General features: G+C 33.3%; 4 protein-coding genes across 5 annotated transcripts in view; 2 read left to right on the forward strand and 2 right to left on the reverse strand.

Moving 5' to 3' along the window:
• The first annotated feature begins 30,830 nt into the window (after nt 1-30,830).
• On the forward strand, nt 30,831-32,272 carry LOC133173766 (potassium voltage-gated channel protein Shaw-like). Its single transcript, XM_061308793.1, has 2 exons — nt 30,831-31,324; nt 31,466-32,272. Exons 1-2 carry the CDS (start codon nt 30,857-30,859, stop codon nt 32,270-32,272), a joined length of 1,275 nt encoding a protein of 424 aa, XP_061164777.1. The 5' UTR covers nt 30,831-30,856.
• Nucleotides 32,273-33,337: 1,065 nt separating this feature from the next.
• Nucleotides 33,338-51,832, reverse strand: LOC133173237 (low-density lipoprotein receptor-related protein 4-like). The gene is made up of 19 exons (XM_061308212.1): nt 51,450-51,832; nt 49,273-49,738; nt 43,485-43,740; nt 43,145-43,292; nt 42,874-42,984; nt 42,393-42,641; nt 41,045-41,189; nt 39,693-39,833; nt 38,240-38,345; nt 37,753-37,900; nt 36,998-37,117; nt 36,681-36,911; nt 36,385-36,568; nt 36,180-36,307; nt 35,839-35,995; nt 35,503-35,615; nt 35,169-35,291; nt 34,849-35,065; nt 33,338-33,791 (listed from the first exon to the last, which is right to left on the reverse strand). The coding sequence occupies exons 1-19, from the start codon at nt 51,556-51,558 to the stop codon at nt 33,674-33,676; spliced, it is 3,270 nt and encodes a 1,089-aa protein (XP_061164196.1). The 5' UTR covers nt 51,559-51,832; the 3' UTR covers nt 33,338-33,673.
• Nucleotides 51,833-68,210: 16,378 nt separating this feature from the next.
• On the reverse strand, nt 68,211-121,308 carry LOC133173244 (matrilin-2-like). 2 transcript variants are annotated; one of them, XM_061308226.1, is made up of 7 exons: nt 121,211-121,308; nt 119,290-119,847; nt 72,253-72,426; nt 71,830-71,943; nt 71,318-71,563; nt 70,320-70,517; nt 68,211-69,284 (listed from the first exon to the last, which is right to left on the reverse strand). In XM_061308226.1, exons 1-7 carry the CDS (start codon nt 121,275-121,277, stop codon nt 69,106-69,108), a joined length of 1,536 nt encoding a protein of 511 aa, XP_061164210.1. In that variant the 5' UTR covers nt 121,278-121,308; the 3' UTR covers nt 68,211-69,105. The 2 variants fall into 2 exon arrangements, with proteins under 2 accessions (XP_061164210.1, XP_061164209.1); XM_061308225.1 differs by lacking the exons at nt 119,290-119,847; nt 121,211-121,308 and adding exons at nt 72,683-73,240; nt 73,745-73,833.
• A 19,953-nt stretch (nt 121,309-141,261) lies between these two features.
• LOC133173236 (sushi, von Willebrand factor type A, EGF and pentraxin domain-containing protein 1-like) overlaps nt 141,262-144,179 on the forward strand; it is a 37,827-nt gene continuing 34,909 nt past the window's right edge. The window contains exons 1-5 of the mRNA XM_061308211.1: nt 141,262-141,381; nt 141,715-141,845; nt 141,961-142,137; nt 142,254-142,439; nt 143,829-144,083. Coding sequence (XP_061164195.1) covers nt 141,812-141,845; nt 141,961-142,137; nt 142,254-142,439; nt 143,829-144,083 — 652 coding nt within the window. The 5' untranslated portion in view covers nt 141,262-141,381; nt 141,715-141,811. The remainder of the gene's footprint in view (nt 141,382-141,714; nt 141,846-141,960; nt 142,138-142,253; nt 142,440-143,828; nt 144,084-144,179) is intronic.

The raw sequence follows: 144,179 nt of genomic DNA on the forward strand, positions 1-144,179 counted from the left end.
ATTTACGAAATTTTGACCTGCGCTGCGATTTCTTTTTCGCATTTTTTAACTCTAAATAAGTTTAAAATCAGATTTTTTTTTTTAAATTATTACACGTCATTTAAATTTCTTGTTGAAACAAATTTACCGACGTTAAGTAAAAAAGTTATGACAGTAATCCGCGAATTTTCCAAATAATCTTCGTACTAGTAAATGTTATATAGATGTTATTATTCCCTAATGTAATTAAAGACTGGAACTTATTGTTAAGGGTTTCTCTTTTCATGTCTTCCTGTATTAAACTATTATGATTTGCTCATGTGACGATAAAAATACTATTATAATTTGCTCATGTTACGATAAATACAACTTTAATTTTATTTTGTTACAAGAGTTATAGTCAATGTTGATATTCATGTTATCTAGTTAAGTAGATCGAGATAATGATAATATTTGCTTGTGATATTGCACACATCAATTCATTGTGCTTAAAAAATTCCAATGTTCATTGGTTTAGCTTTATTTAACTTTAATTTCAAAATTCTCGAAACAATAGAAAGTATACTGACACAATTTTACATGTAGTAATTACGACTCAATCGGCACTATACAGCTATTTCATTTTTTTTACAACAGGTGTAGTTAATAGCTGGTGAAAATAATTGAATACAGATAAACCTCACGGATCGGTATCTCGAATTTGTGAAAAATAACTTTCCAGATACCTTAGGATTTCAAATATTTAATTTAATACTAAATTTATTAGAAACGTCATAGATTCCTCTCGACTTACATGTATACCTGATATTCAATTTATCTATATTTGTGTTATCGACGTTAGCTCTAGGAACAACAGTTGCTGTTTAATTAGGCGTATAAATATAATCATAACATAATATTAATCCCTTTAATTTCAGCTCTGTAAAATATATACGCCTTTCAAAATAATTCACAACAATAACATTATTTCAAATAAAATAATTTTCTTTACAGTACAAAATCTTAACAAGAAATTTTTCGTCTAGCTATCTAAAAACTGACGTGTTCGTTATGTTAAGCGAAGTAGGAGACCTTTAATTACACTCTTATTACCTCGGAATATTCATTCTCCCTTTCGGGGACAGAAGTAACAGATAAATGAAAAGGGTTCCTGGTTTGTTTGCAAACCTTTGACCGTAGTTGAAAAACAATGGCCACAAGCAAAAGGACAGAGATCGTTGTTCCAGCCACAGAAATCAAAATGGTTGCTGTGTAGCGTGACTGGTACTTAAGATCATCCGATTTTGTCGCGACTGCTATTTTACCTTTGCTTTCATTATCCATTCCGTGTTTATTATCCTGGTACTGAATTTTTCTGGTTGTCAATTTGAAATCTTCATGATCAGAGGGTTTTGGTGATGACGTGGTTTTAATTATTGTTGACGTTATCCATCGATTCATACTACTTTCTAAAACGAATATAGAAACCATAATTCCACCTAAAAAATTTTAAAAAATAAATCCCCCCAAAATGTTACATAAATTTTATCACCTTCCTGCTACGTTTTTGTATGTTTATACCTTTCATGAAGAAGTTAGTTATGAATATTCCACCGCATTCAAATTTAATCTCGCAAAAGAACTAAGAGAAAGATCTTTATTCATTTTCAATTGTCTTGAATATAAGTTCAATTTGTTGGAGCACTGCCTATTAATACATATCATATATTTTAATTTAAAAGTACAAAAGCATTTTCTGTATAAAACGGGAAAAGTTGTAGACTGTTCGGAAAATCATTAAAGAATATACTCAGAGCAAAATCATTATCTTTATTGTTCCCGTAAAATACAAACAATAACGTAATGAAGATAATGTTCAAAAGAGGTCGGTAAATTTATGCACGTTTGAATGCACTTGAGAGTATGTTCCTTATGAAATCAATGAGTTCAAAATCATCGAATATCAGTCATACTTACATGTAAGATATCTTTTAGATAAGAAAAGCAATGACACAGCTTCTCTTTTACATATTGGAAAATACTTACGCGTCATGCATCCATAACTGACGTTACACCATTTCTTTGGACATGCACAGTTGCCTTCAGTGCATTTATATCCATACGTTGGATATGGACAGGTATAGCTACAGCTGAGTCCAAAGTATCCTCGAGAACAAGCTTCCATGTAATAAAATAAAATTAATATCAAATTTGTGATAAAACAAAAATAAAAACACACATGATTTCAAATTAGCCTTTTTCATAACATTGGGGTGGGGGGTGGGGGTTCAGCATATGAATTACATCTAAATTAGTAAATGATGAAATGTGAAGTACAAAATATTTCTAACACCTTTTTTTATTCTCAGTGTGTAGATATTTGTTGTGCACATTAAGAATCATAAAACTTTGGCATGTCAACATAGGTCATCATGTAACTGAGTAGGTTTCATTTCAAATATTCAACTCTTCATTTCCGATATTTTACAGTTTTCATCTCCGACATTTATGTTTAAGTACTTTCCCGGCAATGAAAACAAAATTGCAGAACTGCTTCATATTTTGGACCAAGAGTGAAGAAGACTTAAATAAATTCCATTCACTTCTTAATAACCTCCATGATTCTATACAATTAACAATAGAAAAAAGTCGTGCGGAACTTCCATTTTTAGATCTTCTTATTATAAAGAATGGATCCTGTATAACTACAGACTTATACTGTAAACCTACGGACACGCATCAGTTTTTGGATTTTAGATCGTGCCATCCATCCCACACAAAACCTAATATCCCGTTTAATTTAGCAGGAAGAATTTGTACAATTATTACAGATAGAACCCTGCGTTCTAGACGTTTGGAGGAATTCAAAATATATCTACGACGACAAAACTATCCAATTGATTTAATCAACGCTGGAATAGACAAGACGTCCAAAATTCCAATAGAGAACCTTAGAAATCCACGCCGTGTAGATGACACCACCGATGACGGGAAAATAGCCTTTATTGTGACCCATAACCCACGAAACAGAAATATCCTTATGGACGCTAAAAGATTCTACCCAATTTTAGAACAATCGGAAAATATGAAAAGTTTAATACAACCAAATGATATTATCAGTAGTCGACGACAGGCACCAAATCTTAAAAAAATGTTAACCAAGGCCCGTTTTACTACACAGGAGGAAATTCCAACCATTAAAAAATGCGGAGATCCAAGATGCGGAACGTGTACATATTTAGAAGAGGGAAATAGAATCCAACTTAAATCAGGAATGGAAATTAGAACCAACTCACCAATGAACTGTAAATCCGAAAAACGTTATCTACTGTGCAATCTGTCCGACGTGCAAAGAATTCTATATTGGACAAACGGGAAAACTAAATGCCCGGGTTCGTATACACAAACAACAAATTAAAGACCCTAGTGTGCGTAATACACCATGTTGTGAACATTTTGCAAAACGCAGCAAAGGAATATTTAGGATTTTCCCTTTTTATAAACTTCCCAATGAAAATGAAAATCTACGTTTGGCAAAAGAGGACTACTTTATCAAAATCTTTAAACCAAAGCTTAATCGAAAATGATACATTATTATATAACATATTGTAAGATTTTATGCATATTATGTGTTCAAGTTAATGCAATATTTGTACATTATCTAATACGGCAACTTTACGCTACCTTGATCTATTATGATGTCACAATGAACTTTTGCTTTTGGACGTTACCAGGTAACCTACCTGACATTTGTATAACTGCCTGAAGAGCCTAACATGGCGAAAGCGCTTGCAGAAAATATTTTGTGATTTTTTGAATTTTTATTTTTAATACACCCAGCAAAACTGTACCGGTTCTTCATTTTGTTTTTGAAATTATATATATATATATATATGTGTGTGTGTGTGTGTGTGTGTGTGTGTGTGTGTGTGTCCTAAAGTTTATTTATACCTTAAAATAGGACTCTGTATTCACTGTTCTACTAATAAAGTCTGCGTGAAAAATTAACAATTTAAAGTCATTGACTAGCCTCAGCATGGCAGGTGCTGTTGACATGTCAGGTGCTATTATCCGACCGACGACAGTCAAAAACAAGAATTTGATGATTTTATTGCCTATATTACATTCTTTCATTTTCGCTCTTCATGAATTTTAATTTCATTTTTCTTAATTATGAATTCAGCGCCTTTCAGAACTGGTGTGGTTAATAGACGTAAGTGCAACTTTGACATGGAAAGTTAAATAACAAAATTGATATTGCGAGGGTAAAAATGACAAATTGTACAATAATTATTGCTAAATTTTTACAACAATTTAATAGGATAATGGTAATAAAATTGAGCTGAAACAATATACATCTTGGTGTTCTTGTATAATGAAAGAGTATAATTATGTAGATCCTGTATTTCTACCGCACTTTGACAGGGTTTAGTGTGCCAATGGATTTTGTAAAGACAATTACACTGAATGTTTATATTATACAGTGATCAGTTACTTTCATTCGCCGTCTTGCTGACCCTATCTTTCTTTAGGGGAGGGGGATCTATATGTTTATATTTTCATTGACTGTACTGCATCTTGGAATTTGGAGCTGGTAGTCTAGTCTCACTTCAGCAGTTGTAATAAATTGTCATCAAAATTTCCAATGTTGTTTTCAGAATGGTTGTCAATATTTTCAGTAATTAATTCGTTATCTTTCAGTAGTCTTATAACTAATCTGGCACTTACACATTTTAAAAATTATGGTACTATAAGTTATCTTTTTTCTCTCAGGTGTAAATTCATATTTCGGTAGTCTTTTAAGAAAATTTCCTTATCATAAATCAAAAATACATGACAACGTCTTGCAGCCTTTTGTCGAAATTCTTTTCCCCTACGACTGAGAAGCCAAAACACTCTATAGTATATCTTTGAATAAAATCACATCATTTTATTTTTAACTTACTATATTTTGAAGCCTAGAATCCTTCTGATTTTAATTTTAAAAAATAATAAATTCACATTTTTATTATAAATTCACAGGCCAAATCACTATTAGCTTAATCTTATGACATCCTTAAACGAAAATGCATGGATTTTGCGACAATTTTGTTACATATTTCGATAAGCATTTCTTTTTTACAAATTGAACAAAATTGTTATGTGGCATAGTTTTAGTTCCATCGATTCTCAGTACCAAATTTTCTTTTAATATATTATATTGAATAAATGTTTATTGGACGCAGTAACAAAACTTAGCATCAACCAATCTATATTTAGTAAAATCATTTTTCATTCTTACGAACACAACGTCCGTTCTTGGAAAAATAATCTGCACTGCAGCGATTTGGTAGGTTTGTTCTACAAAAAAATAGTATCGGTTCATTTCCCTCTTTAATTGTGAAATAAAGATAAATAACAAAATAAAATACATTTAATAAGACCGGATATATGATATTGGTTCGCCTACCTTAAAAATTGCTCTTTTGCCGATATCAAAGAGAATAAATTTACAAATGTTAACAAAATATGCAGCTTCAATGATATGAACATGATGATTTAGTTCTGACAGAACATGATGATTTAGTTCTGACAGAAAAGTGTTTAGGATGTGAATTTATATTATAAAATTCTCATTTTCAGGAAATACATATAGACATAAAAAGTTCCTTGATACTTGTCCAACGGCACTTTTAAATTTCATTTAAGGTTTTGCCAAAGGTCAAGATGTCCAAAAATTTAATTTTGCAATAGCTCCAAAAGTATGTGAGGTATAAAGTTAAAACTTTTACAGCTTATAAATATATCATTGATTAACAGATAGAAAGTATCACTTGAAAACAAATATTTGTTAAAAAATATATATATATATATATATATATATATATTTTTTGAGAAAAAAAGTTTCAAAAAAATTCGCATATTTTAAAAAAATGCACCTGCTTAATTCTGTACCTTTAGTGAAAACCATCATTGCAGAAATAATATATGTTTATCAATGAAGGGCAAGTTGGACGTGAATGGTCTCTGAAAGGCTGTTATTGAAAGCATGGCATGTATAAAGACAAGACCCCTATAAAATCCGCCATTTGCAATGTACTTTCGGTTTCAAATCTTAACATTTGGACAAAATAAACAGGGAAATCAACTTTCCAGAGGCTGTCGAAGTCCAACTTGCCCTTCATTGATAAACATATATTGTTTCTGCAATGATGGCTTTCACTAAAAGCACGGAATTAATTAGGTGTATTTTTTAAAAATATATGCATTTTTTAAAAGATAATGCGCTTTAAAATGCCATTGTTACATTTGAAAGAATTTCGGAGAAATTCGCTTCCGGTTCCAAGTTATGGACATTTTTCTGATTTTGAAATGACATTTTATCCGCGCGAGATCTAAAGAACGGCTAAAGATATGAACTGGAGACTTGTTGGAGAGCATAGAACATGACTTCTAGATATGCAGGTTTGCCTTTTCGTGCGTCGTGAGTACTTCCGGTCGCTACCGGAAGCGAATTAAAAAAGTCAATTTTTTCAACTTGTACGTTTTTCAATATTTTTCTTTGATTTTAGTAGGGTTATATTCCTTTTTAGATGTAAGTTACCGAACATAATAGGTATCAGATTCCTGGAGCGTCATATGGTGTTTTGTTGCAAAACATTCGGGACTTTTCATTAATGTGTTACTAATTGGAATAGTCCACTTTGGGGGTTAAGAGGAATATAAAATGTGTAAGAAAACTTAGCGCTGCCTTTATGTTACTTGCCCGTATACGATATGTTATATGTACATGTACAGTGTGATAAATAAACATTCTTGGGCTCGAAAATCAGGCTATATCAACATTTTTTTTTTTTAATTTCCTTGAAGTTAGCACGTACATTTATTCAATTGAAGACACAATTTAAAGAAAAGGTGCGAAGATTTACTCGTGACGTTTGGCGCGAAATAATGTATCTTGACCCGCCTTTCACAAGTGGTCTGATGCAGTAGTGTAGAAGTACAGAAAAAGATTACACGGACATGTCTGTATTTGGAATTGCATAGAATAGAAAGCTGAATGCATAAACAATAAAGGAAGTAAACACAATAGTTTTTTTTAGTTTTTATCAGTAAGAGATTGTTTTCTCTGCTATCAGTTATTGTTAAAACTCAAGTAACAAATCCGATGTAAATCTACTAGCACTTGCACAAAATTTAGCTGGCTAGTTTTCATCCTATAATTCCGCACTATAAGAAAAAAATGATAATCTGCCTGACACTCGTTACTTCAGGGAATGAGTGCAAGGTAAACATCGATGATGGCTGGTACATTGCGCTAGTGTAGTGGTTTCAATATTAAAGAACAAGGTTCACTTAGGGCCTTTTTTGGCCCTCTGAATTTCAGAAAAACTGAAACTGCTTGGTTTTAGTTGACGATGCATTAAATATCATTTAGACCTTTGATGACTGCGTATCTATCAAAAATGACGTACTTTTCTGGCTAGCCTATGCATTAAGACGTCATGAAATGCGTCATTTTCCTCGTATCCTGAAAATTTCTACAAAACAGCCAATTTTTAAAGCTATTTTTCGATATTTAATATAGGACGTAACCTCTGATCTTAAATATGCAACTATTAAATGATAGAAGTATTTCTGAGGATTACAAAACCTGTTTTATTTTTTTAGATCAGAGGATGCGCTCATATTATTTCTCTTCTTTTTTTAAACTAAAACTTGCATCACTTTATTGCATCTCTTTCGCTGTTTTAAAATATGTTAGATTCCACCGGAATTAATCGTCAACTTCCGGTCTATTGCTCGGCAACAGTAAACGACTGAAGTCTAAAACTTTCAGGACTGATAGTCAGTCATCAGTTTATTTGAATCGTGTCAAAATCTTGTATCGCCGTTACTTCCGATCGTGAAAGAAAGTGATGCAAAAAAGTGAATAGTTAATGGTTAGCACGTTGGATTTTCAGGCTGACGACCAGGGTTAAATCTCCAGAGTGTCTGAATTTCTCTTATCACTTTTCAGCTTTTTTTTTCAGAATCGGACGGAAGACCTCTCATTGCTCGCAATGAGTTTCTAGTTAAGGTCTTCCGTCTTCACGGAAGACCTTATAGTGATTCTACTGTTTCTTATTATTATTATTCTTTTTTTTTACCAAATTTTGTGCACGCGATTTCTCAAAAACTATTCATTAGTTTTCAATGAAACTTTCACAAAATATGAGTTATCATATGAACTTTGTTCATCACAAGTAAAATTTGGAAAATTCGCTTCCGGTTCCAAATTATGAGCAAATTCCTGATTTTTAAATGGAATTTTGTCCACGGCGTATCTAAAGAACGACTAAAGGTATGAACTGGATAATTATTTGAGATTATAGAACATGTCTCTTAAATTACCAGAATCGCCCTTTCGTGCGTCGTCGCTACTTCCGGTCGCTACCGGAAGCGAATTAAAAAAGTCGAATTTTTCAACTTTTTTGTTTTTCAATATTTTTCAATGATATTTGTAGGGTTAATTGAGACTCTTTTCAGAATGCATAATATATAATTAGTCTGAAAATTGATAATAAATATTAGAATTATTTTTAATATTTTTTAGACAAATATTATGCACGCGATATCTCGAGAACTATTCGGTAGTTTTCAATGAAACTTTAACAAAAAATGAGTAATCGTATGAACTTTATTCATCACAAGTAAAATTTGGAAAATTCGCTTCCGGTTCCAAATTATGGGCAAATTCCTGATTTTTAAATGGAATTTTGTCCGCGGCGTATCTAAAGAACGGCTAAAGGTATGAACTGGAGACTTATTAGAGATTATAGAACATGTCTTTTAGATTACCAGAATTGCCCTTTCGTGCGTCGTCACTACTTCTGGTCGCTACCGGAAGCGAATTAAAAAGTCGAATTTTTCAACTTTTTTGTTTTTTAATATTTTTCAATGATATTTATAGGGTTTATAGAGACTCTTTTCAGAATGAATAATATATAATTAGTTTGAAAATTGATAAATATTATAATTATTTTTAATATTTTTAGACAAATATTATGCAAGCGATATCTCGAGAACTATTCAGTGGTTTTTCGTCAATCTTTCAGGGAAAATGCGTTTTAAAAAACCATTATTAATTTGAAAGATTTTTGGAAAAATTCACTTCCGGTTCCATGTTACAGGCAATTTCCTGATTTTTAAATGGAATTCTTTCCACAGCAGATCTAAAGAACGGCTAAAGATATAACTGGAGACTTATTGGAGAGCATAGAACATGACTTCTAGATTTGCGGAATCGCCTTTTTGTGCGTCGTCAATAGTTCCGGTCGCTACCGGAAGCGAATTAAATAGGCCAAATTTTTCAACTTTTTTGTCTCTCAATATTTTTTAATGATTTTACTAGGGATAATAGAGACTCTTATAAGAAATGGTCCCGATAGCGTAATGCTTAGCGTGGTCAATTTCCACGCGGGCGACCTGGACTCTATCCTCAGAGTGTCTTGATTTTTTTGTACCTTTTTTCTTCTGAAATTAATAATGTATCTTTCAAATGATATCTGGCATAATTTTCTGTTCGAATTACGCAATATTTTTTTACATACAATTTACGTTTTGTAGTATTTAATGTACAAAGGAGTTAAAAGGAATGCACAACGTAATACAGATAGTGTTATGAGTGAGGAATCAGCTTCTCTAATAATGGGGAAGGTACGGAAGACCTTCTTGTTGCCATGGCAACAAGTTTCTAGTTATTATTATTATTATTATCATTTTGACCAAATTTTGTGCAGGCGTTTTCTCGAAAACTATTCAGTGGTTTTTCGTGAAACTTTCAGGAATAATTAGTCATTGTATGAACTTGTTTCATCACAAGGAAAATTTGGAAAATTCCATTTTGGTTCCAAGTTACGGGCAATTTCCTGATTTTTAAATGAAATTTTGTCCGCGAGTGTTCTCAAGAATGACTAAAGATATGAACTGGAGACTTATTGGAGAGCATAGAACGTGACTTCTAAATTTGTGGAATCACATTTTCGTTCGTCGTCGGCACTTCCGGTCGTTTACGGAAGTGATCAAAGAAATCGTAAAATTTCAACTTTCTTTTTTAAAATCAATACTTACATCACATTATTGCATCTCTTTTGTAGTTTCGAAATATGTTGGTCCCACCGGAAACAAAAACGTTAACTTCCGGTTATAAGAGAAAAACTACATAATTTTAGTATTTTTCTTTCCCATTAATATACTTTGTAGATAAAGTATTTGAAATGAATTTTAAATATGTTATTCAAACTGCAGATATCTAGAGTAACATCAAATATCTTTGTAAAATTTACTTCCGGTCGCGTGTTTTCCTGTCCTCAAAATGAGAAGTTCTCTGAGCAAGATCTCGGAAACGGTGAGAGATTAAGACACCAAACTTATATGAGCAACAGACCTTAAGATGTAGGCAAAACCATTTGGGTTCAGAGCGTCAGCCGTCACTTCCGGTCGTCACAGGAAGTGATCAAAGAAATCGAAAATTTTAACTTTTCTTTTTTTAATTAAAAATTGCATCACTTTATTGCATGTTTTTCGCAGATTCGAAAGATGTTGGTCTCACCGGAAACAAAACCGACAACTTCCGGTTATAAGAGAAAACCTACATAATTTGAGTATTTTACTTTTCCATCAATATTTTTTCTAGAAAAAGTATTTGAAATGAATTTTAAATATGTTATTCAGACTGCAAATGTCTAGAGTAATCGTAAATATCTTTCAAAAATTCACTTCCGTTCGCATGTTTTCCTGTCCTCAAAATGTGAAGTTGTCTGAGCGAGATCTCAAAACCAGGTAAAAGATTAAAACACCAAACTTTTATGAGTATTAGACCTTGAGGAGTAGGCAAAACCATTTGGGTTAAACGCGTCAGTCGTCACTTCCGCTTGTCACAGTAAGTGATCAAAGAAATCTAAAAAAAATTAACTTTTCTTTTTTAAATTAATGCTTTCATCACTTTATTGCATCTCTTTCGCTGTTTTGAAATATGTTAGATTCCACCGGAAACAAAAACGTCAACTTCCGGTTTTAGGAGATAAACTACTTTGCTTTGATATTTAACTTTCTCATAAATATTGATCATCGATAAAGTACTTGAAATGACTTTATGTATGTTGTATATACTGCAAATGTCTAGAGAAAAGTCAAAGATTTTTATAAAATTCACTTCCGGTCTCGTGTTTACCTGTCCTCAAAATTAGAATTTGATCTCACAATATTGATCGGCAACAGTAAACGACTGAAGTCTAAAACTTTCAGGACTGATGGTCAGTCATCAGTTATATGAATCGTGAGAAAATCTTGTATCGCCGTTACTTCCGGTACTTCCGGTCATGACCGGAAGTGATGTAAAAAATGAATGGTTAACGTTAGCAAGTTGGATTTTCACGCTGACGACCAGGGTTAAATTTCCAGAGTGTCTGAATTTCTTTTATCTCTTTTTCAGCTTGAATTTTCGTTTTTATTTTCAGAATCGGACGGAAGACCTCTCATTGCTCGCAATGAGTTTCTAGTTCTTATACTATTTGTACTAGTTGTAAATTTTTACTTTGGTAGGCTAGTATGATTATGAAATTTAGAAATACTTCCCGATTTTCGATAAAATACATGTACAAGGTAAATTTGCAATAATCAACATTCTAAAACGTTCATTGATGTCTCCATAGTTAGAATGCAGTATACTTGCTCGTTTCAACCCTTCTCTCGTCCAGACCGTCGTTTTCTCCATTCCGTTTTCACATGGACTGAATCTACCGGAATATATTTTTGCATTATCTATTTCATTATACGCAGATTCATGTTTATTTTGAGTAGACGTCCTATAATAAAAAAAAAATTATTGGTTACATTGCACAGTGCCCTAATGTCCTCGGCGTATAACAACCGTTATCACAACGATGATCGAAACGACGAAAACCGAATCTGGTAATGGAGCAGTTCGCGTAGCCATAATGGAAGTGAAGTGTACGCAGAGAACAGCAGGGGGTCGGGGGGGGGGGGGGGCGTGAGGCCTCCATGCAGTGGGTCCAGGGCAAAGCCCTGGTGGGGCCCAGGGGACGAAGCCGCGGGAGGCTCCTGGTTTTTACCAAATGATTCAATCATTTTCTTGCAGGAAATATCATGTTATTTCGCTTTTCTTTAGATGTATGACATAGTGGTATTGTTTTAACGCAAAGTAAGTACCTCCACGGAAACCTATTGTACGTGTACTTTAGGCTGAATATTACCGATATATTGGTTTCGTCTGCACTTTTTTATATGATGTTCAGCAACAAGTATAATAATGTTAGCAAAAAGAATAATATTGTAATTTAAATCATATACCGCTGGATCAATCCATTCGACGATATGATTGAAATTTAATTTCTCAGAGATCTTTAAAAATTATCAAATGTGTTATAGAACACTTACAATGAAATATGTAGCTAACGAACAGTATTCAATCTCGAAAGTCTAATGAAACGATACAAATTTGGAGCGGACCTCAAAATGTACGGGTGGGATCAGGTGCCATGGAGGAGTGAGCATCCCCTGCCGACCGGTCACACCCGCCGTGTGCTCCTTGTCATGATCGGGTAAACGAAAAAATCCTTAGACAGTTCAGTGTATAAATAATGGCCTAACAATTATTGTATGAAAAACCTTCAGTCAGCATTTGACTCAATGATAGGTTGTATGTGCTGTCAAGGTCATTATATCGACCATAAAAGTTGCGAAATGATTCAAATTGATTCAAACGAGACTGTTGATATCCTTGTTTCATCAACTTTTGTCAATAGCTTGACTCGTTTTATACGTTTCATACGTGGAGCATATTCTTGATTATCGAATCAACTGAGAGACATAAACCCAATATGCAATTTATTATTTTAATTTGACCACATGCCATTGTCATTTCCGATTTCATGTTATATGCTTTGGCAGTCGTATGACATCAGACACTTTTGTATAATGAATTAATGAAAAATAAATGAGAAAGGGCTTAAATTATAGCATAACGATACAAAGAAAATTATGTGTCACGTTTCCTAACTGATGGTGGGGGGGGGGGGGGGGGGGTTGAATTAGGTATGGAGCGTTTAAATAACACTATTATACAAGGGCTAAAGCTGTTATGTAAATTAAAGTAGCTCTCAATTTTCAAGCTAGATATAGTATTCACTAAATATGAATCTGATGATATTTCCAGTTTTTGTTAAGTTTTGTAGATTGACCCTCCATCGGTATATAAAAATAGTACAGTACTGCCTGTAGCAATAATTTGCAAAACGTTCACTATATATGTGAAAAATAGTACAATATTGATTGCATATTAAAGCCTTCAAAGTTTAGAAAAGATGTTTAAAAAAAATGTATTTTTGCGATAGGTCTTCAGAAAAACCTTAGACTATATGTTTAGTATAAATTGAACATTACGAATTGAACATGTATCAGTATTCATGCTAATCTAAAGAATAAAAATGCATTCAGTGAGCAGCTCAGTAGGAAGAAACTTCAGTTTTAGTTTTTGATTTTTTAATGGAAAGGGGTTGGGGCAATTGAACAAAGGTTCATTGACAAGTAAAAAGCCACAAAAAAGGTCAAAAGAGTGACGTTCTTTAGCTTTGTTTCTTGATATAATCCATGCCATCAATTCGAAGAATTACCTAAAACAAGGATTTTATAAAAATTTCTACCTATACCCCACTCTATATATCAATCGGTGATAAAGAGTGAGGTAGATTTTTTTATCTATAAAATATTTGTTTTAGGTAAATATAATAAAAACGCACTTATAAAATAACTTTCAATGCAAAGTCATATTATATTGAGAACTGATTTCCCCTGAAGTTTACACATAAAATACTAAGAAAACTAATCTTTGCCTTATAAAATTGATGTTTTTGTTTCATTTCCGTCTTCCTTGGAAGACGGTATACAGAGTTGAAGTATTTTACAGTCTTCGGACTATGCACTTCCTCTCTTTTGTGATTGGTATAAATTGCATGATGAGAAAATTATCAATTTTTTCATTGGTTGAAAAGCTGTTCAAGGCAAGGGAGATAATTTTCTGATGATCTAATTTTCAATTAACAATTTTTCAAGATTTTCAATCGTAATTAAAAAAATATGACAAAACGAACAAGGAAATTGGCAGTAATTAATTCGAAATAATATGCTAGCTAGTTTTTTTTATAGCAATTACCAAAAAACGTTTCTAAATTTTCATTGTTAACAGAATTTGTAATGTTTATGAACATTCTATTTATATTTCTATATTTATTTTTCTAAATTATTTATCTATTTCACAGTTAGAGTTATCTTTCTTAATCAAATAGTTGTCTGTCCTATAATTTCTAGAGTTATCTTTTTATTTGTAAATCAAGAGTTACTTTTCCTTAATTCCTCAATTCCTGTGTTGTTTTCCTTTGTGTGGCCTACACTAGGAGACTCATCCCATTATGTCAAATGTCTGACCTATGCTGCCACACACTGTAAGTTACTTATGCTGTTTATATTTATTACGCGTATATTTATTATATTTATACTGTTTTTGAATGAAATGTTTGTAATTTGAATATATTAGGAATATCTATTGTTATCACTCTAAAGTATGGAACCCTATTATTGTCATAATCTTTAAACATAAAACTGGAGTACGTTCATAACATTTTTCTATGGAAACCCACTTGTGTCAAAACTTTATACTCTGGATTTAATAGTGAATCTTTATTTTTATTTACCTCTTGAATATTTTCATTTACAACTTATTACAAAGTTTATGCTATATCTATAGTTATATATTGATACTATTTATCATGTTATTGATAAGTAATTCTATTTTTTGTTTTGTTTCAGTTCTTTACCGCATTTACACAAAAAATCTATGCACCGAAATATTGTGTGGTTATACTATCTGCAAGATACAGGCAGAATAGTAAAGAAAGTGTACAGTGATGTCAGAAATGGAAAGAAGAGTACGCAAGTTAACTCCAAGAGGCCAGGAGATGTACCAATCCAACTTGACGTCTTACTTGAGCACCCTCAAGAAAGCATGGAGAGTTTTTGAAGCAATCTTGACAGAATTTGATGACTCCTGCACGGATATTAAGTATCTAAGGAAAATTGAAGCCAGATTTGAAGAGGCCAAATCTGAATACATGGAAAGTTTTGAGTCCCTCATTTCCTTTCTCAATCGCACTTGCTCAGATGAAAGTGATGCAGAACTAGACAACCAGATGATTCGACATCAGAAATGTTTGAGTGTCATGAACAATTTTGATCATCAGATTCAAGACTTGCTTATAGATGCTGCAGAAATACTTTCTGAGAAATATGAAACACGATCCGAAGTTTCTATCTCAAACAGCAGCCGTCATTCATCAGCCTCTAAGAAAAAACAAGAGACCTCTAAAACACAGATAAAGAAACTCCAGTATGCTGAGAAAGAAACAGAACTTCAGAAACAGAAAGCCTTACTTGAAGCTAAATTAAGACTCTTAAAATGCCAGAAGAATGTAGATTCGATAAAAGCAGAAATAGATGGGCTTGAGGATCAAAGATCTCAGATAATTTCATTCCCGGAAGGACATCCCCCAGGCAGTAATGATTCCTTGAGAGCAACTAAACAAGAATACACTGCAAACTATGTTAGTGAACATTCAAAGTTCAGTGAAGCAAAGAGTGATTATGTGTCATTTGAACAACTGCATAAAAAGGATGACATGTACAAAGAGTTCAACAAAGATACTAGAGATACTCTATCACAAACCAATGTCAAGACATCAACTGAACCTGCTGCTCCAAACGTCAATAGCTTCCACCTTAATCCAGCAGCTCAGGAATTCTATCCATATTCACATACAGGAGTGGTTGCGAACTTGACACAATTTCTTCTGAAGAAAGATCTTCTGATGTCAAGGTTCAGTCCATTCAATGATAAACCAGATTGTTACCAAACATGGAATGCTAGTTTCACCAGTATAGTGAGAGAATTGAACATTTCCGCATTTGAAGAAATGGATTTGTTGATCAAGTGGTTGGGACCAGAATCGAAGAAATTCGCTAGCAGCATTAGAGGTTCTAACATCAATGACCCACCCAAAGGACTCTACCGAATTTGGGAACGACTTGAAGAGCGTTATGGTAGACCAGAATTGATAGAAGCTGCTTTGAAGAATAAGCTCAACAGATTTCCTAAGATAACCATGAAGGAACCTAAAATGCTGTACGATCTGCTGGACATACTAACAGAGATAGAATCAGCAAAGGAGAACACCCAGTATGCTACACTCCTGTCATACTATGACTCATCGTCCGGTGTTATTCCTATCATCAGTAAGTTGCCCCAAAGTCCTCAAGATAAGTGGGTGTCGCAAGCATCCAAGTATAAGAAATACTACAACGTTCCGTTTCCACCGTTCAGTTTCCTAGTGAATTTCATATGGGAACTCAGCATTGTAAAGAATGATCCAGCATTCCATTACGATGGATCTACAGTACCAACAGCGGAGAAAAGGACTAGTGAACTGAAGCGATCGTTAAGTGTTCACAATCGGAAAACTGATCTCACAGTAGATGACGGAAACAAACACGAAAGACAGGAACAATCTTCAAGATGTCCAATACACAAAGCGTCTCATTCATTGAACCACTGTAGAGCTTTTCGAGCCATGCCATTACAAGAAAGGAAGGATTTTCTCCGGGAAAAGGACTTCTGTTACAAATGCTGTGAATCTAAACATTTGTCAAGACACTGTAAAGCCAATGTAAAATGTGACCTTTGTGGAAGCAGTCGCCATGCAATAGCATTGCACACAGAACAAAGAAAGTTTGAACTCAGATCTGCTGGCGAAGGAGACAAGGAACAGTATAAAGTTAACAAAGGACTTCTTTACGGCGGGGAGAAAACTCAGACGAAAACACATGTCTCCAATAAGTGTACCGAACTTTGTGGAACTACATTCAGTGGTCGATCATGTGCGAAGGTCCTTCCTGTACTTGTTTATCCTTTTCACAACAAAGAGCACGCTATCAAGGTGTATGCAATCATCGATGAACAGAGTAATTGTACGCTAGCTAGATCCGAATTATTCGACTTCTTCAATATTCAGAGTGACGCAGAATCATATACTCTGTTTTCATGCAGTGGACAATCTACCTGTAGCGGAAGAAGAGTCAACGGACTAGTCGTAGAAGCCATTGATGGAAGTTGTCGATTCAACCTTCCAACTGTTATCGAGTGTGATGAAATCCCTGATAATAGACGAGAGATACCAACACCTGAAGTAGCAGATAGATATCCTCATTTACAGGAGATATCTAAACACCTGATGCCATTAGATGCAAATACCAGCATTCTTCTATTGATAGGAAGTGACCTTGGTGACGTGCATCACGTTATTGAACAGAGAATTGGACCCACTAATACTCCACATGCCCAGAAACTTCATCTTGGATGGGTAGTTGTGGGAGAAGTTTGTCTAGGAAGAACTCATAGGCCAGACGTTGTCGTAGCAAACAAAATTGCAGTTTTGTCTGATGGAAGAGCGACATTATCCACACCATGTCCGAACAATATCAAAGTAAAGGAAAACTTACCTGAAGAGAGACAGTGTGATGTATTCTTAAAACATCAGTTTAGAAGTGAATCGATTGGGGAGAACATTTTCCAGACATCCCATGATGATGATAAGCCTGGATTGTCTGTGGAGGACAAAGAATTTTTGGCCATCATGGATAAGGAGTTTTCTCGTGACGAAAGTGGCCAATGGGTTGCACCATTACCGTTTTGAGAGCCAAGACAGAGACTTCCAGACAATAGACAACAAGCACTGAAAAGAGCAATGATTTTAGACACTAGCCTAAGGAAGAACTCAGTGAAGTGTGAACATGCAGTTGCCTTCATGAAACGCATTCTTGATGCACAACATGCAGAGTTAGCACCACCATTAAAGGACACTGACGAGTTCTGGTATTTACCAATCTTCAGCGTTTACCATCCTAAGAAACCAGACCAAGTAAGAATGGTATTTGATTCATCTGCACAGTGTAATGGTGTATCGTTAAACAATGTGCTTCTATCTGGCCCTGATCTGACGAACAGTCTACTTGGTGTTCTTATGAGATTCAGACTTGGTGATATTGGTATCATGGCCGATATACAGCAGATGTTTCATTGTTTCAAGGTGCGAGAAGATCACAGAAATTACTTACGTTTCTTCTGGTACTTAAACAACGATCCGCACAAGCAGTTGGTAGAATACCGGATGTGCGTTCATGTTTTTGGCAATAGTCCATCACCTGCTGTTGCTACATATGGACTTCGAAGAACTGCACATAATGCTGAAGGTACCTATGGAAGTGACGTCCGCAGTTTTGTGGAGCGCAATTTTTATGTTGACGATGGTTTGATTTCTATGTCATCTGCAGAAGAAATCGTTAGCCTGATGAAGAGAACACAACAAGCTTTGTTGGAAGAAGGAGGTCTTAGGCTTCACAAATTTGTATCTAACAGCAGTTATGTGATGAAACATTTTCCTACTAAAGACCTTGCAAAAGACCTGATGTCACTCGATCTCTTGAAAGATAACCTTCCCATTCAGCGTAGTCTAGGGATAAGCTGGGATCTACGAACCGATTTATTTACATTCAGACTCTCCTTAGACGAGAAGCCATACACTCGCCGAGGAGTCCTGTCTTGTGTGAATAGCTTCTATGATCCCCTAGGACTTGTTGCACCAGTTCTCATTAGAGGTAAATTGCTGCTGAGAAAGTTGACGTTAGAATCTACAGACTGGGATCAACATCTACCTGAACAATACCAAGAGGAGTGGGAGGAGTGGAAACAACAACTACTGCATCTTGAGAACCTAGAAATCCCTCGTCCTTACCTTCCTGTTCCGACTGAGAGTCTCGTCGGGAAAGATGTCCACGTTTTTACGGATGCGTCAGAAGATGCCATTGCAGCAGTTGCCTTTCTTAGAGCAAAGGATTTAGATAGCAATTTACATCAAGGTTTTATACTCGGTAAAGGAAAAGTGGCACCTAAAAAAGCAGTTACCATCCCTCGTCTTGAGTTATGTGCTGCAGTGCTGGGCACTGAAATCGCCAAAATCATCAAAGATCAGTTGGACATTGATTCCAAAGAAATTCATTTTCATACAGATAGTAAAGTTGTCCTTGGCTATATCTACAATAAGACAAGAAGATTTTACACTTACGTTAGCAACAGAGTTGAGCAAATTCATAAGGTCTCGTCACCAGAGCAGTGGAGTTATGTGCCATCAAAACATAATCCTGCAGACCAAGCAACTAGACCCATCTCAGTTGAAAATATGAAACAGTCCCTGGCTCTTTGGACCAAAACGATGGTTTCTTAACAGTCAAGATCAAGACACATCAGAAATACCCAAAACAGATGAACTACTTACACTGGAATATGATCTCATAGATTCCGAGAGTGATAAAGAGATTAGACCAGCCGTGACAGTTAAAAAGCTACACATTGGAGATTCTGTCATGGGAACTAAACGACTAGTCAACTACTCAACATGGAATAGTTTGGTTTCAGGGATGGCAAAGTTAAAACATGTGGCGAGATGTTGGAGTGGAATAGCACCATGCAGAGGTTGGCATATCTGCAACAAGGCAAATGCTGTTGACCTTTACCTTGAAACAGAGAAACACATCATCAGAGAGGTCCAGAGAGAAGTGTTTCAAGAAGAAATTAGATGCATCACAGAAGATCGAGAACTTAACAAGAGCAATTCACTCATGAAATTAAACCCCTTCATAGACAGTGATGGTATCTTACGTGTAGGAGGCCGATTAACACAATCAACGCTGAACATCAATGAGAGAAACCCTATCATTATTCCTGGAAAGCAACATATAGCTACGCTTTTGGTGCGCCATTACCACCAACTCACTAAACATCAGGGACGCCATTTCACGGAGGGCGCTATCAGATCAGCAGGCTATTGGATAACAGGAGCCAAACGAATAGTATCTTCAGTTATATTCAACTGTGTGACATGCAGAAAGATGAGAAGAAAACCTGAACATCAGATCATGGCAGATTTACCTCAAGATCGACTTTCACCTGGACCACCATTCTCAAGTGTAGGGGTAGATACCTTTGGACCTTGGGAAGTTATTGCACGTCGAACAAGAGGAGGATTGGCTCATGCAAAACGTTGGGCGATAATGTTTTCTTGCCTCACGTCTCGAGCTGTTCATATCGAGGTAGTAGAAGAGATGAGTTCCTCGTCCTTCATTAACGCTCTTAGGAGATTCACTGCTATAAGAAGTCATGTTAAAGAGTTTAGATCGGACCGTGGCACAAATTTCGTGGGATCAACAGAAAGTTTAGGAATCGATATGGTTAATGTAGAAAATGGACCTGTCAAGAAGTTTCTTTTGGAGAACAGAACAGTATGGATCTTCAATCCACCCTACTCCTTCCACATGGGTGGAGCCTGGGAAAGGATGATAGGCCTTACAAGACGAATCCTAGACGCCCTGTTGATAGAAGGTACTGCAAAGAAGTTGACACATGAAAGTCTTGTTACATTCTTGGCAGAGGCAAGCGCTATCATAAACTCAAGACCACTAGTGCCAGTTTCAACGGATCCAGAGTACCCATTCATACTTACTCCGTACACTCTTTTGACCCAGAAGACGGACAAAGGTGGAGAACCACTTGGACCCTTTGAAGAAAAGGATACATTCAAGGCACAGTGGAAGAGAGTTCAGCTACTCGCAGACCTATTCTGGAAACGGTGGCGTAAAGAATTCTTAGTCACGCTGCAAAGAAGTGGACGCATAACCAGAGAAATTTATCTATCGGTGATGTCGTTTTATTGAAAGATAACTCAGCACATCGTTGTGACTGGAAGATGGCAGTGGTGGAACAAGTGTACCCAAGTGAATCTGACAAGAAAGTCCGTAAAGTAAGACTCCGTGTGAACAGGGACGGTATTAATGTGTTTTATACGCGTCCGGTTACAGAGACTGTGCTCTTGATTGCAGTGTAATTACATGTAACAATATTTCAGATTCTTAGAAAACTGATATTTGTTATATTGAAACATTTTTTGTAAATAGGTTCATAGTGATATACTTAGATATCAGACGGGGAGTGTAATGTTGATGAACACTCTATTTATATTTCTATATTTATTTTTCTAAATTATTTATCTATTTCACAGTTAGAGTTATCTTTCTTAATCAAATAGTTATCTGTCCTATAATTTCTAGAGTTATCTTTTTATTTGTAAATCAAGAGTTACTTTTCCTTAATTCCTCAATTCCTGTGTTGTTTTCCTTTGTGTGGCCTACACTAGGAGACTCATCCCATTATGTCAAATGTCTGACCTATGCTGCCACACACTGTAAGTTACTTATGCTGTTTATATCTATTACGCGTATATTTATTATATTTATACTATTTTTGAATGAAATGTTTGTAATTTGAATATATTAGGAATATCTATTGTTATCACTCTAAAGTATGGAACCCTATTATTGTCATAATCTTTAACCATAAAATTGGGGTACGTTCATAACATTTTTCTATGGAAACCCACTTGTGTCAAAACTTTATACTCTGGATTTAATAGTGAATCTTTATTTTTATTTACCTCTTGAATATTTTCATTTACAACTTATTACAAAGTTTATGCTATATCTATAGTTATATATTGATACTATTTATCATGTTATTGATAAGTAATTCTATTTTTTGTTTTGTTTCAGTTCTTTACCGCATTTACACAATAAATCTATGCACCGAAATATTGTGTGGTTATACTATCTGCAAGATACAGGCAGAATAGAATTGATCTTTATGGCATGCAAGCTTTACAGCTTGTATGTATTCTTTTTTCTTTTGTTTTGCACTGTCTTTCTGCAGCACTCGGCACACTTGGGCCAATCTAGACGGAGTCAACCGAGGTATGCCGAATGATCTCGGCAGCAGAGTCAAAGTTTACGGAAACAGCCGAGCATCTTTTAACGTTTCACTTGGTAGAGCTTATTCAGAAAAAATAACTAATAAAGAAATACAAAGCCAAGAAATTTTCAAGAATTATATGGCCTGATAGGTTTACATGTAGGTCACTTTACTGTTTAAAGTTGTTGCTAAAGACGGTAAGCTTTTTGAAAAAGCTCTACTTGTTATTATGCACTCGTTAGGTAATAACCTAATATAGTTTGAAACATTTCCGCGGTGATCCATAGTACATATATTATGATAGATAAATCATGAATTACTGTGACTTTGATGCAAATTATATGGTGTTGAATTCAACAATATATCTTTAGGCCTTTAAGTTTTATATATAGTATTTGAAATGTGTATTGATTAAATATAATTCTAAGAATCTGTACAATGATTTGTATCTGATTAATTTAAAACTAGTTTATTCACAGGGTTAAAATGTCTAGTATGATCTTATGCATTAGATATTTATCATATTATTAGTACAATGTATATATTCATACAACCAAAACATTTTTGTCCGAGTAGAATTCAAGAGTTCTAAAATGTACATATTGTATGTACAGTGTATAATGCATCAAGGGAAACATTTTGCTGTTGCAACTTGTTATAAATGTTTATGAGTCTATTTGATTTCAGTAAACGCACATTGACAGTTGGAAAGACAAAGCCTGGCCAATTTCATATTGATTTTGCACACATGGTGTATACTGGGAAAAAATCGTGTCTGTAATTTTATTCCATTCCAACGAATTTTATTTTGTGGCCATGAATAAATAAAAAATATTTTCATACCATGTCCTATTACAGTCACCCTAGAACGTTCCTTTCCTTTCTGATAGAAATGTCAGGTATTATTCGCAAATTCATCAATGGTACATGAACAAACATTTTAGATATGACACATTATTGTATCAAATTACACGTTAGAGTAAATATGTACTAAATATTAAAGACATATAAATCAATAAAATTAACTTTTTAAAAGCATTTTTAAGCTAAATTCTATTTTCTAATCCTTTCATCCTTTCGAAAAATTATTCGAAAAGAAATTTCAGAACAATTTCAGTTCGTAAACTTTAATATCTTATTGATGAAACTACTTGTAATTCTTAGTCCTCTCCTAGTACAAACGGTTGTCTAACATTCCGATTTTGAAATCTCATTAACATTTATGTTTGTTATTGTAACGTGGCAATATCGCTGAGGATTTTTTTAAAAAGTGATTAACGTGAACATTTTGAAACGAAACCAAATATCTTTATTGTGGAAAACAAATATAATAGTAGACTCAATTTGTCAAGAAAAGTGATAATCGTAAATGCATCGATTATGTCTCTCCATAGTTTAGTTTTAAGTATCAGTTTAATTATTGGAATAACTATTCAATGGAGACTGAAGACCTCTAATCGTATCAATTTTTCAGGCGTTATCCAAAGACGTGTGAAATTATCTACAAACAGAGCTATCAATGGCCTTCAGATTCTGTCAATGGATAGAAAAGAAAGCAACCTTAAAACTTTACATCAATGAATTCTTATTTCTGACTTGTACAATTGATCGACAATTGTTATGTAGCACAAGCGATAATTCCGTCGTATTTTTTTGGGGGGGGGGGGGGGGGGTTTATATATTGCCATTCTGCACATCAACTAAACTGACTACCGTAATACAATTAACTTAAGGTAATTTGCACAAATTTTGGGAAAGTCTCCAAGAAGTATAACTTTTAATATTGCAGTTCTTTACTGAGTCACTGTATACTTCTGTTTCTCTAAATGATCTCTCTATCTCTCTTTATTCATCATATACATACATGTATATATGTTTAAAATGGATTTATCAAATAATCCGACAATCCTGTCAAGATTCTCGGCTTAACAAAATAAAATAATAATCAACATAACCTTTGTCCTTCAAGTTAATTAACCCCATATGTATTGTGCTGGCATTACATGGATTTGGAACTGGGGCAAAACATTCTGGCATTTTACCGTCAATATCAATCAGGTAAAACAATACAACACATGATAGCTAGCGGAAACCCCTAGTGTATATCTATTGTGTCTCTTTTCTGCAAGGATTCTGGTGATTATTGATAAACCGCTTTGATGACATTGGTGAGAAAGATTTGTACACGGAGTTACTCTTAACTTGATAATGATTGAAATAAACTTAAGAGGTACCAAGTTTTCGACCTTTTCTTCTTCAATGCAGAACATCCTGGAAAAATTGTCAATGAATGGTCGTGCAGAGATTCTATCGGACGGAAGTTACTATCTGGACCGAAATCCATTGATATTTCACCATATCTTAGATTTCTATACTGAGGGAGAGTTTCATCTTCCTAGAAATATTTGTCCTCTCCAGGCCCGGAAGGAAATGGAATTCTGGATGATTCCGTTCAGTGAAATGCCCGTATGTTGTTACGAGACACTTTATGACGACAAGGAAGCGGAATACAAAGCGATAAGTCTTCTGGAAAATGATGTAAGACACGACAGGGATAATTACAAAGTGATAAAATCAGAATCATCTAGGACTACCCTCAGAGACAAACTCCTTGATGCGCTTAATTTTCCATTACAGTCATGGTTAGGAAAGGTAAACGACTTTTTTAAAAACTGAAATGGTGTGAATTTTAAGTTAAAGATCTTTTGTCTTTTTGATAATCCTCTTTCAGGATCTTACTTTCGTGAAACCTGTAGATATTACGTGGATTAGAATTATAATTATGGTCTCTTACTTGAAAAAGTAGACATTTTTTTCATTTAAGAGATTTGAAAACTTTATTCACTCAATTTACATTGTGTTGTAATATAAACTATAATCAAAGTACAACAATTTCTTGCACAGTGACAAAATTATATATTTACATTGCACATGTATTTTGTTTATAAAATGTAAGGGAAGCTACGGCATTCAACACACCATAAAACGGACAGGGGGTCAAAAGGTTAAAGTATGCGTTTTATTTTTACATCACAAACGTTGAGCGCCGTGGAAATGCAACGTCATAAGCGAAAATCATAATTCACGCTCACATTGAACAGAAGGCTGTTGCAACGGCTCTTCCATTAATTGTAAATTACCCGAAGGATAATATAGGGATTTTGAAATATAAATCACATTTGCAATAAAGGCAAGGAGTTAAAAAATGTAAATATACTGAATCATTATTTTTTGAAAGATATAGTCTAACGCGCGTTACTCAATTTGTTTGCACACACCGTTGCAGTTATGAGACTCTAGCTTTCAAAAAATAATGATTCAATGCTTAAATGTCTTCAATACTTTTTAAAATATACACTTATTCTATGAATAAGAAATAAATTCTGATAATGTATGAATAGGATAACTTCTACCGTACATTGCATAGATAGATAAAATACAATTCAGAAATTGAAAAGAAAACATTTAAAGGGCTTGCTTGAAACATCTTGCTAAAGTATTAAATAATTACCGGTAATTGTTTTAAGAAAAAATCATTTTGTGGCCTAGCAGACATTCAAAGAAACTGGGTTTTTTTCTCTTGAAAAAGTTTTTTCTTCAGATTTATCGCAATTGGCACCTATCCTTTAACTTATACAAAGGACTGCGAACGATAGTATTGTTCTCCCGTCTACCTCCAAGTCAATTTTCAAAAGTAAACACATTTGAATGATTTTTCATATCTATATAGATATTTATATGAATTTTCATAAAACATTACTTCTTTGGAAAAAAAGAGAGATAACTGTATAATTTTGGTAAAACTTGTGTTTTTCACTATAGAAATCAGCGGAAAACGGAAAATATTTTTAAAACATATCCCCCCCCCCCCCCGTGAAACAAAAATTCCTTTTTACAGGTAATATGGACTGTCATTTCACAAATTCATACGAAAGCTTTTTGTGTTTCACGGGGGGAACATATGTTTACAGACAAAAAAAACTGCAAAAATGCTTATTTTTTCAACAACTTCAAAGGGATTTATAACTAAAACATTGTATTTTATTAATGATATATGTATAATATGTTTAATTTTATATGAGTAAAACATAAGAAAAGATTTAAGGAAAATTTATTCATATCCAAGAATATTTTAAAATGTGGTGATGCTTTAAAGCCCGATTTCAATGAAAAATATCGTCTACCCCCTTATTTAAAGAGCTGGAATTAGGGGTAATTAACTATTTAACACTGGTATTTTAATTATTTCAATCAATTACAATTGAACTGCATTAAACAAAGATTTTACGGCCAAATTGCCATTAGTATTGAATTAAATGGATGTAAAATGTAGGCGGGAATCGAGAGTTGGCGTGCGTAGTTCTTTAATGATTAGAACTTATTGTGTCATTGTAGGTATGGCTGTTTGTTGTTGCTATAGCAACTGCTGCTTCTATAGCTGTTTTCCTACTGGAGAGTTCGGCTTTCTTCCGGGTCCAGAGAATTGGCCAGCCGAACAATAAGACCATTGAATTGGCTGGCAACAACAAAAAGTTATATAAGCTGCTGGTTACCCAGACCTCTCAACAAATGGCTTTTGCAGAACTATTTTCAAATACTGTACTTATGTTTGATCTTATTTTGAGATTCGTTATTAGTCCAATGAAAAAACAGTTCTGTAAAAGGCCTCAAAATATTTTGGAGCTATTGACCGAGTTAGTGATCTTTAGCTTCACGGCTCTGGAGTATCTGGTTGATTATGAAGAGTCTCTTAACAACTTTTCTTATGAATTCTCTACATTCTTGCAAATCTTCTACTCGCTTCGTGTATTTCGCATTTTCCGCGTTATCGAATCTTGCTCAGAGATGAAAATGCTAAAGTTATCACTACAAAAAAGCATTAATGAATTCTGTCTGTTTGTTACAGTCCTGATAACATTTGCTTTTATTTTTGGGTCCTGGATATTCTGGGCGGAGTTTTTTAATCCGGACACCTTTCCCAACGTATTTGTCGGTATATGGTGGGCAATCATTACCATGACGACGGTTGGATATGGCGACTTTTTTCCGAAAACAACATCTGGGTATTTTGTGGGAGTGTTGACGTCTATATTTGGTTTGATACTATTAGCTATGCCAATAGCAACCATTGCATCAAATTTTAGCAAGATCTATGATTGCTATAACTTTAGAAAAACTCACATGAAAACAAAGCAAGTAAAGCAATCAAAACTATTAAAAGAACCAGCGGAAACTTGTGCCTTGTAGCAAGAACAAGAACTGACTTCGCTTACATTAGATTTTGATTTATCTTAGTGTTCAAGACAGTATTTTGTAGAATTCAAGGTAATATGGATCGCTAATACTCAAAATCTCAACCGTTTTCCATTGATAGTATTTGTTTATACATGTATAGTGCATAAAAGATTTCCGTTTCAAAATAAAGTGTACACTTAGTATTTATATTTTAAAGAAGAGAATGAGAGATAATGCTCCGTTGATATCTTTTGTTTTAATTTTTTTATTGTCAATTATCTTGAACAAATGTACATTTGCAGGCATAAACACGAACAAAAGGCAAAGATTTTATCACAGGTCTAAGACCGTTTTGCTATTTAAAGACGTATATACCATGAAGTAATTGTCGAATTCGGAAATGTAGGTGAAACTGATCATCTGCTCAAAACTCTTGAAAATCGTTTGAAATGGCATTCCTTATGATTTTTTTTTCATGTTGTATGAACTACATGCATTTGCAGTGCAGTGCAGTGATTTAATTGTTAAAAATTTAGCCATCCAATCAAAAGCTGTATTCTATGACAATAATTATTATAACATGGTCGTCTATTGCTTTGAAATGTTTAGCTTAAATTTTGTACTGATAAAAAAATTAGATGCTTGTACTACTAAATTGTCGACTGAGCAAAAGGGTGATGTGCTATTCATACCTCTGTGATGTTTAGAAAAAATGAACCTTGGTATTAATAGACATGCTCAAAATTATTACTTTACAAGATGTAGTTAGAAAACTCCGCCAGCAACACCATCTAAATCAATTTTAAAGTTTTCAATCGATCATTTTGACCTTCATTTCCTAATTCAACCCTTAGTAAATTATGACTTTTGGTAACAAAAACGGGCTTAGCCCCTGTAAGTTATACTGCTGCAGAGAGGTCCTAATTTTGGTACAATTACTCAGGAAAACTTTTTGCAGCTTCTCCTACAAACATTTTCATACATATGAACCTAGGCACAGCATATAGAAATAGACAAGTTCCCGGAAATATTCGATCTTTGGGGTAGGATTTGAGATGCTTTGGTAATAGAGTGCTTACAGTTTAATCTGTTGTGAAATTTTTCGATTCAATACACACATCGACTCATTCATTCAGTTTACTGTTAGTATGGATTCTGGTTAGAGTTAACCTGAATTGCTGTAGATACCACAATGATAATCGATGGCCTAATTATTTCGTGTATTCATCTATAATTTGAATTTTAAATGACCAATTGGTATTATTCGCTTTATGTACATTTAAATGTTACTATCCATAATAGATGGATATACAGTGGCGCCGCGGTAATCCGGACGCCAATAATCCGGACGCTTCACCTTCCGGACGATATTTTATGGGAACCGATTTTTTCCACGTTATTCTGTCTCATTAATCCGGAAATTCGCGTTCCGGATCCGGACGGTCAATTTCTACTACAAAACGCAATATTTCATTGAAAAATGACTCGTTTATCCGGACGGTAATTTTTCGAGGAACGACTTTTCACACCTTTCTTGCAGTAGTGATAATTATTGTAAAAACATTGTCCGTGGAGTCAGTTTGAAGGCGGTTACCTGTGACCCCTAAACAATAGCGTCTATAATTAGCGTGTGTTTACCTCAGCTAAAACACACGTCTTTTATATTATAAAGCCCGAAGAATTTAGCTTATATTGTGCATTAATTAAATTGCTAACGAATATAAATTTATGAGAATTTTGGAGAGTTGTAAATAAAATTTTTATTGAATAATAAATCACGAGATTTCGTTGTGGTATCGAGTTACGTAAGTTTATCAAAATACGATCGTACATTATTTGAAACTATTTTTTCTTTTCATAAGACAATTTATTATGATACATAATTCAAGAAAATATATTTCTATTAATGCACTAAGAAATACGTAACTGGCGTTAGTTATAAATGCCGATCACGTCTTTTCAAGATATATAACTTATGAGTTTATAGAAAAAGTATTGATAATCCTGAATATGGCTTGTGTTTACGTTGAATGTTTGCAATACGTACACTGATTACAGTGTTTAGTTACTTACTTCCCTATGTAGTGAATATACGCGGTTAATCATTTGTACATTCTCAATGGTGATAATGAACAGTTCTACTTAATATGAGCTTGAATAAATATAAAAAAAGAAGTGCCGAAATAAAACAGTAGCAGATCAAAATTTGGTCAGCCCATGTAACTACAGGAAGGCGAATAAAGTTTCCTGTGTTAGAAAAGGAAGTCTCAACATAAAACTGCCTATCCATTTTTCATCGTGTAAATTACATTTTAATTTTTTTCTTTTTTTAAAATCTATTATTTCTTTTAAAACTATAAAAATAAAATCAATATGTCAAGGTAAAATAAAGGTGTTTTCTTTGCCTTCACATTTGATACCACTATGTTCATATGTATATGATTTAAGAGGGTACGCCTTTTAAGAAGTGATTCACTTATCCGGACGATTCATTTATCCGGACGATTTCGTTGGGGACGGAGGCGTCCGGATTAACGAGGCGCCACTGTATTCTTATCTCCTCAACATCTGAAAAAGAAATGAAATATTCAATATAAAGGAATAGAGTTAAAGGGTTGAAGGTTAAAATTGTATTGTTTTGTTAACCAATTGATAATGATTAAAAACATCGCCTGGCCATCAATATTTTTAAACTCTTTCTCAATAACAAAATGATTAATTTACAATTTTTATTACATAATTGTAAGGTATTTCAGTCATGTTGATATCTATACATTATTCCACAAAAATTATTAGACTTTTCTCATGTCTGTATGTATCTGTAGGTCACACTGGATAACATTGGGAGGAGGAAACAATCAAATTTATAATTGTGATCCTGAAATTACATTATTTCCTCTCGCGCTCCACATAAAATCTATCTATACATTCTTTCGTAAGGAACTGAAATTAAACTCGGTTGGCAAATTAGCCTCATTTAAAAATATTAGTGTTGTTGAATTATTTGTCCAAGTGTGTTGGAATGACTTGTGCATGTACTCATAGATCTAGAATACGTGTACTCACTGCAGATCAAGGGCAGACTGTTGTCAAAACATAATGAACATGATTTATAGTTTTGATCGACCGCTTCTTCAAAAAACATATGAGTGATTGTAATTTCTGAAAAGTTTCCTTTATATACCGTGTATATGCTACTGTTTATAGGCAAAACAATACCTTGTGTAGAATGATTCACTTCCAATTGATTTGCCACCATCATATCAATAATTTCTGTAACTGTTCATCAAATTTGTTTTTCTAGGTTTTCCCTAAACTATGGACCATATTCATGATCTAATTATAAAATTGTTGTGCCATATTTACTTGTTGATGAGGATCTGACAATTGTTCCAACATTTGGTCAAATAAAACAATACAAGGGATTATTTAAAATGTCATTAGAAAGATATGGCACTTAAAATATGGTATAGTGCCAAAATATGGTATAGTGCAATTCATCAATCTATATTTTTCTCTTCGAGTTAAATGACAGGTTATTCTTTAATTTCCATCTCCGAGTGATAATGCCATTAACAAATCAAACATAGAATATTTCTTATAACAATGAATCAACCCATTTTGGTAATTCAGCTCTGGCGTATATTCTCTCTTGCTGCGGTAGAACCTTTTCAACTCTTAGAGTTTGTTATTCACTTTTGTACTACTGGATTTAACAACATGAATGAATCATTCGAAATTAACTTGAGGGGAACTAAATTCCTCTCCACGTCCCCCTTTGTCAGAGACTTGATGCATGCTCTTGTTAAGGCTGACCAGGCAGCTACTCACCCAAATGGGGGCTTTTATGTTGACAGAAACCCAATGATTTTTCACCACATTTTGGATTACCATTCTGGAGGCGAATTTCATCTTCCAAAGAATATCTGTCCACTTCAAGCACGCAAAGAGATAGAGTTTTGGAGAATACCTTCTAAAGGCATCCATAATTGCTGCTATGAATCTCTTTATAATGAAAACGAATATCAGTATACCTCTATTGAGAATTTAGAGAGCGATCTGAAAGTACAGACAAATCGATCGGTATCGCCAATGTTTGGTGAAAAAAAAGTCAAGAATTGTTTAGGAAGACTCCGATACAAGCTGTTGGAGGCATATTTGCATCCCTTTACGACTTGGACTGGAAGGGTAAGCGTGAGATCTTATTTTTAAGCCTCAATAGTAATGCAGATATATTCATGTATTACGTACGCCGTAAGTTGATTTGTAAAAGAATCAAATGCTTTGATGATGTTTGATAATCAGAAGTGCATGTCTTTATTGTTTTAGGTGTGGCTTTTTATCTCAGCCTTGGTTACAATTACTTCTGTCGTTGTGTACTTGCTTAACAGTGATCAACACTTCCGAGTCTCCCGAGAGGGACTTCCGGTTCTCCCATACAATTTGACTTACAACATGATCGTGAAAAATAAAAAGTATCTCGTTTTCATAACAACTACACGTGAATATGTTAAGAGTATTCTTGAATTTTTTACGAACACTTTCCTCCTGCTTGAGCTTTTGGTGATATTTGTTATAACTCATCAAAAAAGAAGATTCTTACTCAGTCTCCAAAACATTTTAAATATTGCTACGGGATTGGCAGTGTATGTGGCTTGGTACATCGACGTCTACTCAATTAGCACGTGGGAAAATGAACATTTAGATAACTTTTTGATTGCACTCGGAGTTTTTCAAAGTTTAAGAGTTATTCGTTTCCTGCGATTGGTTGAGTTCACTCCGGAAATGAAGATACTAAAACTTTCGCTACATGAGAGTTGGCGAGAGTTTGTTTTGCTTCTAATGGTATTAACAGCTTTCTCCCTCATCTTCGGATCGATAATGTTTTGGGTGGAGCTAGATAACCCCGACACGTTTCCCACCGTCTTTATCAGTATATGGTGGGCGATAATAACCATGACAACTGTAGGATATGGCGATTTTTACCCTAAGACAGTGGAGGGATACTGTGTTGCCATTGTTGCAGCCATTTTTGGTCTGCTACTTTTGGCAATGCCTATCACGATATTAGCCTCAAACTTCAATACTTTTTATAACTGCTACAAATACAGAAAAAGACATGTCCTTTCGAAATAGTAAAGAGAACACAACACCGGAGCACGTACTTATGCATGTATATGAGTACGATATGACAATTAATTAATTCCTTCACTCTGCAATTTTCTCACAAATTACAGTTATCATGAATGACATTGTAGATATACCGGTAACGCAATGGCTTTACATCAGAAACATCTTTTAAAGTTACATAATAAGTCAAAATTATGCGTTTCTTTTAAGATATCTGTATCATAAAGCGAAAGATTTAGCGAAAGATTTATGAAAATTATGAGTGTAGCGAAGATATGACAACTGCACTGTAAAGCAAGAAAAGACTGCGCAATATTAGTGCCGGAAAAACAAAGGTTGTATCTACCGGTTTGTTGTTATGCATGTTAAGGTCACGCCACTTTCATTTTTAGCGTAAACTTGTAAACAACATTAGTTGTAGCATGCAAAGGTGAGAAATATGTTCTAATAATCTTGTTTGAAGATTGTATAAAAAATTCTTGGTCTACCGACATCCACTTTTGGTACTTGAGATCATGGTAACGTCTCCAACTTTTCTGCGTATGTGGACAATAGGAAGAAGTTAAGCAAAGCAATATTTTCGTCTTGGGCCATACAATTTTTTTTCCCCATAAAAGTAGATTTTTTTTAGGTTCCAAAATCTGTAATTTTCTGAAACCTGATACTTTAGGATACAAAATTTGCATGGGCCATGCAAAAATTCTGTCATTTTTCCCGTTTGTGCGTCAAAGTGTCGCTTTAAAACTGTAGTGAAATGAGCCGTACAAAACAATAACTGGTACAGGCCTAGGGGAGACCAGACATGGACTGAAACCAAGGGATAATAAAACAAATAAAAAGAAAGTTTTGTTCCATCCGCACACAGTTCCACGTAGGACGCTGAAGTTGTCCTATTTGAATGATTATAATGCACATGTTGTCTTAAATGGTTACAAAGTTAATTTTATTTTGTATATAAAGAAAGCCTTTAATGGTAATGATTAGCGAATATAATGATATAATGAATCATGGAAAATACTTCTATCTAACTCAGTGTTATTGTATTTTTGTCATTAATGAACTGACCCAATGTTTAAATTAATTGTGTATATTCATGTAGAGATTAATAAAAATGTTAATACGAATAATGTTGACAACAAAGATACGTGGCTTTTTAACATTGTCTTCTTACTCGAGAATTACCCACTATTTACAGTCACGTGAGTTACTACTTTGATCAGTATCACTACGCAGTGAAATGTCTCTTATTATGTCCCATATAAAAATTGATTAAATTATAACTATACACAGAAGCTCTCAGTCTCTATAGCTTAAATATGACCACTCATTCGTCAATTATTCACTTGTAGAATCGTGACGTAGCTTGCAGATAACGATTACAACCAGTTGATGATGATTGGACTATTTTCAGGAATTATTCCTTGCGCCCGAGTTTTCTTCAACAAAGCCGACATTACCAATTCCTCTATCATTGGCAAATTTTACAGTAGGAGTGTCTATCTGTTCTTGGTATGAAAGATTCTTCCTGAAAGTATATTATTATGTTTTGGTCAAATCGTAAAAAATGATAATATACACTTAACACAACAAAACATGTCAAAATAAATTCACCATAATTAATACTTTTATCATTCTTTTTATAAGATAAAACTTTTGTATTTGATTTTGTAAATATTTACACTAAGCAATATCCTACATTTGACCAAGCATAACAATTTGAACTATATTCTGTAATTATGAATATTTGCCCCAGAATCAGATTTTTTTATTGAGAAATCTATAATTATGTTCTAAAAACATGGGGATATCTGCAGACGTCAAAGCATTAAATATTTTCGTCAGCCATGGCCACGTCTAGAAAATGAATAGATCTAAATTTAAAAAATTCAATAATTTTTCTTTTAAAAAGTGTATTTCATGTCAATATTTGATTAAAAGTCACCGAGTGCAGGTCTGTTCCACCTCAATTTTTGATATAGTGTGTAGAATGATACCAGTGAAATATGTGAATATTGTTATGGGACATCTTTGAGCTCGCTCTGTAAATAATATAGTCAAAATTGAACCAATTTGTCTTTTTCGTCCTCTTTCTTAAAAATAACGGAAAATCCTAATAGTATGTGGTGTCAAAGAAACAAAATTTCCAATAACTTTTTTTTTTTTTTTACAAACTATAATATTCTTTGTTTACTCATATTTTTAATACTGTACAATATATACAATTTAGCAAATTTTAAGAATTTTTCAAAATTGACTTTCATGGGTGGAAAACTATGCATATACTATAGTTCTTTTACATTTTTTTTAATTAAAAAAATGAAATATGTAAAGAATGGGAGAAATCAAAGGCTCAAAGCTCAAAAGATCACTGGTTTCAAAGTGAGAAAAATTCCAGTGTGTGTTAATTTTGACAACTACATGTATAAATTCTCTGTTTATTTGAAATGTTTGTTCTTACCACAAGTAAGTTTATTATGTGAGTTGTCTTAAGAGTTGCATTAGCGGGTGGATTGGCCCTATCTTAATGCCTTTCCAACTTTAATTTCTTTAAATGCATTTCAAAAGAGCACGGGGTCACTTACTTGCGTTTGACATGTATGAATGCAACGACTCCAAGCATGATACCGATAAGGACCACGCCCCCTAGGACTGCCCCCGCAATGACTGGCGTATTATCAGCACCGCCCTCGCTTCTTACAGCCTTGGGGCTGTCAATAATTGATCCTTGTTGATTTAAAACACTCTTAGGATCAAGAGAGCTTATTTTTCGTAGGTAAGATAACGGCTTCCTCCTGGAACCTAAAATGTATGTTACGTCATTCCTTAGTTAACAGCTGGTTAAACTGTACAAAATGAATAGAAATACACTAGTAAGGAATTTGAAAATCTTTTTTTTACATACCGGTCGCACATGTGTATTTATCCGTCATTTCAATTCCGTCTGCGCACGCACATACATAGCCGGTGGGAGTTGGGATGCACAAAGAACTACAGTTTCCATTACTTTTGATGCAATTCTCGTTCACTGTTAGATAAAATGTTTATAACTACTATGAAGAGAAATTAAAAAGAGACCATGCAGGTAATGTGATTTTATGATAGGTTTTTGTTCATATTTCACTCTCCGGATTTAAAGAAATACTGTTTATATAGTATTATCAACCTATTTACAAGTATATTATTTTTGTGGAGTGGGGTGGAATATTATTTTGACAACCACTGATTCCGTTCATTACCTGGTTGCACGTCTCCCGGATGTATGTCAACGGATTCGAGTCTTCCGTACTCGTACGAGTCGGTCATCCAGTGAACTTTATAACTCGAGTTCTTGTTAACTTTTGTCACCCTCCTATATAAAAAAGTTTCATTGACATGTCATTATAATGAAAAGGTAATTTATAACATTCAACACTAACTTGAAAAAGGAAAGTTAACATTTATGAACCATTGTTCCTAGTGAGAAAATTCAATTTTTTCAAAATTTTTAAGTTTCCGAATTTAATAATTTTATCTTTGTAAATCTCATTTTTGTATTTATCGAAATAATTGATGGTGATAAGCATGCAACTTACTGTCTATTTATAGCAGTGTAGTATATATAATTCCCAGAAACAACCAGGTTAGCTAAATGCGCTTGCTCATCCGTTAATAGTACCTTCCTGTTTTCACCATTAAAATCACAATATTCTATTTTGTCTTTGACGCCATCAGTCCAATAAAGACGTTTTGCTGTGAAAATAAAAAAAAAAAACAGGTAAAATATTCAGCAATCGCAGAATTGTTAAAAACTTTAAAAAAAAAAAAATCTTTCTTTGTCTTTGAGATAAAGCCATGGGTGTAATGTCTGAATAAAGAGACGTTTTTGTCACGTGGAACCATCATAAAAGCGATTTTTTTTTCAAAATAAACTTACATGTGTAGTCAATGGCTAAACCATTCACCTGACGGATTCCAGTAGCTACGATTGCCCTTTTGAAGGAACCGTCCATAGAGGCACGTCCAATATATGGCACATCGCCAGTGTCTGTGTAGAAAAGGTACCTAAAAACAAATCACTCATTGTAATACCTCACTTTTTAAAGATTTGACATGAATTTAATTGTTAGAACAGAACTGACCCCTCTGAAGGATAAAGAACAACTTCGTAAGCGGCAGCCAGGTCGGTGATGATTCGGCGGTCATGTCCAGTGTAGGGATCAACAATTCCAATGAAAGATGCACTAGTCAGTCCAGCCAGAACAGCGGCGTAGTATAAAAGGTCAGTGGAATAATCCAGGGCAATCCCAAATGGAGTGAAGGAACCTGCAATATATGGAAATGGCATATCTACATGTACAACAGGTGCTAAGAACGGAATATGAAAAATGAACACAACTTGTGGTTATCTTCTAAGATTTTTGCCATATATATTTACCTAGATTCAAAATAGTTGTGATATTCTTGCCATCCAGTGTCATTTTTTTAATCTGACGACTTCTAAAATCTGACCAGTAGACGTCAGAAGTCACGTGATGAACAATGGCGCGGGCTGGTGAGTAATCTTCCTGAACATCTAGAGCAGACACCATGGCAGACTGGGTAGAAATCTGATAAATCTTCTTGTGAGTGAAGTCCACAGTGAGTATGAAATTATTCTTCAAGGTAGCTGAAATTCAGATTTTAAAAGGACTTACAAAGGGCACATACACACTGAGAGAGAGACACACACATAGAGAGAGAGAGAGTATTTACCACTTGAGCAGTTCACCCCATTCAGTTCCAGTCGATAGCCAAAAGCACACATACACTTCCTAAATGTTCCCTTTGGTACACATATATGTTCACATCCTCCGTTATTTAATTCACAAGGTCCTGATGGGAGAATGAAGAAATCAATCATAATGGTTTCTTTTTTTAAAACATTTGTTCTATCGAAAATACGTTTTTTTTTTAATTTAGCTGTGTTAAGTTCTCTACATTGTTTATAAAAACGTACATGTAGTGTACACTTTTTTTTAATTAGCTATACATGCATTTCTGTTTCTTCACTTTTTAAACAGTCTAAATGTGTATAAAAACTTCAATTTGTCTGTATAAAATTTTTTATATTTGTAGATTTTTCATGTAGACTACAAATACGTATAATATTACAGAAGAAGAAAATATTCATTATGGTGGTGTTGTTTCTAATTAAAAATTCATTCAAAATATAAATCACCGTGAAAAATGCTTATAAAACTGTCATAAATATTTTCACTTCAGAATTTGGTCAGTAAATATGACACCAATTCTGATAAACCTAACATAAGTGACATTAATTAAGAAATTTTATTCTAAAAGCGTTTTAAAGAAAAATAGTTTAAATTTTAAAGCATTTTAAAAGACCAAACAAGAAAATAAATAGAAACGCCACTCAAATGTCAACCATATCCAATTAAAAAATTGCGCAGTGGCTTACAGAACTAGTGCAGGTAATATTCTAGTTATACAGCAGATTCTATCTTCACCTTTTTCTTTTTTCTGGAGTCCAGGATCATATAAAGCCATTCCTGTGAGTTTTCCGAACCCATCGAGTTCAACTGTTAGTTCTATTTGGCGAGAAGCTAAGGACGCCGAATGTAGCTCATTTTCAGTCGTTGTGGACAAAATATAATCCTGCCACGGAAAGTAAACATTGCTCTTACACGTAATATCATGGATTTGGGAAAAACAATAATTTATTTGATATACATGTGATTGTCATGATTGGCACTAATACTGTAGAAGCACTTTTTCCGCATGTATTTATTTACGCTATGTACGCGGTCACAAACTTTCCGCAAAATTTGCCCCAGCGTTCGTAATTTTCTACCCATGGATTATACAGATATTGATTCCATGGAATTAAATTACGACCCTATGGGAAAAAATTACGTTTTCAGTATATACACCAGTATGTTCTTAAAAGCTATCATTTCTGCGACATTATTTCAAGTTTTCAGATTTTTTGCTTACTTTATAGACAACCAGCTCTTTGTCGTACTTGATTGAGAAATATGTCTGCTCGTCTGATCCATCATATTTGACACTCTTTAATTTTCCATTGTCAATCCAAAATAGTCTATTAAAACAACAAGAACATTCAAAATATATAATAATATAAAAGAAATACTGTTACTGCACTTACATTGATGTGAAATTCATTTGAACTTTATCTTTTTAATGTCATGAAATATGATTCACAGGATTAATTACCTTGCATTGCTCTAAAAAATCATTTGAAAGTCGTATATCAAAATATTTTCATTAATACACAATCTAATCATTCGTTTTGCATATTTAAAATTCAATGCATTTTGTAGCACACAATTAACGCCCAGTAAATGTTAGAAAAAGAAAAGAGAATTTATACGCATGAAATAATCTTACTGGTAACAATTAGCTGCAGAACTGTAGCTCTTTGGTTGACAAAAATCGGACAGACAAACCAGAGAGCTACAGATCTAAGCATTGTAAAATAAAATTTGATTTACGGCGACGCTTTTACATGTATGTCGCACGTTTAGGGTATTATTTTGTGTAATATATGTGTCCCCCCGCCAAAAGCATAGTATCCGTTAATTAACCACATATTTTGCCCAATCTTGTCACTTTTTTTACTTTTCAATGGTCCAAAACAGCTTTTTATCGACTCGGAATGTCCGTTCCAAAAAAAATATCATACCGACATTCATGTTGAGGTAATGCTAAATGACCGCTGTAAGGTAAAATGAAGTATTAAGATTACGAGTAAAATATATGGTTAATCAACAGGCAGGTACAATTCTTTTGGCGGGGGAGGGCATATAATACAATGAATAATCCCATAAGCGTGTGACAAAAAAGTATTTTTTACAATCCTTGGATCTGTAGCTCTCTGGTTTGTCTATCTGAATTTCACCAACCAGAGAGCTACAGTTCTGCAGCTATGGTAACAATGCGTATCTTTCAAAGATATATTAGTTCTAGGTATTTATAGTAATTTTTAGTGGTGTTTCGAGGAACTGCGATCAATTGATAAATCCTAGACTAATTTTAGGTTTAATATCACAAAACAATAATTGTACCATTACATTTCTGACACTTTCCGCTGTTTCATGTTTGCTTTTACATTGTTCCTTTTATATTGGACACTAGAAGCTTTCATTTTTTTATTAAACAATTCCTATAACAAAGGCACCGCAAAGCGGAGCATCCCGTAGCAAAAGAACATATCTATAAATCAAGGCAGCATTCGACATCGATCCCGATGCAAATTACGTCACTTACGCACACAAGGACAAACTTACCAACCCACACACGCACACAGGCGCGTTATATATCCCCTCAAACTCCGTTGCGAGGGGATAATTAAGCTTTGTAGAGTAAGAAATTTGTATGCTGAACGATGAATGACCTTTATTGTTTCATTACTGTCCTCATAACATACCTACTAGAATCGACATTATAGAACAGTCCCGTTAGTCCACTGTTGCCTTTACTGGTGTATATAGTAGTCATATTACTGCCGTCAAAGGAAGAGGACATGATTCTGTCTCCAACGGTCGACGAACTGATCCAGAACAACATTCTGTAGAAAAAAAAAACAATAATGTTAACTAATACAAGGTTAACAAACATTAAACTAATCCAGAAAATCTGTAGAGAAGTACCATAATCTGTAGATATACAAGGTTAACAAATGATAGACAAACTGATCCAGAATATAAGGTTAAGAAACGGTAAACGAACTTATCTAGAACAACATCCTATGGAATAACCCTGGAAGAAAACAACCTGCGGAGAATTACAGTTACCATGAATGACAAAATCTTATGAAGAAATACTATATAAAAAAACTTCCTACAGAGAAAAACATTAACTTTGTACAAAGAAAATTTTATAAAAAATACAATAACTCTGTACATACAAAATTCAACGGAGAAAAAAGAATTAATTAACAACACCCTATGTAGAAATACAGTAACCTATTCAAAGTAAGCAAACTATACGACCTAATCGTCATTCGGAAAACATCCTATGGCAAAATACAATAACACTGATCAAACTCAACATCTACCATATCCTCAAAACAAATCTCATTACTATACAGTCAGCACAAAAGGATTATTATACCACAGAAGCTCAGAACAAGTTACAGGATCAATATTACAATGTAAAGTTATAGAGTCATTATAGGAATCCAAGAACAAGTTACAGGATCAATATTACAATGTAAAGTTATAGAGTCATTATAGGAATCCAAGAACAAGTTACAGGAACATAGCAACATTATAAAGATAAGTTATAGAGTCATTATAACAATCCAAGGACAAGTTACAGGAACATTACAACATTGAAATGATAAGTTATAGAGTTATTACAACAATCCATGGACAAGTTACAGGAACATTACAACATTGTAAAGATAAGTTATAGAGTCGTTATAACAATCCATGGACAAGTTACAGGAACATTATAACATACAATGACAAGTTTCAAGATCAGATAACAATACAAAGACAAATTGTAAAAAAAAAAAAAAAAATGAAATAAGGACAAATTTCAGGATCATGATAACAATATAATGATAATTTACAGGATCATGATAACAATATAATAAGTTACAGGATCATGATAACAATTTGATGATAAGATACAGGATCTTGATAACAATTTGATGATAAGATACAGGATCATGATAACAATATAAAGATAATTTACATGATCATAATTACAACAATGTGATGATAAGTTACAGGATCATAATAATAATACAGGGAAAAGTAAAAAACTACTCACTGATGGTAGGGGCACACGGTGAGGTAGGACGGATTCTCAATTACATCAATAACTTTGGTAGCAATGTCTGCTCCGATGGAATACATGCTGATTCCCTTAGGGTCACTCCAGTATATATTGTTCTCAATCCAGTCAAATGCCAGACCTTTAAAACAAGTATGTGCCTTTACAAAACTCAAGAATGAAAAAGAGTAAAAATAACGAACAGTGAGCAATCTCATAAAAACAGTTCAAATCTGGGAACAGGGCATAAACACGGACCCCTAGAAATTCCAGAGGTGGGATCAGGTGGCTAGGAAGAGTAAGCATCCCCTGTTAACAGGTCACACCCGCCGTGAAACCTATGTATTGATCAAGTAGATGGAACATTCCTTAGTCAAATTTAGTACAAAAACAAAGGTCCAACAGTTGGTATGAAATAAATTAGTCAAAATACGGCTCAATGATAGCTTATATTTGCTAATAAGGTGATTATAACTACCACAGAATTTACGAAATGCTGACTTTAAACAAGATCGTGAAATCCAAGTAACATCAACTTTTGTGTGAGCAGAACTGGCACAGTATTGGATATTCGACTTTAGAAATACATGTCTTTTCATAGGTTTATGAAAAACGATGTTGACTTTATTTACAAGACAATATGTAGATTGTATTAAAGAAAAAAAGTAGAGAATCTTTTACACAAGGAAATGTAACTTTTGTAGAGACAAGATTTAAGGACATGATCACTAAGGATAGAGACACAATTTACAACACAAGATGTAGAAACTTCATTGAAGAGAAAATATTTAGAGACTTGATTTAAAAGTTAAGATGAATACAAGATGTAGAGACTTGTATTTACAAAATAGAACAACTTGTAGAGCTTGATTTTGAACAAAAGATGAAGAGTTTTTATTTACAAGATGTAAAAACTTAATACACAGGATTTTGATTTTATTTTTGCAAGATAAGATGTAAAGGTTTAATTTTGATCACAAATGACTTTATTTAAAAGAGAAACATTAAACATTTTAATTTCAAGGCAAGATAAAAAAAACTTTATCCCTGAGACAAGAAATAGAGACAGTATTTACTTGACAAGATAAACTTAACTTTTTGTCATTACGAGAGACTGGGTACTATATACCTCTGTATTTATATGTATTGAAAATAGCCAATAAATTTTTTCAATTCAAAATAGCCAATAACTTTTTTTTCAATAATCAAGAACATATCTCCCATTTTTCAAGAATTCACGAAGTAATGAATTCAAAGCTAAAAAAAAAAATATCGGATTTGTAACACGTTATGCATATAATATAATTTTCTGATAACTTATTGTAAATATTAAAGTAGAATATACCTGAAATTTTTCCAACACGTGTTAGCGATGTTGTTAGATTTGTGGCAAAGTCAAAGAAGTACAAGAACCCGCTGTCAGTGAAATAAAGACGATAATCCACAGCGGAAGCGGCAAGGAGCCTGACGGACTCTGTTCTGATTGGCAGACAGATTGGTTCATGTGACAGACTCGTGATCACTCGCACGTCCAACATACAGATGTCTGTTTTGTTTGCAATGAATAACCCCTTGGAGAAAAGGTGATGGTCAGCTGTAATTTAAATTTTTAAAAATGTTAAAAGAAAATGTTGATGATCAACTATTATCTGTATTTTTTTTTAATGGTAAATGCGTTGTAAGAAGTACGATTACAGTAATTACAACAATCTAATCACAGAACAATAAACATGATACAAGTATATATATAACATATCGTGCAAAACTTCTTTATTTTGTCTATATGTATTTTTTAGAAAGTTTTTGTATCGCATTCAGTTGGTTACCTTGACACATGATTTGGTCAGTTGCTAGTTGGTACCCAGACTTGCACATACATTTCCCTCCGTTGGGGGTGTTAACACAAAAGTGTTGGCATTTCATATTTTTACAGCTATCTAGAAATACATGCAAAAGGTACCATTAAGTTACTTGTTGAGAAGGATTTTGAATCGCATGTTTAATTAGAATATTTCAAGGAAAGGAAAGGGTAATTTGGGAAGCAAAGCGAAAAGAAATAACTTTATGCAATTTGTATAAATACTTCAAGATACTTACGGTCGATGATTTTCTGTGTTGTTTTGTCATATACACTGATGGCCCATGGTGTTCTGGACCGGAAGTACCGCATCCATTTATTATCCCCGGTTGTTTTATCCAAACACGTGACTAAGTAGGAATGATATTCGGTCACACAGACCAATTCCTGAGGAGTGACATATTCGAATCATGGACTATTTATTGCCGTTGATCAAAACAGATCGAAGTCGAATTTTAAGAAATTCAGAACATTGTTTTTCATTGAAAAATAAGATTCTTGCACTATTTTACTTCTTTATGAAGAAGTTTCATTTTTTAATAATTAGTGCAATGATGCAATAAGTTCTACAACATTTACCTTGTATACAGTAATGCCACTCATTGTGATGCTGGTGAACTTTGACCTCCGTACAACCTTCCGGTTTTTGCCGTCATAGTCGCACTTTTCTACCGTGTTCCTCTGAATGTCGATCCAATATATTGTTTGACTGTCAGTGTCTACCGCCATATCCGGTACCCATACCGCTCCCGTTACTATGGTTTCACGTTCTTCCCCTGCTAAAGTTGCCCGTTCAATTTTTCCTGTTTCGTCATGTTCCGACCAAAACAAATACCTTGAATGAAATTTTTTTCTTCCTATTTTATCTCTAAGTACATGTATGTGAAATTGCAATTTTTACAGTACTAATCTTACTAATCTTATGCACTTGGCATTTACTATTCTTTTTGTCATTTAAAAAAAAAGTCCACTTTTTCGTCTTTTAATCAGAAGATGCGAAAAACATACATTGGAAGAAAATTGTTTTTCACTTCTAGTAATGTTCATGGTCACATACCCCAGACCCGAACAAGGAAGCAGCAATATGATAGCTATTTAATCGAGTATTGCATCAGAAATATATATATATATATATATATATATATATATATATATATATATATATATATCTGAAATTATCTGAATGACGATGATGATAAATTCAAGACATTTTAAAAGCTAATCAAAAGAATTTAAAAGTGCAAAAACAGCTGATTTCAAACGCATCATTGAATTTAAAATCAAAAAATCTTAACGGCAATGTTGATTATTTTGATGACAGAATGTAATTTTTTCTGATATTGGGGCTACCGCCCTAAAACCCCTTCTAGCTCCATTTTTATCACTCAAACGCCACAGCATGTGTTCTTTTTTTCGCTCTCACTAAAAACAAAATAGTGGAGCAAATGATAGTTGATACGTTGCTAAGTTTTGATGTTGCGCTACTTCACTTGCGGATCCAAAGTCGTATCGGTAAATTGTACCCTACCCAAAAGGAGAAGCTATTTAAAATGACTTTAAACAACTAACCAAAAAAAAATGGGCTTAAGTGAGAAGATTGTTCAGATGCTTTTTAAATCGAAGAATAATTAAATATTTAACGAATATATTGTACTTGTATGTCACTGTGTTAAGAAGTGGAAAAAAGAAGGTCCTTCAAAATTTAGTTCGTAAGCTTTTGACATAAGTTTATAAATGACGTCTACTTTATACAAATTTCAGACTTACTATAAAACTGAATCCCAAATTAAAGCAAAATGTTTTTGTGAAACACTGATGTCCTCGTATGATAGCTCAATGCCATGGTTAAAGTTTTTCAAATGTAGGTCAAACTCATAGGTGAAGGTCAAGAGTAAAAAAAATGTAAGTACCCAAAGAAAGGTTTTGTCACAATAAATACACCTGTCAGGTAAAATAAGAAAACCATAGCACAAACAATTCAGACAATATGACAAGTTAAAGTTTTACAAGAGTATGTCGTACTCCAAGATTAAGGTCATGAGGCCATATATCTTGGTACCAAAGAGTCTTGTCAAAATGAATGTATGTGAAATATTAAAGCCCTAGCGCCAACTGCTCAAAGGTAATAAGCAAAGTCAAGATTTTTACAAATGACGTATGTCAAACTTAAAAGTCAAGGTCAGGCGGTCGAAAGTCTTGTCATATGAAATACACACGCAATATATGAAAGCCCTAGCACGAACCGTTCAAAAGTTTAAAGTTTTTCAAAAGAATGACATACTCCTAGGTCAAATGGTCAACAGACAAGTTCAAAGAGTTGTGGTGCCCCGCTTTCTGTGTATTAGTAGTTGGGATGCAATTATTTTTGGTATATTGTAATGCACAATAATGTAATGTAAGTAATGTTCAAATATAAATGCCCTATCTTCTCTCATTCAAAAGCTATCAATAAAGTTGAATTTTTTGAAAAAAAGGTCGAACTTTATGGTCATGGCGTTAAAAATTATAATACATTTGGAAACCTTTTCACAGGTAATGTACATGCCAATTATGAATGCCCTATCTTCTCTCCCTCAAAAGTTAACAGCAATGATATTTTTTTTAAAAATTAGGTCGAACTTAAAGGTTGAGGTCACTGGGTCAAATATCATAACACATTCGAAAACGCCTTATCACAGGTAATGCACACGTCAATTGTGAATGCTTATCTTCTCTCCCTCAAAACTTGATATAACAGCATTTTTCTCCTAAAAAAATTAGTCAAACATGAAGGTCAAGGTCAATGGGTCAAATATTATAATATAATTTAATGTTGTTTGTATTCTAGCCTCTGATTGGTTAATATCCAAAAAGGAACACAAATTATATCTGTATAACCTGGTATGGGGACCCCCCCCCCCAACCCGACAACCAGCTGAGTCATTAGTATCCATACAATCCTCTCATTTCCAGTCCTCGGGATTCATGGAAAATTCCAGATTTAATAAATATACCTTTAACTTCAAATAATAATTCGATCTTACCACATGTAAACAACAACAAGGCTGCTAGTCCTATGTATCAGTTTTTACCTCCCCTCGCTTCCCATCACTTACGTTACTTCCGTTACTACGGTTGTATTATAGAGCGACAAATTTGAACTAATGAAAAGCAACGAAATTTTACACCCATAGTTATTTAATGATTTTAAAATTAAATTATAAGGAATGACTCTAATTCTTGGCCAAATTATTCGAGTATAACCTGGTTTGGATCAGTTTACGCTGTTTTATAATCCGCTTCGCGGATTATAAAGCGTAAACTGACCCAAACCAGGTTATACTCGAATAATTTGGCCAAGAATTAGAGTCATTCCTAAAATATTTAGAATGAAATATAAAAGCCCCATCTCTTCTCATACAAAAGTTATGACCACGATTAAAGTTATGTTATTTTTTTTTCAAAGTTGGTCACACTTAAAGGTCAAGATTACGGGGTCAAAAATCAGTTTATTTGGAAAGAGTTTGTCACAGGTAATATACATGTGAAATATGAAAGCCCTAGCTTTTCTTATTCAAAAGTTATGACCAAGGTTAACGTTTGTTAAAATTTTGCAAATGTAGGTCAAACTCCAAGGTCAAGAGGTCAAATATGTTGGTACCACAGGCACTTGTTTCGTATAGAGGGCACCCCTACTTATTTTTACCACAAGGCACCTAACTCAATTACAGACACCCCCACTTCAAAAGTCATATTTTATTCATTTATCAATTAATAACCTACTTTAACAAGACTATTTTTCTTTTCTAATGAATTTTTCCAGACGTCCTTGATCGAGCCTCTTCATTGTAAACCACTCATTCATTCTTCAAAAAATTGTCTCAACACATTTTAAGACTTTACACGGGATACATCATCTTCCAGTTACTGTTTATAGTGTTGGATAAAACCAGAGACTTCCAAGCTTTTCATTCTGAAGTCTCTGGTTTTATCGTACATTTTAACCGTATTCGGAAGTTGATGTATCCGTGTAGTCTTAAAATGTGTTGAGACAATTTTCGAGAAATTAATGAGTGGTTTACAATAAAGAGGCTTTAATAGTATTAACATAGTAATCAATATTTATAATACATTGATTATAATTATAATTACATTAGATTATATAATGTATTATGTACACATTGTATCTTGTGTCGCCTGAGGCATAAACTAAAGGACTCTACAAAAAATCATTCGTACGAGGGCCATTCAAAAATCCGTAGACAATGTTTTTGTTTGTCATACTATTTTTCAGGCGACACAAGATACAAAATTAACAATATATTCATATTTCATTAGCGGAAACCTAGAAAAGGATACAAATATGATTTTTTTTTAATCATGTAATAATATAAAAGTTTTAGTGCTAAAACTTTTATCTTGTTAGTTTCTTTTTATTGTGGCCGGGATAACTCGATGCGATCTAACACGTACTAACACCATTAAAAGTATAGTTATGTTCAGGAGAGGTCCTCCAGGGCCGAAGGTGAAGGAAGACCAGCAGAACATGGGTCAGTGTGGTACTTATATCATGTCGGGATTGTCATTCAGAATTACAAGAACCAAACACACACTGAGAGGGAAAACTGCGTTGTTCACATTCAACATGTTAAAGAACTGTTAATTTTAAATACGTTTATGAAACACAAACAGTTCTAATGATAATTTCCAAATGACAATTGAAGTGTATTTTGGGAATCTTCTATTATATTAAATCGGAAATACCTGAGTTGAAACTTAGAAATAATCAATAGCGATAAATTTTACAAGATTGATAGTTATAATCATATTTTCCACTTTTGTTCTAGTTATGCGACTGAAATTGCAAAAAGATCAGCACTTCCAGATTGACAGATTTACCCAGACACTTTTCAATCATTGTGATATGTATTTATGCATTTCAAAATCGTCTTCTTTTCTCCTCCTAAAATGTTAATGCACTACAGGGCGTGTTACCGAGTTGTCATCTAGTTAATCGGCCAGTGGAAGGAAATAGGTTTATGTTTATTCTATTTAATTATTATGTTTTTATTATTCATAATTAATTCTTTTATGTCCCTATTAATGGGGTAATACAAGGTGAATGGTTTTTCGTGCGTCTGTTACTATGTCGTTGTATGACTGCGTAACTTACATTACCATTAAAATGTCTGAACATCATATGGTTTCGAATATTATTCTTTATTTTTTTAAATCACCGACAGAAAAAGTTCTTTGATTGACTAATTAGGTAGTCGATCTGCTTTGATTTTGTTTTACACCTTGGCCGTCCCGATTTTAGACATTAATTTAATACATTCAATTCACGTTGTATATTAAATGTGTGGCTTATTTCAGGAATTGTCTATTTTGAAATAGGAAATTCCTATTTTAAAAAGCCTATATGCTAAAAAGAAGAGTATTCAAAATGTATCAAAGTAGAACTAGGTTTGTTATAACAATAGCATTGAAAGAAAATCTTATGATGTTTGTATTAATGGAAACCTTACAACTGCGTATATAAAAACAACTAATTCTAACATAACTACATGTGTGTGCATAATTTGTCAAGGGTCTAATGGCGGTTTCATTAAAGCTGAGTTATATAAGGGACATATTATGCTTAATAGTTCATGTATAAGCAAGACAAGGAATAATTATTAATTGCTAAACGTCTATAAACAAAATGAGTTTTCAAAAAATAAATCAACAATTTGTTTCAAAATTTCAAATTCTTTTTAATGCAAATTAAAGATTTCATACTTTTTCCGAGCTGTTAGTGCCAGATGGACACTAATATTAATATTTCCTGTGTGGAAACGATACTTTCTGCATGTATATAAGGCGCTTTACAGACTGAACTTTTCTTGTCCTGTCTTCCGAGTATGCTGAGTTAAAATTTCCCCCCTTTATCTACGACTTATTAGTGCTAAAGCGCGTTTTCAAAATCAGTATCATCTCTTCACTTTGTTAAGTTCGTTTACACGTCGCCGTTTTCCAAGACGACTACGGGTACTTTCTTTTCAATTTTTGAAAAGTCGTTCGTGTATCGTTGTGTTCCGATATTTCATTGCATCTATCGTAAACCGTATCTTAGCAGAAAATATCGGTATATCGTCCCACCTCTAAGTATATAAATAAGAATCTTATAAATAAATCGTGCCTGAGTCATTCATTGTTTTTAAAGTTATACTGGATCACTTTGTCAAAGACTGCCAGACCAACTGAAACTTTGACCCTTTTACAAATGTATTATGATGTTAGGTACTCAAGTTTCCTCTGCAGTCTCAAAGGCTCAACTTCAGAAGATTAACAAGAATTCGATTAATTTTGATACATGTTTGTGACTTAATGTTTGACCTGTACTTACCCTACCAAAGGGTCCACGGCGATGGCCAGAGGTTTAGAGAGACCTCTTTCGACCAAGACCCTAAACATGGAGGGGTCGGAATCATTTGTAGATTGGACGGCGATCCAGTTGTAATATTCATCTGTCCAATAGATGTTCTTTGTCAGCCAATCGTAGGCAAGTTTAGTGGAGGTTTTGGATATGCCTTCATGTAATAATGTAATGGATTGAGAGGTATCGTTTAGCCAGACATTGAAGTTGTTCATCTTGTACAGACTTCGAGTGTTGCCATCTAAGAGGTAGATTTTTCCATCGTTGGCATCCGTTGCTATGCTTACTATTTCTGTAGTTTGGTGAAAATTAAAGTTCCTTACAGGGAAAATGGATGATGTTTTAAATGCATCTATGCTGCCTGGTAATGTAGTTAGTGACCCGGATGAAAACAGATTAGGAAGTTGTGATATGATGAGTCCATTGTCAATTGCATCTACGAAAATAGAGAATGATAAAAAGAGATAATAATCATGTTAGGAATAAAAAAAACAAACAAACAATTTGTGAACAAACAAGAAGCTAAGGAAAAAGAAAGATAGTCCCGAAAACCCCGGAATTTCACTTAAAGTTCCTGACTTAGGATTTAATTTTCAGATAGGGTCAACCAATTCTTTTTTGGTAAAAACCTCTGCACAGCTGATCTGAGTTTTCAACTTTGTATAGTAAGGGAAAGATGACAACCCGAAACACGGACTTCTGATTAAATGTTGTAAGGAGAGTCATTTATTCATATGAAAGAAAGCAAGTCATCCCTTCCCCCCTTTCCCTTGAAATAAGTTTTGGGGTTTGGGCAAGACTAGATTTTTTTCATCTCTTATTATAATTATTATTATTGTTATTATTATTATTATTACATGTATTTTGCTTGCCAAAAAAATGTTAATTGGATTTTTAGTGGAATCCCCCCCCCCCTTTCTCCGGAAGAAATTCCTGGATCCGCGCATGCTCTCCCAACAAAATTTTCAAAGACAACAAAACATTGGTGATAGGAAATGAACTCCTTACTTGAATGTGGAAAGTACATGCAAATAAAGTAATTAATTACTTACTCCTGGTCTAATATAATGTTTTGAATACTTGAGTTGATATAAACTCTTTATTAATTTATTCAATTTTTAATCAAATGGTAATTCATTTTGACTGGATAGAATATTAACGTGGAATATGAACTCTTCAGTGTGCAATATTTAGAGGGTTTTAAAGTCAGTAAGCAAGACGTCTTGGCATTGCCCTTTCCTTTGTAATTTATAAGTAAAATATGTTACAAGTTCCTAAGGTTTTTGTGTTGAAATAGGTTTGCTTGCAGGCGCTACCATGCCCTTTGCATTGACATTATCTAGTGGCTAGATTCGCACCTTTGAAATCCATTCTCCTGCATGGGACGTACATTCAGTCTTCTTGGTATTTGATTTACTGGTTTGTTGCTAATGTCAATTTTATTTGTCTTTACTCTCCTCGTGGTTAGACTTAATTAAGACGTGTATATTTTTTCTATTCAAAAGCTTGCATAATGAGTCTTTGAAGATTTGAATAAATTGTAATTGATGAGATGATATCGGAGACCTAATCGATCATTTTAACATCTTTCCTTTGAGAAAATTGAATTATTTGCCGATTCAAAATTCTCAAAACTGGTCGAATAAAAAAAAGGTAGTTCTTTAATACTTATGGAATTTCTCTTTCAGAAAATATCTTTCTACAAATAAACAGTTAGCTAAGATTTTAAAATCAAGTATTACTACTCTTGGTATTACATTTGTACATGTAACTAGATGAACAATCAGTATATAAACTGGAGAAGAACATTTACATTGATTGTGTCTTTACTGCGTGCATTGGCTATTGTTACTTTAAATATAGTAATGTTCTGTACGTCTCACGTTGATTATCGCATGAATAATTAGAAAATTGCTTGGCACTGTACTTTCGATAATTCAGGAGATACCATCACATAGCATATATAAATTCAGAGACATTAGCGTGATCTTTGGAAATGATGTAATAAGTTAAAGATCAACTTAATAAATTTATTCTTCTCTGAACTGAAGTATAGAAACATTCTCCTATAATACGTGTCAATTCTATACGATTTAAAACATGATTGCTGCTACTGACGAGGGAAAAAAATCAAATTTGTAACTTACCTTGAGAATTTGAAAATTCTACACATGTATATATCCAAAATACTAGAAAATTCACAAAATTATATTTTCCATTCAATATTAAAAGAAAAGTCATATTGGTATAAACCATCTGTTTACGAAGCACAAACTTATTTAATTACGGCGAAAAGAACAAATGTCATTCCATGTACCAATTAACGGCGGTAAAGATCGCGTTATAATTATTGTTAAACTTACATCGAAATCACATTTGTACGCTTGACTGGATACAAACGACAGGGGAATATGGCTGTCATAATTCTTATTTTCAGGTGAAAGTCGTAATCGCAGGCTGAAACACCGACGCAGACCTGTATTTATTTCGTAATTAGATATGAAAGAAACAATTATTTTATGCGTATATATGCATTCTATATTAATAGAAAGAATGTGCTTGCATATATCTATACATAAAATGACGTGTTTTATTTCCTATTTATACACAATATTTTTGTACATAAAAGGTTGAAAAGTTTTAATTTATTATGAAAAATTTTGAGAATTTCGAATTTACAAGACGTTGTTAATCACTGTCAGTTGAAATTCTTTAGTATGTATGCAAGAAAGTCATATGACCATTCAGCATTTAATAACACTGCTTTACGGTCGGGAAAACCTCTCAGATCTCAGTTATAAATATGACCATTAACCATAGAAAAGTTTTTTGTTTTGTTTTTTTGTTTTGTTTTTTTTTTTTTTTTTTTTTTTGGTAAAAAATATATAATCATTAATATCAACGAAGTGCTGGTGTTCTCCTCCTGTGATGAGGAATTTTCCGAAATCTGTCCCAATTTAAGACATTTTTTTTTTTACTTTGTTTTGTCTCCTACTCTGAATGGAGACTGAAAAATTACTGACTACTTGTCACTCCGTCTTCCTAAAATTTTTGCATTTGTGCGTGTGTCACAAATCGTCACCGATCCTAAAGCACTAGAACTGAATGAATTGAAACTTTAAATCTAGTAACCCGTGTCATATAGCCATATCTCAAAGGTCAAGGTTAGTGAGTTCCGGAATATACAGAAATGGCATTTTAGTTAAAACGGAAAAAACGGCAATTAGATTTCAGTCATTTGTATATTTTCTATGAACGTTCCAAGGAAAAAAAGTTAATTATCTTTCGGTGGTCTTTTCATGACCTTCACATAACCATTCTGATACGATTCAGTGGTGATTAAATAAGTTTCATAATGTACCTTTCAGTGAATTTTTATTTACATATCATCATTAAGTACATGTACATGTAAATTTTCTGTAGCCTAAGTACTAGTTTCAAAGTTTTAAGGATTTTTTAAATCAATGTAGAATTTCATTACATATTTATATACTGATAGCTGATCTATGATTTAAAAAAAAACATTAACAAAGAATTAAGAAGTAAATGCAAAACGTCTGATTTGATGTGGAAAAGAAATTCTTTTAATTTAATTACAAAATAAAGAATTTGTTTGTTTCTATGACAAATTCCATGAAAAAAAATCAACTTGGTTCCTCAGTTTCGTTTAACATCAGTAATAGATTTGTCTTTGTAACAAATTGTTGAGAGGAAATAGATAAACATATATATATATATATATATATATATATATATATATATATATATATATATATATATATATATATATATATATATATATATATATATACAATTGCAATTGTTGCTTGTAACCAATATATGAGACAAATAATTGATTTATTTTTCAAATCGTAAACTTTTCACACTTGATTAAACATAAAATGTAAATTAAATGCATTTATTCCAAAAAAAAAAAATAAAAAATAACAGCATGTTTTATTTAAATCTTATTTTTGAACATTTGTGTTCTACGTACATATCATTCCGTGGTATACTATTTAACACAGCACATTTTGGCAAACCCCCACAAAATCATCAAATCAACATCAATCAAATCCAAATACATTCATTAAATATACACAAACTTTATTTTAAAATTACCATCACGGATTATCCGCGAATTGTTCATTATTTCAGAATTTAAAATAATATGAAATAAAGAGTACTTTGCATAAAATGCGTATATTTGTCAACCGATGTCAGGAAGCATTTTTTACCTACACAATGGTTTCATATTTAAAGTTACTCTCACCAGTAAAAATTGCCAGAAATAAACCAGGTTAATTAGTATAGGCCTCCGTTGGGTAAGGCAAAATGAAAGCGCAAAATGAAAATGTAAGCGCAAAATGAAAGCGAAAAAATTTACTAAGTGTTACTGTCATCCCACTACCACGGAAGCGTATTAGTGCCACGTAATATATTTTTTTTAAGTTGGAAATTCCAACCCCTCAAAAACCGAATGTTTATTATTTAGCAATAAACACATTCCCATCACACATCCCCCGCTTTATCTGAATAGCCAAATAATCGAAAATGTTGAAAGTCACAAACACCTTGGAATACATTTTTCAAAAAATGGCCATTGGGATTTGCACATACAATCAACCCTTCTGAAAGCATCTCAACGTCTTCATCTACTAAGAAAACTTAAATTTCTTATTGATAGAAAAATCGCTTGACAATTTGTATTTTTCTTACGTTAGACCGCTACACGAATATGGTGACGTTATATGGGATAATATGTCCAGTGATCTTGTCAATAAAATCGAACATATCAATATTGAGGCCGCTCGCATAGTAACCGGCTCTACGAAACTTGCAAGTCTTCATAGTTTTATCAGGGGACTGGTTGGGAATCTCTAAAAGATAGGAAATATAAACGTAGAATTATACAGTTCCACAAAATGGTCTACGGCCAAACTCCTCAATACCTTTCGGATCTAGTCCCACCACAAAATCAAGATATACACAATCATTCCACTAGACAAAAGTGTAACATGATGCAAGTCAAATGTAGAACTGACCACTATAGCAACTCCTTCATCCCATCAACCATCAAGCTCTGGAACGAATTGCCCGATTCTATCAAACAAAACCCTTCGTTGTCAAATTTAAAACGTTATTTAAATGCCAATAATGCAAATCGTAAACCCCCTCAATATTATTATACTGGTAAACGCAAGGAACAGATATTAAACACAAGACTACGACTTGATTGTAGCTCACTAAAAAGTCATTTATTTTCTAGAAATATTGTCAGCAGCCCAAACTGTAATTGTGGCGAGATTGAAACTTCTGAACATTTCCTCCTACATTGTCCTTATTTTGAAAATCTCAGAGATAGATTTATAAACACACTTCCACATTATATCAACACCAATATATTATTATTTGGTGACCAAAATCTACCACTGGCAGAAAATGTTGCAATCTTTAAATCTGTCCAAAAATATATTGTAGCTACCAAGAGATTTATTTAATCAGTTTTTCCTTAGTATCTATTCACTACTCCCTCTCCCGTGGGTATATTCTTGTGTAGCAAACGTCATTTTTATTTTTTTTTTTTTCTCATTGTTATTTTTCTTCTCAATTTTGAATTAATATCTGTTACTGGTGTAAATCTCCTGTATTTGTTCTATAATTATTTTTCCTGTAAATTCAACCATATTCTGTCGGTTTTTTTTTTCTCTCTCTCATACAAACATATTGTTCAAATCCATTAGACTTCTTCTGTATAATTAAAACGTCATTCATTTGTGTGAATCGACATGATTTCTAATTTAACATGTATGTCAATTTCAAATATTGCTTCAAACCGTGTTATGTAACTATCTAATAAGGGTCTGTCATCTTGATCATAATAATAAGGAAACGAATTAGTTTAAGTTTTCAAACTTGTTTCCGAATCCTTTTTGATTTTTTTGTACTACTTACCTGTATTTTCTGCTTGTCATTTTCAAATAAAATATGGTTTAAACTAACTTTAATCTTGGCTCTTCCAACTTTAAAGTTAGTAATTCCAACTTTAAAGTTGGCTTTTTCCAACTTTAAAGTTGGTAATTCCAACTTTAATATTGGCTTTTCCCAATTTTAAAGTTAGTAATTCCAACTTTAAAGTTGGTAATTCTAACTTTGAAGTTGGCTTTTCCAACTTTAAAGTTGGTAATTCCAACTTTAATCTTGGCTTTTCCAACTTTGAATTTGAGCATTTCTAGCCCTTTCTTTAGCTTTCTCCATTTATTTTAAATTATTACCAACTTTATTAATACAAAATTAATACATTGAAATAGAATTGTGAGCAATTAACAGGCCCGTAGGAAGCAATTTCAGTTTGGGGGAGCACAGCCATACAATTTTCAGTTGACTGTTGAAGGGGCACTACCAAAAATTTCCTGACAAGCAAGCAAAAAAAAAAAAAAAAAAAAAAAAAAAAAAAAAAGCTCTTCAGACGTTTTTATTGAGGGGGCACTAGCATATAGTACCTATGTTTACTATAGTAATCTATATATCGGCAAAATTATTGGGGGGGGGGGGTGGCATGCCCCCCCGTGTCTCCCCCCCTCGGTTCCTACGGTCATGATTAATCTGTATCAATCATTTTTTAACTTGACCTTCCCTATGACCATATAACTACCAACTTTGAAAACCCTTATAATTTTTTGGTTCCATCTTATATAATTATACAGAGAATAATTTCATACAACATCGTACATACATGTAGCAGCATTTTAACCAAACCTATTTAAGAGACCTGGGGCCCGTTTTACAAAAGAATTTACGACTAAGACTAAAAACTTCAGTTGATTGTAAAATTTTGCAAAATTAATTATTCTGTTTAAAACTGCTAAAGTAAAAGTCTCTTTCTGCATACCTTTTAAAAATATTAAAACCATTTTCTGTTTAATGTAAATGAGAAAGTTATTAGCAGAATTAAATTTTGGTCTTAGTCGTAAGTTCTTTTGTAAAACAGGCCCCAGATATATATTTTGCTTTGTATGAGAGAATAAGCTTAAACAAATATTTGATGTTTAATATAGGGGATGAATCAACACCATATTACATGCTAAAAATACAACTGAACTAAGTGGATCAATTCTGTATATGAAAACACAATGAAATACACTCTTCTTTCATTAATTTTTTTATTTCATCATTTCTTTCCATTGTAATTACATGTATAAAACAGCAACATGATTCCAGCTACAGGCGCGGATCTAGAATTTTTTCAAAGGGGGGGTGTGTGTGAAGAGGAAATAAGAGTTTTTATACCGTATGTTTACATAGTTAAACGACAACTGAATAGGAATACTGAGGCCCGTAGCAACGGTTTCAAAAAAATAGGGGGGGGGGGCTAACTTGCCAAAAAATTTGACAAGCAAAAAAAAAAAAATTAAAAAATAGCCTAATTAACTGTCAGAATCCTAGAATATGCCAGCTCTCGCCCTATATCAGCGGCAAAAAGGGAAGAGGGGGGGGGGGCAACCTGCATCTAAAGGAAAATTTACTATAGCAAAAAACTATTACATTGTATAATACTCAGAAAAAGTGCCCCCCCCCCCCTCGCGCGTTCTACAGGCCTGATACTATCAATTGATAACAGAAACTGATTAGACATACATGTATGTAAAATTAAGATAAAGGCAAAATACTAAATTTCAAATTTAAATGTAAATCAGGCCACCTAGCTTTAGTGATTGGAAAATTTGCCCTTTAAAAGCCCAGTATTTTATTAAGATATAATATATTTTCATTTAACAGTTAAACTGATTTTTTTTTTTTTTAATTCTACTTGCCCTCGTCATCGTCGTGCGTCAACCAAGAATATTTAGCAAGCCATCCTCCGTAAAATGCAATTCTGTGTTTTTGTTGTTTTGAGGGAGAAGATGATTCTTCAGCATCCTCATATTTCCTTTTTTCTTGGGCTAATACTACTATCATGATTGCGGACTTTAAAAAAAAATATTTAGTTTCGATTGCCCTGGTTCGGATGCGTGTCTTTTACGAGACAAAGTTACTGGTTACTGCAGTCTTTGATTTTATTTTGTAAACCTTTATTATGTAGTGAACACTGTTAAAATTCAACAAAATCACATGTAGTACAGAAAACTGAACCTCTGTTAATAGTAGTTGATAGTAGATAACTACTCATACAGATCATCAGCTGACCGACCGTCAATTCATGAAGAACTACGCACGCTAACTCCCGATTCCCGCCTACATTTTACATCCATTTAATTCAATACTAATGGTAATTTGTCCAAAAAATCTTTGTTGAATGCAAAGAAGAGTTCAATGGTAATTGATTAATAATTTTAATAACAGTGTTTTAAAATAGTAAATTACTCTTAATTCCAGCTCTTTTTATAAGAGGGGTAGACGTTGTTTTCCATTGAAATCAGGCTTGAAAGCATCAGCATATTTTAAAATATTCTTGGATATGGATAAATGTTCTTTAAATCTTTCCTTATGATTTACGCATATAAAATTAAACATATGTAATTGATAAAATACAACGTTTGAATTGTAAACGCCTTCGAAATTGGTGAAAAAAATGAGCATTTTTGTCTCTTTTTGTCTGTAAACATATGTTTTGTGAAACACAAAAAGCTTTGGTATGAATTTGTGAAATAACAATCCATATTACATGTAAAAAGGAATTTTTGTTTCACGGGGGGGGGGGGGGGGGGAAGATGTTTTAAAAATATTTTCCGTTTTCCATTGATTTCTATAGTGAAAAACACAAGTTTTACCAAAATTATAGAGTTATCTCTCTTCGTTTTCCCAAATAAGTATTGTTTAATGAAAGTTCATATAAATATCTATATAAATATGAAAAATCATTCAAATATATTAACTTTTGAAAATTGACTTGAAGGTAGGCGGGAGAACAATACTATGATCGTTCGCAGTTCTTCTCACGCTTCACGGCACATTCGCAGCTGATCGACCCGTTTAATTAGCACTATCACCCTCTCCCTGTACGGCTGGGGAGCAACACACCACGCTGTATAAACACAATTAACTACTCAAGTATATTATTGTAGGTGTCATCACTGAAATGCAATTATTTTTTTTTTTTTTAAATTAACAATGGCGGGCGCGGATTTTAACCATGGCGCAGATAATTTAACCATGGCGCACAGAAATTTAACCATGGCGGCCCGCCATGGTAAAACCCCTTGTGGAGAACCCTGAATTTTATGTATTGGTTGATGTGAAGAAGCTAAAACAGCTTTGGGGTGACATCTTGAAGTTTCAAAAATGTGTTTTCCATAACTAGTCTTACAAGAGGGGGAAACAAATTATCCAACCTGAGAAAAACAAAAAGTTTGTTTATGTTCGGCAGAGAGTTCATCAGAAAATTTATTTGGAGAAGACTCAAGTAAAAAATGTCCTAAAGGCAAAGAAACTTGTGCAAAAAGATATCTAACAAAGATATTGGTGGGATATACAGATATCCTTAAACTCTACCATAGCTACGGAAAGCCGAGGCATGGGACCAGAAAGAATAATTCAGTTAAGTTTCAACAAGAAAAAGAAGAAGGGGGTCAAATCAATAGTTATACTGGTCTCAGTTGACCTAAGTATCTTAAAACTTGTGAATTAAAAACACAGTAGTTAAGATTCATAAAATTCCATTTTGAAGATCTATCTTTAATTTTCAACATTAATAGAATACATCAATATATATGATTTAGATACACGCGTTATGTTTATCTTACAGTTCCAATGCAATTTCTCGAGACGTTTTTATCTTTAGTAAAGCTAAATACCAGTAATTAATTACAGTATTCAAACAATGGGTCCTAATTAGTTTAGAATATAAAATCAGTTAAGCATTAGAGACGGAAAAAGTACATAATTTGGATATTTATAAATTTATACATTTATCATAATTCCTGATCGACAACGATCTTACTTTGGCGCTAATATTTAACTGTGGCGGAACTATGCCGCTGAATTTTTAACTGTGGCACTAAGGAATGTAACTGTGGCGGGGTCGCCACGTTAAATGGCCCATGGAGAACCCTGATTATTCATATACATTTAAGGAATAACTGTCTAGTTAGTAGAGTATGCCAGGGCATCAACGATAGTTGAAAACGCGGGATAATTTGCGAAGCCCGTTATGCATAAATTATCCCGCGTTTCCAACTATCGTTGATGTCCCTGGCATACTCTACTAACTAGACAGTGATTCTTTATATTTCCATTTCATTGTGAAATAAAATTGTAAGTTTAGATAGTCCCGCCCACTGACGTCACACACAAAGACAGCCGCACGGGAATTACATGCATATTAGGCCTCCTTAGCGTCAGACACAAAGACAGCCGCACGAGAATTACCTGCTTAGCTCCTGACCTTTCGCATCCGAAATTTGCATTCTGGTAGAATGATCAAGAAATCAACTCAATCACTTTCAAAGAGTTATCACAGAGAAAACAAATAGATGTTCATATACACCTGACCAAAATGCTGTAGGAGTTGATGCTTTTACACAGTCTTGGAGAAATATTGACTGTTATTTATTTCCTCCTTTTACTGTCATAAGCAGTGTCTTCAAGAAAATCGAGGAGGAAGAAATGCAACTTGCTCCGTTATAGCTCCAGGGTGAAAGACACAGTCGTGGTTCCTGCAGCTGATGCTTCAAATTATCTTCTTCCGAAAACGGAGATTCTCTTGAAATAGCCAAAATAGCCAGAACGACGACATCCTTTAACGAAGATAAAGATGGGTGCATTCAGTTTGTCTGACAATGCTTGTATTCTGTAGTAGACAGGTATCAGAAGACACTGTCAATATTATCTTCGCATCAAGGCGGGAATACACAAAGAGACATTATAGGGTTTATCAACAAATATGGTTGCTGTTATGTTGTGAAAAACAGTGTGTGATCCACTTAAAGCAGATGTTTACTTAGTTTTAGAATTTCTTAGAAAATCTTAATTATAGTGCTTTAAATAGGACACGAAACTCGTAAATTTTTGTCTTTTTCGGGGCACTCTAGTATGAAACTAGGTGATTATATTTTACTTAAACGTTTTACTTGGGTGTATTTTTGTCAAGACCAACTTTGCCCAAGTACCAGTTTACATGGGATGTAAATAAAGCTTTAGGATATCCAAAGACATTGTGTCCTGTGCAGGATTTGTCATTGTTTCTATTGTCAAAGAAATTGGCAATGTTATTAGCTTTATTATATGGACAGGGAAAACAAGGTTTACATCTTCTAGATGTTAGAAATGTTTCTGTAAGAGATAATCTGTTAATCATTAGATAAGGAGACTTGTTGAAGCAATCAAAACCAGGGCATCATTTAGATGAAATTTCTATTGCTGCTTATCCAAATGATATAGATTTATATATAGTGCACATATATAGGGAATATATATGCATAGAACTAAAAAAAATTGAGAGACTTAGAATTATTATCATTATGTCTCCCCTTCCAGGGGAGACATATAATTGTTTTTGTCGATTTTCTTCTTCTTCTTCGTCTTCATCCAAATTTTGTCCGGGCCGTAACTTAAATACCCTTTGACATTAAGACTTCAAACTTAGAACATAGATAGATAACATTGAGAAGGAGTGCATGCCACCAACATTTTTGACCTTGACCTATTTATAAGGTCAAGGTCAATCTTTTACATCAAAATAGAATTCAGCCCATAACTTGAGATCCCTTTAATATTGGGACTTCAAACTTGTAACATATGAAGAAAACATTGAGACAAAATGCACTGCTTTAGAATTTTGAACTTGACCCCTTTCTGCCTTCAAGGTCAAATACAGAAAAAAACACGATCTGACCATAACTTGAGAACCCTTTGACATTAAGACTTTAAACTTGAAACATGCAGAGGTGGTATAAAGGAGGAATGCATGCCACCAAAATTTTGATCTTGATTCAATTTTTATAAGGTCAAGGTCAATCTTTTACATCAAAATAGAGTCCAGTCCATAGCTTGAGTACCCTTTGATATTAGGACTTCAAACTTAAAACATAAAAAGAAGACATTGATACAAGATGCAACGCACCAAAATTTTGACCTTGACTTCTTTTCTTCCTCAAGGTCAAGTAGGGAAAAAACTTGATTAGACCATAACTTAAGAATCCTTTGTTATAAAGACTTCAAACATGGAATCATGCAGAAGTGGTATGACGGAGGGATGCATGCCACCAAAATTTTTAACCTTGATTCAATTATTATAAGGACAAGGTCAATCTTTTACATCAAAATAGAGTCCAGGCCTTAGTTTGAGTTACCTTTGATATTAGGACTTCAAACTTGTAACATAGAAAGAAGACGTTGTTGCAAGATGCAACGCATCAAAATTTTGACCTTGACCCTTTTCTTCAAGGTCAAATAGAGAAAACACGACTAGAGGTCATAACTTGAGAACTTTTTGACATTAGGATTTCAAACTTGGAACAAGGAAAGACAACATTGAGACTAAATGCACTGCATCAAAATACTTGACCTTGACCACTTTCTTCAAGGTCAAATTAAGAAATACACGACCAGACCATAACCTGAGATCCGTTTGACATGAAGACTTGAAATTTTGTACACAGAATTTGAGTTGAGATGCACTGCATTATTATTTTTGACCCTGATCATATATGCACTCGTTAATGCTGGTAAAGAAGGGGAGACGTGTTTTTTTTTTTTTGTAAAAAAAAATACCCACTAGTTTTAACTGTACCCAAAAGCCTCACAATTCGATTTCTGTGGATATCATTGGTCGCTGAATCAAGTCAGTTATATGATAAATGCTGGAATAGACATTAACTGTTTTCACCGCATAGTACACGAACAGTAGCAACTAGTGCTGCGGCAAAAGATAAGGTGTTTGTTGCTACAATTCTTAGAACAGCAATTTGGACAAGTGACAATACCTTTACTTTTATAATAAACCAGTCAAAATATGTAGTGAATTCAGCAATGCTTTGTTGGATTATTTCCTTAATGATAACTTATAGCATATTATATAATTATAATTATGTAAATATGTTCATTGATCTGACTTGGACAAAATAAATTAATTCAAACATGTGTTTGGGACTTGTTAATAATTATAATAATGGTTTTTGCATCATTCATGGATTTAAAAGTCGATGCTGTGCAGCCATTGTGTTCTGGATTAACTTAGATCTCCAGGTCCTTTTTTGTTATTTACATGTAAATTAAAGCATATTTAATGTACAATGCATTTGTTTTTGTTTCCCTCTTGGGCACATTCCAAAGTTTACCTGTAACTTTCCATTTTTTTGTTTTATTATAATGAAAATAGGTGAAGATAACTAACAGAGATCGATCTCATAGAAACTACAAACATTACAGATATGTCAACAGTGCATTAACACGGACCCCCCGAAAATTCCAGAGGTAGAATCAGGTGCCTTGGTGGAGTAAGCATGTCCTGTTGACCGGTCATACCCGCCGTTAGCCCTGTGAATTGAAGGAACATTCCATAGCTTTTCAAATTCAGACAAAAACGAACAAAAGCCTAAGAATTGGTGTCAGCCAAATTATGACCAATTGATAGGTTATATTTGCTAACAAGGTCATTCTAACTATCATAGAATTACGAAATGTTGACTTTAAAGAAGGTTGTTGAAATCCATGAAACATCAACTTATGTGTGAGTAGCCTGCGTTGGTTTGAAAGTTGATCAGTACTTAATGCATGCTCTAAGCGCATGCAAATAAGTTGGGAAAGTGATAGCGGAATATATAACTACAGTTAACGATGGAAAATTTAAAGCTGAAGTCTCGTTTGTCATACAATTTATTTCACGGTGTACATGTAGTACCTAAACGGTTGCTATCAGAAAAAATGCGCGTATATTAATGCTATCTGAAAATTGTACGGTTGCTAATGGAAAAAAATGGACGAAATGTTAAGTATTTTTCTTCGCTGGCTCAATAAAATGGTCAATAATTCAATTATCAACCTTTAGTTGCTTATTATTTCACCCTTACGGAACGTAACATACCTTTTAAAACTAATACGTATCTCTATTTTTTTATGAATAAAAGAATTGTTGATGTATAATACGAAAACTGTCGAAGGTCTCGGACACACTTACATGTACATAAGAAATATATTTAATTAGCGTCAAAATGTTTAGATATTTGATAAAAATGAATCGACAGATCGGTGTATTTTTGTAAAACGTATTGATTATTTCATAGAATTACCCATTTTAATCGGTTTCTTAAAAACAAAAGCGTTATCTTGTGGAGAAACTTATGTTATGGCTACTATTAGACAACAACACCGGTTTCTATTGGAAATGTCTTAAGTTTTCAATTTTTCTTTAATACACGTCCTTAATTTACATCTATTATGAAATAGTTGAGAAAACTATATTTGAAATGTTCATTCTATATTCTTTTTAATAACTGACTTGTTTATATTGCCTTGATTTCGATCCTATAACGATAAATTAGTTTATTTCTATATCTATATGTATGATATGACTAATAATAATAGTTGTGTTTGTAAATATCCTGTACATTTACTAAGTATCCTGCACACAATAAAATTGTTAATTTTTAAATTATGTGCATCTTCTATTGAATTTATTAGATTTCACCTGGGTAATTACGCCAGATTAACAAATGAAGGATCTCTCATGTTTTTTTGTTTCTGTTGGATATAAACTTTTATCCAATGAGTTGTGGTAATATAGTTACTTGTTCCAAACTTGTTTCAAAAATTGAAGGCCGGATCCTATGTATAAGTAAGGCAACTCTAGATACACCATCCTTACAAGTTTCATCCAATTAAGTGAGCGGCTTGCTCGAATAACAGACCTTATTATAGATGCTACTATATTATACATCCAGTTCAATACACTACTTTTTTAAATTTAATATTTGATGTACGAGCACAGTATGGTCAAACACTCCTAATGTCCAAAAAATATGTACATGTATTGAAAATACGAAATTGGAATTGCACACAACTACCCCCCCCCCCCTTTTCTATTTCGAAAAAGACTAGTATACATATGTCTGTAAATAATTGTAATGCTCTCTCCTTTAAATGTACATATAATATGTTACTTACTGGATAGAATGTTAGCCTTTTTCATGTTCGGATCTCCACCTTTTATTAAGGGGGGGGGGGTTCCAAGCCCACTAGTACTCAAAAGAGACAGAGCGAGAAATAGAACTAAATATAAGAAAACTGACAAGCAAATGAGTAGAAGTCTTCTCCATCTGAAAAACCCCCATCTTTCGAGCCCCCCCCCCTGGGGGGGTGGATTGTCTCTTCTATCTGTATAAATTTAATAATCCAGAAAATCATCCAAAAGGGGGAATCGGACATCCTCTCCATTCAAGATCCGATGGTTTGAATAATACGTGTTAATTGTATTTTCTGATGCTACAGTGTACCAAAGCACTACCGTCAAAGGTTATACTGAAAATGTACTAGATACTGTTTAGGTCTACGTATACATATAGGCTACAATAATTAAAAAAAACTAGTTTTGGAAAGCTTTTGGAAGTACTGATGGTAAAGTTCTTTCATTTAATTTAAACTTACGTTTCCTTCGTATAGCTTTCTTTTTTATTTTGTGTAGTGATGTTTTTCGAAGATCAGCTCTATTTGGCAGAACACAACAAATTCGAGTTAAGTTGATAAATGTCAATTGTACATGTCGACATTGTATTCCATATGCTCTTTGGATGTTTTAAATATATTTTTTAGGCCTGTAAAACCATAAGATTTTTAATTTTCTCTTTCTTGGTTGAAAAACAAATTATATTTCAAATAGCAGCCGGTTATTTTCAGTTTATAGCCGGTGCATACATATCCAACATTCTGATAGTAACCGTAACATAGGAAGATCGTGTTTTGTCCAAAAATCTCTTTCAAAATACACTTCTTCTTCTTTTTTTTTTTTTATAAAAAATTATCATATCTACGAATTATTATAGATTGACAAATCTTTACATACCAACATGACCTCAAACTAACTTATAAATGATGAAAAGAAGCATGGAAACTTTTAACATTTAACATTTAAATTTTTAGAAGGTTGTTCACCAAAATACATATGGCATCATTTAAAGAAATCCCTTACTTGTTCCGTGTACAAGGATTTTTTTGAGACTTAATCGATTTGGTGTCACTTTCTGACAATTTTACCTCGTTTTACAAGTTCCTCCAACATATTTATTTCAGCTAGCAGCCGTAAAATTTACGAATAGAAACAATGAACGCCTTTTTGTTCTGATAGCAACCGTTTAGGTACTACACCGTGTATTTGTTAGTTGGTCTTCATCGTCTATAGTCAGTAAAACATCCAAATATGAAACATATGTGACTATGGCATGTCAAACGTTGCAATATTCGATCTTTTCCATTTGTATTGTTTAATTTTTATTTGTATTGTATAATTTTTCATTTGTATTGTATAATTTTTCATTTGTATTGTATAATTTTCAATTTGTATTGTATAATTTTTATTTGTATTCTATAATTTTCCATTTGGATTTTATAATTTTCCATTTGGATTGTATAATGTTTATTTGTATTCTATATTTTCCATTTGTGTTGTAAAAAAAATCATTTGTATTGTATAATTTTTCATTTGTATTCTATATTTTCCATTTGCATTGTATAATTTCTTATTTGTATGCGATAATTTTTCATTTGTATTGTATCCGAGGATTGTTTATTTATTTCGTTACGAAGGATGTCATTGGTCATAAAATTTAGTCTGTATAAAGGTCTCAGGTGCCCATCACAAACTTAGTCTGGTACCCTTCCCACAATTCCGATCGCGCACTCTCTACAAACACAAACTCGGCTCCTCTATTTGCGGTGCATGCTAAGGGACGACCATTTGATTCTTGGGGGGTGTCGAATCCGATTATTTATTTTCATTCTCTCGCAGGAGAGAATATTTATTTCCAATATGACCAGAGACAAGGAGAAAAACAAAAAGAAGAAAATCCGCCCAAACCCGAAAACTCAGTTTTTTGGGGGTGGGGGTAGTTACCACCACTCAAGGTCAATTTATTTATTTTCTCAGTCAGCATTCCTAAGGACAGATTATTTATTTGCCATCTACCAGCGCTCCCTTTTTAGAATCCAATGACCGTCTAACATGCACGCAAATACATATGCCGCCGAAATATGGCTGAAATATTGCCGACTCGGCGTTAAACAATAATCAATCAATCAATCAAGCAAATACATATGAGCCCAGTTTGCTTTGAGCATCCGGAACATCTTCAACCCGATACAGGCTGAAACTTGACCAATGAAATCCTTCGTAACGAAACAAATAAACAGTCCGCGGATACAATACAAATGAAAAATTATCGCATACAAATAAGAAATTTTACAATACAAATAAGAAATTATACAATGCAAATGGAAAATTATACAATACAAATAAAAATTATACAATACAAATGAAAATTATACAATACAAATAGAAAATTATAGAATACAAATAAAAATTATACAATACAAATGAAAAATTATACAATACAAATAGAAAATTATACAATACAAATAAAAATTATACAATGCAAATGGAAAATTATACAATGCAAATGCAAAAGATCGAATATTGCAACGTTTGACATGCCATATGTGACAGACTCTGTGGTTTCTTTTCTTTCAAGTTCACTGGAATATATCGAGTCTACGTACATATGAATGCAATTATAATTAATTGTTAATTGATAAAACGTCAATACATATAAATGTCGAGTTGAAAAACACGCCAAGCGTTTTCTTCATCTCATGTAGAAGTTTTTAAATAAATTCGATTTCATACAAATACAAAAGCAGGTCCGCTAATAAAGGAGCACAATTAGTGCAATTAGGATTCCAACACTTTGTTGGAAGACTGGGTCTACGAAGACTACAAAACTGCTGTTCCTCTTTGAGGAACTCCAGCATCCTTTTTTGATATCAACTTTAGAGTTTTTATGTGTAGGATCAGAGTGATTTTTAATTTCAATTAACGAAGTAATCTTGTTAATGACTAATCACAATATGTAAAAAATTCAGAGTTCCGTTGTTATGGAAGAGGCAGCCTGTGATATCAAAAGACCTAGTTTTAACTCATCGTGTAGAAAAGTGTAGAAAAGTCGTACATTTTGATGTTATAGACTCGAGAAAGATTTGGTGACTAAATTTTCTAAATATTCTTTAGATTTTTGATGATCCACATCTGATTAACACCAATTCTAGAAAATGCTATAGCACAGTGTGTGTGCTATAGCATATGCTATAGTTTCTCCTTTACAGCAGTTAGTACTTTTGTAAAGTGTATAGATAAAGGCTTGGTAGAGCATTTGCAGGATGCGGTTATATATCTTTTTTGTAAAGATTTTGAAAAAAGTTAAGGAATCCAGTAAAAAAGACAACATGTCATGGCAAAAAGTATGACAAATCACCTCAAAGGATGTCAAAATCCCCCATTTTTATCTTATTTATAGACTCACCACTATGTGTGGTTATGAAAAAAACCTCTGATTATAGATGTTTTGTAAAATATCATATCCATACCTTGTAAAATACATTTTAAATTATTTCTATTTTCTGATTACATATAGAATAAATTCCCTCCCTGAGTTTCAAAGTAAAATCCCATACTGCTACTATGAATACATGCATACATGCATGTGTACATATTTAAATCTACGTATGTTTAAACGATAAAATACTTTCCCCGAGTATGAGGATTAATGTTACAGGTACTGACAAAACAAAATACGAACCCGCATAAGGGGTGAGGGGGAGGGGTATGTAATTTTTTTCTGCAATATCTGCAACGTTAATTCTCGTACTAACAAAGAAAGACATTTTATTGTTTATATTCATATATTTAAAAAAATAAAGTGAAATTGAGAACGTTAATATTTTATTGTTGATACATGTATGTATGTCATTGTATGTTTCATTGATGGAAGAGCTGCTCCTCAAGAAATCTATACAGGTATCTTGGATAGCGGCATTTACTTATTGATAAGTGACCGTGGCTTTCATAAAAAATAAACGAGATAATACTCAGTTGATGTAAATGTTATAGTATTAATTTGATACAAACTGTAATATTGAAACAAATATTGTAAATGGAAAAAGAAAACTTCTGTATTTCCTAGGGTGTTTAAACAATACAATGGGTTATTTTGTCATTTGTTCAAAACTTTTCTTCTCTCTTCAGACACCACGCCAACATTACAATATTATATAAGTAATTATTAACGGGAAAAGCACAATGTGATGATAACTTTGTTGTAATGTAATTTTTGTTCGTTTGTTAATATTTGCATTTTTTTGACAAATAATACATGAAACCCATCTCAAAGATGAGAAACGTTTTTAAATTTAATGTTGTATACTTTCATTTAGCAAATGATAAACTCATATCGTTAGCTAATTTGTTTGTTTGTTTGTTTTTTAGTTTTAGATCAATTTCGAATTGAAAACCGACAATATATGCCTAAAAAATTTATTTAATCAAACTAAGGTGAAATGTATTTGTTCATATTTAATCATTTTAATTCAGTCTCTAACGATATTAACCTGTCAAATATTTTCACAGCTGATTTCATATAAAAATACAATTTAATTTGTAAGGTGAAATTTACGAGTACGAAACTAAGAAACGTGAGATCCATTTTCAAAGTAATGTCGTGGACAAATTATTTTTCGGTTTTGATTGCATATGCAGATTAAAATTATATATTAAACATATAACAAAGCTTTATTCTGAAATTTAAGTATTTGAGGAAAAAATCAGCACTGAGCATCAACATTTTCCGTTTTACAAAGGTCACCGTAATTGTTGCAGAGAAATTTAAAATTAGAATTCTGCAAAATCCACTGGTATCCTTTCTTCATTCTAAATTTGTTGTTGTTGTCACAAACTTTGAAGTAGTATGGTCTGTCATCTTTTGATGGTGTTACCTGAGATACTGAAAAAAGTGTTTTAGAACTTCTAGACTGTCTGTGTTAATAATGTGCTAATAATAATAAATTGATAATCATAATAATAATGCTGAAATTAGCTCTTTGAGTTTCATTTAATGTTAAGTTACTGTTAAAGGTAATGTGCATAAGAACTCACTGCAAATGGTATCCAAAATTCTAAATCTGACTGTTTATAGACCCCTTATTCCCTTTTAAATTATTACTTTACACTGCTGTTTCTGTACTTAAACCTTGATAAAGACTTGTACATACCGAATAAGTTCCGTATCTTTAAATACTGCTCAAATTCTATATATAGTATATTTTAACATATAAATGAAAAGGGAAAGCTATCATTTGGACCAAATAGAATTCAAATATGATTCACAACAATACGGAACAGTTTGTGCTACATCCCATTTCAGCAGTAATTACTTAATCAATGGATACGGATTACATAAAAAAAAAATGGATGCCTTGATCGGAATATTTTGTTGGACTTAATTTTGTTTTAAATGACGCAAAAATTTCGATTTCTAAAATATTAAAAAATTGTAGACTTTTTACGTTCTTTAGATTCTTGCATTTTTTTCATCACCCTTACAAACATACATTTCTTTTTTTACTTTCAGAACATTAATTAGAAACCTTGAACAATTAAACTTTAAGTGGCAAAACCTGTTTATTCAAGCATAAATTGAAATGATTTTTAACGTTTGTTTTTAGCTTATCATACATTAAATGAAATGTATTTTGAAAATTCCTTGTATCACGCATATTGTTTTCCTTTGATTTATTTTTCTGAGTGGGATTTTCAACTACAATTATTATGATTACTTACAAAATATTATGCAATATTTAAATTATCTTTTGATGGTTCTAAGAAACTTCATACACAATTAGCTATACAAATTTATATAGATTGTATGCCTTATCAAATTTATTATGGAAGAAAAAAAATACCATCGATCATGTAATAATTAATTCCTTATACCCTGATCAAACAAAAAGGAAATCTTGTACAAAATATTGATACTCACATTCACAAGCAGGAAGATTTCCTGTTGGCAGCCATTGTCCACTTCCACCACAGATGTATCTTGTGCGGAAGTCATGACCAGAACTCAGTTGGGTACCAGTTTGACAGAAAATTACACAGAATTGAGTGAATTCCCTTTTCCATCCATTACAAACTAGAGCACCATTTCTTGGAATAGTAACGTTCGGACATGGGTTAGCTAAATTGTAAAAGGTGAAAATAACGAACGTGGATCGATCTCATGAATCCAGTACACAAAACGAATCGTAAACAGAGCATATGCACAAGGACTATGGGAAAATATCAGTGGAGGGATCAGGTGCCTATTAGGAGTAAGCATCCTGTCGACTGGTTACACCAGCCGTGAGCCCTGCATATTGATCAGATAGAAGAAGGGAGTACTCCGTAATCAAATTAAGTAAAGAAGTAATGAACTAAATGGTATGAGACATGATAGATTGAATTTTGAAGGATAAATAAGTCACGTTTTAAAAGTTAAATTACAATGCAATTTTAAAAAAAAAAACATTGATTAAATAGTAATTAGCGTTAAGCGTTGATTTTTTTCATACCAATTGTTAGGCCATTATTTACACACTGAATTGTCGACGGATTTTTCCGTTATTTCCCGATCATGACAAGGAGCACACGGCGGGTGTGACCGGTCGGCAGGGGATGCTCACTCCTCCATGGCACCTGATCAAACCTCTGATGTTTGGAGGTCCGTGTTTGCTCTGCTCCTATTTTGTATTGTTTAATGGACTTTTGAGCTTTAATACTGTTCGTTATCTCCATATATTTCATTTTAGGAGGTTTTCAAAGACTTCTGCAAAATAAATTATTGAGGCAGTCCTAACGAATGACGTTAGTGTTTGCAACGTACTATAATCTTACTTATTTTTTTTTTTATTTTTTTAAAGATTTTATTTTCAATACTTACAGATTCAACTTAGGTAGAATTTGTACAATTGAGACTTGATTAGATATATTCAAACTCACGTCGAACAATGATTTTGAAGGTACATTCGGCTCTGAGACCGTTGGAGGATTTTAAAGCATCATAACGAGCGACATAGTCTCCCCAGAGAAAGGTTGATCCGTGATCCGGGTAGTTTGTAGTAACCTCAACAGTGTGATTTAATGGATCGTAGAAGTGTGGTGCCTTCCAGAACACATCAACATGTCGCGATGGTGACGTTTTTCGTATGTCTGAGGGACAGTCCTGAACCAATGGTGGCTGGATATCTTATATACAAGAAAATTGTTTTTATTTCGATGCCTGCGAAATATTCTTGCTACAAACTTCAACACTTTAATTCAACACTTTAACATTAATTGTATACAAATCAATTTCCTGAACACGTTGCTTTAAGGAAGTAAAACTGATTCAATGACAGTTTTACTGAAATTGAAATACGTAACTTGAATTTAACATGTCTTGTATAATCTATAGTCTTGACAAGAGTTTGCTCTTTAATACATTTGCTTCATTTGTCACCAATTGCACATACCTCGATCACAGTGAACTCCTGAGTAACCGCTGACACAATCACAGGTGTACTTATTCTCTCCATTTATACATGTAGCCCCATTCTTACAAGGATTGCTCCCGCATGTGTTAAAAACTATCATAAAGATCAAATAATAAAGAAATGCTAGATAATTCAAATTATTTCAAGAAGAAAAAAAGCTTTTTTTTTGTTTTTAATGAATAATGTCCAGGTTTTTTTACACTCCACAATATACTTCTTACAGAGAAATAAACAAACTACATATAACAAAAAAAAATATTTGAAATTATTTTTAATTAACAAACTAAACAAAAACATTGCGAAATGATAATTTTCACATTATAAACTCTTTTCATTGTCTTATTGTGTGTTTATTCAGAAATGTAGCATTCATTAACAATTGCCATGTATGTTAATACTAACAGATGCATTTTGGAAGGCTTCCAGACCAGGTTTTATTACTTAAGCAGGTCCTTTGACTGTCGCCAATGAGCTTATATTCGTTATTACAGCCATATGTAACAGATTTTCCACTAGAAAAGTCACTCCCATTAAGATATCCATTTAATGGCGTTCCAGGATGTCCACAAGAAATAACTTGTAAAAACATTTAAAATATAATTAGACGTCTGGTATCTGGCTATACTCGATTTGTAACCAATAAGTTACATAGCGAAGTATTATCGTACAACTGAGATATCATATTTACATAATGAAGAAGAAAGAGAATAATTTCTCTTAAGAATATATAATTTTTATCCTTCAAAATATAAATATTCAGAAGGACCACAAAGCCCAAACTGGTATCAAGACATGCATGAAAGTTAAATGAAATTAAGAGTTATCTTGTTACCTTCACAAGTGGTTTTAGTAAGCTTTTCCCGAATAGTATCCAAAGCGTCAAAAGATGACACATCAAAAACATAGCTCTTATTTGATGCCATTCCTTCCAGTTCAGCCATATCCACCCCACCACCGACACCAACAGAGAAGATAATTATCTTATTGTTACGTAGTAATTTGGCTTCCGATAAAGTGGCATGCCTGCTATTTGACTGTCCGTCAGTTATAACAACAGCGATTTTAGTAACATTGGGTCTGCTATACTGTGAACTAAAGCTGGTTGTTCGAGCATACTGGATTGCGTCCGCTGTGTTTGTACCTCCACTGTCAAAGGGGATGTTTGAGATTCTACTCTTCAACTGAGATTTGGTATAATATTCCGTTAGTTGAAATGTGTCATGTACTGATGAACTAAACGTCACAGAACCAATTCTGACATAGCTAGAACCGATTTGAAATCCGTCCACCATTGCCTTGAAAAACTCTCTCATTTTCTGGAAATTAACTGATCCAACACTTCCACTTGAGTCCAAAATGAAAACAATATCAGCTGCTGTGTCGCCGCAGTCTGTTCACATTAAAAAGAGTAATAATTTGAGTAAAATATAGTTTCAATTTTTCATTTTTTATATTTTGTCAAGAAAAGAATCTTGAATTATAGCTTTAACAAGGAGCACATAACGGGTGTGGCCCGTAGGCAGGGATGCTCATTCTTCCATGGCACCTGATCCCATCTCTGATGTTTTAGAGGTCTGTGTTTACTCTGCTCCTAAATGTGTATTGTTTAATTGACTTTTGAGCTTGAATACTGTTCGTTATCTCCATACATTTCATTCCTCATACCCTAAGAACCTGAGGCATGAATCCTCATGGAAGAAGATCCACTTGAGCTTATACACGTCTCTATATGAGGGAAAAAATCTCGAATGGGACGTAAAACAACATACAGTTTTTCTGGAATAGACTCTACTCCATGAATAAAATGACAATCATTTCAAGTATACTGAAACATAAACTTATATCAAGAAATAATATCACTAAGTATAATATATAGAACAAAACAACTACTTACCACCACCAACTTCAGTTATGGGACAAAGCATAATGATAGCTAAGAAGCTCAATACAGCTATCCACATGGTTTAAAGTATTTTAAGACGCCTGTTAAATGTGAAGAAAAACTTTCATTAATAGCATTTTGACATATTAATAAGAAGACATTGCAACCACTGAACATTTTGACTGGTATTTCAAAAATAATGTGTTTTGATTATAAAGTGCCTTTTTTATGTATACATAAAATGATTCTGAAATAAATGGTTGTATAATTTTAGATATGTTCCTTTATTCAGAAACAAAACTCTTTCACGCCTGGAAAAAAAATTATAGAAAAATGAAACTGATTCTTATGTAGGCTGAATTATAATTCGAATTATAATTCGAATAACACAACATAGAACATGTGGGTTGCAAGTTCGTTTGAATGAGTTTTGATATATAAGAGATGCAAAACAAATAATTAAGTACTGTAAAGTCTGCGGGATTTAAACACGAATATTTTACAGGGGGCTAAAATCATTCCTTCCATAAAAAATCGTGAAATGACAATTCTTCCTGATTTCATAGAAAAATACATTACCTAGCGGATATAATACCTTTTAACAGAAATACAATTACATGTACAATGTTTACATAAAAAACAAAAAACAAAATGACGATACAGGTATATTTACTGCTTATTCAACGTTTAATTTTTCTTCCTTATAGAGATATTATAGCTGCCAAAGATAACATGTGAATGCATTTCATTTATGTTTAGAGCTTTAGAATTACATAAACGTAATATTCTTCATTGAAAACAATGTGATGTAAATGAAAATATAGTAAGTGATGAACGAAATAGAGGATATTCAATGTTTTAGTTGGATATGGAATTTATTTCACGAGTGGGACAGGATTTTTTGATATTTTCACGAGTGCGAACTATAAAACATAGAATTTTCTGTTTAATACATTTTCTTTGATTTTCTCTTTGTCCCTGTCTTTTTTTAACACAGTGTCATAGGCAGTGATGTCATAGTTGAGCAGTTGAGACGTCAAAGCTGAGCATTTGTGAGATTGAAAACATTGTAACATAGATTTTAAAAGCAACACATTTGGAAACAAATTGGCAGTTTTAGTCTCTATCAAGATGGGTTAGTCGCTATCTCTATCTCATTACAGGCCAGAAATTATTTTTTACTTACTTTGATGTCCTTTCACACTGTGAGAGAATATCACTTTGGTATCCTTTCACACTGTGAGAGAATATCACTTTTATTCAATAAATAAATCACAGTATTTCACTGTTGAAAAGGTAATAAATTCCATTCTTTAATTTTATTCAAAACGTTCATGGATTCACCTGTGGTGTTTCCAAAGTCCCTGTTTTTATCCTGTAGACTATTCATATTATTTACGGGATTTTTTAGATGGAGCACTGTCCGTAAATTTTGACTAGTACTCGCGAGAATCAATTTCTTGTCAGCGTATTCTATCAATTTTCATTTGTTATTTTTCATCTTCACACATGAAATATTAAAAAAAAATTTATCAGGATAACTAGGATAACATCGGCTAAGAAAGGCAAACATTTTTCTCTACAGAAAAAGCACATTCCTTTATGCAAAGAAGTTAAATAATCGAAGTATATCTATAAGTCTTTTCTTCATTTAGTTAAAATGCATCGTCCTTTCAATCATGTTTAAAATAAATTATACAATGTACATGCAATGAGTATTTTTTTTTTCTTTTTTTGGGGTTTAGATACTTTATCAGAATTTAGAATATCATCTGGAAATTGTGAATATAAAATTATTTTAAACAAAGATATTAAAATGAAGAAAATCTAATCTGAGGCCATGTTACACTTTTTAAAATATAAAAATATTTCTTATCATGAATTAATCAAAGTGATACTGTACCTGTACTTTTGGGGTAAAAGAACAACAGGTTTAGCATGAATCCTAAAAAGCTTCTATGTATATATATAGACAGCTTGTTGGCAATTCACCAAAAAGGTTAACTTTAAGTTCCTGTCAAACTGCGCTAAAGCACTGCCTTGTTTTGTATAAAAGTATAGTAATACTTTCTGCAGGATACTTTATGATGATATCTACGATGAATCTAGCTTCGCTTTTTATTTGCCTGGGGAATTTTCATCTGTCTTTATCATTGCGGTCATGGTCAGGTAAGTAAAAAATCATTGTTTTAAAAAAAGTTGAAATGAAATTTTATTTTTAAAAAATGTCATTATTTTATGTACATGGATATCTATTTTCAGGATACATGTTCCACGCTGAATATCTGCCCCCCCTCCCCCCCAAACAAGTACCCAACTATTTAATTAGGTCTTTCCAACTTTCTCTGGAAAGACATATTGAAATTGTTCTGTTTATTATTATTATTTTTCCGCCAAGTGTGTTTTTGAGTTTCAAGATTTATCGAAAAGATTTATAGTCCATGAGAATGTACTCCTTAAAGGATTTTTGCAGTTGACCCTGCGTATATGAACTTTGACCCCTCCAAGAGTTATTACCCCTTTCGCAATAAAAGCTTGTTATCACCGTAAACCATAGAGACACTAATCCATCACCAATATCTTCGGCTAAGTCAGTAGACGTTCTGACCTTTTGAGTGCGGAAGGATTCATCAACCCCTTTAAGCAGTTATTGCCCCTGAAAGTTTTTGAAGTTTACGAACAATGAAAAATTTTCAAAACGATAAGTTGTAGAGACATGCAACCAACTGCATTAGATTCCTTGACCTTAGACATTGAAGTTTATGTCAAGGTCATTCCAAATATGAGAAATTAAGCTCTTTTTATAGCTCTTTTGTCTTTCAACGTATAGTGTATATCTTTGCACCTTTAAGATGAACTCTTAAAACTATTTCAAAGATTTCAATCTTATCCCCTAAGCTTAACCCCTTCAAAAGTTATTGCCCCTTGTTCGAGAAACCTTGTTATCGCTACTCCTCAGAACTGTAAACCATAGAGAAACGTAACCTTCACTAATGTCTTCAGGGTCTTTAGACACAACTTCAGTCTTTTCAGTGCAAAAGGATCTGATGACCCCTTATATGAGTTATCGCCCTTTAACGTCTTTGCGCTTACTATTAACCCTTATAACTTTAAAAGTCATAGAGGCATGGGGTCAATTGCAATGTGACCCTTGACCTTTGAACTTGAAAATTTAATGAAGGTCTAAAGTCAAGGTCATTTCAAAATTATTAGAATTTTCATTTTTTCTATCTTTCAAGCCATATCTGAATTCTTTTTGCATAAGAATTAGCTTTAGACAGTAAAATATAGAAAATTTAAGAAATTTAAAGAAGGTGGAAAGACCTCTAATTGTTCGAGAACAATTAGTCTACTAGTAGTATTTTTACGAGTCTTATATTTGCTGTTTAATTATACTGTAAAGAACTTGATATTCTGTCAAAAGTATTTGAATAACACTAATTTTTATTTGATTTCAAGCCTATTTAACTCCTCCTTACTTCATCAATTGCCTGAAAGACATATCTGTCGACGCAGATAGTGGAAAACAAACAAAGGCTGTACAGTGGATTGAGCCACAGGCGAACGATATGGACCTGTGAAGTAATTATATATTTACTTTCTAAAATGATAATAAATAAATTCCTCATAAGAGTGGACATACATGCATGTAAAAACTCCTTAAACGCATAACCCAACCTTTTTCAGAAAAAAATCTTTTTAATTCCGTTCTCCTGATGTCTTTAAAAAATAAACTCATAATTTTGCCATGGGTATAAATCTCGGCCGAGAATGACTTAAGTCAATAAAAAAGATAGGTTGCAACTCTTACCTCGCCAAGAGCTTGGCAGTTTAAGGTGAAAGTTGAAGGTCTTTAGGATGAGACCTTAAAAAGGTATGGGTGTTGGTATGATAAAGATCCCTCACTGCTCAATGGCCCTGACTGCCGAGTATATGTCTAAATTTGAAGCCCTACTGTGCTATATGGTGATGATACTCTATGAGTGAAAAAGTCGCGAAAAATCTTGGACATAAAGCAACATACAGTCAATAATAGATTCGAGAAGACAAAACTCGAAGTGATGGTATCAATTGAATGAATTTTTTTTCCGTCTTATTTTAGCAGCAAGATCTTGTCAACGTCATTATTCATTTATTATATTCTAAAATTACAATCGCTAATTAGAAATTTGACGTGCCTTAGAAAATCTTTGACTATGAGTTATTTATATTGATTAATGATTTTAAGTGAAACACAAACGTGAAATACTTCTCTTAAGGCAGAGTAAAAATTCCCATACTTGGTCATGGTAGAGTCTCCACCTTACTCCAGAATTCCTACCATGGCCATGAATTTCACACATTTAGAAGAAGCACTTTTTTTCATCATGCTCATGCACTTAATTTCCCTGTTAAAAACTCAAAAGCATTGAAGAAAATTTCTAAAGAATTAAAGCATTTTCATTAAACGATCAATAAAGACCGACCCTAACTTCAGAATCCCTGTCCCAAGGGCCATGGTACACGGTATTTGAAGACACGCATCCGTGTTCATCATAACTATGCACTTAGTTGTCTGCTTAATACTTAATACCGAGGAAAACAGAAATTTAAAAAAAAACTATTTTACCTATGCGATCAATAGAATTCTGTCCTTTCTTAGGAATCTCTGTCCCAGAGGCGATGGATTTCACATTTTTTGAAGATGCATCATTGCTCATCATAACAACATTACTTAGTTTGTATGCCTTATACCAGGAGCAGAGAAGAAAATTCTCAAAGAATAGCTGCATCTTCACTATACCACTATATAGCCGCGCCCTTTCTCTGGAACCCCTGACAAAAGGGAAATGGATTTCGTAATTTTGGGAGAAGCACTCTTGTGCGCTATTACCATGCACTTATCTGCATTCTGTATGCATTACCCAGAATCACAAAAGAAGATTTTTGAAGAATTTATGCATTTTCACTCTATGATCTATAGAGCTTAACCTTATCACCAGAACTCCTGACTCTAGGAACTTGACCCAGTAAACTTCACAATTTTGATAAAGGCTCAACCCTTATTGCATTCATGCCAACAGCTTAGCTTCGTGAAATCTATGAGTAAAAAAGATAGTTTAAAAAATAATTGTTTTCGCCCCAAAGTGTATGCCTTAGAATTAATGTTTCGTTACAAATTAGAAAATTGTTAGTTCATGCACCCGTAGATAAATTTATCCTTAAAATCTAAATTTTGGGGTCATGTAGAGTGCACAAAATATCGAGCCAGGAACCAGGAGACACCTTTCAAGACAAGACTGTAATAAAATACACTGCCCAGAACTCAAGAGGAAATACTGAAGATTCCTTATTTTTATGCGAGTACTTAATATCGCGAAATAGCCCTAGGGCGTCAAATCGCGAGAACAATAATTCGCGAATGGGTGATTTATCTAGAGATCTTACATACATTAAAGTACCGGTACAATAAAAATAAAAGCGAGTTATTTTATTTCGCGAGTAGTGCTTCTCGCGTAATTACGCGATAATTAATTCTTCGCGTATATTTAGGAATCTACAGTATGGAAACATGTTCCTTTACAATCACAGAACGAGGTATCGTGCATATTAAAATATTAATTTTAACTCAATACTAGTTCATAGGGTTTCACAAAAATGTGTCACAATGATAAAGCCAATAATAAACCAATAGTTAAGCTAGAGTCACAGTCATTAGAGGCATTGAGTCCAGCATTCAATTTTCCCTTTAAATACTTTAGTACCCAAATGCTCCCTTTTTCTGAGCCATGGAGTGATCAGACTTTGTGACCATTACAACAGACGACAAGGAACCGAGTGCACATTATAATTGTTACAGTGGATTTTCTCTGAACGGCACACGTAAGATAAAATGTCAATCTGATGGGACATGGAATGGAGATTTTCCTTCCTGTCAAGGTTTTATTCTTCAACTTTCATTTCATCGTATTTTCTTTCGTTTCAGTTAGAAATCTGTTGCTATCTTTTCAATTCGAAAAGTTATGTTACACTTTTGTGTTTTCGAGAACAAATGTCCACCACTTCCTCCTGGCAACGATGATTTTAATTACACGTGCACAAAAGTTCAAATATGGAAGCGAATGTTCAGTTATATGTCCGCACGGGTTCGGCATTCCTCTGGGACAAAGAAGCGTAAAGCTTTGTGGATATTCTGGAACCTGGCTTGGATCATTTTCATCCTGTGTAGGTAAGACGTCTCAACATATTACCTTCTCCATTAAAGCTTAAAACTTTATTATACTCTACATCAATTATTGATATGTTTATCATATATAATATTACTCTTGGAATATATTTGATCACTGGTTTGGTATTCAAATTATCTATATGATTAGAAATTCATTCGATCAAAATGGATGACGTACCAATTGTATGTTGAAAGAATTGTTAGGGTACACAGAATTTGTTGTGTTTGCCTCGTTGCTGTGTGCATTTTTTTCTTTTATAGATTAAGTGTTAAACACTAGTGATCATGAGATTGTATCATTGATGAGACGACCTCTATTTATAGACTGGTCCGTCGTTCTCGACGACGAAATAGTAAATCATGAACAGTTTTAAATGGGAAAGTTGTCTTGACTTGTTTGAGACAAAAATGCTTCAATGCTGCTCTAGGACACAAAGTAAATGGCTGGTACACTTTATAGCTAGAACAAAACAAGATACTAATAATTACCCCCCCCCCCCTTCCGGACAAAACTCGCGCGATAGATGGTCTTACCATATACATGTACATGTATTATAAATGAGTTTAAAATACGTCTTTATATACAGTTTTAAATTTTTTATTTTTTCTTTTCAATCGATTTCAGGGCCTTTCTCATAATCATAATATGCTTTTTATGAAATAAAATAAATATAAATATACTTACCTTGTCATTGGTCATTTGCAAAATTATTTTGTTAAAAAACATTCAAGTACTCTGAAGTTGACATTAAAAAGATGCTTGAGTTTCTGATTGACAATATCTATGTGGTTTTTGGAGACCAGGTCTTCCAACAATCTATTGGAATTCCCATGGGTACCAATTGCGCCCCGTTATTAGCAGACCTTTTTCTGCATTCATATGAAGCAGAATTTGTCCAAAATCTTGTACGTGAAAAGAAGAAACACTTGCTGTGGCCTTCAACTCAACATTTAGATATATCGACGATGTATTGTCAATTAACAATGGCTATTTCCATTCTTATGTCGATATGATATATCCTGGTGAGCTTGAGATAAAAGATACCACAGAGTCCGACACATCTGTTTCATATTTGGATATTTTACTTGAAAAAGACGTTAATGGTAATCTAACAACCAAGCTTTATGATAAACGTGATGACTTTCACTTTTCAATCGTCAACTTCCCTTACTTATGCAGCAATATACCTTCATCACCTGCATACGGGGTATTGTCACAGATTGTCGAGCGGATTTATCTTTTAACTAATTAAAATACAACTCAAATGCTTTTGTTTACAATTTACATGTTTAATTAATGATGATACTATATACAAATGTCATTGTTGTTGTTTGTCGTAATTTCCCGTCTCGCCGCTGGCTTTTCCACCTCACAGGCTGGAGGATGGACTCTAGGTTCCAAAGCTGGCTGGCCTATCTACTACACGCCATGGGCGGACTTTAGGCACTGGGTGGCCTCACTGTTGTACAAAAACTCTGACATATGGATGGAACCTGCTCCAACATATACATACAAATTTTACTTACAAGCTCTAGTGGCTTTACACAAATACACATTACACTCATTATCAGATTAAGCGATAATGGACACGTCTTAGATAAGACTCAATTACACACACATGAGTTGTTTAAATTATACATACAACTCTTACACAAATGCAATATTGCGAATTGCTACTTTACTGACAACAATTTTGACAGAAATTGTACACCGTACTTTGAAATATTTAAATACGTGTTACTATAGATAGAAATCAAATTAAAGGAAACACACATGCTAAAATTGATGAGAAATGCGGTGATTGGATGTTTTAGGACAAATGAATAATATATAGGAAATAACTAAAATAGAATTATAAACATAAGCCTTACCTCAGAAAAGCTGGACCATTACACTGCTACAAATAATATCAGACCAGAGCAAGCACTGCCATGAATCACAAGGGTACATACATGTAAAAAACAAAGATATAAGAGGAGATAGAGGCGTCCTCCTCTCTGGACTGCCGCGTCCAAACTAACTGGCACGGACTGGCGGGTTTTAAGGTCCAGTGAACTGAGGTTCAGTGAAGGAAATGTACAGTGATAACACATTTAAAACGAAGGGGTTCCCCACAGGATATTTACATGAAATTTAAAATATGTTAGGATGATTTTAATGTGACAGGTATATATCTCTCAGTTGATTCGATACGCAAGAGCATGCTCTACGTATGTACAATTTCTAAAACGAGGTAAATTATTGACAAACAAGTTGATGAAACAAGAATATCAGCAGTCTCGTTTAAAGTCATCATTTTGTAAGTTCTATGGTCGATACAATGACCTTGTCAGCAAATACAATTTATCATTGAGTCAAATGCTGACTGACGTTTTTCATTCTAATTGTTAGGCCATTATTTAGACACTGAATTGTCTACGGATTTTTCCGTTATTTCCTGATCATGACAATGAGCACACGGTGGGTTTGACCGGTCGGCAGGGGATGCTCACTCCTCCATGGCACCTGATCCCACCTCTGATGTTTAGAGGTCCGTGTTTGCTCTGCTCCTATTTTGTATTGTTTAATGGACTTTGGAGCACTCTTGTCACTGTATTAAAAGATAATTTACATGTGACATTTGGCGCGAAATGATTTGGTCACCCCTTTCGTAGAAGGCAAATGGATTGATCCAGTAGTTTAGAAACGCAGAAAATTTTTTAGACGGACATGTCCGTACAAAGAATCGCAAAGAATAAACATGTGCATGAACAAAAAAAAAACAAAAAAAAACTGAAGAAATTAAACACATCATTATTTTGCATCAGTAATATGATTTTTTCTTCTGCAAAATGTATTTGTTTAAATGCAGGTGACAAATTCCGATGTAAATCAGCTTGCACAAAATCTACATGTAGTTCATTAAGAATGATCGCTAAGTTTCGGACCAGGAAAATATTAACCTTTATATACTGCCTGACGCACGTGGCGTCAGGCAATAATTCTAAATGGTTGTAGTTACGTTTTAATTAGTTTTTCATTTTTCAGCAGCAATTTATTAATTTATGATTTTATAGGAAATTGTTACATGGACTGCTCCCCAGCATGGGGTTGTGTAAGATACAAACACAGAACGTAATGTTTCCGGATATCAATTTGAGTGACAAAATGATTAAAAGATGCTGAAAAAAATTATAAGCAAAAGCACTATAGCTGCAAATGACATATTTTTTTTTATTTTGGCACTTCGCATTTATTGTGATGCTTGTCTATCACACCGAAAACATCGACATTTATCACGTGACAGAGATCCAGGGAATTGGCACGTTAAAAGTTTGCACGTCGTTTTTGTCAGAAGTCATAGAGACATTCATTTTGCAATACTGTATAGGGGATTAATTTCACGGGTTGTAATTTTCACGTTTTTCTCTCATCTGACACGATCGCGGTTTGTTGAATTCGCGGAATTATATGTTTTATATAATAAAAGTTATCTCGCTTGCCTATATCCGTTGATCAGTGTTATGTATTCACTTCACGAACAACAGAGGTAGGTTTATGTAAAATAGTTAAGATCTAATAATCAATTGACGATTAATTAAAACAAGTGCGGTGATTAAAAGTCCTTGACTATAAACGTCGAATGACTTCCCTATATACACGCAAAGATCTTCTTTCCGTAGGGATAAAACATCGCGGCGGAAAAAAAAAACACTGGACGGTAATAAATATGTTAATGTAGGTCGACGAAATAATATCCTTCCACACCTTCAGCAATTCGATAGTTATTTGAATGATTTTTTTTAAACAAAAATGTCGATAAAATATTGCAGGTAACAAATACACATGGTAACATTAGTTTCGCACGGGTAATCAAACTCATAGCCCACGTGTTTTGATTGATAAAACATGTAGCGTTGGCTATTAAAACAGCCTTTTAACAAATACATGTTATTATCTGCTGATTTGAATTAAAGTTAAGAGTGATAATTAAAATAATTGAATGACAAGTACTACTCGTAATTACTGAAGGCCCATGCACTGCACGTATATACATGTATACCTATCGTAGTATATTCTCAAATTTCCAAATAAAAATTGGAAGTTATTGAAAACTTATTCACTGTTTCTTGAATTCACGGATTTATCAACACCGTGAATATAGCGATTATTAACACCGCGAGTTATTTTCCCCCTATACAGTAAATAATTTGATGATGATATAATCCTATTCTTTTTTGGTCAATTTCAATATCCATGGATTAATTTACATGCATTTTTGATTAAGTATACAGTATCGTTTACTTTCTGTACTTACAAATTTAATTTTTAGGACTCTTTCATGTGGAAATACTTTAAAATGCTAAACATGTTTGCGGCCGATTTGATGCTTTGCATCAATTTCACTTGTTCATATATGTAGATACAATCGTTTATTGTGTAATTTTACAAATGAGAAATGAAAAATTGTTCAGATTGTGTCAGGGCTCTAATTGGCGACTAATTTAGTCGCCACGGCGCCTAAAATTTTTGATTTGCGCCTAAAATTTTTCCATAAGTTGCCAAATTGGCGACCAGTTTAAATTGACGGTTTTTTTTTAAAAATTTTTAACAATTTTTCTGAAAAGCGAAAGGAAATTTATAAGAAGAGAAATTATTTTTAGCAATGGACATGTCTTGTTTTCTTAGGCACGTCATGGGTCCCTATATTTCTTAACTTTTAAAGTTGGCGCCTGAGAAAAATTGCCTGGCGACTAAAAATTTGCATTGGCGACTAAATGTTTTTGGTAAGGTGCCAGGTGGAGCCTAAATTTTAGAGGCCACTTAGAGGCATGTGTGTTTTAATTTTTCACTGACATATATGGATGTTTAACCGTGGACATATTCTTCGAACTATTCGCCAATGTTACTTACATTTATATTTTGAATAAACAAATGTTTTCTCTCTTTCTTGGGGCGAAGTGTTGAATTCCTTCATTTGTTTATATTCTTGAGACAATGAAGCAAATTCTTTTTTATCTTTCTAGATGCTTCTGCACCCCCTTTGCCTACGGAACCGCAGATGAAAATTCTACAACAGGAAAAAAAACTGGTACGAGCCATATGTGTACGATAATGCTGATAGGAGTATTGCGTTACAAAAGAATAGTAAATATTCCCCCGGAGATAGGATTCAGGCTGGAACACATCAAGTGACATACACTGCTATTGACCAGGCAGGCAACATAGCCAGACCGTGTACGGTGACGCTATCTATGAGAGGTAATGACTCACTTCCCCATGCTTGTTTTGTAGTTTTTAAGACTTTCAATTGAAGACTTCCAGAAACCAGGTTATTTTATTTTAAGAAAAGGTTACGTAAACCTTCCCTTTTAAATACATGCGTAGCTAGTTTTTAAGGTCTTCCGTCTTCACGGAAGACCTTATAGTGATTCTACTGTTTCTTCTTCTTCTTATTAAGGTCTTCCGTCTCCACGGAAGACCTTATAGTGATTCTATTGTTTCTTATTATTATTATTCTTTTTTTTTTTAGACAAAATTTTGTGCACGCGATTTCTCGAAAACTATTCAATGAATTTCTTTGAAATTTTCAGGGATAAAAGGTCTTTATACGAATTTTATATAAAATTTCGTTTTTTGGTTAAATCGGTTCCAGTGCCAAGTTATGGACAATTTTCTGATTTTAAAATGAAATTTTGTCTTCGAAGGATCTAAGGAACGGCTAAAGATATGAACTGGAGACTTGTTAGAGATGATAGGACACGACTTCTAGATTTGCAAAATTGCCTTTTCGTGCGTTGTCAGTACTTCCGGTCGTCACAGGAAGTGATCAAAGAAATCGTTAAATTTCAACTTTCTTTTTTTAAATCAATACTTACATCACATTATTGCATCTCTTTCGTAGTTTTGAAATATGTTGGTCCCACCGGAAACAAAAACGTCAACTTCCGGTTATAAGAGAAAAACTATATAATTTAAGTATTTTTCTTTTCCATAAAAATCGTTTGTAGATAAAGTATTTGGAATGAATTTTAAATATTTTATTCAGACTGCCAATTTCTAGATTAATGTCAAATATCTTTGTAAAATTCACTTCCGGTCGCGTGTTTTTCTGTCCTCAAAATGAGAAGTTGTCTAAGTAAGATCTCGGAAACGGTAAGAGATTAAGACACCAGACTTATATGAGCAACAGACCTTAAGATGTAGCCAAAACCAGTTGGGTTCAGAGCGTCAGCCGTCACTTCCGGTCGTCACAGGAAGTGATCAAAGAAATCGAAAATTTCAACTTTTCTTTTTTTAATTTAAACTTGCATCACTTTATTGCATCTTTTTCGCAGATTCGAAAGATTTAGTCCCACCGGAAACAAAAAAAAAAACGACAACTTCCGGTTATAAGAGAAAAACTAAATAGTTTGAGAATTTTACTTTCCAATAGATATTCCTTATAGATTAAGTATTTGAAATGAATTTTAAATATGTTATTCAGACTGCAAATGTCTAAAGTAACCTCAAATATCTTTCAAAAATTCACTTTCGGTTGCGTGTTTTTCTGTCCTCAAAATGAGAAATTGTCTGAGCGAGAACTCAAAAACAGGTAAAAGATTAAATCACCAAATTTTTATGAGCAACAGACCTCGAGGAGTAGGCAAAACCATTTTGGTTAAACGCGTCAGTCGTCACTTCCGGTCGTCATAGGAAGTGATCAAAGAAATCAAAATGAAAAATTGTCGGAGCGAGAACTCAAAAACAGGTAAAAGATTAAAACACCAAATTTTTATGAGTAACAGACCTCGAGGAGTAGGCAAAACCATTTTGGTTAAACGCGTCAGTTGTCACTTCCGGTCGTCATAGGAAGTGATCAAAGAAATCAAAAATTTTAACTTTTCTTTTTTAAATCAAAGTTTACATCACTTTATTGCATCTCTTTCGCTGTTTTGAAATATATTAGATTCCACCGGAAACAAAAACGTCAACTTCCGGTTTTAGGTGATAAACTACGTTATTTCGATATTTAAGGTATTCAATGTATAAAGAAGGGATTTAGAACAATTTTGAATCGTTTTAAACTAGTTAAAAATACATTGCTAGATAACGATGAAAGTGAAATGAGCCAAATTCACATAACTAAAATCAAATAAGAAGCTGATCATTTTGCACCTGAAAAGTTTTTGAAGAGTTATCTGCCCCTGATGACAAGAAGAGAATTTTAATTTTGTCAAAATATCTGTGGTAAATGATTCATTTTATTTCATATTTTAATAAAAAGAAAGTTTATGCATATTTTCACCAAGAGATTTATATGAAATTCACATTACTTTTTACAATATCTTAATTAAACATGCGTTGCCCATAGACGTCAATGTAAAATTTAAGGTGCAATTAATTGGACAGTAATTAAAATTTTGTAAATTCCTTTGGTAGGGTATGTTTATTTCATAACACCTTCAAAATGTTACCATGATTAATCATTTCGGACCATTCATTTATTAGGTACAAAATATGGTCGTTATACATTGAATACCTTAACTTTCTCATAAATATTGCTTATCGATAAAGTACTTGAAATGTTTTTATGCATTTTGTAGATACTGCAAATGTCCAGAGAAACGTCAGAGTTTTGTTTTTTTTTTTTTTTATAAAATTCACTTCAGGTCGCTTGTTTACCTGTCCTTAAAATTAGAATTTGTTCTCACAATATTGCTCGGCAACAGTAAACGACTGAAGTCTAAAACTTTCAGGACTGATAGTCAGTCATCAGTTTATTTGAATCGCGAGAAAATTCCGGTCGTGACAGGAAGTGATACAAAAAAGTGAATGGTTAATTGTTAGCGCGTTGGATTTTCACGCTGACGACCAGGGTTAAATCTCCAGAGTGTCTGAATTTCTTTTATCACCTTTTCAGTTTGACTTTACATTTTTTTTTTCAAAATCGGACGGAAGACCTCTCATTGCTCGAAATGAGTTTCTAGTTATTATTATTTTTCCGCCCATCTAATTTTATGCACGCGATTTCTCGAAGACTACTTGATGGATTTACATGAAATTTGCAGGAACAATGTGTTGTAAACTGAAATTATTTTATCCGAGAGGAAATTTGGAAATTAACTTCCGGTGCCAAGTTACGGACCATTTTCTGAATTTAAAAATGACAATTTGTCCGCGGATAATCTCAAGAACGGTAAAAGATGTCAATGTGAATCTTTCAGGGATTATAGATCGTGATAAATACTAGCCAGGACGTGACTTTTCGTTCGTCGTCATTACTTCCGGTCGTTACCAGATGCGAATTTAAAAAGTTGATTTTTAAAAACTTTTTTGATTTTCAATATTTTTCTTTGATAGTAGTGGTGTTAATAGAGGCACTTCTGAAAATGCTTAATATATAATTTGTTTTCAGATTGATCAATCTTAACTCTAGATATTCGCATTTTAAAATTTGAAGCGGGTCCAAAATGGCGGCTGTCTTCGCAAACTCCGACGAGCAGGTCGGCACTCGGAGCTCCTCGGTTGGCTCGTTTCTCGTACACTAACCTCGGACGTCAATGGTGTTCTACCATGTTGCTGATACAGTCATGTGATCTTACTTGAAATTCCTCCAAATGTTACATCTTTGAAGTCTGAGTTACTTTGAAGCACGCCCAACACTATGTTTTGCTTTCAAAGACTACTTACATGATGTTGTGATCAAAACCAATGTCCAAGGAAGAATTAGACAAGAGAAAAAAATGTTTGAAGAACTTTATGCAGAGTAAAATATGGAATGAGTTACAAGGCAGTTTCCGGCGGAGAAATGTAATCGATTTGATGCATATTTCTCCACCAATCACTTCCGAGGTTTGTATGGAGCGTAGCTGAGTCAGTCGAGGATTGCCGATTGGCAGGTTGGAGTTTACGGAGACATCCGGGCGTCTTGTTGAACGAAACTACCATAAGGATCAATGAAATATGAAGGAATTGTTGGATCTTTCAGATTATGAAATGGATAATCTGTCTTTTAAAACATAAATACTCTGACCTCCAAATGCAATAAAATGAGTGATTTGTACGGTACATACAATAATATACATATATGAGAATGGAGACCATTTAATAGAACATACATTTCAAAGAAAAAGCGCAAAGATTTGCTCGTGAGGTAATGTATCGTGATTCTTCTTTCATAGTAGAAAAATGGTCTCATGCAGAAGTGTAGAAAAAGATTACACGGACACGTTTGTATGAAATACAGGTATATGGAATTCCATGGAATAAAAAGTTGAATACACAAAGAATAAAGGAAGTAAACAGTATCATCAGTTCATCAGTAATAGATTATTTGTTATTGTTTAAACTCAAGTAACGAATTCCGATGTGAATCTGCTTGCACAAAATTTGACTAGCTAGCTCTCATTCTATAATTGCGCACTATATAAAAAAAATCTTTTAACCTCCCTGACACTCGTTACTTCAAGCAATGATACAAAGTAAACATTGAAGATGGCTGGTAAAATTGCGCTGGTGTAGTGGCTTCCATATTGAATTTTCACGAAGGCGATCTGGGTTTAATCCCGAATTTGTTTGCTTAAATTTACGTTTTCAACTTTATAAATGATGCTTAGTGTTTTTTTTTTTTGGTTAGAGATGATAGAACATGATTTCTAGATTGGCGAAGGGACCTTTTCATGCGTCGTCGATAGTTCGGGTCGCTTCCGGAAGGGAATTCAAAAAATCGATTTTTCAACTTCAATATTTTTCTGTAATATTTGTAGGGTTAAGAGAGCCTCCTTTCAAAATACTAAATATATAATTTGTTTTCGAATTGATAAATCCAAACTCTTGATATTTGTCAATTTCATTTTGAAGTGGGAGTTGAAATGACGTAATATGGTTAGCACGTTGGATTCTCATGCTGACGACCAGGGTTAAATCTCCAAAGTGTCACTTTTTCAGCTTGAATTTACATTTTTATTTTCAAAATCGGACGGAAGACCTCTCATTGCTCGCAATGAGTTTCTAGTTTTTCTTCTTTGTTTCTATTTTCAGTGTTATCTTGTAGACAATTCTATGGCAATAATTTCCTGTCCGTGAATTATCCTTGGGGATATCAATACGGTGCGAGGTGTTATTTTTCATGCAAAATAGGGCCTGTATTGGTTGGTCCTAACATCACAAACTGTGTCAAAGGCAAGGATGGAAAGAATGCCTACTGGAATTGGGGTCAAACAAAGCCCAGATGTGAAGGTAACATAAGCTAGCGACTATGGTAGAGATGTATATATTTCATATGGTTATTACTAAATCTTACGTTTAAAAAACGAACTGGGGTAAAGAAATATTTGATATGTGCTGTATTTTAACTAATTCATTTTTTTACAAGAGTATCCGCCTTCTAGAACAAAACATTAATACACCCTTGCTTAAATTATATATCACAGCCAAAGTCTTGGCTATTGGTTTCTTCTGTTTTTCAAGTAATATTATTCCTCCTTTCAAAAAGTATCCCATGCAACAAAAATTATTGGTTGATGTGTTAATATTAAATAAATTTTGAGAAGTATGAAACTTCAAATATGTAAAATATAGGTAAAATAGATTTAATAATTTTTTTTGTTCTGTATGATATTGTCACAAATTATTTAAAAATAAATAACTTTAAATGAATATAATCATAGTGACAAATGATTGTATCAATGATCATTATTATGCTTCCTGTAAGTTTTTTTTAGTTAATCTATACGGTCGACCTCGTGGATCAGTGGTTGGAACGTTTGCTATAGGAGTTGATCCTTACATGTACGTAGCGGTTTCGAATTCCACTGTGGAACGTGGAGACCAGTCCTTCGGATGAGACCGTTTTTTTAAGCCGTTTGCTCATAAAACTTCAATTCGCCAATAAATGATTTGACGCAGTTAATATAAGTAATAGCTAAACATGAAAATGAAGACGACACTTTATCAGATAGGATTAAAAGTATCAGATGGGTGTTGAAAAATTACATTAAGGGATTGAGGAGTAATATGAAAGCCATCTATCTTTCTGTCTTCAATTATTCAAAAGTGAAGAAAAATTAGATTGAACGATCAGTATGCACTGATCTCGTCTGATAAAGCAGGTAACGACATTGTCTTTGTTTGCATGATTCATTATTTAAATTGTATTTTAGAAAAAAAAAAACCTGAGATTTAATTCTGCAAGTTCTAATCCAACTAAAAACCCATAGCTCCATTTCTATGGGGAAAAGTAGTCAAAATCATTTTTCACTTTTTTTTCGTTTCTTAACAATCAAATTTATACTGGATTCCTAAACTTTATAAAAATCCTTACAAAGAAACCTAGAGAGGTTTTGTAAATGTTGTACCAAGCCTCTAATTTTACTCCTCAATAAAATATTAATAGCAGTTAAGGAGAAGCTTCAGGAGTGCTGTACAACAATATATTCGAGAAGTGTCGAAATCAGTTGTGGATATTTAAAAACTCCAAGTAATTTTTAGAAAATTTGAAAAACAAAATTATCACAATCATTAAAATTAAAACTTACGACTTTTTAAATTTTTCAAACAACCATTCCCCACAATAAATTAAAGTCCAGGCTTTTTGAAATCATAGACAACTATTTTTTTAATCAAAAAGGATCTCGATAATTTACTTATTTTGTCGTTGGTCATTTGCAAAACTATTATTTTGCTAATAAGCATTCTTATTGTACAGTACATCTCTTATTTCTTATCAAAGAGTGTCCGGCGTTAGTCTGTCGTCTACATGTATCATCCGTCATCTGTCGTCTGTAAAACTTTTTCACATTTGCGACTTCTTCTCAAGAACCACTGGGCCAATTTCACCCAAACTTGCCACAAAGCATTCTTTGGTAAATAGGATTTAAATTTGTTCCTAGGAAGTGACACGCCTTCTTTTAAGGGGAGATAATTAAGAATTCGTGAAAATTTGGTTGCATTATTTAAAAATCTTATTCTCAAGAACCACTGGGCGAGAGAAGATAAAACTTATGTGAAAGCTTCATTACACACTCTAGATTTAATTTTTTTCATATCATAACTCCTTGGGGTAGGACAGGGCCATAACAGGGGGTCAAAATTTACCATAGGAATATAGAAAATATCTTCAAAAATCTTCTTCTCAAGAAGAGCTAAGCAATTATTAGTCATATTAATATAGAAGTATCCTCAGGTAGTGTAGATTCAATTTGTTTAAATCATGACCTCCGGGAATAAGGCGGGGCCACAACAGTGGGTCGAAGTTTTACATAGGAATTTATAGATGTAATGGTTAATGGTTAAGGGACAATTGAAGACTTCAAATAGTGGAATGACATGACAACCCTTGTAATGGACTAGCCGAAGAGTATATAAGGCAAAGTTCTGGGAAAGCCAGGCATTCAGAAGCTAGCTAAAAAGTTGGACGTTAAATCAGCAAAAAGAAGTTAATTAAGAGTAAAAGCAAAATAAAGTATCAAAATTATAAACACCAGTGCAAGTATCCTAGGTAATTGATGTTAATTTCTGGGTGTAGTAAATCTGAAGAAGATTGAAACAACCGGTTCTTTTCTATCAATGGGAACCTAGATGAGAAACACGGTGCAAGTAGTACCCAATCCCCGTCTCTACATAAGAGAAAATTTAAGTAAGTACTGTGAGATATACCCTCAGACAGAGCTGTCTTAATCATTCCAATCATTATCTCAGAGTTAAAGGGAAATCTATATATCCCTTGTAAGAACCTGGTCATACATGTTACATAGGAAATATCTTTGAAATCTTCTTCTCAAGAACAACTAAGTCAGTATTAGTCATTAGTCATATTTATACAAAAGCAACCTTACATGTAGGTTTGTAGAATCAAGTTTGTTCAAATTATGACCTCTAGGGGATGGGGGCACATCAGAGGTTCAAAGTTTTGCATCAGAATATATAGGAATTATCTTGAAAAAATCTTCTACTCAAGAACAGCAAAGCCATGATTAGTCATATTAATATAGAAGCATCCTCAGGTAGTGTAGATTCAAATTTGTCCAATTTTAGAGTGGGTAGAGTGGAGCCAAAAGGAGAGATCAGAGTTTTACATAGGAATACATAGGAGAAAAACCTTTTAAATTGTACTTAAAGAACGGAAGAATGTGCATTTTGTTAAAAAATTTTAGTTCACATGAAACAAATTCAATCTTCGATAATTCATCAAGCCATAATGCTGATTGAAGCGTAACTTTTGATGATATTCAAACGTTAAAAACTTGTGTTTTTTATATATCATTAGGATTCATTTCATTTCATGGATATTCTTATTTTTTTTTTTTCTGATGTGGTCTTTAACGTATTTTCGTCAGATATTTGTTTCCTGGTATGTTTACTGCCAGTATATAAAATGAAAAATTAAAATTTACTTCTCAAACGCAATTTAACCTAACTCATATAATAATAAAATATTATCTCCTCGTAAATTAGACATATATTTGATAAAGAAAAAATAGCCAGGAAATATAAAATCACTTGTTGGCCCATTATCAAAATAAGGGAATGTCCCTTAACCAGCCTCTGTCAAATATTATTTGTTATCCATTATTTTCCTATATGCATTAAGCAAAGAAAATCAAATTTCTGTTTGTTTGTATTTACCATATAAATGGTTTTACGTAGATCTTTTTTTTTTTACATTAATGCAGTTCTTACCGGGAAGTAATTTTACTTAAATCTTTTTAAAAGGAGAGAAAGAGTATACATTGTATTTCATATAGTTGAATAGTTGATTTTTTCCTTGTTTTTAGTCATCTGCATATAGGCCTGATAGGGTACACTGTAACAGTATTTTTTAAAAAATGTGAAGTGGATGTCATAAACATAATTGAAACGAGCGAGTTGTATTTTAAAGCAAGTATGCAGGTGTGATGCGCCCTTATGGTAGCACTGTCCTTAAGTTGAGACCTCGAAAGACTGACCACAGAAAAATATGTTTGCAGGGAATTTATTTCACAGAGTTTCAGACGAAAATACATGTTGATATGACCGACCTTGAAAAATTCAAGATGGACCGATGGATACCTTGTGTGTATTATTTGGTAGAGGGTATATTTTTTTTTATTAAAAGAAACATAAATAACACCAGGCGCCTGTGTCATTTACCTTAGTTATGCTCAAATGTGGCATATGCTGAAAGGTAGACCGACTGAGAACAGTTCTTAGGTTGTGTGAAGAAAACAGCTTTAGTAACTACGAATAAAAATCAAAAATAATTCCATGCCAATATTCAATATTTTTTGACAATGTGTTTCAATCAATTCAGTCAAATACATGATAGAAACAATCAACCACTCTCTTGACTATTATGAATAATGTTATAGCTGTTAAGAGAATAACTCAAAAATAAAGATCGGCGCCGGTATGTCCATGTCTTGTTTCTATATATACATTTTCAGCCAAAATATCTAGAAGTCATTGGATATGAAGATACAGTAATGTATATAATACAAAAACTATATGAAATAAATGACTTTTGGAGGAATATTATGGTGAAAAATTATGTAGGCCCCTTTTATCAGCATTTAACATAGGAAATACATTGATAATTATAAAAACACTGATTTGACAAAATCTGGAAAAGAAGGTGACTTGGTAGGTTAAACAATCCAGAACATATCCTGTTTAGTACAATTTAACCTACTCAAGAGTTCTCGAAAAATCCCATACGATATCCAGGAACCTTGCCAATGTCCTTAATTACTACAAGATTTTTTTTTTTACACACGCTCATGAAACAAAGATTTCTTTTATTAAAATACTAGTACATTTCAAATGTCCCCCCTTACTCTAAATGTTCTTTTTCAAAAAAAATAATTTTTTATAATTCCTGAGGGGTAAAACTTCTTGATTTATAATATGTTGGACATGTTTTTGTAATTTTTGATATCTTTGAATTGCCTTGAATTGAACATATTATATATATATATATATATATATATATATATATATATATATATATATATATATATATATATATATATATATATATATATATATATATATATATATATATATTAGGGATGGCAATCGGTTAACCGCAAGACGTTTCGACCGATTAGTCGGTTAATCGTATCAAAAATTCTTGACATAGCTACACTCAAATAATTAAGACTTCATGTAGTAATATTATGCTTATATTTATATATGATCAGAATACTACATAGCATATATTGTATTTCAATGGGCTAAAGAAAAAGGAAAAAAGGGAAAGAAAAAATTAAGAAACCCATGAAACATCCTGAGGTTGCAGATGCATTAAAAATATTTTCTGAAAAGATGTCACGGAAGTCCAGTCTGCATTGTCACCATAATCAAAATGAAGTCTGAATTATCGCTTATCTATACTAACGATGTTTGTTTTAGCATATAATTTGATAGGTAAGTGCAAGGATAGAGGGGGTAAGGTACACATTATAATCAGTTCACAGAAGTCAACGATCATTTAATTAAAATCATTAAAGAAACACAGGACAGGGTAGGTACATTGTAACGACATGTGTTAAGACAGCAATTAACGACTCGAAAAGTGACCAATTATCCCCACGCGATGTCAGTCTGGAGAGCCTTAATTATCTCCGAATCAGCTTAAACAGATACGTGAACATGCTAACATTTCAGAAAATTTTATTTGTATTTTTTAAATTGAATTTTCAAGAAATTGTATTCAAATTTAACCATACATTAATTTTTTTCCGACTAACTGATTTTCTAACCGGTTACAATTCGTTCCGACCGAGTAACCGGTTAACCGATTACAAATTGCCATCCCTAATATATATATATATATATATATATATATATATATATATATATATATATATATATATATATATATATATATATATATATAGATAGATAGATAGATAGATAGATAGATAGATAGATAGATAGATTGGGTACAAGTTCTTCAAAGTTATATCGCCCTCTCCCTACATGAGAAGTCTATAAAGTTTGAGTTACATACGTTACACAGTTTTAGAAATAAATTTGATGAACTCACAACATGAATTTGCAACTGCAAGAAAATTTGTGATATACAATTGCAATACATAAACAATTACAATATACCATTTAAATATACCAGAATGCTGAATACATGAATGCACAATGGAAAAAAGATATTCATTTTTAGCAACACTTTATAAAGTATCTCCAACAGTAAAGTACATGTATGGGAGTCAACAATATGAACCTTATCAAATCTCAAAAAACTTATCGAAAAAATCTTTCCTGGCCTTAACATAATCAGAACAAGAGAAAAAATAATGAGGTGTGTCTTCTACTTTTCCACAAGAACATAATGGACTTGATATAATGTTACACTTATGGAGATCAATATTTAATGCACAGTTATGTAGAAGTCTGGTGTGCAATATATTATTACGTCTTTTTCCAAAACTGAAGGTGGAGCTACTGCTATTTTTTGTGCAATCGTTCTTTTAAAGGCAAACAGTGAGCAAGTTTCTAGTTTCTAGCGATAATGAGTTCCATTCATTAACTACAGTTGGAAATGATGATTTATAGGTTTGCAGTCTACACATGGGTATGTTATAGTTTTGAGAGTTTCTTGTTGTATAAGTGGAAGCGAGATATCGCATCTCAGGTATAATATCACAGAGATAATCAGGAACTAAATTATTATGAATCTTCTACATAGTATTCAATTTGTGTAGCTCGCGTCTATCACTAAGCGCTCCCAGCCAGTTTTGAAATACAAAGACTCTCTAGAAGCTAATAGAGTTTAATATCTTTTTTTAAGATGTCGCACCAACAGCTCGAACATTGAAAATTTCTTTAAGCATTATGGATACTCTTTTTCTTAATTTTATTTTAATGTTTCTGTGTCACATCAACGTATTTTTTTCTCCATTGCCGCTTTGATTAACAGATCATCTGAAAAATGGTTTGTGAATTTGAACACAAGGAAATGACTTTCCTTACAGTATAATTTGTTTTGAGACTCGTTGAAACTTTTAATGATGCATTTTACAATGAAAGCTTAAGGTTGAAACTTGTTTTAATGGTTTTGTGTGTGCACTGCAATAGAATATATATATTTAGAACAATAGACTACACACAGATACCCACACAGTAGCCTGGTAACCTGACTCATCCTTGCCAAGTGTTGCGGAGTATACGAAGCATAAGAGGGACAGGGAACCAGGCAACTCACACAGATATCCTACTTGCCTATACAATATGACGTCTTAGTAAGCTGTATGACATGAGCGTTAGAGATAATGATTACTTAATATCGATACTTAATTTCAGGTCCAAGATTCCAAAACATAATATTAACTAAAACTTGTCGTTTTGGGTGGTATAAATAGCTAAGTATTTATCACAAGGGTTAAATACCAAACCCATGACGTCATAACTATTGATCAAATATTTGCCGAGTGAAAATTAAACATGACGAGAATTCATGTAAACAAATATATGAAATGGGAGTTTTAAAGCATTTCCTGTGAATGTCATGTGTGATTCATAAGGAATTAAAGATTGGTAATCAGGTAGGCTGACTTATTCTTATCATGTTTTCTTATAACGAACACAGGCAGTGTTTTGAAATCCCGATCAGCCTTTCCTCTGTCATTCTAACAACAAAGATGCAAAAGTTCAACACTACGCCGCATACTTTGAAACATACAAATTTTTATTTGTATCATTAGCTTGTATTCTTTAGTGCTTGGAAGTGTTAGAATTGATGTCAATTCCCCGATCGTATGTATAATATGTAAAAAATTTAGTATGGTTTCATGCGAAATTTTGGAATATTTTTTTTTCTATGTCGAGAGAGTAGCTATAGGATTCTAGCAGCACTTTTCATGGCGATAAGATATATCCCGGTGAGCTTGAGATAAAAGATACCACATAGTCTGACACATCTATTTCATATTTGGATATTTTCCTTGAAAAAGACGTTAATGGTAATCTAACAACCAAACTTTATGATGACTTTAACTTTTCAATCGTCAACTTCCCTTACTTATGCAGCAATATACCTTCATCACCTGCATAGGGGGTTTATATCTCTCAGTTGATTCGATACGCAAGAGCATGTTCTACCTATGTACAATTTCTAAAACGAGGTTTATTATTGACAAACAAGTTAATGAAGCAAGAATATCAGCAGTGTCGTTTAAAGTCATCATTTCGTAAGTTCTTTGGTCGATACAATGACCTTGCTAGCAAATACAATTAATTTTATCATTGAGTCAAATGCCTACTGACGTTTTTCATACTTATTGTTAGGCCATTATTTACACACTGAATTGTCGACGAATGTTCCCGTTATTTCCCGAACATGACTAGGAACACACGGCGGGTGTGACCGGTCGGCAGGGGATGCTCACTCTTTCATGGCACCTGATCCCACCTCTGATGTTTTGGAGGTCCGTGTTCGCTTTGCTCCTATTTTGTATTGTTTAACCCTTTAACCCCCAGAGACGCATTTGGACGCATTTTCAGCATCACAGATATTTAACTGTTGGCGTTTTCTAAATATTCGGGTTACAACAAAACAATTGATATTTTCTGAAACTAGAGAAGAAACTAAACATTTTTTCTACTCAAAAATTTTCTGTGCGATGTTGAGAAATTATCATAAACTTGAATTGAGTATTGCATATCATTGCAGGAAGTTGATAAAACTACGCATAAATGACTGATTTTGTGCTCTCTTCTGTTGGCTTTATCTAAATTACAAACACAATAAAATAAAAAATGAATGCCATAACCTGAAAGCTGGGAATATGCCCCACATTTTTTATTCCGGACATTATAAGGTACATACATCTGTTTACAGAGATATTTGTTAATAGTTGAATATTGGAACTTTTATGAGTAAATACACAAAATGCACTATGACGTCATTTGACGTTTTACATACACAATGAAATCGTTCATGAGCTCAGTGTAAAACAAACTGGCTCTTTTGATATATGGAACAAATTTATTTTAAAATAATGAATTATTTGTAAAGAAGAGTTAATATACGACACGTTTTGAGCCATAAACAAAATGTAATAAAAGGAATTTTACATAGCTTTGGGAGATATATACATGCAGTAATAGTCTTTCACCCAACGCCCCGATTGCGTGCACCCATTGTATCAGAAATCCCTGTCGAATTTTGTGTCAGTCCTACATGTAGTAGAAATAATTAATCAAATAATTAAATACAATCATTGCCATTTTCCTAATCTTCAGATTTATTATTGAAAAATGAAAAAAAAAAATCTTTTTTTTAGTACTTGGTGTATTTTGAAAGAAAACGTGCATTTTTATTAAAGCGACAGGATAGATAACGCAGTTATTCTATTTTAATGATTAATAAAAGATGAAAAAAAAGTATATCAAAAGTACCACGTCGTATGTCGTAAACATAGCCAAACAAACAGCTGATTGAAATCAGATTGCTAAATCTATAGAAATAATTTCTGAATTAACACACATGAAACTCAGGTTTCTTTGTTCGTGTTAAATTCATTTTTCAGTCTTCACAGAGTTAAGAACAAGTCTATATCAAACTGGATAAAAATGGAAAACTTGAGATAAACTAACAAATTCTCCCTCATTGCCTAATCCTTTACAGATTAGCCGGGATTACAAGTATGTGTATTGAAGAAACTGAAAAGTTGAATCTACTGCTACAACAAAAATAAAACGGAGCAAGTATGTAAAATATTTGCCAGAACATCGTGCGAAAATAGCAAAAGGTGCTACTGAATGTAAAAACCGCCATTTTACAATTTTTTAAAAGCTGTGGAGAAATTAAAATGAATTAAAGTACAATCAGAAGTATTCGGAAACTACGCTCTATGATTTTGAAAAAAAAAACGTGTTTTTTCACTATAGAAATCAACGGAAAATATTTTCAAAACATCCCCCTCTCCTTTTTACAGCATTTTGAATTATTATTTAACAAATTCATACCAAAACTCTTGTTGTTCCTGGGGGTGGGGTGGGGGGTATGTTTACAGATGAATTACATGAGCTAAACATATGGAAAAAATGAAGAATCATTTATCCATGTCTATGAGTATTTTAAAATCTGAGTACTATTTCAAAATCTCTTGGTGTTATAAAGCCTGATTTCAATGGATATACATCTTCTAGACCCCTTATAAAAGGAGTTGTGATTAAGAGCAATGGACAATTTGACACTGGTATTAATAATTTTATACTGTAATTTTTTAATTTACCGGGTGGTATTAAATACAAGAGGCTGGGCCACATCGCTCACCTGAGCTCATTGGCTAGGAAGAAGCAGTAATCAGTTCAGTATTGAAGGGGGGGGGGGCAAACTTTAATTTAAACTACATGTACCTCAGGATTCTTCCATATCAATATCACTAATCATGGCTTTGCTGTTCTTAAAAGAAGAATTTTAAAGATTTCCACCGTCATGGTAGCTCATTCTGTAGAGTGCTCGCTCCGTGATCGGAAGGTAAGTGGTTCGAGCCCTGGCCGCAACTGACCTAATTCGATGAAAAATAGGTAGCAACTGTTCCCCCGCAAAGCGCTCGGCACTTTGAAGTGAGAGTTGCGGGTCCTTCAGATAAAACCTTAATGACCGAGGCCCGTGTCACGGCAGGAGATCCCCCACTGCTCAATGGCCATGAGTGCCGAGTAAAGGTATAAATTTGAAGCCCTTCACAGGTATAAGGTGAAGTCTCTATATGAGTGAAAAATTCTTGTTCGGAACGTAAAATAACAATCAATCAATCCTATGTTTTCCTATGTAAAACTCTGATCTCTCATTGTGGCCCCACACTACCCACCCTAAATTTGAACAAATTTGAATCTACACTACCAAAGGATGCTTCTATAATAATATGACTAATCATGGCTTTGCTGTTCTTGAGGAGATTTTTTTCAAGATGATTCCTATATTTTTTCTTATGCAAAACTTAATTGACCCTCTGTTGTGTCCCCATGATTTGAACATACAGCTGTACTTGATTCTACAATACCTAAGGTTGCTTCTATATAAATATGACTAATAATGGCTTAGTGGTTCTTGAAAAGAAGATTTTAAAGATATTTCCTATGTGAAAGCATTTTATAGTAGAAAAGGATTTATCAAGAGAAAGTTTTAAAAATGTAATTAACTAAGCAGTAATTAATTAACAAAGATTGCATTGTTGTGTAAGGGGACAAGCGATTTTTCTTTTAAAAATAAATATTCAAATAAAAAGAATATTAATAAATACTGTGGTGGAAAGATGTATAAAACATTAAAAATAGAATGACAATTGAAAACGATTTTTTTTACCAGATAAGTTTTTTATAATTGAATTTTTCAAATAAAAACAGATGGAGATAACCCTTACCAAACATCAAGGTCATAAATTAGGACACATCCCACCCTTACATGCTAATAGTAATAAATGGGAATTATGTCTAACTATACTGAGTATTAAACACCTACATATCTGTCGTGTATTCAATTTTATTGAATCTGTTGATATTAGGAATGGTATACCTTAACCTCTCTATTGCTGATTCAGCATCCAACTTGTTCTGCTAGCTTCTGAATGCCTGACTTTCCCAAAGCTTTGGCTTATATACCCTTTGGTTTGGCTAGTCCATTCCAAGGGTTGCTAGGTCATTCCATTATTTCAGGTCTTCAATGCATTTTACTCGAATGCCCCTTAACCATTTCACCTAACTCTGACCCACTGTTGTGGCCCTGCCCTATCCGTGGGGGTCTTGATTTGAACAAACTTGAATCTTCACTACTTGAGGATACTTCTATATTAATATGACTAATAATGGCTTAGCTGTTCTTGAGATGAAGATTTTTAAAGATATTTCCAATATATTCCTATGGTGAACTTCGACCCCCTGTTGTGGCCCTGCCCTACTCCCAGAGGTCATGATTAGAACAAACTTGAATCTACACTACCTGAGGATACTTCTATTATAATATGACTAATCATGGCTTTGCTGTTCTACAGAAGAAGATTTTTAAATACATTTCCTATTTATTCCTATGTAAAACTTCGAGCCCCTCTTGCGGCCCCGCCCTACCCCTGGGGTTCATACCATGAAGTTTGTCATGAAGCTTTCAAATAAGTTTCATCTTTTCTTGCCCAGTTGTTCTTGAGAAGAAGATATTTAAAAGAAGCCACCAATTTTTTTACGAATTCTTAATTGTCTCCCCTTTAAAGAGGGCATGGAACTTCCTGTGAACAAACTTAAATTCACCCAAGGATGCTTTGTGGCAAGTTTGGTTGAAATTGGCCCAGTGGTTCTTGAGAAGAAGTCGAAAATGTGAAAAGTTTACGGACTACAAATGGACGCCGGACACAGTCTTTGTTCAGAAAAGCTCACTTGAGCCTTCGGCTCAGGTGAGCTAAAAATTACAAAATGATAAGTTGTAATATTGTAATTTTATATTTACTTCCATCCGGTAAATTCAAAAATTACAATTTGACAGTAATATAATTCAATCACTGGTGAACTCTTGTTTGCAATATAATAAAAAGATAATGGCAAAATTGTCATTTTTATTTAATAAAGGGGTGTAAAATATAGGCTGGAATCGAGAGTTAGTGTGCGTAGTTCTTTGCCATACTCTCCCCATGGCCTTCTTTTAAAACTTACTGATGAACTAGTGATATTTTATGTTCGAGTACGTATCAGGGTGTTGTGAATTCTCAGATGCAGGTCTCTGGAACTATGCAAGTAATTTTGTTCAGTGATAAAACTCTACTGAAACTAAATGGGGGACCATTTAATGTCAAAAACGACTGGGCATTAATATTGTTTCTTCTAGAACACACGGGTTTTCCAAAAAGAAAAAAAATCGGGTATTTAAGGCGAGATATTAACTCGCATGATTCCGCGGACATTAAATCAACATTTAATAAACGAATTAGAGACAATGTTCAGCATTATCCCTCCTCCTCCCCCTTTGACCAACGTTTAATATATGTCAATTTTTGTAAGGTTGATATTTGTAATTTTAATGTGTACCATGGCGTTGAATATAGTATACCCATGTTTTTTTTTGTTTTTTTTAGAAAGTTCCCTTCTTAAAATTGCTATTTTTGCAACCATGGCAACACTGTTCATTGGAATAAAAATACTAAAATACTGAATTTTGTATCTTAGTGTTCTTTACATGTGTACTAAATTTTATTGAAGCCAGGCAAAAACTGTAGGAGGGAAAGCGATTTGAAAATTGCTGAATATAGTATACCCGTGTTTTGTAAGGAAGTCCCGTTCTCAAAATTGCTATTTTGTAACCATGGCAACACTGTTCATTGAAATTAAAAAAAACTAAAATAAAGAATTGTTTATCTTAGTACACTCTAAAAGTGTACCAAATTTTATTGAAGTCAGGTAAAAACTGTAGGAGGGAAAACGATTTGTAAATTGCTTATAATTACGACAATCAGACAGCTGTAAAGCCAAAGTCTAATACACGGACATTGTGTAATTGTATAAACTCTTTCTATCAAATAAAATTGACCAGTATAACTAAAAACTAATTGTTTGTATGCTTTGTTTTAATAGTATCACTAAATGCTCTGTTATGGAAATGTTATTTGTAAATTTGTTTGTATTTCTGTGATGTAAAAAGGGGAAAACACATATTTTGGCAATTATGGGTCTCATTCGTTGCCATGGCAACCACGACGTCATTTTACTCTGCATAATTAAATACTTTAAGATTATACCTTTCAGAAAATGTATAGGTTGCTCTATGTAAAAGTGACTAGAAAATGTTAAAATTTCAATTTGAAAATTTTAGGCAGTTTTACAGAAAAAAATGCAAAATCTCTGGTAGTTAAAGGGTTAATGGGCTTTTGAGCTTGAATACTGTTCGTTATCTCCATATATTTCATGGCCAAGTGATGTTTTTACATATTATTTTCACAAAAAAAAATTAATTATTCTCGGGGTAGTGTTGAACTTTTCACTTTTTCATTAAGGCAATTGTATTATTTATGGACGTCACGTGATGATGTCTTAGCGGAGTACCTAATTTATCATAAGACTCAATGAAGTTTATACAATGGATAATAAAAGGAAATGTTTTATCTATGGCTTTTCCGATTTATCAATGTTACATTTTATGAAAAAAGTCTAAATTCGCCAAAAATGATCTGGATACTGCCTTAACACACCTGCGTACCGGTTTCCCAGACTTACACAGAAGGTTTCTAACTCTAAATAATACTTTCAGGTGGGGATTCATAAATTGTGGACACGAACAACTGTGTGTGATGTTTAAATTCAATAACTTAATAAATAAATAAATATTTAATAAATCTTCATAACGTTAATTAACTTCAAAGATTAACGAATCAGATATCATATTAAAAGTACTCTGCATTGAAAACATAATCTTTTTAAAATTATCAAAAAGCTTATAAATCATAATTCATTTAATTCAATGAACGAGCATTAAAAACAACTTCTTTGATTTGTTGACATAAAGTTTCAAGATTCTAGTGCATGTGCATTAATTTTGATTTAATCTTAGTTTAAATATAAAGAAATTTGAGCCGTAGATTATAACAACATGCACATGAAAATAATAAGTTTTGAAACAAATAACCTCAGGAGCACCTCAGTACCCACAGTTTAAACTTCAGGGCTACACAGTATCAACTCAGTGTCCACAGAACCACCTCAGTATCTCTCAGTACCCCCTCAGTGCCAACAGAGTTAATCTCAGTGCTTCTCAGTATGACCTCAGTGAAAACCTCAGTGCTACTAAGTACTACCTCAGTCTACGCAGTAGCAGGCTCAGTACCACTCAGGGTTTTCTCAGTACAACTCAGTAATACCTCAGGCTTTTGTTGGATTCTCAGTGCTTTTTTGATACAGTAGTGTTAATGCTGGAGTTCCTTATTAAAAACATTTATGTACATGCAGTCTCAGGAGACAAGGTTTTCCAACAAACTGTTGAAATTCCGATTGCACTAATTGTGCCGACCTGTTTTTATATTCCTGTGAAGCAGAATTTATTCAAAAACTTCAACTTGAGAGGAAGAAAACACTTGCTCGATATATCCCTGGGAGCTTGAAATAAAAGATGCCACAGAGTCTGACACCTCTCTTTCATATTTGGATATTTTACTAGTAAAAACGTTAATGGTAACATAACAGCCAAGCTTTATGTTCAACTGTCAACTTCTATTATTTATGCAGCAATATACCCTTAAAGGTGCTTGGACACAGATTTGAAGTTAATATTTTCTCAGATTTTCTGTATAATTTCATGACTTATATGTTGCTATAGCATTTCATACTAAAATATAATAAAAATCTTATTTCATCTCAAAGTTATTGAAACTTCAAATTTCTGGACGCGTTTGATTGACATCCTTGCACTTTCACAATTCTTAATGTTATTCTTAATACTTAAGAAAAGTGGCAGTTTTGTTGTGTATAAATGAAAAGTATTAAGACTACAATCCAGAATATTCAGAGTAGAAATGTTCGAAAGCAAAACCCACTCACAGTATTGTCAGTCCGTGCTCAGTGGTGTGTGCAGACTTTAACAATTGAACACACCCGGTGAATCGTAAACATTAACAATAACAGAGCTCGTGCCCTGTTTACAGAAACAGTTTACATTTCACGGGTGTATTCAATTTGTTAAACTCTGTACACAACACTGAGCACGGGCTGACGATATTAGTGAGGGGGGTTTGCTTTCGCACATTTCTACTCTGAATTTTCTGGATTATAGATGTAATCTTTTTCATTAATACAAAACAAAATCGCATCTTTTCTTAAATATTAAGGATAAAGATAAAATTTTTGAAAGTGCAAGGATGTGTTAATCAAACGCGTCCAGGAATTCGTAGTTCCAATAATTTCCAGATAAAATAAGTTTTTAATTATATTTTCGTGTGAAATGCTATTGCAATATATAAGTCGTAATTTTATACAGAAATTTTGAGAAAATATTAACTTCCAATCTGTGTCTAAGCACCTTTAACACCTGCGTATGGGTTTATGTCTCTCAGTTGATCAGATACGTAAGAGCATGCTCTACGTATGTACAATTTCTAAAACGAGGTAAACAAACAAGGTGATGAAACAAGAATATCAGCAGTCTCGTTTAAATTCATCATTTCGTAAATTCTATGGTCGATACAATGACTTTGTCAGCAAATACAATAATTAAGTCAATGCTGACTGACTTTTGTTATACTTAATGTTAGACTATTATTTACACATTGAATTGTCTACGGATTTTCCCGCTTTTTCCCGATAATAAGAAAGAGCACACGGCGGGTGGAAGAGGTCGGCAGGGGATGCTCACTCCTCCATGGCACCTGATCCCACCTCTGATGTTTTAAAGTTCCGTGATTGCTCTGCTCCTTATTTGTAATATTTGAATGGATTTTTTAGCTTGAATGCTGTTCTCTATCCTCACATTTCATTGCTGTAGCCTTCAATTCGACATTTAGATATATCGACGACGTATGATTAATATCCCGCTATCACCTGCATGTGGCATTTACATCTCCCACCTTATTCGATACTCAAGAACATGCTCCTAGTATCATAAAGTTTTAAACCAAAGTAGGCACTTGACAGATAAGTTGATGTTACAGGGATTTCAATAACCTCATTTAAAGTCAGCTTTTCATAAATTCTATCGTCGTTATAATGACCTTGTTAGCAAATATAACCTGTCATTGGGTCGTATTTTGGCTGATGTGTTTCATACCAATTGTTAGGCCTTTGTTTTATACTGAATATGACTACGGAATGTTCCGTCTACCTGATCAATACATTGGGCTCTACAACGGATGTGACAGATCAACAGGGGATGCTTACTCCTCATATGCAGCTGATCCCACCTCTGAAATTTCCGAGGGTCCATGACCAGAGATCAATTTGTTTAAATTTATTAACTCTGTTAAATCGTTCATATATATATGCCAAAATTTTTAATAGTTTAAACTTAGGTTATTAGCTTTTCCTAACAAAGTTGTTTTGCAAAATGAACATTCAATATCCAAACCTAATATTTTAAAATCAAAATTATTATCCAATTTTTTTCATATTTTTATGAAAAGTACTGAACTAGGAAACAATATTTTCATACAACAACTTATAAATTATAAAAACAATTGTATACAAATAAGTTTTCTTCTAATCATGATGTGATTAAGTGTTCAACGTTTAATAGCAAAAAATTCAGGATTAAGATAACATAGATATGATAATGTTTACACTGTAAGAGTAAAGGAAACAGAAAAAAACTCATCAGCACTGAAGATCAACATTATCTTCTTTGCAGAGGTGTCTGTAGTTGTTGCAGAGAAACCCAAAATTAGACGTTCGGAGAAAGCCTAGATAGTCCTTCTTCATTTTGAATTGATCATTCACATTACAGTCTTTGAAGTAATATCTTGTTTTCTTAAACTTCACATTCACAGGGGAAACTGAAGAAAATGATGTTTACAGATTAATTAACTTCCGTGTACTTCAGGTATATGATAAAACAAATGGAATGAGAGATTATTTTCAACAATTTGTTGCACTCTGTAAAAACTATAATCGAACAAAAAAAACTTCATTTAGCGTGCAATTCAAGGTTTTTTCCCTGTCTACAATCAAGTGCAAAGCAAACATGTAGCTACTGATTTTGCTAATGTATACACGAAAATTTTATATACTCTATGTTTCCATAAGAGTACATAGTTTTTCTTCTATTGAAAATAATCCTAAAATTCAAAAGAAAGAGAAACTAAATGGAATTGCATTATCTTTAGATCATATCCCTCTTAATTTAATCTTAAAACTCTATACTGTGGGTTGATTTATTATATACCTCACTGTTTTCACTCAGTTTTACTGTTGAATTTATGCAATCACGTGACGGTGTGATCCGACGTTCCGGATCACCACACTGTGGTTTTCTGAATCCATATCACCCCTCTCTGAAACTGATGACGTAATACGCAGATAAATGACGTTTTTATTCTGGCGCATCAAAAAGTTCCTTGACGAAATGGTTTGTTTAATGGATAAAAGTTATGTAATTGATCCAAAAGGTTCCTTTTTATTATATTTTACTAGTTGTAAGGAGTATATAATAAATTTATCATTATAACAGTAACTTGCTCCGAAGAGCCGTATCACGTTAAGTTGATAGGCGCGGATCATCAGATCAAACAAGACGCTTCGTGTCTCGTTTGATCTGATGATCCGCGCCTATCAACTTAACGTGATACGGCTCTTCGGATCAAGTTACTGTTATAATAATATATATGTATTACCAACTTTTAAAGAAAAATTGCATTCGATTTCTTAATGAAATGATAATAGAAACTGATGAAGGAATCACTAATAAAACCTTTCTTGCAACAACTAGGCCTAGGAAACTAAAAAACTGAAATCAAATGATACTAAATTTGAAAGCATTTAAAAAGAGCTGTTTTGAAGAAAACCTAAAAAAGATTTTTTAAAGAAAAAATAACCCTAAACTCAAAGGAAAACTTAATAACAAACATTCTACTCAAGAGTAGTTTCAAATGTTTGTTTAAGCGCTGACCACACAGTTATTTCACTCTTACAGTACCCGCAACGTTATTCTTAACATGATACACGATAGGATAGGATACACGCATGATACGATAGGATACACGCACGATACAATAGGATACACGCACGATACGATAGGATAAACGGTTTTCACGATAGACGCAAAACCTGATATAAACACAAAACCTGATAAACGCAAAACACGATAAACGCAGAACCTAATAGGATACACGGTTTGTAATTTAAATTACAGACAATTGTGTACAAAACGAAATATTACATGTGGCTACATATATATTTTTTTAAATCGCTAATAAATCTCATTAATGTACGTATATATTTATAATTTAGTGATTCACTGGATTTATTTTACCATTTAATAGTAGGTAACCAATTTCCAAATGTCTTAAATACCGTTCTCGGATATTTTACGTATTGCTATTTTATTTATTTCTACGTGTTTTATCAATACATTATCAATACATAATTATTATAAATGCGTTCATTTTGACAGTAATAGAAAAAAATATCAATATTGAAACATTAGAATTTTGAAATACTTTCCATTTTCTAAACATGCCTTGGCTTTATTACCAGCACACATGCATGCTGATTTTCAACCTTATTTACGGGACTTTTGTGTATATATGTTTATCTGTTGCAGTGCTGTCCTAAGAGGCTCAAATACATGTACACGTTGTTCTATTTTTAAAAGAAACAAATCGGGTATCCTTGTGTACATGTAAAGAGACGAAGGAGTGCCTAAATGTTATTTCAAGAAGAAAACGAATTAATTCAGGTAATACAATTGACATAGTTCCATTCAAGAACTGTGAACGATAGTATTGTTCTCACGCCTACCTCCAAGTCAATTTTCAAAAGTGAAAACACATTTAAATAATTTTTTCATATCTATATAGATATTTATATGAATTTTCATAAAACATTACTTCTTTGGGAAAACAAAGAGAGATAACTCTATAATTTTGGAAACACTTGTGTTTTTCACTAAAGAAATCAACGGAAAATATTTATAAAACACCCCCCCCCCACCCCCGTGAAACAAAAAATCCTTTTTACAGGTAATATGGACTATCATTTCACAAATTCATGCCAAAGCTCTTTGTGTTTCACGGGGGGAGGGGGATATGTTTACAGACAAACATCTACAAAAATGCTTATTTTTTCACTTTTTCACCAAAAACTAAATCATAGTATTTAATTCATAATATATATTTAATTTTATATAAGTAAACATAAGAAAAGATTTAAGGAACATTTATTCATATCCAAGAATATTTAAAAATGTGGTGGTGCTTTAAGTGAAAAATATCGTCTAACCCCCCCCCCCCCCTCTCTCTCTCTCTTATTTAAAGAGCTGGAATTAGGGGTAATTAACTATTTAACACTGGTATTAAGATTATCAGTCAATTTTACCATTAAACTGTTCTTTGCATTCAACAAATTTTTTACGGCCAAATTGCGATTAGTATTGAATTAAATGGGTGTAAAATGTAAGCGGGAATCGAGAGTTAGCGTGCGTAGTTCTTTATATAAATGAATATTTTAATATCACATTTGAGGGTGTGGAGTCAACAGGAAAATGTTTAATTAGTTTAGGTTAAAAATCATGATGAAAATTCCTTTTTCATTCTTTACTCTTTTCTTAATCATGACTTCTTTTTTTAAAATGTAACTTTTAGAAATGATCAGTGTATTCTTTTATATTTGCCATTGCCAAGGTCTTGTCAATAATAAATATAATTTTCGGGCAAAATTGCTTTGCAAGAATTACATGTACCATGCGCTCTAATGGTGGTTGTCATCCTCAAAATCAGTAGAGAAACCTATTCCCCAACTAGTAGTGTTACTGATTACTGAGGTAAAATGTTATATAATCATTGCAATAACTCTTTGTAGTGTTGAATTATTTTGTTTAAACATTGGACCGTCTCTCGAAAAGTATATTATTCATCAATCATAGAGGTAACTACGAATGTGTGCCGCATTATATTTTCAACGAAGAAAAGTCATCAACTATATAGTTATTCTTCCTAGTAACTTTAACATTCCAAGGAGCAAAACATGTACAATCAAATACATACTCTCACATGGTGGAAGATTTTCTGTTGGCAGCCATTGTCCACTTCCTCCACATACGTAATTCGTGCGTAAGTCATGACCAGAACTTAGTTGGGTTCCCGATCGACAGAACATTATACACAGTCGAGTGAATTCAGTTTTCCATCCATTACAAGCTAAAGCACCATTTTCAGGAACAGTAACATTCGGACAAGGATTAGCTGCAAGTGTAGGAAGTTGAGATCTGTAGAAAATCTTGAATTTTTTAAATATTTTTATATTCTTAGTGATAGTGGGGGAAATACGTTGTGCGTATTGTCATAAAATTATAATGCAAAGCAGTGACCTCACCTGCAACGACATTTAGCATTACTCTATAATCTTATTCTAATTTTACATCCACTTTGGGCAGTAAATATTTGTGTCTTTATTACATATTCAAACTTACGCCGAACAATAATATTGAAGGTACAGTTAGCCCTGAGACCGTTGGAGAATTTAAAGGCATTATAGCGAGCAACATAGTCTCCCCAGAGAAAGTTTGATCCGTGATCCGGGTAGTTTGTGGTGACCTCTACACTATTGTTGAATGGATCATAAAACTGAGGTGCCATCCAGAAAACATCAACATGTCGCGATGGTGACGTTTTTCGTATATCTGAGGGACAGTTCTGGACCATGGGTGGCTGGATATCTAATGTGATAAGGAAACAGATAGTCAGAAGATAAATGGGTTATCATTGTGATACTGATAAAAGATATGAAAAGTCATTTCTAGAATTCGTAGATGCACAGAAGCTTATATTCTGCTTTTATGTCTATTGAATCAATGATGCAAAGTTTTATCTGCTGTTTGTTTTTTTTTAAAGAATCTTAAAGAAATGTGGTCCGTAATTATGCGGATTCTTTTCGAGGCGACCTTGTCGAAAATATGTTTTAGGTATGAAAAAACACTTCTTGGAAAATTCATTTTGATTAGGTACTAAAAGAGCGTATTGGTTCGAAGATGTCATTAAAATTTATAATCAAAATACTTCGATTAACATAACGTGACACTATGGACCATATCACTATGCAGCAGTATTGGTAAAGTAAGTTTTATTTAAAATGACCTCCGCGTGAGTTAATTATGTGTTTATACACTGTTTTTCATTAATAACTGTTTCCTCTTTCTTCTTTTTTTTAATTTTTACATACCATTCTCACAGTGAACGCCTGAATAACCACTGATGCAATCACAGGTGTACATTTCCTCTCCATTTATACATGTAGCCCCATTTTGACAAGGATTACTCTTGCATGTGTTGAAAACTGCCATGAAAATCAAATAATGAAGAAATCTTATACCGGTGTGTTCCATTGCCTCTCTTTAAAATCGTTTTAATTAAATTTTTGGTTTTGAAAGAGTAATTAATTTATTGTTTAATTTCTAATTAATCAATAAATATCAAAATGTCTTGTTTTCTATTTGTATATATTTTATTTCAGGTTATGAAATAAGTTTAATGGTCACTCAGGTGTTTCATGCAATACTACCCTGTTCTTTGCCTTAAGGGTCATAATTACAATGTAAGGTTCTGTCCATAAGTCCTATAATTTCTTTGTTTCTATTGGGTTTTAGTTTAATTTGTGTTCTTGTGTTTTATTGGTTTGTCAAATTCCCTCCAAATATTCTTGCTTTTGTTGGTTTCACAATTGTTTCATTAATTGTGAAACCTGTAATTTTGGCAATATTGATTTCCATAGCACTTTTGCACAGTAAGAAAAATATTTTGGAAGTCAGATTTTTTTTATATTAGTAATTAGCATTAAAGCTAGTGTATTTTATGGTACAGAAAATATGTACATATGTATTTTATGATTAAAGAATTAAATTAAGTCTAAGATAATTTATAGCTATCATCTGGACTCCCAGTCATTTATGATGTAGTGATGTAGATGCATTTATATGCAGGAGCTTGCCTATTACCTCAGAATGGTATGCTATTGCTTTTATGATCTGTTGTTTATTTACAAAAAGTATATAATGTCTAGCAAGATATTATAAGCTTAAATAGTAATATACATCTTGTTGTAAAGTATTTTTAATTGTATGCACAAAATGTAATTCAAAGGGAGTATTGAATTATGTATAATAAATGTAAGAGTTATCTCCCTTTATGCAGTATTATGTATAATATTGAATGTGCATTAATGATTTTATGATTTTCTCTATATTGTTGTTGTATATTTCAAGGCAATTATTGTTTATCTGTAAAATAAACTTCAGTACACGAATCCTTAAAGGAGTTCGAGTTTGTATGTAATAACATCATACGCAGAAACATGCGCGGATCTAGAGGGGGGAGGGGTGGGGTTAGGGGGACCCCATCATCACCACCACAAAAAGGTGTGTTTCATGTTTTGGAAATGGATTTTTTTTTTTTTTTTTTTTTTTTTTTTTTTTTTTTGCTTGTCAAGAATTTTTGGGTTGGAATTTTTTTTACTGGGGTGGACCCCCCCCCCCCCCCGGGAAAAAAAATCAGAAATCTGCACCTAAGAAACCATGTTACAATTTGAACATATTTTATTGTATTTCAAATTACAAAGAGATTGGGCACAAGTTCTAAAAACTTATTACGTCCTCATAATATTTCTTTTGATTGTATAATAGATAATAGATTGTATAATAAATGAATATTTTTTACAGTATACAAAGTAAAATTTAGGGATAACGAAATGTAATCGATATCAACATTCTGCAAAAATTAAGAATATGGCTAGAATATATGGATAGCCAACCGGTTCAAAATTGCAACTCTGTAATTCTTAAAATGGTACACATATAAACCTTAATTTGTAAATTGTACATCATAATGTCGTAATTTGTCTATTGTTCTATCACAATTTGTTAATTGTAACTATCCAGCATAACAAATGTAAATGCAAGTTATGTCAAGGCTCATGTGAGATTCATAGGCTTGCGATTTGTCAACTTGTGAAATGTAAAATGTACTTTGGTGATATGTAATGCAAGGTTGCATTATGCTAACGCCTATTAAGACGGAAGAGGGCGCCATTAGGGTGGCAAGTAAATAAAAAGTATTAAGAAAGGTGATAAAAAACTTTTAGATTAATTTCATATTTGTCCTTAATACTGTTTGTAAATAATAATAAAAAACGTCCCAACAATCCTGTAATATTTTCAATTTCAGCATATTTTTAATGCCTTTTCTGCAGTGTTACTGGCAGATTCAGTTTGGATCCCCTGGGATTTTCAGTTTTGAATTTCATACCGTAAAATAATCAACAAATATCCTTGGAGCCCCTACCCCTTCAAGAATTTTGGACCCCTCGTAAGTAAAAAAATGTCATATATACATATATTTGAAAGAAAACAGCTTATCAACGAGAATTGTCAAACAACCCCCTCAACCCACCCACCCTCAAACACAAGAAATAGGTATTTTGCGTTTAGATGACTTTTTATGACCCCCCCCCCCTCTCCTTTGGGAAAATTTCCTGGAACTTCAAATGTATTTACAGACAGACAGACAGATGAGAGAGAGAGAGATTTTTGTAATGTACTCATTAGTTTGTATATACCACAGGCACTTGGGGTCTGGACCCCCCCCCCCCCTTTTCCATTTTTTTTTCTTTTTAAATATGGAGTCGATTCACCTTTTTCCTATTTTTGTATTCTAATATGCACTATATGTTATCAATAATGTAACTCTTTTGTCTCTATATGCTGTTTTTAAATATACCGTTTTCGACTGATACATAAAAAGAGAGAAGGCTTGCAACTCTTTTCTCATCGTCTGCCTCACCTCGCTTAAACTTCGCCTGATTATTTATCGAAAGAATAAGAAAACATGGAATATGCATACATCATTAAATTCGTTATACATTCTTCTTTCTTTTCATATTTCCATTTAATTTTTATGTGCCCCCGATTTGTAAATATTTCGATTAAATCATCCGCATCTAGGGTAAATTTTGTTGATGTGCACCAGCTGGGACGGAAGTGCAATAACGGTAACTCTAACTTTATAAATGTTCTGCATTAAAAAAAATTCCAGGCTTTGTAATAACAATATTGTGGAATTTGGTTGTCTAGGTCGTCTATTTAAAGTATAATCTTCATCCATTAAAATTTGCTAGTTAAAGTTATCTTGTTATTCACAGAACTTACCGTTACATGTTATATGAAGAGAAAATTCGGGATGTATTCCTTCTCGCATTTAATGTTCCGAATTACATTACATGTAATGATGATACCCGAAAATACCGGGCACTTCCGTCCCAGCTGGTGCACATCAACAAAATTTACCCTAGATGCGGATGATTTAATCGAAATATTTACAAATCGGGGGCACATAAAAATTAAATGGAAATATGAAAAGAAAGAAGAATGTATAACGAATTTAATGATGTATGCATATTCCATGTTTTCTTATTCTTTCGATAAATAATCAGGCGAAGTTTAAGCGAGGTGAGGCAGACGATGAGAAAAGAGTTGCAAGCCTTCTCTCTTTTTATGTATCAGTCGAAAACGGTATATTTAAAAACAGCATATAGAGACAAAAGAGTTACATTATTGATAACATATAGTGCATATTAGAATACAAAAATAGGAAAAAGGTGAATCGACTCCATAGTTAAAAAGAAAAAAAAATGGAAAAGGGGGAGGGGGGGGGGGTCCAGACCCCAAGTGCCTGTGGTATATACAGAAAATTTAAATTGAATATTATAAGAAGTGATTATGCATTAAGTGCTTTTTCCTATCTGTTTTCTTCAAAACAGATGACTAATTTTGCGTTTAAAAATAATCGTTAATATATTTTAAAATATTCCGTCAGATCTGAGATTAACACCCATATAAGAAGGGGAGAAGCCCCTCTTTGCAGCCGCTCATGAGTTTGTATACATTACTCGGTTTATTCTAGACCCAAACCCAAATGTATCCCAGAGGTTTATGAAGCATTTTTTGTAGATTTTCATGTAGTTTCTTCCATGCACTCCAAAGAGACAAAATAAAACACACTTTCTAGCCTTGGGCTCAGCGGACACACAAAAACAGAACACTGGAAAAATAATCTAGTCTTCATGCATGAAATATGGAGATAACAAACAATATTCAGTCCATTAAAACAATACAAATCGGGAGCAGAGCAAACACGGACCTCCAAAAATATCAGATGTGGGATCAGGTGCCATGGAAGAGTGAGCATCTCCTGTCGATCGGTCACAAACGCCGTGTGCTCCTCGTCATGATCGGTAAATAACTGAAAAATCCGTCGACAATTCAGTGTGTCAATAATGGCCTAACAATTAGTATGAAAAACTTAATGATAGTAGCATCAATTTTGAAAAGGGCACCCATAAAAATAATTAATACTTTATCAGAAAAATCGGGGGGGGGGGGTGGTTGTGGTTTACAGTAAAACATTATGTTCAGGAAAAAGGGGAGTCCTCCTCCGGTACTTTGCGCCTGTTCTTTTCGCTACTTTTCCCTCGGCATCCCTCTGTTTATACGAAGAACGGCACTTTGTGCAGAAGATCAGAAATACCCTACCTTTTTTTCTGTATTCAACGATCTTATTTGTAAACAGCTTTAGAGACCATTTGAAGGCATAATATGCATGCATATTACGAAACTCTATTCAGTTTAAGATCTCTTTTACCTCTGAGGCGAAATTACTTGATTGACACACTTATAGCGACATCTTTCGTCTTAATTGGTTTTTGCATAATGCAACCTTGCATAATTTACAAATCACGAAAGTACATTTTACATTTCACAAGTTGACAAATGGCAAGTCTACAAATTACACGTGACCATGTTTAATAGTTATCGTAACAATTAAGAAAGTGTGATAGAACAAATTATGAAATTTTGATTTACAATTTACAAATTCAAGTTTACATGTGTACATTTTAAGAATATTTAATGGTACATGTAAATTTAATTAATGAATTTCACATAATACATTCTTGTGGGGTTTTTTTCTTTTGGATTTATTTGACAATTTATCAAATATCTTTAAAGCTAAAACTTACATATGCAAGTGGGAATGCTTCCAGACCATGTTTTATTACTTAAACATGTCCTCTGGCTGTCACCTTTGAGCTTATATTCCTGTTTACAGCTGTAAGTAACATTTTTTCCTCGGAAAAATTCACTCCCATTCAGATATCCATTGAATGGCGTTCCAGGGTGTCCACAGGACATAACTAGCCAAATCATGAAAACAATGTAGATTTTGATATCGGCATAAGTATATGGGTGAATTTTAAAAAAAAATGACCACCAAATTGAATTTTTAAAAAAAAATTCAACTACCCATAACATATTTTTCACTTATATCAATTTATTGTGCGTACATCCTAATTAAAATTCCTGAAGTTGCAAGAGAATAGGCAATTGGATAAAAAAGTTTCAGAAATTTTATTAGTAAAACTTCATTTGGAAAAATTAAATATCACTATATCCTAAGAGACTTTCTAAAATACATAATCAAAAGAAATTATAGTCTTTTATGCTTCTCAATGGTATCAGGGATATAAATGATTAGATCTAAAACTTGATTGAGTTTCTTCTCTTGTATATATGGGGGAAAAATTGGCTTTTTGGTTGTTATTTTACATTATTTTTTCAATTCTCGTTTTAAAAAAATGTTAATATGAAAGAAATATGAAACAATAAAATTCCCCCAAAATAATTTTATCCATTTTGTCCATTTCAGTCAGTTCTTTAAATTTAAGCGTAAAGAGAGTCTGACATACACGTTTTCTTACAAAAATACTATATTTTGAAGTGACTCTATGTTACATTTTTGTGTTGCACTCCTGACATCTGATATCCGATTTTATTTAACATTGTTTTAAAAATAATGACAAACAATAACCCATTCTTAGTTTGTAAATCTGTTCGTCGTTTTGACATCTTTATCATTTACAGCAAGTTTTTTCAAGACTTCAAAACATGATTATTTGCACTGTGTAATATATAAACAGTGTATTTAAAAATATGTAAAGTCATGAAAAAATTTCTCAGAATTGACTGTAAAATGTCCTTAATAAGTTGATAAACATAATGTTTTGAACATCATACAGTATCAAACATTTTTTTTCAATTTATTTTTTAGTAAAGATAGATGAAGATCATTGATAATTATAAAACTGTTTTGCTAAACTCCTGACTGCAATAAAATTAAAAATTAAAACCATAGAACACAAACATTCATGAAGTGATGGCAACATCAAGTGGTAACGAAATTGTGCAATATTTATAGTCCAAAACTTCATAATTAAAACAGATGAAAGTACTTAAACCTGGCCTTATATCTTGAATAATTCCCTATTTATGTCAAAAAATTAGCTAAAATATATCTTAAGATGATAAAAAATATTTTATAGTATATGGGAGTCTTTAAAGTACAATTGTGAAGCGAAAATTTTTATCAGAACTTGTTCTATTGTTACAGTGAAGTTGATGTGAATATACTTGAACTTTATAACAATATTTCAGTTTTTACATTCTTAAAACAAATCAAAGAAAAATTTAAAAAAAAAAAACATCTGAACTGATAAAATTGAAAAAGAGAAGGATTTTAATAATAAAACTCTCAATAATTTAGTACTAAATTATTCAAACAGATCATTATTAATTAAAGATTATTTCTTAACATGAGTAGAAGTCTTTTTCATCATATAACTTGAATCTTTAAAAAAATGCGTTGCACTCCTGACCACAGAAATATAGATCTGAAACACAGACATACCCTTTAATTGATAAATCTATTTGGTAAAATGTTCTTTGTGTCTTTATTTCCCAAAATAAAAATCAGAGAACCATATACTGATAAACGTTTTTTCATGCTTGGGAGCAAAACATTAGGTGTTGCACTCCTGACATTATTGGGTATGCACATGCAGATACTTGACTCATTAATGCTGCTTGTGATTTTCATTTTTAAGTTTTAAATTGTACATCAGTTATTGTTTTACACTTTGAAAATTCTTTTTGGACTTAATTATCTTTCAGATTTTTTAAAATCGATGTGTTTTTTTGTTTGTTTTTTTTTTGTTTTTTTTTTTTTGTTTTTTGTTTTTGTTGCAACACAACATGTTTACTGTTGCACTCCTGACATGGTATAAAAAATTTTCAACACCAGCCATAAGCACAACTTTGTCAAACAAAAGTCTACATTTATAGCTCGATACTTTGAATATTATCAGGAAATTCTTTATTTCCATCATAAACCATTATTATTTATTTCACAGACTTCAAAAAATATTGAATTTTCAAAATATCACAAAAAGGTGTTGCACTCCTTACATTTTAAGCATCATTTTTGGGCACAACTTTTTTGTGAATTGAGATATCAATGAGATATTTGGCAGGTGTTTAGACACTATATAAAAAGACATATGCTGAGACATAAAAATTTATCTCCATTGCCTGGACTTTTAGTACAGGTTGAAAAATATGTGTTTGGTCTTTTTTTTTTAAATTCACCCATATGTCAATAAGTTGCATAGCAAAGTACATGTATTACATTTATTTATCATTCAACTATCACCCTTTCATGTAAAATCAACATACTGAGGAGGAAAAAGAACAATGCTATAAAAAAGATTATCTATTGTATTTATATATCTATGATTATTATTTTTTTTTTATTTTTTGCACTATCAACAGGCATATAAATTGATAGCAAGACATACCAGCAGCTAAAATTATATTTTTATCTATCTTGTTACCTTCGCAAGCGGTTTTAGAAAGCTTATCCCGAATACTGTCCAAAGCATCAAAAGTCGACACGTCAAATACATAACTCTCGTTTGACGCCATTCCCTTGAGTTCAGCTTTATCCACTCCGCTACCAACACCGACGGAAAAGATGATTACGCTACTATTGCGCAATAATTCGGCTTCAGACAATGTAGCATACCTGTCGTTTGACTGACCATCAGTTATAATAACAGTTATTTTTGGAACATCAGGTCTGCTATACTGTGGAGAAAAGCTGGTTGTTCGAGCATACCGAATCGCTGCTGCTGTGTTTGTACCTCCTCCAGTATAAATGATACTTGAAATTCTGGACTTCAGACTAGCTTTATCAGTAAAACTCGTTAGCTCAAATGTTTCTTGTACAGAACTACTATATGTAATAGATCCAATTCTGACGTTCTCATAACCTATTTGAAATCCTTCCACCATTGCCTTAAAAAACTCTTTCATTTTCTCGAAATTTCCTCTCTGAACGCTTCCACTGGCATCCAAAATAAAGACAATGTCGGCTTCAGTGTCTCCACAATCTGTTTTTTAAAAGTAATTACAAAACTTTCATATTTCATAAATATATATATATCACCTGAATAGTATCTCCCTTATTTCTTAAGAAAATCATTGCCGTTTTTAGGCAGTAAACAGCAATAACCATATCACCTCTACAGATTTCTTGAGCAGTGACTGTTCCATCGATGAAACTACAATGACGTACATAACAATAATACAATATTTCATCTACGAAATCTTACTTTAAATGATTAATTCTAACAGATATAAATATAAACAATAAAAAGTCTTTCTTAGTCTGTTAATACGGGAATCAGCGTACTAACAACCAAAGAAAGTATTTTGTTGTTTAATTAATTTGTTGGAATGTCGATGGGCACTTGTTGTGCTCCGTTATTAGTCGACCTGATTTTATATTCATATGGAGCAGATTTTTTTTTTACTTTTCTACTCAAGAAGACGAAACACTTGCAGTGATTTGCAAGTCGACAGTTAGATAAATCGACGACGCATTATCAATTAACAATAGTTACTTCCATTCATATGTCGCATATTACATTGAACTTGAAATGAAGGACACTACAGAATCTGCCATATTTGTTTCATATTCGGCTCTTGTGCAGCGATATTGGTATATAAAGGTATGCGTCGATGCCTATCCTCTGCATTAAACTTCCTAATATGTTCTTTTCAACAAACATTTAATACCATTTAGAAGAGTGATCAGAGGCACTTGGTCGTTGCCACAAAAAGTTTTTGCTCAGTTCACAGGGAGAAGTCAACTCAAATAAAATATAAGTTACTGTGAATTAAATTTGTACAGCGCTCAATGAAAGAAATACTAGTACATGTTGATGCAAATAAATTAAATTCAAATTTATTTTCTGCACATCAATTTTTTTTAAGGGAAGTCTATTTCAAATTAAATTTTGACGCATGCATAATAGCAAAATTAAGCCACCTGCCACATGTAGGTGGTCAGATATAATTATATATGTATTTTTGAGTAAATAAAAAAAAAGAAAAGAAAACTAAGTTTATCACTGAAAATTTGAACTCTGTTGTTATGTCAAATATGTAATCTGTTTTGCATAAGATGACGTGAATTGCAAATGACGCCATAATAGACTCACTGTTGAAGTACAGTTTTAATGCTCATTAGGTTTTTAATCATACAAATACTTATAAAAGTGATGATGATAATGATAATGGTGATACTTCATTGAAAGATAGTGACCTGGTTCGTGCATGACTATTCTTTCCCACGACCGTCTCTTGTGTTTATGATATGTATTATAACTTTGACAATTCTGGTTTTTGATAAATATGGATCATGAATTACATAAGCAGGGACACCAGTAAAAGAGACAATAAATAACATACCAGCTTCAATTTCCTTTACGGGACACAGGAGGATGGTGGCTAATAGTGGTAAAACTGCGGTTTGCATGGTTATACTTGTTTTCCAGAACTCTTTTCAGTTTTTTTCCAGAACTCTTTTCAGTTTCTATGAAAACACATATATATTAATAAGGTAAATACATTGCAATATCACAAAAAATGTTTCCACGGCAATATTGATTGATGGTTTAATCACACAGGGAACTGGTACAAAATCTGTCTATGTAGATATGTCTCCTCTCCAACTCCTATTTAAAATGAAAATCCGTAATATCCACTGGGTTTTTTTCCTCTGCGAAAAATCCGTGATTAAGTATAGATTTTTAGATTCTCTAACACAATAATTCAGCAAAAATTTCAAACTGCAACAAGTGTGTTAAGATGTGTTAATTTAAAAATATTAAGGAACAAGAAGTTTTTGTGAAACACTGATGCCCGCAGCTCAAGGACAAGGTTAAACTTTAAACTCGAAGGTCAAGAGATAAAAATAAAGGGTACCAATCAAAGGTCTTGTCACAAAAAATTAACTTGTTAAATATGAAAGTCATACCCCCAACCAATCAAAAGCAATAGGTTAGGCTAAGGTTTTTGCAGACAAACAAACAGTCAAACAGAATATCAGACAGACAGTCGAATGGACATTACAAAAATTATATACCCCTCAATCTTCGATTAGGGACGGGGTATAAAAATAAGTTCTGGTGTAAAATATCATGTAGTTCAATAATTTACAAAAGATATTTTTCACTGCTGATTAAATCAAATTATTACAGATTCCCTATTAATCAAACAAACAACAGATATTATTTTGCTTGTTTAATGTGGCGCTTCTGGCCGCGGTGATCAATTTGCTGGGGCTACCACAGGGCTGCCCCACAATCAACAATCAATACAACAAATGTGACGACCCAAATCGGGCGGATCATGCACTGGGTAGGTCACAAGTGCATGAACGTCACCAATTCAATTATAAATCAAGTTCAATCAATAAATCAATAATCAATCAAGTTCAATCAATCAATCATCATTCAATCAATCAATTCAATATCAATCAAGTCAACTGCTTGTCAATTACAAGCCAATGCACAAATTCAAATCCTGAATTTCAATTTACATGTGCAATAGGATAAACAATGGAATGAGCGTAAGAATATGTGTTGCACTCCTCCAGTTGCGTTGAGGTGCGACGGAATACGCAAACACACAGAATTACCACCGCGACATCGGTTGAAGTGGACGCTGTATCAAGCAGGCAGTCATCACGGAATACGTAAACACACAGAATTCACCACCTTGACATAGGCTGATGTGGACGCTGGACCAATCAGGCTGTATTTACGGAATGAGCAAACACACAAAATTCACCATCGGCACATCGGCTGATGTAGGTGCTGGACCAAGCAAGCCGTCCCTACGTACATATAATATCCGAACACACATAATCCACCACCGCGACATAGGCTGTTGTGGAAGCTGGGCGAAGCAGGCAGTCTTCAGCTACAATGACATAACAAAAAGCAGCAGTATTTGTTCTAAAAACAAGAGGAGGGTGGGTGGGTAAAATTTAAAACATTGCCACAATTTAACTCCCAAAAATTTTCCATGACCTTACCGTTTAATTGATTCTTCTAGAAAGGAGGTAGAAAAGAACTTATTATTAGACTATATACAAATGGACCTAAATTATCCGGAATGATAGCTTGTGACTAAGGGTGAAAATTTATATTTATCCGAATGTACGTAACTTATCCGGAATAGATAAATATTACTAGGGTTACTGAAATAAACTCACTTATCCGAGACCAGGCTCGTATAAGTGGTATTATTACAGATTCCCTATTAATCAAACAAACAACAGATATTATTTTGCTTGTTTAATGTGGCGCTTCTGGCCGCGGTGATCAATTTGCTGGGGCTACCACAGGGCTGCCCCACAATCAACAATCAATACAACAAATGTGACGACCCAAATCGGGCGGATCATGCACTGGGTAGGTCACAAGTGCATGAACGTCACCAATTCAATTATAAATCAAGTTCAATCAATAAATCAATAATCAATCAAGTTCAATCAATCAATCATCATTCAATCAATCAATTCAATATCAATCAAGTCAACTGCTTGTCAATTACAAGCCAATGCACAAATTCAAATCCTGAATTTCAATTTACATGTGCAATAGGATAAACAATGGAATGAGCGTAAGAATATGTGTTGCACTCCTCCAGTTGCGTTGAGGTGCGACGGAATACGCCACTTGCAAGGGCCATGAATACTCGTGTCTACCACGAGTAAGAATGGAACTGCAACCGCCACCAATGGGGGTGCCAAGAACCATGGTGACGGCGGCAGTACCTCAACGCAAATGGTCACCGTCGACCAGGGCCTGCTCATTCACCAATACAACTTATAAAACAAGTGACTTATTAGTCAATTACTATTCAATGCATTAAAACAAAATATGAATTTAAATCGTCAACGGTCATTGACCTATTCCGTTATATGTGTTGAAATGCAATTATGGACTTGTGAGAATAAAATAACTCCCGGTTTAATCTAAAATTGTGGATCCATACCTGCACTCTATTCCCTGTCCCGTTGGTTTATTTTATTGTATTACTTACCTACTAGGTTGTTACTCCTGTTACGCATTTTTATGGCTTTTATAAAAATTTAAACTATCTTTGCAAGTATTGGTTATAGTTGTACTAAAAAGTGTGGAGTGTATCAGACCCAAATTGAACAAAAACGAGATATTTACGTCATCTCTGAACTTAGAATACTTTTAAAAACAATATTTGTGTACTTAACCCCCCCCCCCTTCTCATTTCCCCAGCTGCATAAATCATATTTCCTCTTCACAATTTATCAAACAACTATAATCCATAGTAAAATTAAAAAAAAAAAAAAAATAAATCATTGAAATGAAAGAAAGTAAAAATATGTGAGCCTTGTAACAACTACTTAATGGATGCCTAAACATGTACATTTTTTAGCCAGCGTTTCAAAGCTAAAATAACCCCCCTGCATGTTGGTGGCAAATGTGCTTTAGCGGTTGCTCCCCAATTGTAGTGAATGAGATTTAAATTTTGTATTCTACAAATAATAAAACATATGGGCATGATATGCCGTATCCAATTCTGACTAAACCTGCTCGAAGTTTCCCTGAAAAAAGGATAAACACCTTTTATGACTGGTCATGGAAGTACTTGCAACTACATTCGAATCGTTAAACTGTTTTAATTAAAAATAACTGCCAAGGCTTATTAATTTAATCATCACCTATTTAGTGTTTTAAAGTACGACTAATTTTAGTTTTATATAACCTCATGCCATAAGGGTAGTTTAACCTATTTCAAACAAAAGGAAGAATACTTTATATCGCTATTACTTAACGTAATGAAACTCTTTTGCGTTGAAGGTAAAAACGTTGATTAATAGCTGAGGACAATGTGCTATAGCTATTGACTACACTATGAGATCGATCACTGCAGATTCTTAAGGGACATATAATATAAGAAAGAAGCCCTGGTGAAATACCTAGCTAAATGTTCGTTGCACCACGCTATGAAATTAAAATGCTAGCTCTCTTGTGTTAATTTTTTGTGGATATTTCCCGCTAAGTAGACTATTCTAATAATAAGTTTAATCATTTTCTTTCTGATAAACGTTATTTTGGAAGTCTAAATATTCCGAATACTTTGACTTGCTTTCTGAAGTGCAACCATCGGCATTACATTGTACCTTCGGCATACTTATTGTTCGTATCATTCAATTGTCACTAGCGTAAACAATATATGTAAACAACATGTTATGCCCCGAAAATGAATGGAGATTTATAAGTTTCTTGACTTTATTGCAAAACAGCCGCAGTAAGTTATACAATTCGAGGTAATTGCGATACTAAGTGTTCTGAGCATTCAAAAAATATCTGTAAGGGAGTAGTTTTATTTCTGGGAAATTTAAGGTATAATCGTGGACCATTGTGTATTACACACAATTATACATGTATTTGGTAAAAATTAAACAGAATGATAAAATTAGTTTCAAGGCTTAAATCCCCATTAGACACTGACATAGGTGTGCAATAAAATAGATAAACACAATAAAATATCCGAGAAAACAAATTCTTGAGTACGTTGCAACTCTTTGTCCATGGGTATGTGCGGTGGAAAAAAACTGGTATACTTTATAAGGCATACTTCTGGAGATATCTTGGATATCCCTTACCAGATTAGCTTAAAATTGAATGTCAGTGTACCTTAAATAAATGGATCAATATTGTTTTGACAACACATTATTAACTCCTTGGTTTTGACTTTTCTTATGTACTAGTAAATTCAATATTGCAATTTCATATCAACCTATTAAATCTTTAAATAATAATAATAATTGATTCATATATAATTTAACTGATTATTTGACAAGCTTTGTTTCCCCGTCTCGTCGAACACATTAGCAGACTATCCATTCAAAGATAGCCTGATAAGCAACATACGGAGCAAGTACTGGGTGCTGCTTATCCTAGTGAGACTCCTGACCAATCACTTTTATTAATCTGCCTATCACAGTGCTCTAATAGCTTAACTAAATATCAGAACTAGTCCATCCGACGGAGACGAGGAACCAATTTGATTTTGACCATCTTTTTTAAAAAAAATTACCAGTTTATTTGAAATATGCCCCCCCCCCCTTTCACACAAAAACTCGCTTAACCAAATTATACTTTTCCCTAGAATGTAATCTAATAGCTGCGATTAATTGAAGCTGGATTAGGATCTATATCATTTGCCAATTCCACTTTTATATCTAGTATTAGGACAACTGCAACATTTCCTACTTGTTTCTTTTTTGCAAATCTTTAATTACTATTCTAATGAATTACTGGGGAAGTGATAAGGTCATGCTTTGATGGAAAGGAATGTTGTGCCCATTGCAGCTGTTGACTCACTGATAAAGCTGTCTTAAAAAAATGAAATTAAAAATGTTGACCTGTTTTTGGTAATGTACCTGAAAATAAATAATTATGGTAACATACATCTGTAATCACTATCAATTACTTAAGGTTTTTTATGTACTTACTGCCTTTTGTACCAATATAATTTGCTCCTTGCTTGTGCCTGAACCCTGCAAATTTGCCTACCTATTCTAATGCATATGAAGAATACTTTTCCACAGCTTTGCTGCAGTTTGACTGCTCACTGTGAGACAAATGCTTGCAAATTTAATAAGAAATGTTTTCATCCTATTTCAATAAACTGTGATTTTGCTTTCATTAGTTGGATTTTTATGCAGAAATTGACCATGTGGACCAAATGAGCTCCCATATGTTGTGTAACATAATATACAAGTTAACTCCCATCCCATTATGTAATAGGAAAATCAGTTCATACAATATCATCCATAAAACCTTACACCTTTGTGTTTTCTTAAAAAAAAAAAAAAAAAAGGGAAAAGATGACAAACAGTTCTGTTCCAAACCTTTTCAAAAGACCAACAAACAAATGAAATGATACAAGTCTGCAAATAGAGCATAACACTTACACAATTTAATAAACCTCCTCTCAGTACACACAGTACTTTGATTACTTGAAAAGTGAAAGTGCACAAATTCTCGTGAATGCTTTCTCCGATTTAACGACGATTACATTTTGTAAAATGCGAATCAATATACCTCCTTCGAGCACGATAAATCTATGTAGAAAACAAACTAAAATCCTTCTAGTAAGCCCAGCTTCTGAGAATATTCCGTGTTTTATGAAATTATCCCCCCCCCCCCGTTATAGCTATGATGGACTCGAAGTTTAACATTTCGCTCCTAAAAATAATAACTCAAGTTAAACAATCATTTGACCCCCCAAACTGATCTTAATATATTCCTGTTACCTGTAAAGTCTCACAAAATACAACATCGCGTAAAATCAATTCAATTTACGAAAAAGTCCAATCAGGCCAAATCCAAAGTCAAACTTCGCCATCGATACGTCTAATTTGCTTTGAAACTACAAACCTCAATAGTTATACTAAAAATCAAACTTATTTGATTTAAAAAATTTAAAACATTGCCACAATTTAACTCCCAAAAATTTTCCATGACCTTACCGTTTAATTGATTCTTCTAGAAAGGAGGTAGAAAAGAACTTATTATTAGACTATATACAAATGGACCTAAATTATCCGGAATGATAGCTTGTGACTAAGGGTGAAAATTTATATTTATCCGAATGTACGTAACTTATCCGGAATAGATAAATATTACTAGGGTTACTGAAATAAACTCACTTATCCGAGACCAGGCTCGTATAAGTGGTAATATTTCGAATCCTTATTTATAAATAAGAAGAATAGATGAATAAGCTTAATGATTAATGTATATTTTTATTACACATAAAACCATCTCTTTGGTATTTTTGTAAAAATTTGAAGTATTTTTTTTTATTTGAAGATGATCTGTTATGCAGGTTTTTTTTAATGAGGAAATGATGCTAATGCGATTTTTGTAATTGATCAATCTACTGAAGTACAAAGAGTACGATGTTAGAAATATTTCTTGTGAGCACACACCACATGGATGCTTTCAGAAATACTTTCCAATGCCGTTTCAAAATTTAAGAATGTGAGTATAATGTTTTCATTTACTTCTATAACACCTGAAGGTTGCCATGATGAAGGTTTGATGTCTGAAAAAATACACCTTTTTGTCCGATATATAACAGTTGAAAATCCTTTGACAGGAGATATAAATGAGCCGTGTAGCAAACGCTAATGATAAAACGCCGCTTAATGATAGAAAACCCTTTCATTAAGCTGGGATTTAGCATTAGCGGTTGAGAATGTCAACTAATAATGCAATAATTTATTGCAATAAGCGTTGCAATTGCAACGCTTAATGATATTTCTATCATTAAGCAGCGGTTTTTTTTTTCATTAGCGGTTGCTACAGGGCCGACCCAATCGTATCCAACAATGTAGAAAAGGGCATCATATTCTATAAAAGAACAGAATACAAAATTGAACTGGGACACGATTTGTATCATATACAGGCAATAGATTAAGGCCATTGAATGTGCTGTTACCCGTGAGAGACACTGATTCTGAACCTGGCATCAACTTTGTTCTATTTCAAGGTTTTAGTTTTAATAAAAGATATTACTTATAGCATTAAATATTTTAAAAAAGCTTTTAGTTTTAAATTAAAAGTTCGTGTCATAATCTTAATTTTATGCACATCTTCAATATATTGATTAAATACGGTACTAGCTTTTTAATAACAGGTAAATCTCTTTATGTGACTCACAATTAAATCAATAAAATATATAAGGCAATGATATTCTGCAGTGGCATCAATAAACACCAAGTGAAAACGTCAAAAATAATGTAATAAACTAGAAATAATGTTCACATTGGTGAAGGAATCGACTGTAGTAGAAGGAAAGAAGTAAACTTATATTGTAAAGTGCTTGTACATATTCAACCTTTTAGAGGAAAATCTGTCACTGTGACAGTACTATTGTTAAAGAGTTACACAAAAGGTTGATCACTATTTTATACAGAAACTTGCTATCCGTCGTAAAACCAAATTAAAATATGCCGGTGTAAAGAAGAATAATGATCGGGGAGTCATTTTTAACGACAAAAATTGACCCCCTAGCCGTAGAAAAAATTATTTTTTGTAGAAAAAGAGCCCTAGGTGTCATTTTTTTTATATGTGTGTCCTATAAAATATCGACCCCCCCCCCCTTGAAAAATGACCACTTTTCCAATAGAGCGATACAAAATTTATAGCAGGTGATTGATGCCAAGGTTTAATGGATTTATTGATTGTATGTTAATTTACGTCCCATTCGAGAATTTTTCACTCATATAGAGATGTCACCATATACTGGACAGGTGAATGATTTCCAGTTAAAACCTTTACTCGGCACTGAGGGCAGTGAGGTTTCTTTATCGTACCAACACCTACCGTGACACGCGACCCTCCAATCATGAAGTGAGTGCTCTACCGACGAAGCCACCCTGACAGCCGCAAAGGTTTGAACCTCAATATTTAATCCTTCTTTATCCCCTTTTTGACCAACACTGGACGAACGCGCAGTTCAAATGCAATAAAACAGCATTACATTTACATGTATATTTCTATCTATTAAGCCTATCGTGTTCTCTGTTAACAGGGTCATCTGAGAGTAGGATACATACATGTAAGAGGAATATTTACTCATGTCCATCCGTCCGTCTGTCACACTCTTTTTTCTCAAACTCCTATTACATTTTACACAGTGGCCTAATCATCTTTTGGGAGATGGTTGGTGGTGTCATGTACACGTGCAGTAAGGTTTCGGAATTTTCATTTTCACTCTAGGGTCAAATGGGGGGTCGAAAAATGACGTTTTTTAATGCAAAAAGCCCCTGGTTCCCTGAACTCCTCTTACATTTTAAACAGTTGCCTAATCATCTTTTGGGAGATGGTTGGTTATGTCATGTACATGTGCATTAAGGTTTCGGAATTTTTATTTTCACCCTGGGGGTCGAAAAATGACGTTTTTTTTTTATGCAAAAAGCCCCTGGTTCCCTGAATTCCTCTTACATTTTACACAGTAGCCTAATCATCTTTTGGGAGATGGTTGGTGGTGTCATTACATGTGCAGTAAGGTTTCGGAATTTTCACTTTCACCCTGGGGGTCAAAGAGGGGTCAAAAAATGACGTTTTTTAGGCAAAAAGTTCCTGGTTCCCTGAACTCCTCTTTCATTTTACACAGTAGCCTAATCATCTTTTGGAAGATGGTTAGTGGTGTCGTGTAGATGTGCAGTAAGGTTTTAGAATTTTCATTTTCACCCTGGGGGACACATTGGGATCGAAAAATGACGTTTTTTATGCAAAAAGCCCCTGGTTCCCTGTATTCCTCTTACATTTTACACAGTAGCCTAATCATCTTTTGGGAGATGGTTGGTGGTGTACTGTAGATGTGCATTAAGGTTTCGGAATTTTTATTTTCACCCTGGGGGTCAAATGGGGGTCAATTTTTAAAAATATTTAACATGTTGAAACACCCTGGTTCCAAGAACTTCCCTTATATTTTATGGATTAGCCTTAAATCATGATTATTTGGAAGATTATTTGTTTTGTCCAGTGGATACGTAAAATGGTTTCAAAATTTGCATTTTCATGTGGATGGCAAATAGGGGCAGGAAAAAAATGGCCCCTACCTAACCCATGGGGTCATGATTTGTACAAACTTGAATATACACTTCTTGAGAATGTTTCCATATTTATCATGCTCTTGTTTTTCTTGAAAAGAAGAATTTTGAAGATTTTTTTCCCTTTTATTCCTATATAAAACTTTGATCCCTTATTGTGGCCTGACCCTACCCTTGGAGGTCATGATTTGAAAACTAGAAATATATCCATAGGACATGAATGCCCCGCCGAATGTATATTACTAATGCAACATGTAAATATGTATGAGTGTATGAAGTTTGATGAGAATATCTTGAACAGTTTCTTTAAAAATTGAAACTAAAATCTAAAAAAAGAAAAATTGGATATAGATGATAAATTCTCACTAAATTATGTATAAGTCCATGCTTACATAAAAATATCTTAAATTGTTTCTATAAATCTAAGCAAAATACAAATTAAAGAGAAGGAAGGTCAAGGTCACAGGAAAGTGCAAGGTGAAAAGTTTTTGATGCAGTTGAATAGCTCTCACTAATATATATCAGCATATAGGGTTTGATAAAAATATTTTGAATGATTTATTCAAAACTGAGCTTAACACTTATTTAGGAAAAGAGAGGTCAAGGTCAAGGAAACGTTGAGGTCAAAATGTTGATGCAGTTGAAAAGCTTACATCAGTATGTATTTACTATTAACATATGAAGTTTGATAAAAATATCATAAATAGTTTATTTAAAACGTAGATAAGCACTAATTTAAAAAAGTGAGGTCAAAGGAAAAGTCAAGGTAAAAAAAAGTTGATGCAATTGATAGTTCTCAGCAGTACATATATGTATCAGCATATGAAGTTTGATAAATATATCTTGAATTGTTTATTCAAAACTGATCTATACACTTATTTAAGAAAAGTGAGGTCAAGGTCATAGGAAAAGTCAAGGTCAAGAAGGTTGATGCAGTTGAAAAGCTTACATCAGTATGTATCAGCATATGAAGTTTGATTACAGTAACTTGAATGGTTTCATCAAAACTAATTATAAGCTAAACACTACTTAAAAGAAAAGTGAAGTCAAGGTCAAAGAAAAAGTCAAGGTCAAAAATGTTGCTGCAGTTCAATAGCTTACATCAGTATGCATCAACACATAATTTTGATTACACTATCTTTCATGTTATCTTTAAAACTGAACTAAAACTAGCTTAAGAAAATTGGGGTCAAGGTCAAAAGAAAGGCCAAGGTCAAAAATGTTGATGCAGTTGCTTAGCTTTTATCAATATCTATCAGCATATGAAGTGTGATAAAAATATCTTGGATAGTTTCTTTAAAACTGAGCTAAAAGCAAAGCGCGACAGAAGGACAGACGAAAGGATGGAAGACGGACATAACAAACACTATATGCCTCGGCCATATTCATGGCGAGGCATAAAAAACTTGAATCTACACTATATGAGGATGTTTCCATATCAAAATGACTAACAAGCAAATTCAAAAAATTGCGGTCCCCTGCTTTCCGTGTCTTATGGATGAGATGCCGTTATTTATGGCATATTATTTCAAATATGCACGCCCTATCATATGTCATTCAAATGTAATCACCAAAGTTAAAATTTTTGGAAAATTAGGTAAAACATCAAGGTCAAGGGGTAAAAAAAAATCATAGCATGCTCGGAAACATCTTGTTACACGTAATGTACATGTCAAATATGAAAGTCCTATCTCTTCTCAATCAAAAGTTACAAGGAAATATAACATTTTTGAAAAGTAGGTTAAACTTCAAGGTCATTTTCACAGAGTCAAAAGTCATGATATATTTAGAGAGGTCTTGTCACAGGTAATATACATGTATAATATGAATGCCCTGTCTTTTCTCTTTCAAAACGATCAATTAAAATAATGTTATTTTTTTTAGAAGTATGTCAAACTTCAAGGTCATGGGTTCAAAAATCGTAGTATATTTAGAAAGTTCTTGTAGGTAATGTACATGTGAAATATGAAAGCCCTATTTCTTATTATTCAAAAGTTATGAACAAGGTTAAATTTATTGTGACAGACGGACGGACTGACAAATGGACAAACTGACAGACAAATGAGATTTAATGTCCCCTAGGTCCCTTTCGTGAAAACCGGGGGGGGGGGGGGGGCAATAATGCCTTTGATGTTCTTGAGAAGAAGATTTATGATGATAAAATCCCCAGCATTTTCATATGTAAATCTTTGGATCCCCATATGTGGCCCCATCCTCCCTAGTGGGTCATAATTTTAACAAATTTGAATAAACACTAAGTCTATGTAAAGAAAGTTTTAACTTTTGGGCCCAGTCAGTGGTTCTTAATAAAACTTTTTTAAATGATACCACCAAATTTTCACTAATTCTTGATCATCCCCCCTTGAAAGAGGTTGTGACCCTTCATTTCAACAAACTTGAATCCCCTTAACCCAAAGATGCTTTGTGGCAAGGTTGGTTGAAATTGGCCCAGTGGTTCTAGTGAAGAAGACAAAAATGTGAAACGTTTACAGACGGACAGATGGATGACAGACAAAATTTGATCAGAAAACCAGGAAGACTCGAGCTTAAAACTTATGATCACAAGTACTTTGAAAGAGTTACAGTATTTGAAAAAGCAGTTTTTTTTTTCATGCATTGTTATCAGAAGTTGAAAATGTATGACTTGTATCCATGTTGAAAAAAACTGCACATTTCAGAAAACATGATTAAAATAGTTAATCAAGGTGTTTTGAGTAGCAAAATAAGCTAAACTGGTATAGCTAATTAAACCACAGAGCTTAGTTAAATTTAAGATGTACAACCTTTTCAACTTTTAATCATTCTTGAAATATTTATATCATCAATTCTGATTCAAGGGAGAACTAAAGATATGACCAGCAGTATATATCTGTTGACTAATAAACATGTACATGTATACTGTTTTTTAAGTCATTTGTTTGTTTGTTGTTAAATGTCTCTCTCGGGAATTTTTCTATAGAGACACCACCACATAAAAATAATGAAGACGTACAATTCGGATTTGAGGTTAACATTCATTTTAGGAGTTTTCAACAATTAAGACGTAAAGAGATAACTCCTTCCCCTCGATCCTTCCCCTTCCTTGACCCTTGTTTGTTCATGTATGCAAACTAATAGTTTTGACATTTAAAAAAAATGTGAATATATATACAAATAGTTTAGTGGTCCATCTCTTTGAATGATTTTCATTCCTAATTCTAGGAGGGTACATGGGTTGCCACAAATTCATTAATGAAATGTCAAGCAATCTTATCATTGATGCACTTTTATTTAATTTGATGTAGTCATATTAGAATGGGGATGGCTTCCAGGGGTTCATAACCTTAAACCATTAGATGTGCATAACATAATAACACAAGAAACAAAATTATGTATAGTCAAATGGAAAAGTTTTCTACTATTTTGGAGTCAAATGATCATTTGCCATTTCAGGGACAGGAAGCGGCTAGGAGATTGGACCCCCCTGGAATTTGCAGAGTTATTTAAATAGGACTATATACTGATTTACAGAAGCAAGTAAAAATGACTATGGACGCCCTCCCCCCTTTATAAAACATGGACCCCACCATCATTGTTTTTATTTTGTTTTGTTTTTGTTTTTGTTCTTTTTTTGTTTTTGTTTTTTTTTTTTTGTTTATATTTTTGTTTTTTGTTTTTGTTTTATTATTTTTTTTTTTTTAATTTTTATTTTTATTTTATTTTTTTTTTTTTTTTTTTTTTTTTTTTTTTTTTTGCTTCTCAGGAAATTCTGGGCTGGAATTTTTTTTGACTGTAATGTCGACAACGGGAGATAACTCTTCAGAATGTGAAATTCGTCTATTGTGGCATCCGATGATCTTTCATCTTTTTTAAACTTTAACCTAACCAGAAACAGGTTTATTTTACCCCAATCTATACTTAACTTGTATTTACCGACTGTCATAGGTCCTTTCAACTTCATGAGATATAATCCAATTAAAACACAAAATGAATTAATTTCTACTGATATACATGTAATGATGTGTACACCACACTGCATCACGTGCAGTCTAAAAATGATAATGGTAAAACTGGTACTAGTACTAGTAGGGTGGCGCAAGCTCAATGTGATATAGAAATTTTCAAAAAGGTGTTGACATACATGTACAGTACAAGAACAAATTTTTAACTATCATAACAAACGATGTTTTAACATAACTTTGCCATCTAGGCCTATTTCTAAAAACAGGCAAATTGTGTGTGTGTGTGTGTGTGTGTGTGTGTGTGTGTGTGTGTGTGTGTGTGTGTGTGTGTGAGGGTGTGTGAGGGTGTGTGTGTGTGTGTTGGGGGGGGGGGGTTGACAAAATTAATTGGGTATGGCTTTTCAAGGAGGTTTTTGTCTAATCAAATACTAAAAAAAGTTAGCACATTTTGATAAATTCATCAAAAATGCTATGTACTAAAATAATATTATTTGTTGTTGAGAAAATAAATTTAAAAAGTTCCAATTATGGGCTAAAAATTTATATCCCCCTTTTTATCCAAACCGGTTTAATTTACATCATTAATTAAATTCTGTTATTTCAGACTGGTAATTGATTAAGTAAAGGAACTACCTATAAGAGGCTCTTAGGTCACATGGTCACCTGAGCATTTTATGCTCGGTTTGACGAATACAAGTACTGTCTAAATTATAGAATTATTTTAACTTTTTCCTTGGTAAGCCCAGTATGAAGGAGTGTGCATTTAGAGGCAAACACCTTAGTGCGGGTATTACTGTCTCATGACAGCATCTAGTTTAAATCTACTTTTAAACAGTGATACATTTCTCAAATCAATATGAAGACATTTCAATAGAGTGTATATTGAAGTAGGTTAATGTTTTCAATTTATCGTTAAAAAACAGACATTTTATTGACCTTCCAGCTGAATATAAGGATTTTTCCTTCATTAAACTAAAAACAAATTGAAAACAATTCTGAAAAATTATTTCACCTGCATCCGAATTCCACTCAAGTGAACATAATATTCAGGCACAAAGAATAGGAGAAGGGGGATAGTCCCCCTTCCCCTTTTTCAGAATGTAAATTTTAGCAATTTCTAATTTGAAAATGTTCTTTGAAAGTCTTGTAACCACCTCTCTTATCCTATACAGTATAGTTAAAAAATTCTCTCCTACTTGAGTGGACAAGGTGAAAATAACATTCAGGCGCATAGAATCAGGGTTGGGGTGGGGTGTCCTCCCCCTTCCATTTTCATGAGCGTAATTCTTTATTTTTTTCGCTTGAAAATGCTCATTGTAAGTCTGGTTGCCCTACCCTCAACTTTTTGATACAGTAAAGTAAAAGGAAACCCCATTACATCATTAAATTTTTTGAGGGGTTCATCAAAGATATTTCTAAGGTAACTTGTCATTTTTGCCATTTATAATGCCCCATTCCCACTTTCGATGTTATGCCTGACATTATTTTTTTCTACCCTGCACCAAAAATAGATTTCAAATGCAAAATCAATGCTGGTTATGCTTATGTTAACTCCGATTCTCTCACTGTGTTTGGTTAGGACTTGAACAAATGTAAACAGGAAACTTGACATGTCTGCTTTATCAGTTTGTATCAATTTAAGGTCAGACGATACGTTCCTCAAATATCTGTTTTGTATACCTTCGAAATATGCGGAAAATATTCAAAATTTCAATTACCTTCTGATTTCTAAACTGGTTTCTAACTGTCTTTAAAAAAATGAAACACCAAAAAATGTGTTATTGGCTAATTAAGTTTTTTCCAAAAGGATTTTATAGGAAAAACATCCTCTGGTATCTTGCACAAATGCCTGGTAAGGCACCTCAATTTTTTGCGAGTAAACATGTTAAAGTAGCAATACTTCAGTGACAAAATCTTAGAAAAAACTATATATTTTTGAGGAACGTATCGTCTGTCCTTAATCGTTAAATCATGAAATAAACCAATTATTGCTGTTTTTTTCTCTCAGTACGATGATTTTCCACCATCAAAAAACAATGTTCACCTCGCCCTTTGGGCTCGATAAATCTTTTACTCCTCAAGATTTTGAATCATCGCATTGACCTTAAAAACAGCAATAATTGTATAATGTAGTGAAATCAACATACATGTATCATCGATTTATTCCCAACTAAGCTCTGTTGAACAATTTTGCCAACAAGGCTCTTGATCTATTTTTTTTTTGCCCCCTAAATATTTAAACTTTAATCTGCAAGGGGTCATTATTCTACGGGGGTCATTTTTCTTCACGTAGGGTATGCAGATTTTTAGGGCGATGACACTTTTTCTACGGGCAAAAGGGTCATTTATCGACGTCGAATTATGACCGGGGGTCATTTTTCGCCGTTGAATAATGACCGGGGGTCATTATTTGACCCGGTCATTATTCTCTAGGGGTCATAATTCGTCTTTACACCGGTATCCCTCAAGATTCAGTATTAAGACCTCTATTATTTGTTATATATGTTGATGGTGTTGCTGAAGAAATGACAAATTTTTGTAGATTATTTGCAGATCCTAAATGATAAGCCCCCAAAGCAGTCCTCCGAAAATGTCAATGCTATCGAAAACAAACTGAATGCTGACCTTGCCAATACCAGAAACTTGTTCCAAAAAATGGCTTCTTGGATTTAATCCTTAAAAAAAGAGATTTTTTAGCTTGAGAATAAGTGTTCATTATCCTAACTTTTTTCTCCAGTAAAACAGCTAGAATTTGTTCTTTAGGAATTTTTCTCACATGATCTTTGTTGGTCTAAACATATTGATACTATTTTTGCTAATGTGTATAAAAGATTGGGGTATTAAAAAAATTGTACTCAACCGGAAAACTCTTTCACACGTGTACAAAACTTGATGTAATGTAGGTAAAAGCGAATATTTAGGGAAAAAATTATGCACAGGTGTAACTCTAAAGCTTCTCAAGATTCATTTTACCTCGAAACTGGATGGGAACCAGTATATAAAAAATTGATTGATTGATTATATGCTGTTTTACGTTCACTCATTTTTCACTCATTTAGAGACGTCACAATATACCATTGAAGGGCTTCAAGTTCAAACCTTTACTCGGCACTAAGGGCCCTTGAGCAGCGAGGGTACTTTATCGTGCCAAAGCCTGTGACACGGGACCTTGGATTTTAAGGTCTCATCCGAATGTCTCACATCGTTTTCTTTTACTCCAAAGTGCCGAGCGCTTGGCGAAGGAACAGTTGCTTTCCATTTTTTTTTTATCAACTTAGGTCAGTCGCGGCCGTGATTCAAACACTCGACTTTCCGAACACAAAGCGAGCGCTCTACGGACTGAGCTCCGTGACAGTTATATAAAAGAAGCGAAAGTACTAGAGCAATTTTCACTCATATTGGAACGCCACCACTTGCCCGTGGAGAATTGCAAAATTTGAATACTCGACACTCAGGGCCATTGAGTAGTGAGGGATCTTTTTCGTGCCAGCACCTACTGCGTCACGAGACCTCGGTTTATGCGGTCTCATCCGAAGGACCTGTCTCCACGTCCCACAGCGACGTAAGGATCAACTCCTTACTCTGTCGAGACTGTAGCTCTACTGGTTTGTATTTATAACAATTAAGGAAGAGAAAAGTAGCACTCACTTAGACTTGAAACTTTGCAACAGCAATAAATAATAATCCTTGTTTTACTCTCTTTTTGTGGCAAGATGAATTGAAATCAGACTAAAACTGTAGAAAGAGTAGCCATTTAAAAGTATTTTAGAGAAATTTCGATTTTAGTAACAATTATTCATCAAAATCAAAAAATCAATTAAGACAATTATGTATCTCAGTGTAGTCTACTTGCATGCCATGTTATATTAAAATCAGTCCAAACTGTAGGCAAAGTAATGATTTGAAAGTATATCAAAGAAATTCAATTTTTTGTAACCATGGCAACACTTCACCAAAATCAAAAAAATGATAGACAGAATTATGTATCTCAGTGTGATCTACTTGTGTGCCACGTTATATTGAAATCAGTCCAAAACTGTGGGAGGAGTAGCATTTTGAATGTATTTCACAGAAATTTCTATTTTTAGTAACCATGGCAACACCGTTCATCAAAATCAAAAACCGATACACAGAATTATGTATCTTAGTGTAGTCTACTTGTGTGCCAAGTTATATTGAAATCCGACCAAAACTGTAGGAAGAGTAGCATTTTGAACGTATTTCACAGAAATTTCTATTTTTAGTAACCATGACAACACCGTTCATCGAAATCAAAAACCGATATACAGAATTATGTATCTTAGTGTAGTATACTTGTGTGCCAATTTATACTGAAATCAGATCAAAACTGTAGGAGGAGTAGCATTTTAAAAAATTGTTTACAGACAGACAGACGGAAAGACAGACAGACGGACGGACGACGGACACACTACTATCGCATAAGCTCTTCTGGCCCCAGGATCATGAAACAAACTTAGACTTAAGTCAAATTTTCAATCGCCTATAAAATATTCATTAATTATTGAATATATCTCTAAATTTGTAGATAACAACACTTTTGTGAAGCAATATTGAAAAATATTTTAATTTTAGTCTGCTTGATTTTTGCAACATTTCAATATAATATAAAGATTTTGACTCAAGCTTAAGATGTTTCATGATCCGGGGGCCTGGTCTCTGACCAGTAGAGCTGAAAACTCAGAAAAAAGTTACACCGTATGCGGCGTTTGACTCTAGAAGATCGTGCTAAGGCAGCGTGTGGTGTCTGCAGGGGGGTCCTTTGAAGAAATTTGTGAAAAAATAAAAGAATTAAATAATTATGAATTTCTCTGGTGAAAAATTGTTGAAAATGAATTAACGATCATAAAAATGTTTACAATAGATATCGACGGCATTAAGTGAGCATCACAAAATAATTTCAAGATTGCTCCGCAGAATTGGGGCAACCGGAAGTTGGGTGGATTTGGTGGGGACGCCAAGGCCTTGGATGACTACTAAGCGATATGGTAGTCAATCAGGGTATATCATTTGATTTTTAAGTGGGAGACTGCTCCCGTCGCAACGTCACGGACCACCATCGGTAATCACGAACTTCATATCTTGGCAAAAACGGTGCGCCGTGCACGTCGGGAAATTGGTTTTCGGACAAGTAGGTCCTTTAAGGGTCTTGTCATGACACTAAGATATTTGTCAATTCAACTGTTTTGGAAAAGATGACATATTTTATATACAAGTACCATTCAGGAAAATGCATATGATCAATTCACAAATAAGAATAATAAGTGGTGCGTTAGCAATTTTGTCTAGTGTATAACATAGTTACGCAGATTACAATCCTATAAGTCAACTCTTGTTCCCGTTGTTATTCACGAACGGAATTCATTACCTTTTGTTGAGAGAACTTCTTCCCCATTATCTTTCTCTAAAAATATATATTGTTTATAAAAAAAAACCTTTATGTCACCCTCTTACTTCGGTAGTGGAATTCGACGCGATCGACACACCTGTGTGCTAAATAGCAATTTTTTCGATGTCATGTAATTTTGAGTCCCATATGCTCTTGTGGAAGAGAGGAGGATACCCATAATTATTTCTTCTCATGCAAAAAATATACAGAAGCCAGAAAAGAATTTTTCGAAAAACATTTGCCGTTTGGGAATTTACATACTGTTAACATTCGTACTTTACTCTGGGGAAATGAATCGTTAAACGATATCAAGAATACATTTACTAAAAAGTTTTGGTTGATGCAATGATCATTTATTAAAAAGTCAGGTCGTTTTAATTTGGTTGATGCAATAATCATTCCTTGCAAATTCTATTCAACTTGTGTATTATATTATGAGTGTATCCTATTGAATGTTAGATCATCCAATTATCATGTTTATCTGTGTTTAATCATTTTAGGCTAAAATCCATGTGTTTGAAATTGTTTGATGTAATTCATATGTAGGGAAAGGGCGTATGAAGATTTTTTTTGAAGAACTTTTGCCTGATCCCAGTTATAAAATTTAAAGAAAATAAAATATGTTCAAATCAAACAATCCAATCTTCTTAATATATAATTATTCATTATTTTTCTTTACTTTGAGCTTGAATACTGTTCGTTATCTCCATATATCATGTATTTGCATTCCAAGAATTGGTTTTAAGAAATACATTGGGACAATAAGCGATTGTATTGTATTTCTCAAAGCTTTACAGTGATTAGTCTGTAATGTTCTTAATTGTTCACGACCAATACTATACTTTTGATTTCTTTTTTCTAATACTAAATGAGGATTTTGAATTACATTATGGGAGTGAAAAAACTGGAATAAAGCATGCATTTATTCTCAACTTACATTCTTATATGCTTTATAAGGTAAAAATATGGGTTTATTCAATATTTTATTCCACTTGAAATAGACTTACCTGTATTTGATGAGGGAATGTCACTGTATAACAATAATATAATAAAACGTCCATATATATCATTATCATATTGGCATTTCACCAAAAGTTCCTGTCAAACTGCGCTTAATCACTCCCTTTTTTCTCTATAAAAGTGATTTCATCTCTAAAATATTTTATTAAGACATCCACAATGAGTCTTCGATATTTATTATTATGCGGAATCTACATTTCTCAATATCTTTACGCTCATGGAAAAGTAAGTATTCTATCAATTATTTTATAAAAGTTGACATGGAATTAAAATATAAATCACGTTTTTTTTCTATATCATTTTCTTTTTTCAGAATGCATGCTTGTTCTGTCCCCCATCAGGTCTGTTTTTTAATTACGTGCGATTTATGTATTCGTCACTTTATTAAAGTTTTAAAAGACCGAATTTTATTTTACAACCACAATTATATCAAATTTGATTTAATTTTTCTATTTGAAGTCGACACAACCCGTCCTTACTTCACCAATTGCTCCAGTGATAAATTTGTGACAGCAGATAGAGGAACGCGAACTAAGACTGTTAATTGGACAGAGCCACAGGCGAAAGATGCCACAGGCGGAACTGTAATGTAATTTTTTTTAATAATTCACTGTCTAAAATGTTGATAAATAAAATTTTCATGCGGATTGACACACATTTACTCTTCTTACAGTGCGAAATCACTGATTTTCGTGAGGGTTCAATTTTCGTTGTTTCTGTAATTAAAATACATTTGTAACCCTCAGATTTCACGTCCTAAACAAATTGTAATATAATATCAATTAACTATATTTGTAATACAATTTCAATATCTATTTTTCAAGCCACGAAATGATGACCCCATTAAAACAAGTGATTTTACAGCATTCAAACATCTGTATCTGTTGTCTACAATGTAACCCTTTGTCTCTCTGTATATAAGTATAAGTAGAGTGAAGAAAATATCGACCCAGGAACCAGGAGACACCTTCCAGGGCAAGACTTTAATAAGTTACACAGCCCAGGACGCTATCGGAAACATGGCAACATGCTCCTTTACCATTACCGTAACAGGTATTAGATAAAAAAAAAATTCATCCTTGACACAAATATTGTTTATCATGCAGTAAAGGTGAAGAAGAGACCGATTTTCATAAAAAATTTATCCTCAAAATATATACGTTTTTAGTCTCCCAATGCTCATTCAGTGAAACATATGGAGTGATTAGACACTGTGACTATTACGACATAAGATACGGAACCCGATGTGAATTTAATTGTTACCATGGTTACTTTCTTAATGGTTCAAAACATCTCGAATGTCAGAGTAACGGGACATGGAATGGAGATTTCCCCACCTGTGAAGGTTTTTTTTCTCTTAAGATATTCACTTCTTCGTATTTTCTTAGCTCTCTCAATAGTATAAAAAAGATACTGCAGTTATCTGTTAAAATTAATATTTTCTTTACTGTCTTATTTTAGAGATCCAATGTCCATCACTTCCTCATAGAAACGACGGGTCTAATTACACGTGTACTAATGGGAAACGATACGGAAGTGAATGTTCAGTAATATGTCCCCCCGGGTTTGACATTCCTTCGGGACAAGGAAGGGTCAAACTTTGCAGAAAAAATGGAAGTTGGCTAGGTTCAATCCCACCATGTGAAGGTGAGGGTGCACGCTAACACTTTTATTCTTAAAGAATAGTGTAACTGATATCCAAATAAATAATCAAGAATGAGCAATTACAATTAAAGAATGTACAATTGAAGTATATCAATGAGGGAGTCAGCAAGATTCAAGTTCCTATTGAGCAAACTTCCCGCAGCGAAGGCGATGGAACTCCCTCAATGATATACTTTGAATGTTCTATTATACCGATGGAAAAATTACACCAATTAATACCAATTCTACGCAGTGCAATACAAATGAATAATTTCAAAAGAAAAGCATTGCATTTGAATAAATTGATATATAGAATACATGAATTTACAAGCAATATTCTGTTTATTATGCTCCGCCTCCTCTTTATATGTAACTTAACTAACTTCTATGGAATATCCATGATTTTATTTGGAACATCATTTGATTAAAAGAAATTGCAAGGTGTTCCAAATTATTGGTGCGTATCAGTTTATCAAACTGACGCACTTCCTTGCAGGTAATCGGTCTTTCTACGGTGATGTTCAGGGAATTAGCAATAGATATCGATTTACTCTTATTAGTGAAAAATCAGTAGAGGTATAATAACCCTATATTATTGAAAATACTTTTTTGGTCTATCGTGACTGTAAATGATGTGACAATTTTCGAGAAGAGTCAAATTACAATTTTACAAACAATAAGCTATATTTACCACGAAACAGAACCGCAGAAAATTTAAATATTGAGTGTTCTTTTGTTGGGCTTAAAGTTTTAAAATTTTAATATAAGGAATAACGAAAGAGCTACGTACGCACAATTCCTACTACATGTTAGTTGATGAAACAAGGATATCAGAAGTCTCCTTTGAAGTCAACATTTTGCAAAATCTATGGTCGATATAATGATTTTGTCGGCAAAAACAATCTATCATTAAGTTGAATGTTGACCGATGTTTTTTCTACAAATTGATAGACTTTTTTTTACACTGAACTGTCTACGGACTTCTCCGTTTACCCAATCATGACAAGAAGCACACGGCGGGTATATGTCCGGTCGACAATGGATGCTTACTCTTCCATGACACCTGATCCCTACCCTGATGTTTTTCGAGATCCGTGTTTGCTCTGTACCTAATTTGTATTCTTTAAATGGCCTTTTGAGCATAATTACTGCTCGTTATCCTCATATTTCAAAATAATTAAACAATTTCTCCTTTAGAATGCCTTCAAGTTGTACATGCTTTAAATGTAACGTCAAGCGGATTGATATTTTTAACGTAAGTTATTGTGACGTGGAAAACACAGGTTATACCATACGAACTAATTCTTTATTCAATCAAATAAAGCGTGGCAACCTGAATTAAATTATAAGCAAAGTTATAAGCAAAAATGATAAGTTGTTTCATTGTTTTAGACATTCTAATGCCAGAAATAAAAAACTGCACCCCTTTTGCCTACGGAACAGCAGATGAAAATTCTACAATAGGAGAGATATACTGGGACGAGCCATACGTGTACGACAATGCTGACAAGAGCATTGTTTTACAAAAGAATGGCACCATTTCACCCAGAGACAAGATTGAGGCAGGGACACACTATGTAAAATACACAGCTGTAGATGAGACAGGCAACACGGCTAGACCATGTACTGTGACACTGTCTATGAGAGGTATTCATTCTGCACCTTACACCTGTCTTGCGAGCATTATTTCAGGGCTTTAAATCAAAACATTAAACAGGTGGAATGTTATAAAATAATTATGTA

Source organism: Saccostrea echinata, unplaced genomic scaffold (assembly GCF_033153115.1).
Source record: "Saccostrea echinata isolate AGI-Se365-2 ecotype Australia unplaced genomic scaffold, CSIRO_AGI_Sech_v1 ptg000056l, whole genome shotgun sequence".
In the NCBI taxonomy this organism is placed as follows: Eukaryota; Metazoa; Mollusca; class Bivalvia; order Ostreida; family Ostreidae; genus Saccostrea; species Saccostrea echinata.

Excerpts from the sequence above, each read along its gene's own strand:
- LOC133173237 (XM_061308212.1), bottom strand. The coding sequence starts at position 51,558 with ATGGTTTATACCAATATGACTTTTCTTTTAATATTGAATGGAAAATAT. Across the intron at positions 38,346-39,692 it reads TATAATGTCGATTCTAGTAG|ACTATTTTGGATTGACAATG; the intron begins GTATGTTATGAG and ends TTGTTTTAATAG. Across the intron at positions 35,066-35,168 it reads TAAATACACATGTGCGACCG|GTTCCAGGAGGAAGCCGTTA; the intron begins GTATGTAAAAAA and ends CATACATTTTAG.
- LOC133173244 (XM_061308226.1), bottom strand. The coding sequence starts at position 121,277 with ATGCAAACCGCAGTTTTACCACTATTAGCCACCATCCTCCTGTGTCCC. Across the intron at positions 72,427-119,289 it reads TTCTAAAACCGCTTGCGAAG|TTATTTCTTGTGGACATCCT; the intron begins GTAACAAGATAG and ends TGTTTTTACAAG. Across the intron at positions 69,285-70,319 it reads AAATCTTCCTGCTTGTGAAT|TATCTCAGGTAACACCATCA; the intron begins GTGAGTATCAAT and ends CACTTTTTTCAG.
- LOC133173766 (XM_061308793.1), top strand. The coding sequence starts at position 30,857 with ATGAATGAATCATTCGAAATTAACTTGAGGGGAACTAAATTCCTCTCC. Across the intron at positions 31,325-31,465 it reads TTACGACTTGGACTGGAAGG|GTGTGGCTTTTTATCTCAGC; the intron begins GTAAGCGTGAGA and ends TTATTGTTTTAG.